Here is a 144,179-nt window from a genome sequence, read left to right on the forward strand (position 1 = left end):
AAAGACTTTCTTTATACAAGATAGGCCATCACTTTGTTCAGCTTACGCGGACAAGCTCTCTCGTATCCCCGGATAATATTTAACACGTCTCCTGTGCACAACCGTTTCCTTGGTCTGACCTCAAGGGAAGGTCAGCCCAATTAAGCTCGGTCTCCAACTAACATCTCTCTGTCAATTCGTGATGATCCGACCTTATCTAAGGAAGATAGGTCCGAAAACTTCTCCGGAGATCACGGGATTCGACCATGACACAATCGTGATCCCAAGATCCTCCTACTCAACAGGGAAATCCGTTCCACACTACCGCCTATCCTCAACTATAAATGGAGAGGCCTCCAATGGTGAAAGGTATACACTCTCTTTGGCCTTAAAACCTCAATATTCAACTAAGACCCAGATCTTGTCCCTGACTTAGGCATCGAAGGGTCCCCCGATCTAGCCAGGGTCTTCCTTGTCCATTCTTTGTGTAGGTGAACAGATCCGAAAAGGGGCTAACCAGATTTCAACATCAATAGTTTGGCGCCGTTTGTGAGAATTTCGACATTGAAATGCGCTCTCATCTCACCATCAATTCAACAATGGCGAAAGGGAAGAAGAAGACCCAAGTCTCCTCCGTTGCGCCTGACCTTGCACCGCCAGATCAGTATGCTAGCCACCGGGACTCGACTTCCTAGCTGCAGGCTGACTTCGTTCCTATAGGGTTGGTGCAATGATCTTGTAATCAGGGAGGACAGTTGGTCTCCCTTGAACAATAAGTCGAAGCATTGAATAATAACATGAATTCTATGAAGCAGTTGTTGGAACAGCTTCAGCCTCGACTCGAGCAAGGGGTCGAGCAGGCAGTGGGACCAACGATCCAAGAGCCCCCCGAGCCTTCTGACGCACCCACTGCCTCCTGTAGAAGCCAGTAACTCAAAACGTCAAGGTCGACACCTTCTCACATCTCTAGCACCGCAACACTGGTCGCCTCTGACCTCCGTCATGAGTTAGATAGGAAGAAGCGTGATAAGGCTCCCGAGGTAGCCATTGAAGCCGTGGCCGAAAGCGGCGACCCCTAGGAGGCCGAGCTGAATGACTTGCGAGGCTAGATCGACGACATACGACAGGGCCTATCGTACAAACGCCCCGACCTCAGTGGAAGCAATTTTAGAAGAATCAGAGCCTCCATTTACAGCCGATATCATGCGCGCGTAGATTCCATTGAGGTTTTATATGCCTCAGATCACCCCGTACATCGAAACCGCGGACCCGACGGAGCATCTGGAATCCTACAGAGTTTAGATGGAATTACAAGGAGCGTCAACTGCTACCTTGTGTCATGCGTTCTCATTAATCCTAGCAAGAGCAACCCAGAAGTGGTTCTGACAACTGAAGCCGCGCTCGATTAACTCTTTTGCGCAGCTCAGCGAAGCCTTCATCACCAACTTCATTGGAGGAAAAGAATGCCTTAAACCGGCGTGCTATTGAAGGATTACATCAAGCATTTCAACCTATAAGCGATGTAGGTACAGAAGCATTCTGAGAACATTGCCCTGATTGCCCTAATGGGAGGACTTAAGGAAGGAAGATTCCACTTTTCGCTCGACAAAAACCCTCCGACGACAATGGTCAACCTCCTCAACAAAGCTCATAAGTACTCCAACGCTGAGGAAGTAGCTGCCTTGCGGAGGACCAATCGGAACAAAGGGAGCTCGGCCAAGGAAAAACGGCCCAAAGAGAAACCCAGTTTGACCAACGAAAACAAGAGGAGGAAAGAAAATGTGCCGCAAAGGAATTAGCGCCCAAGCAGGCGCCCCGACAGAAGATTCAGCTCGTACACTCTGTCACGCCCCAAACTTGAAAAATGAGCTCACAAAATTTCTGATCGCCGAATCCGGCACCGACAGCTTCCGTAGTGCCCCATTCTCGGCTCCCGGCACTCATGTGCCAGATTCCGATCCTGGGATCCTACAAGTAGGATTTTCAGTGTGAAATTTTTTTTGTAATGGAGCATAACCACAAGCATAACCAAGTCACAAAACAACATCACCACATATCCACTAATATAAGCATTTGAGTACAATGCTAAAGGGAAATATATATGTATCAAAATCAAAGCTCCAGAAGTCCGCTGCATGCTCCAAGTTCAACGCTACTGCGACCTAACACCACCTGCAGGCATCTATCATGCATAAGCTTATAGAAAGCTTAGAGGGTAGTGAAAGTGCGTGTAAAGTAAGTGTCAAGTATACAATAAAGCCCATAAATCATACATCATCAGAATAAGCGGAAACACTGACAAAATCATGAATCATACGATATTAGAGTAAGCGGAAATATACTGACAAGTCCATGAGTCATATAATATCAGAGTACGCAATGCAGATCATAATGAACCAAATATCATATACTGCGGATGTAATGCAATATGCAGATCCTGCCAAGCTGTCTAAGCCATAGAAGTGCAGAAACGTAGCAATCCAAAATACCATATGTCGTGGATGAAATGCAATATGCGATGCGAATGAAATGACCAAGCTGGAGAGAAGTCGGGATGATAGCATATAGTATCGCAGGCTATGGGATCCATCACAAGGGGCTTCTATCCAAACCAATCTCATACCTAAATTTAGATAGCCAAACTCAATGTAGAAGACTCTTAATCTCAGGTTAGTCATGCGCCCCAACCAAAATCCTTACCATTACGAAGGTACACAACAAATAATTGCACACCACCAGCCCGAGTGGACAGTAAATGAATGAATGAATGAGTATGCAATTCCTGCTCAATTAGTCTGCATATCAGTACGGTTCCTCTCCGGGATCATCACCGGGGTCTAGTACACTCCACAATAGCTGCCGCCTCCCTAGTTATACAACCAACGAGTGAAAAAGACCTCATTATCCACCTACCCAGCAGTCTGTAAATACCTACCCGACGCGTCGATAACGGACCCATTTACGAGCTAGTCATACTTAGCCTAGCTTACAGCCCCCTCACTCGGGTAGATAAGGCCACACCCCCTCCCAACTGACCACAACACAGTGAGAGATGCGGCCTACTGGTATTCGGCACTTGGGCGCTCATGTATTCACTCGGTCTAGACGTTGGGGCGTCTCCTGGCCTCGGAGGTTTAAGAACTTTCACCCACGGACATCCAAAGTACCCAGATGTTCTAACCAAACATTTCGGTGTCCCATCCGGCCATCCACGACATACCTGTAGAGGTCACAGCCATGATGTCGCTGGGGCATACAGTAATCACAATCATATAATGCAAGATACATGAGTCATATAGTCCAATCATGCATCAATCATGCGCATACCATGCGCTCATGTGGGATAACTCCACTTATCAGGTAGTCTCATAAATCATCGGTACTATAACATATGCAAGGGTCAATCACATCTCACAATAAACATGCAGATGATGAGTATAGGCATGTACCATGATGTTATGCTGTCACATACTCATAATCGGTATCAATAACCGACATCAACAATCGACCTCGACAATGTGGACATTTAATCAACATTGCCCCCAAGGAATGGCCCACATAGAGCCAAACATATAATGGGCCCACGGCCTCACACAAAGGCCTAATATACAACACAATGGGCCTTACTCAAGGGCCACATATACGCAACATGTGGGCCCTACTCATGGGCCTCAAATACATGACATGTGGGCCCTACATATGGGTCTCGAATATATTAAATGGGTCATGCATCATGGGCCTAATACATATCACAATGGGCCTTGCCCATAAGCCACGAATACATCACAATGGGCCTTACCCATGGTCCATGAATACATCACAATGGGCCTTGCCCATGGGCCTCAAATACATTACAATGGGCCTTGCCCATGAGCCTCAAATACATCACAATGGGCCTTGCCCATAGGCCATGAATACATCACAATGGACTCCATCACCTGGCCCTTAAATGCATCACAATGGGCCTCATCACACAAACCTCATAATCATCACATTAGGCCTTAAACATGGGCTACATATACATCACATAGGTCTCGACAATCAGCCTTGGCAATCAAAATCGGCCTCGACAATCGAAATCGGCCTCAACAATCGGAATCGACACTCGGAATCGGCCTCGATACTCGGCGTCGACAATCAAAATTGGCCTATACAATCGGCCTCGACAATCGGAATCGGCCTATATAGTGAATATACCCAACCTGATAACACATATTCTTCCACCTATGGTAAGGGGAATAATGATGATGTATTAATGTCAAGGCTGAGCCTCACACTTGCTCTAAAAAGGTAGATGGACGGTGTGGTTGATACATACATAACACGAAGTCCTAGCAATCGATTTAAAGGTAGGGCACATCACATGGGGTGAGTTAAGCGGGTATACAAGTGAGCTTTCCTTTCATGTGGGGCCCAATATGAATACAAGGTGGGTCTCGGTAGGGTCCATTCATCTAGGACTATGTGTCCTTACAAACGGGTTGAGTAGTTCACCCATCATCTAAGTGGGCCTCGGTTTGGGTCACTAAGCTTGGGCAAACTCATGCATCTAGGTGGATCACATTTACTATGGAAGGCTTGCTACGAATCACAAGGAGGGATCCAAAGCTTTGGGTAGTTTTACAGGGTATGGTAGAAAGCATCACTATCAATGGGGCCCAATGTTTTAGGGTAGCCCAACAATACATATGATGCGTAAGTATTATGAAGTTATACTAGGCATATTCCACGGTGATGATATACTCTCCTCATAAGGATGGGCCTAGATGTCCTCCTTATATCAAGAATGGTCCTAAGAACAAGGAATGGGCTTCCTCACCCGCTCCATCACATAGTAAACTAGACTTCTTAAGGGGCCCAAATAGCACAAGATGGGCTTGATGACTTGGACAATTCTATAAGACAGCCCAAAGCCTAGAAAATGGGCGAATAGTACATACAATATGGCGGGCCGCACAAGGCAGTCCTGCAGTCCGAACATGGATGGATTGTATGCATATAACACATCCATCAAGGTGGTCTTCAAGGTTTGGACAATCCTACAAGGCATGGTGGGAGTACCATTAATACTGGGAGCCCAACAATTTGGGTTAGCCCATTAAAGTGAGATGGGTCATACTAATAACAGTGGGGGCCCAACGATTTGGGCTAGCCCATTAAAGGAGATGAGAATGGACCTAACAGCGGGCCTTAGGAAGGATTACAATGTGGACATTTAACCATCATTACTCTTACAATGTGGACATTTAACCACCATTGCTCCCAAGGTGCAGCCCATTTGAGATTGGAATCTACTCGCAATGGCGCCCACGGCCCTTATACTATCAAGGAAAATGGATGGACACACATGTGTATAACATATACATCAAGGTGGGCCTCACAAGGCAGCCCCCAACATGGTGGGCATTGAGCGTGTAACACATACATTATGGTGGGCCTGCATAAGGTAGCCTATGTCCCTAAGAATGGATGAACAACAGGTATATAACACATTAAGGTGGGCCTCTCAAGTCGGCCCTATGGTGGACGCTCAATCACCCCTATTTATAGTATGGTCCACTTGGGATTTGGGCCTGCCTCTCATTGGGGCCCACGGCCCTGCATTAACCGGAAATGGCTGGGCAGCGTGAATATACAATGCATACACCATCTTGGGCCTCACAATACAGTCCATGGTGGGACACCCCAAGTGAATAATCTAATCTGTTCACCATCTTGGCCACCTCAAATGAGGTCAAATAGACTCTGACTAGGACTGGTTTGGGTGACAAGGGACTCCAAAGAGAGCCCTAATGTGTTTCAACAGATGAGCTTTAATACCCTTAGTACGGCCCACTCGAGACTCATATTTGCCTCAAAATTCAGCACATGGCCTAAAATTATAAGGAGGAGATGGTGGACGGTGTGGATTAAACAAATTCATCATGGTAGGGTCCACGTGTGGTGGCAGCCCAGTAAGGCTTCCACTCTCACCGTCATTGGACAATAACGTCCAGGGACTTCTTTTTTTCTTCTCTTTCTTCGTTTATTTTTATTTTTTTCTACTACATGGGGCCCACTAGTGGATAATCCATTCCGTCTATTATATCGACCAGCTCTCTATGGACCAAAGGAGTCTAATGATAGATAAGTCCACCACTTATACACACAACAGTAGGTATAAGAAAGTTCCAATAGTGGGACTTTGTTTCCCTCGGTGCGGTCCACTAAGAACTAAGATTTGTCTCATTTTTTGACTCATAGCCTAAAACTACATGGGGAAGGTGGTGGATGGCATGGATTAAACAAATACATCAAGGTGGGGTCCATGGTTGGGACGCCCCCACCCCACCTCCACATGGTTGACATGAGGGGTGCTCCCACTACCACCATCGGTTGTGGTGTGGTCCACCTGATGGTTGGATCGAGTAGATTTTTGGGCTCCATGGCTAAAATATGCCAGAAAATGGACATATGGTGTGGATCTAAGAAATACATCAATATGGGTCCCATGAGTGAAAACTCACTCCAAACCTCCCATGCAAAAAGTAAGAAATGATGTGGGAAACCCAACCCCTTAGCATTTGTGGTATGGCCCACTTGGAATTCGGATTAGCTTCATTTTTAGGCTGAACGCCTAAAATGAGCTGGGAAATTGGATGGACGGCATGGATTTAATTTATACATCAAGGTAAGGCCTACATGAGCAGCCCACCCCAAGTTTGGAATCAAGCTGATATCTGTTTTTGCTTACTTGAAAGTACACCTCACCGTCAGTTCACACTTCACTATCTAGCCACGTCCAGCGTCCCTCGATGCTGGATGGTTTGGGTAACACATATATATAAGGTGGGCCCCACCTACAGACATGCTACAGGTGGGCCACCAAATGGATGGATGGTGTAGATAAGACATACATCAAGGTGGGGTCCATCCGGGTGGACCACACGACCATATCATCACACCAAAAATATGAAAGAGAGAGAGAGTGAGAAAGACTGAGTGATGGAGGGACCCCAATACTATATATCACAACATATATCAGTGGGTCCCATTACATGTGGGCTCAGTGATTAAAATCAACGGTGGAGATCCTTTCTCCACCAAAATGCAAGGTCTAGATGACCCTATTCATATGAGGAAAAAAAACATCATGATGGGGTCCATGTAAAATGGCCCCATCATGGAATGATCATGAGGATCAAGGTGGGCCATCGGCCACACCTAAGGTCCAAAGTGATATCCATACCATCAATCGGTAGGCCTTACTTGGCCTATCATCAATGCATTAAATCTATGTCTATGAAGCACCCACCTTTGATCTCATCTTCCTTCTTCCGCCAACGCGCTCTATATCTCCAAAGAGTGTGATCCAACGGTTGAGATGAGGCTTAGAGGGTGGGATTAAGTGGTAGGAAGGTGGGTCACACATGACTTTCTCCTCTCCCTTAGATGTGGGTTGCTCTCATGGAGCTTGGGAGAAAAAAATGAGAGAGAGATGAGAGAAAGAGAGGCGATGCGAGTGATGGAGTGATGGGGAGAGGGATGAGTGAAGTGATGTAAGGGTTGACTTTAGGTAGCTTGTGTAAAAGAAAGGTAAGGGTAGGGTATGGGTTGCTTGTACTTGACTTGAGGTGTAATGTGTACATGATTGATGGGATTGATGGGGGTTTTACAAAGCGCGGCATTTTTCCTCGAACTGAATGTGGGCCCACATCTCCTGGCCCAGGAATCACCTCGGCGCGGCGTCAGAACCGCAGCAATGACGCATTCGTTAGGGTACAAGTCTCGGGTCGAGCCGACTCAGAATCACTGGATGCGACATAGGATTGCACGCAAATACCGATTTCAGGTCGAGGGTTGCCGGTCGAGGAAGCTCGACAATGTTATAGCATGGCAATACAGACCCAGCAGCAAACGATGACAATCACCTCCCTCGATCCCTGAGAAGACTCATCCGAGAGAGGATGTCCTATGAAGGACCTCGTATCCCTCCCACTCAATGACTCAAATCCGACCCAAATAGTGCAGATTGGGACATCTCTGACGCCGCCATTACGAGACGAAATCATGGACCTTCTCCGCTGATATGCCGACGTGTTTGCATGGTCCCACCTGGATATGCTCAGCATCAATATGAAGGTCATGGTCCACAAGTTGAATGTTGACCCCAACCATCGACCAATCCAACAAAAGCAAAGGGCATTCGAACTTGAATGGTATGCCATAATCAGAGAAGAAGTCAAGAAACTTCTCAAAGCTGACTTCATTGAAGAGATTTACTATCCGGACTGGATAGCCAACGTAGTTTTGGTTAAAAAGTCCAATGGGAAGTGGAGGGTCTGTGTTGATTACACCAACCTGAATAAAGCCTATCCTAAAGATAGCTTCCCTTTACCCAAAGATTGACCAGCTTGTTGATAGTACAGTTGGGCATGAGTTGCTAAGCTTCACGGACGCCTATTCAGGCTACAACCAAATTGCAATGCATCACTACAATAAGCAGAAAACAACCTTTGTTACTGACAAATGACTCTACTGCTACAAGGTCATGCATTTCGGGTTGAAGAATGTTAGAGCCACATACCAAAGGCTCATCAACAAAATGTTCGCTCACCAAATTAGGTGCTCCATGGAAGTGTACGTTGACAACATGCTCGTCAAGAGCATTAAAGCTGCAAAGCATGTATCTGACCTTGAAGAGAAGTTCCTGATCCTTCAAGAATACCAAATGAATCTGAATCCGAGCAAGTGCGCCTTCGGCGTCAGCTCTGAAAGTTCCTTGGATTCTTGGTCGGCCAGAGGGGAATCGAGGTGAACCCCAATAAAATTCGAGCCTTGCTCAATACGAGCTCACCCAGGAAGAGTAGCCGCACTAAACCATTTCGTATCTCAAGCTATAGACAATTGTCTTCCCTTTTTCAAGCAATTGAAAGGGAAACAGAAGATAGAATAGACAGAGGAGTATGAGCTCGCCTTTCAGCAACTCAAGCAATACATGGGGTCACCGTCATTGCTCTCGAAGCCAGAACAAGGAGAACCATTACTGCTATACCTAGCGGTTTCGACAGCAACGGTCAACTCGGCTCTGATCAGGGAACAGGAAGGGAAACAACGCCTAGTGTACTATGTCAGCAATGCCCTAGTCTTTGTTAAGACCAAGTATCCAAATATAGAAAAGTTTGTGCTAGTCTTTGTTGTTTCATCCTGGTGTTTACGATCGTACTTCCAAGCCCATATTATAATCGTTCCAACCAATCAACCTCTCCGCCAGGTGCTATAAAAGCCTGAGATATCAGGAATACTAACAAAGTGAGCGATCGAGCTCAGCGAGTTTGACATTAAATATCAGCCTCGAATAGCAATTAAAGGACAAGCGGTGGTTGATTTCATTGTTGAGCTTGCTCCTTCTGAGCTGGTTCCTCCTGAGCTGAATCCTCCCAAGTTGGGTCATGTTGAGCTGGCGTCCAGTCGACATGGGGCCCACCCAGACCGAGCACTGATCGACCAACCTAGAACAAGCGACGTGGACATTCTACGTTGATGGCTCATCCAATTCTAAAGGCAGCGGGGCCGGTATAGTCCTGGAAACCCCAGACCAAATATGTGTACAATATGCCTTAAGATTTGGATTTCAGACATCGAACAATTCAGCAGAGTATGAAGCGCTACTGGCCGGGCTCAAGTTAGCAGCCGCCATGGGAGCCCTACATCTGAAAGTTCACAGCGACGGAGAACTCGTCGTTAACCAAATAGCAAACGAGTACTACGCCAAAAAGGAATAAATGAAGGCCTACTTGCAAAAAGCCCAAGAGCTAATCGGCAAGTTTCCAAAGTGCAACATCAATCTGATCCCTAAAAGTAAAAAAATCTAAAGCAAACATGTTGACAAGATTGGCCACTGCAGATAAGGACGATATTCCGAGATCTATCCCAATCGAGTTCCTTTCTGAATCGGGCGTCAACGAGTTGGCCCAGCTACAACTCTCCCGATAAACTCAGAGTCAACCTATATGGATCCAATAACCGATTACCTGAAGGAGCGAAAGTTGCCCAAGAACCATCCAGAGGCACGCAGGATCTGATCCAAAGCCGCTCGTTACACCATGGTCGGGGACATCTTGTACAAAAAGGGATTCTTCCTCCACTATCTCAAGTGCCTCCGACCAGAGGAAGCTGAGTACATCCTGAAAGAGATCCACGAAGGCATTTGCAGGAATCACTCAAGCAGCCGAGCCTGAGCCCACAAGGTCTTCTGACAGGGGTACTTTTGGCCAACCATTTAAGCTGACGCCCAACAACATGTTTGGAAATGCAACAAATGCCAACAGTTTGCGGTAATAACCCGACAAGCCCCCGAGCAACTGATTCTGGTGACCGGATCATGGCCATTTTCCCAATGGGGAATCGACATCATCGGCCCCCTACAAATTGGTAAAGGGCAGACCAAGTTCGTAGTTGTCACGGTTGACTATTTCACTAAATGGGCCGAGGCCTAGCCCTTGACCAAGATCACCGAGCAGAAGATTACAGATTTCATCTGGAAGAACATCATATGCAGGTACAGGATCCCCCGCATGATCATTTTAGAGAAACAATTTGATAATAAATAGTTCTGAAACATGTGCGAGAACCTAAGAATCCAAAACGTCTACTCGGCACCCGCAGGCCAACAGACAGGTCGAGGCAGTTAACAAGGTTATTAAAAATCACCTCTGGACAAGGCTTGAAAAAGCCTAAGGGTTGTGAACAAAAGAGCTTCCTCACGTCCTCTAGGCATGCCAAACTACTGCTCAGACAGCCACAAGGGAAACTCCTTTTTCCTCAGCTTTTGGCGTAGAAGTTGTTATCCCGGTTGAGATCGGACTCCCAACCGCTCGGACCTGCTCCTACGATGAAGAGTAAAACGCTGAACTAATGTCACTGGATCTCGAACTCATCTAGGAAAGAAGGGAGCAAGCGCGAGTTAAGGTCGCGATTCGACAGTAGCAGGTCGCCCGTTTCTACAATTACAGGGTTAAAACAAGAAGGTTCCGAGCTGGGAACCTAGTCCTCCGGAGAACCTTTTAAAACACCAGGGAACCTGGCTTAGGAACTTTAGGACAGAATTGGGAAGGACCCTACATGGTGATAAGCGTGAGCCACTAGGATTGTATCGACTTGAGGGCTTGGAAGGTCGGCTCTTGCTGCACCCATGGAATGCGGAGCACCTCAAAATCTACTACGCATAGGGACTGACCTACCCGAAGTGTGAAATCTACTATATTTATTCCAACATAGAAAGTTTACTTCCTATTTTGGTATTAATAAAATCTCCAAGTCGGGACAATTTTAATTTCTACTTTGATATCTACTAATGGACCATCTACTGAAAAGTCTACTAAGGGCTTCCCACGATAAATGGGAAGAACAACCCTAATTAGCAGGTCGACCCTTCATGGAGAGGTCGGACCCTGTAGTGTCGACACTACTTGAGTTACGTGATTCACGTATCTGACCTACGGAAAACTACTCAGACGTCACGACATGAAAAGATTAGACCGACCTTCTTACTTAAAAAATTGCACAAGCAAACAGGATGACAAAAAATTATCTTTGCATTAACAAAGCTCTGAGGAGCACATTACATTTAGGATATAAAAAGAAAGAAATTTTTCTATAAGGAGGGAAGAAAAGGCCACTAGCCCGCAAGGGGCTGCTCGGAAGGCAATTCCTTTGGAGGCACCTTGGGATCCGAGTCGACATCCTTGTAAGCCGAGAGGTCGAGTATAGGGTGGTCCCCCTTTATGTCTTTGAGGCACTTCTCATATCCGACGTCGTATAGGAGGTCTCGATCATCCTTGTACTCCTTAGAAGATTTGAACTCCTCTACCGCAGCTGCCTAGGCTGAAACGACAACTGCCTATGCCTCCTTGATCTTCATGTCGAAGGAGCGCTTTAATCCATCCAGGTCGGACTTCCATTGAGCCCCCCTCTCCAAAGCTTCGGTGAGCAACTTCTTCAAGACCTTTAGCTCGACCATTGAGCTTTCCGATCGAGGCTTCAGGTATCGAAGCTGCTCGGCTTCAGTGTGGGATTGGACAGCCTCAGCTTGAAGTTGCTCGGCCTCAACCCCCTTTTGCAGTAATGCACCCTCCGCCTTTTTGACTTATGTATGAAGGCGAGCCAACTCTCGGTGCACGTGGAGTAGGGAGGGAGCATACTACAATCTTTTTTGAGGAATAACGGTTAGACCAAAGAAGGAATAAAAAGACAAGTCATCTCAAGGAAGGTATCCCGACATTAAAAAATATCTTTGCCAACTGGCCGATGACTCCATCAAGCAGTGTGTCCATCACATGGGCGAACTCGGCATCAGGAATATATCATTCTACCCAGGGAAGGAGACTGTAACGTCTCAAAAAAATTCATACAAAGACCTGAGTACCACCTCAGGCAAAAATCGCAAAGGACCAAATCCTTTACAAATTAAGCAAAAATTAACTAGTGTTGAAATTAGCACTAATCACTTTAAATATGATCTGCAAGACCCAAAATATGCAGAATCATTGACTCTACTTTACCCTGAAATCTAGAATCAATCTTTAAACCTGGTTGCTCTCGGGAGCGCATTGAAACTTCATATCAGACCAGGACCACACGTCGAAAGTCCGATGACCGCGAAACTATACCAGTATGACCACCTTACTGGGCTCGACAACCATCTTGGAAATCAAGTCTTAATGATACCCAAAAATGCACAACTTGAGCCCAGAGCAAAGTGTGTGAGAAACGCGAATATCTTTAGGAAATGAATTGGTACTTAAGTGAATTGAGTCGTTTCACTTGCAGGGCAAATATAAGGATTCAGACCGTAAGAATCTGATACGATTACACCCTCGGATCATGAAAAATTTTCAACACATGTTAGTACACTTGTGGCCCTAACTAAGGACCGTTGAACTGAAATTGGTCCGCCATGGTTGATCTGTAAATCCGATCAGACCGAAAACTTAGCTTGACCTAGATCTAATGTCGGGAAGCTTAAGTCTGACCGCACGCAGTAAAGAGGCCTCTAGAAGTGCTCCGTTGAGCCGAAACAGTTGGGTCTTGGCCATAACCTAAGTATACCATGGCCTTGGGGCCATTGAACTCACGTTTGAGCCTATATAAGGGCCTTAAACCCTCTCTCTCTCATTCCATACGAATTTGGAAAACCTTAAGAGAGAGAAGAGAGAAAAGAGAAGGAAAGAGAGAAAGTGAGAGAGAGAGAGTCAACATTTCTTCCTGGGATTCAATCCCATTACTCCACGTGCTTATCCATCATTCCTATATCGCTATTCAGGCAATTCTGATCCGGTTCTTAGGTAAGAAAACCTAACCCTAAGCTATTTTAGGGTTTCATATAGTGTAAGTGATGAAATAACTGACCTAATTCATGCGATAGGTTGTCATTCTGCTGTTGACAAAGACTTAGTGTCTAAACTGAATTCGTTATGCATTTACCGGCGTAAGGTGCAGACTATAAATGTTTAGGTTATGGTTTTCAAGGCTTTCAATGTCAGTTAATGATTTATAACTGACTTGAATGATACCACATGCTTAGATGCGATGTTTCCCGCACTTTACACGTATATATGAACAATGTTGAATATAATGAAATCCATGTGTTTGTTGATATGCTTGAATGAATATGGAATTATGATTCGTGCTTGCCATGATTATTGTTTGTAAATGCATGATCATTGTATACATGACATCTCCTTGTGAAAGGATTTGCTATAACATGTGTTTTAACTAAGTCATTGCATGTATGTAATATGGGTAGTCTAAGTGTTTGATAAAATGCCTCAATGAGGAAATACTTGTTGAAATGCATGTAATGAGAGTATTGAGATAGGATTCTCAATTCCCTTAACTATGACTATAGTTTCCTTTATGTGACCTATATCGCTACTACATGCTTTATGGTTGAAATGCCTATGTATGCTAACATGTACCCTATGTGTTTGTTGAAATGCTCATGTGAGATCTGTATTTGAGTTCAGTTGTCATGTACTGTTTTGGCTTACTATATGTGAATGCTATTGTTTGGAATGTGATTGGGGCTACGAGATAGTCCAAGCAATCAATAACAAGTCCTGGATTGGTGGCTGAGGTTGTTTCACCACACCGGATGTGTTCGATGAATCTGAGTCGTACTTGGGTTGTCGACAGTGGTTAGGCCACATGGAGTGCTTACGCACCCCATGTCGATCGGCTCGACGTACCCTCATACTAGTCGAGCCCATCAAGTAACCCGATTGACCCGATATATGTTTATCATGTATGGACGCTACTGCTTGAACCTAAGGTACCGGACTCACCAGTGGAAACCCCGTTAACCTTGGTACCTCGATCCGCTAAGACTCATGAGCCGGACATGGTGGTATGGGATACCGTGGTTGTGCTGTCGGCCTATGCTGGGGTGACGAGCCTCCCTGTAGTGTCCAGTGAGTAAACCTAAGCTCGTGAGCCGAATATGGTGGTATGGGGCACTGCATTCGAGCTGTTGGCCTACACTAATCAGGTGAAGAGCCCTTTGTAGTGACCTCGAGCATACTCTGAGACTGCATTGAGGCGACGAGCTTTCCGTAGCAACTAGAGTATAAATTAGGCATACACTGATCATGTGACGAGCCCTTTATAGTGACTTAGAACCATAATATCATATGAGATTTACTAGGATTGACGACCCTAGAATGGATCATTGTTTAGGAAATGATATAAGGGAGGTACCTTAGCTTCCCAATCCTGCTGTATGAAAAGGTCTAATAAGAACAAGGTAATTATATTCATGAACCGCATTGCATGTGCCTTTGGCGTTGGAGTTGAACACTGAGGAAGTGATTGCATGTCGCGACCGTGAGATGAAGTTAGCAGAGGGAGTGCAGGCGAGGGCATACATCATTAATACATAATATCCTTACATTAACCAAAGTATTTAGGAATGCTTGTTGCTTTGCTTTATCATTACTGCTTGACTGAATTGATAACATGTTAACCTTTGCTTTATAGCTCCACTGAGTTGATCACTCACTCCCACATTCTGGGATGGTGTTATACACACCAACCAGACTCTGCCTTAGCTGCAGGTGGTGGTGATGCCTATGAGGCGGAGCTAGACTTCGAGGATGATGAGGAGGTGTTCTTCTACATGCAGTTATCGGGCGTGTTCATGTGAGCCGGGTCCTGATCGTCAGGGCTACAAGGACACTGACTAGATGCCCTTGTACTATTATTCTGTATTTTGGAACACATTTGTATATTCATTTTGATCACTTTGGGAGTATACATGTATATGGTTAACTTGGTGACATTTTCACACTCTGGAGATCTACAACAGCTTATACGTTATACATATCAATCATAGTCTTCTGCTTGTATAAATTTATTCATCTCTGGAGTGTGATATGCTGTTTTGGCTTAATCCCATTCATCTTTGATGCACTAACACGGACAACATTAAATCATCATTGTCTATGTTGCATAAGTGATGCATTGGAACTCGAGAGTTGGGCTCCTGCTCGACCATTGATTTTCAGGGTGTTACAGAGACTCTCCAGCATGGCTCGAGCTGACTTGGGAGACCTCTGATCCCCTCTGCCTTGATCGCTGGAGGAGCCCCCCGCTTGATGCACGGGAAGCTTGGGACCGACCCACCGAACTCCTCCGCCACTTCAAGAACAACAGGGCTGGGAGCTAAGCTCGACACATCCTCTTCCACCCTTTGAGCTGCAGACGGTGATGGTCCGACCTTCCCCTTACTCTTAGAGGTTGACTTCTTCTTCTTTTGAGCCAGCTCGACAGGAGGGGGTGCGGTCTTGCGTTTCAACGGTCTTGCCTCTGGCATATCTGCACAACAAAAAATGTTAGCGAAGAATTTGCAAAATATGTTAAGTCTCAAAACATGTAAAAACTATACCTGTCAAGGCGGAGTTAAGACCTGATTTAAGTAGGAGCTTGGGTGCGAGAAACTCCCTCCAAGATCTCAGGTCGGCCTCCATCGACCTCGCTTTAGCTATTCGGGTGAGAGCTTTCAGACCCAACATGGTAGGGTACTTGGGGAGAACTGCCAAGAAGAACACGAGTTAGAAGAAGAATAGCGACCGAGCGAAACAAGAAAGATAAAAAAAATTCCAAGTTTGGATGTACCAACCTGGGTCAGTGAAGGAGGTCGGGACCCACGAACGCAAATCGGCTATGCCTAGAGTCTCCCACTCTCCCGATGCCCAAAACCACTTATTCTTCCAGTTTTTGTTCGAGGTCGGGACATCAGTGATGATGGCCTTGCCGGACCCTCGCCAGGAGGAAAAATAATACCAGCCCTCGTGGAGAGGGTTAGACTTCACCTAGTATAGGTGGAGGAATTCCTCCATGGTCAGCTTGGGCTAGTCAAGCTCGGACCAGATGACGAATGACTCTACCAGCGCTCTCCAGGCATTAGGGATTAGTTGCCCTAGAGCTAACCCAAGATACGCTAAGACTCGCCTCACTATTCGTTGGAGAGGAAGCCTAAGGGTGCACTGGAGGGCGACCTGGTAAATGGCCACCTCTCCTTCACGGGGATTATTGGGAAGCTCGCCCACTGAGGGAGCTCGGAGCACCACATACTCCGGAATATGGTACCCCGATCCGATCCTCACAAGGTCGGCCTCCTTCAAAATAGACTCCATAGGCCCCTTTGACTCCTCCAACAAGGACTCTGAGTCATCCTCCACTGTTGGGAAGTCCTCTTCTGCCTTAACAGGCTGCTTCTCTGGGGATCGTTTGAGCACCCGTGAAGCCTGCAACCTTCGAAAATTGACGTCGCTCATCATCATCAGGGGTGACGGCAGGTTCGACATGGGGCGTAGCTTCTTTGCCCCGCCATCACTGCCTGGGGGTCACCTCCCTTGAGCTTGAAGTTTTCGGCATGTCTGTGGGCCCAAGAAAGCCGGAAGCGGAGGAGGAAAAGAAAGAAAATAAAAGGGAAGGGAGGGAAAGACGGAAACGGAGCTCATCGAGGGGCAGCGCCGACTATGATGTTCGCCAGAGATGGAGTCGTTGGGATTAGCATGACGCCAAGGATGAAGAAACAGTTCGAGAGAGCGAGGAGGCAAATGATCATCCCCCAAACGATTAGGGCATCCTCTTTTATAGGGAAGCCACGTGTACGAGCATTTATTGCTCCCAATCAATGCCTGATTGAAAAGCGGCTCCTTGACTCTCCCGTTTTGACACGCAGCGCGCTCCCACTCGCCGCACGACTCCACGACCGAGGTCAGGCCACGTGTTAATGCCTCATTCGCCCGGCACCGAAAAGGCACCTTGACAACCCATGTGACCTCGAGCCATGACATGCCACCTCGATGGTGCCGTACCATAATTACTGATACGCCTCGATGGAGGGTCCCCTGATTTAGCCAGGGTCTTCCTTGTCCGTTCTTTGTGTAGGTGAACAAATCTGAAAAGGGACTAACCAGATTTATGCACCAACAAAATCTATGCTCCCTGGAGTGGCAATGGGCTAGTCGAGCACAACCGTGCTTTGGCCCAAACTTGGATTTACTAGGTAGGTCCTGGACAGGGCTCGAGTAGAGAGATGCCTGACTGTGTTCTCACGCCATGATCGGGCTAAGGCATTTTTGCTCCGTGAAGCCTCACGTCATAGCTGCTGTACAATCTCTCTCATCTAAAATTCTCTCCCCGCCCAACCACATTGGAGCGGATACGTCCAAAACCCGCCCAAGCATACATGGATGGGCGCCTCTACGGATCAGTGGTTTGGAATACAGAATCACGGGCTCACGGATGCGGATTAGACACTGATGGTGAAGTGGCCTTTACCAGTTCTGCAGGCCCCACTACGATGTATGTTATGTATACACACTGTCCATCCATTTGGTGAGATCATTTTAGGGCACGAGACAAAGAATGAGGCAGATTCAAAGCTCCAACGGACTCCTCCACTGAAAGCAGTGAGGATTGATTACCTACCATTAAAATTTTGTGGGCTACAGAAATTTTTCGATCAAGCTAATATTTGTGCTTTCCTGTTGTCCATGTTTATATGAACTTATGAATAGGTTGGATTTCAAATAAACATCGTAGTAGGCCTTAATAAGGTTTCAATTGTAGGCTTCATTGTCCAACTATTTTTTGTAATGGAGTTCACTTGAGTGATGTGGATGCAACCCATTAGGGCTTATAGAACTTGGTGACATCAATTCAGTAAGAGTCTGCTACTGAAGACGTCTGTGGCTAATCCGCAGCCTGGATTTACGGTAACTTAGGATTTGTTTGGTTGTGGTAAATGGTTTATGTTGTATATGATTTACTAGTAAATCATTTGAAAGGTTGTAAATAATTTACAGTTTATTTATTTAGCTTTAAGTTATAAATCATTTACTCGTAAATTATTTACTCTGTTTGGAGAGCTTAAATGGTAAATGAAATCTATTTTATAGGCTTTTATTAAAGAAATATAACTGTTGTCATCTCCTTGTTTACCAGTGAATGAAAACTCACCTTTTTGAAGTGAAAATGCGGCTTTGCTAGTAAATCATTTACAAATAGAATTAGAGCATCCAAACACTAGTAATAAATCATTTATTACTTGCGCCAGTTACCAACATCAAGTGACCCTTGCTGGTACTGACATGCGTTTGTACTCAGATGTGACGCAACGTATAGGGCTGAAAATCGGGTGGGTTCGGGTGGGTTGGTTTGGTTTGGGTTGGGTTGGGTTGGGTTGGGTTGGGTTGGGTCGGGTTGGTGCTCAACCCTAGCCCAACCCAAGGTTCCTATAACTCAACCCTAACCTAACCTAACCCAACCTCGGGTTGGGAATTCTCAACCCAAGCCCAACCCAAGCGGGTTCGGTTCGGTAGATATATGCTAATATTTTCATTATTACATTAGTCTATTATATTTTCAATACAAGTTTTATTTTTTATACCAATAATTTTATTAATTTTATATGTAATTATTTATTATAAAGAACATTTTTTAAAAACAAACAAGCTAAAATATAGGACTATTCCTTTAAAAGTTGTATTGTGTACTAAGCAATCTATTTGGGAGAGAGAAATCCGGTGTATCTTGTTTGCTTGAGTCATTGGAAATGACGTGGACCAATGAAACTTGATGGCATTGGAATTTTCAGTGCCTTCAACATAGACGATCCATACTCAATTATAATTAATTTATAAGAAACTTATATATATTGATCGAGTTCGAGTTGGGTCGGCCAACCCAAGACATCAACCTGAGCCCAACCCAAGTTTTATCATGTTGGCGTTTGTATGGCCCAAGCTCATGACCAAACTTGATACATCCTGCCGAAGCCCGACCCAATGTCGGATCCGTCGGGTTGAACCCGCCCAACTTTCAGCCCCGGCAACGTATCGTTATATTGTTCCTCTCTCTCCCTATTTCGTTTTTCCCTCGCTGTTCTTTCATTTCGAAAAGAGGAACGGGAAAAAGAGGAGCCGTAAAAGATTAGGGTTGTGGAGAATGTTCGGCGCTTCTTTGAGTAGAATCCTTCTTCGCAAGGTCAATATCTGTCCCCTTAAATTCCTTCTGTAACGCAATTCCCTGACTATGTAGAATCTCCCTCTCTCTCTCTCTCTTTTGAATTCTTCATTTAAGAAAAATGCATGGGATTGGAATTTGATAGTGTCCTTTCATATTCGGTAAAAGTATTTTTGTAATTTTTTCTTGGATGTTGAGATTTTGTGCTTGGATGACACTTCCTGAAAGTATACTGCAGGAGCATGGTTAAAGGAGTCGGTGACGCGTACCAACTCGTTCGGACTCGAGTTAAGTCGGGACTCACTGAGTAAGGGGTGAATCAGCCCGAGCCGTCCGAATCGGGGGTGAATCATCTAGGTGGCTCGTGGTGTCGAACCATGTTGTGTCTAACCGAGTCCGAGTCGACTCGTCCGAGTCTCACGGGACTCGTCCAAGTAATAAAACCATGCACGGGAGCATATATAGAAGACATTAGCTATAGCACATGTGCCAAGCTCTTAGGCTTTGTAATAAGTGGTTCTTAAAATGTGAACGTTCCCTGTCCTCTCCTGGAATCTGGGCTATGCAATCTTGGATTGCATCTGCTGGGGTATTGTTGCAGTAGGGATGTGGAATGGAGTGCATTTTTTGTGAAAGCCTTTGTCCTAGACAGCTGCTTTTCAGCCTTACCCCTTGGACACACACTGCATTCAATTTTTTTTGAGCAACCCTAACCAAATAAAGGTATGGCCCTTGATATAGTGGATGGCGGAACAAGATTCGTGTAGCTGACCCTAATTAATTGGGATAAGGTTCAGATGATGATGATGATGAGTCCTCTCCAAATGGAGACCTTTGCCTTAAGCGAATGCTTCATCCAAATTATATTTAGCTCCCTTGGACATGTTGTAAGTGCAGTGGTCCACATATCCAAAAGATGCATGGAAAGATCACATAAGAAAAAGATGCCTATGACATTGAGATGCTTTGTTTGGATGTTTTCCCCCACTCTAGTTTCCCCGTCTTGAATTCCACTAGAATTCCACTAGATACTGTGCAAGGGAAGAGGAAAAAAACCGAAGATTTCACACAGTACTTTTTATCGAAAAATTAATTTGATTTATTTCGTACCCTTTGCTCGATCTAAACTATTTACAGAACCTTGCCTCCCCGACTTCAAGAGTGTACCAAAGGAGCATAGGTTGCGAAGGTGAGCTATGGCACATGCGAAAATGGGACACGTGCATGATTGGATTCTCAATTGTAAAGATGCTATCTCTTGAAATCTATTCTGGGCTATGTACATTTTTGAGTTGCATTCGTAGGAGTGGGGTTGCAGTAGCGATGCAGAGCATAGATCGTTATTTTGTGGAAGCCCTTGTCCAATTTGTGCATGGAAAGCTATGTTCTTGATGTTCCCTTTGACAACACAATATCCAAATTTGTGGACAACTTTGTCCAAATGAAAGCCCTTGTATATGGACAAAGATGCACCAAGACACAAGACTGCTGGATTGGACATGGATGTCTGTTTTAACTCTTAAGTGGATCTTTTAATGCATTGAAACAACCCCTAAGTCCATGGGAACCTATTGGTGTATCCAAACAACACAAGCTAGTCGATTGAAGATCAAACCCATCCATGGGTCCTTTAAACAACTTGCCAAGCCTTTCAAGCACCACTGTGAATAAGGAGAGAGAATGTCCTTGTCAAAGATCACTAGAACCATTGAAAGCTCATGTAACAAACTGTTTGCACTCAAAATCCATCTTCTTTGTGTTGGTTAAAACCCAAGTGATGAAGCATACACTTCAGAAGGTCCCATTCCATGTGATTGTAGGCTTTCCTTGTGTTAATTTTGCATAGCACACCTAACACACCCTTGATAGAGTGGGAATGATGGAACATAATTCATGTAGTCGACCCCAATTAATTGGGATAAGGCATGATCAACGGCTACAAGTGCATGGAGTGTGGGCCACAATTATGGGTCCCACATGAAGATTGAGTTCAAACTTATCTACCCTTTTTGTTGCCTTATCTCCTAGTTATGATAAAGTTGTCTCTAAGATAGTTCGAGATTAAGATTAGAGATTAAAAAGAGTTTTTAATTAAATTAGAAGTTGTGGATTTTTGTAAGTGTAGATCTATATGTTTTAAAGATAATTTAATCAACAATATGGTTTTCCTCTACATGAGTGCTTTCTGTCTCCTTGCATGTGCGTTGAAGGAAAATTGTCGAGTCCAGTTGAGCCATTTGCAGGTTTTACGTTTTGAAGGCCTTTCAAATTCCTGATGCTTGTGTTGTTCACAAAGTGTTTTAGGGTCACTTTTCGTGCCAATTTCATTGGCCTATCATCTCTGATCTGACTGTCCATTTGTATTGTCATAATGACCCGAGCATACTGTATTGAAGAAACTCGTCTCGAGTTTGATTAATGTTGGCCATTGAAGATGATGGTTATGATAAAAAAAGATGGTTGTTCGGCTTCGATTGAAGTTGATGATCTAATCCTCCTTGTTTGATGGGTTTTCCTTGCAAAGAATCGTGTTGTTGGATCTTTGACATCTTCTCAACATGGGGCACATAATCCGATAGTCGTCCAGTTTGCTTCAACTGATACGATTGTGGTGGCGAACGATCCTTGTTAAATTCCATTAATCCGACTGTTGATCTTTCAATTTCACCCATAGTTCTCACAACTATACGTGCGTTTGTGGTAATGTTGATAGATCCAACCGTTGGTTCATCTATTCATTTGTCAACCCATTTACTGCAGATTCATCTACTATCACCATTTCTTCGGGTACTTTAGTAGGTTCTTCATCGAAGATCAGACCATTGTCAAGATCTTGAATTTCGATACTCTTTTTGGGTTTTTCTTTTTCGTAAATCGGATCTCCATGGATGTTGAAACAATCAATGGATTCATCTTCATCGAAGGTTGGCCCTTTATCAAAGTCCAAATCTACATATTGTTCATCGGGCACGTCCTTGCAAATGAAAAGATGGTCAACATCACTTGGGTGCAACAAAGAATACAAAATCGTCTTTATGAGTAGGCACATCAATCAACTGTTCACCATGGTGTGCCATAAAGGTTGTTACTAGGCAGTAAAGGTAACAATGGCAACTGTTGCACTTACGGGGTTGTAAAGGCTGCAATGTTTTTCATAGTGGTAGTGTGATGCATAACACTCACCCCTCCATAGCGTGTAGCGTAAGCTACACGATACTTATATTTTTTAATTTAAAAATAGGACAAATATAATAAATAGTGGAAAAAAGGGAAAAAAAATATAAAAATGCCTAAAAGATGATTCATTTGATCAATTATAAGCATGTTCAAACAAGTTATTAGTTATCATTTATCAAAAGCCAATCCACATATATAAACCAAATCAAATAACTATCACATCAACAACTTTCTAAGCAAACCACTTTAATTAATAATGTCTGATTGAAACCACAAATCACAATTATGAAAAGAAATAAAAATCTCATAGGTTAAAAGTATCAAGTATAATACAAGTGTCACATTCGTCAACATTAGATACAAAGAAAGCATGAAAAAATAATAAAAAAATACATTGTAGTGTACGCTATGTACACTACGCGCTACGTAGTTATAGCGTACGCTACGACCCCTGTAGCGTACGCTATAGGGGATTTACGCTATTTAGGACGCTACGTAGCGCTAGAGCCACGCTACGCTATGTAGCTTACGCTACCACTATTTGAAACACTGAAAGGCCGTAATGGTCGTTACGGAAAAAATGACCCATAAAGGCCATTATAACCCTCGTAACGGCCCATTATGCCCCTTGTAAAGGCCCCATAACGGTCCATTACGAGGCCGTCACAGGTTTTTCAGATTTTTTTTCAATGGAAAAAGAGACCTTAACGGTTGTTATGGCTACTGTTACCGTTACGGAATACCTTGTTGCTCACATACATGTATTTGACGATTGGATTGGCAATCAACAATATTTATTTGTTGAGCTTGGAGTCATGGAATGGATTTCATCAGGGATTTGACTTACCTCTGTAAAATTGCAAACTCGATGCATCTCTCCAATGATTCTATTTGCTGTTTAAGAAATTCAGTCTCTTTGTTGCGATGGTCAACTACTTGATCACACGCATCATATAGTACTCTCCACACACGATCCATGTCCTCATACATGTGGTACATGGAATGTTTAGGGATGATTGGATGTCAACTAGCTGATGTTCAAATGGGTCATTATGCTCGGCTAATGGTTGGAAATCAAAGTGAAAATGGTCCAAAGATAAAATGGTTTGGTTTGGACAGTTGGGATGGGTTGATGTTGGATAGCTTGATTTTTGTTTCTCTCTTTATTTCGTTTTGAATGAATAATGGATGGGATTGAGGACTTGACCATGGTCTGGATGGACTAGATGGATAGGTGAAGAGGAGTTGACAAGATGATGGGCTAGATTGGTAGTGGATGTTGCCTACAAGTGTGGTTAACTCACACCACTAACATGTTTATAATATGACAAACATACAACTAAAAAAAGCATTCTCTCTCTCTACGTTGAAAATATTATTAAGGGAGTCGAAGCAACCCAAAGAAAAAAGAAAAGAAAACAGCACACCCAACAACAACAAATGGGTTGAGCAGACCCCAAAAGAAAAAAGGAAAGAAAAGAAAAACACTATACAGGACCCAACTAAGACAAAACCAGGACTCAAAACAAAAAGCACCCAAACATATTACAACTTGAAAGTTGAAACTAAACCTGAAAGAACCAACGTTGAAACGCCTCAATTGAATCAAGAATCATCCCTCAGAAGAGCAGAGACAAAGGAGTTGTCGTTGAGGAGAAGGTAGCTTGCCCAATCATTGAGGTCTCTAAGAAGAAAGTATGGACACTCGCAAGGAGGAGGAATTTCAGAAGCAGCGAGCGTTGCACTCTCTTCTAAGGGCCCAAAGAGATGCCATCGTTGCTAGGTGCCACATGGTGGCAAGGTTGCCACAAGCTCTCCTCTCAAACCTGGCATAGAGCAGACAGGAGATTGAGTTGCGCATCATGCGGGCATGCCGAAGCTTGAGGAGGGCTACTGACCAGACTTCAGCAACAAACAAACAATGCATGAAGAGGTGGTTGATGGTCTCAACACTTAGCCTGCAATGAAGGCATGCATTTGGGAGGATGAGATGTCGACGTTGTGGATTGTCCATTGTGAGGGTCCTCCCTCGAACTAACAACCAAACCAAAGTAGAGACAGGCGTTTGTACCTAGAGTTTCCTCAACCAACAAAGGAGAGGGATTCGTGGTTAAGGGAAACAAGGATGACGACCATTATGGCAGAAACGATGATGGTAGTGGTAGGTGGTGTGGCATTGATTGGAAATGTAGAAGATGGAGTGCACACCAAGGAACGACAACAACTCTGGCAATAGTTCCGACAGTAAGTTCAACATCAACAAAGACTTTAATAGAGATCACGGAGACAGGTGCTGGAAAGGTTTCGACAATGGGTTTTTTAATGGGTTCCAGTTGGTTGATGATGGGGTTTTGGTGGAGATGATGGTGGCGGTCAATTGAGGTGGTGTTTGTGGTGTCTGATAAAAGGGAAAAGGTTGTTGAGGATGATGTAAACATGATAATGGTGGATGAAGAGGTGCTGCTCCTATTGATGGTGGTGGATGATGGCAGGAGAAGATGATGGGCGTCGATAGGTTTCTGATGAGCTGTAGGTGATGGGTTTTTCTAGCAAGGTGGAGAGATGAGTGAAGATGGTTGGGCCCTAGATTGATGGAGGATGAGGCAGTGACGGATTTGACATTGATTGGGAGGGGATTGTTGGTCATGTGGTGGTCATAGAGGATGTCGACGGATAGTGATGCAGGAGATGATGACTGTAGTGGGAATTCTTAGTTGCAAGATCTCTCTAACTAGGCGTCACTCCCACTTGAATCCCTACTTTGGATTCTCGCTCTTGCTTATGCTTCAGACTCTTCCTCTTGCACCCGCTTCATACTTATTTTATAGTTTTTTCCATTTTGAAAGAGACGCTTCCCTGCTCTCGTATACAATTTGTTATGGCTTTGCTTCATTCTTCGTTTAACTATAGGCATGATTGGATAGTGGGTGTGATGCAGGACATGAAATTAAATATGACATGCAAGATTTCAAGCTTTAGATCATACCAATTTTAAGCAATCACAAAATTTCACATCCCACATATGACCAAACATTCAACAAGGGGAATTTACGGGGGTCCAAGCCTACACACGTTAGGGCTGGATCAAATAAAAAATTATAAACCAAACAATGCCCAAAGGAGTGTAGATTCATCCACTCTTACAAAGGATTGTTCCCCAATTCAAGAGATTCACCATGTTTCAATTTGGGGAAAGTTTAGAGATTGCAAAAGTGGGAAAGAACTTGGAATTTAGGATTATCTAGGGTTATGGCTAGGGATTTAAGGTGAGAGAGGAGAGAAATAGAGGAGAGAGAAGAACTTGAGACAGTCCACATGTGTGGACAGCAGTTCGGCCCAAACGCACGTGCGTGGGTTCCTGTCCGCACGTGTGTGGGGCCCACAAAACTGGAAATGGTCACCTAGGGTGTGATCGGCCAGGGGTAGCCCACTCACACACCAAATATCACGTCGATCCGCTGTCCGGTTTGTGCGTGGTGCTCCGCTGAAGTTTTAGCCCCCCTGGAGGGTTAGAATCTGAAAATCTACTGTAGAGGAGAACTTGGGTACAAAAAAGGGGTGGATTTGAAGATGGGATGGCTGTGGGAGATGATGGATGTGGGGTGTAAGAGGTGGGGATGATTTGGGGTGGTTGTGGCTTCGCACCACGATAGTTAGCCCTTCGATGAAGGGAGGGTTTCGCACCCAATTAGATTCTTCAACTCATAGAACTAGAGAAGAAAAAACGCAGAATTTTATTCATAAACTTCAATAAAAAAACTGGTTTGCCTATTTATAAGAAAACCCTAAACCTTAAAAGCCGCACTATGTGTGCACACTAATACTTAGAGACGAAGTAACAAAAATAACAACTAATGAATGCAATCAAAACCGTTCATGATGTTTCTAATAATGATAATAATCAAAGCTCAAAATCCTAGATCATCTAGGGTAGTGGGTCACGATCACGAGATCCAATGGTGGGATCCACATGATGATCGGGTCCACTCCAATGATCCATAGCACAACCTCTTAACTAGGAGGTCTTCCATAGATGTCATCGTTGATCCAGATCGATAGTGGGGCCTTTCTCTTCCCTGAGTAAGTGCGTAGGGTGGGGGGTGTGCGTGTGCGCATGATGTCCTCATCAGGGTGATCATAGACATCCATGCTGGTGGAGGAAATGGGATGATGATAACGAAATGATATCAGGATCCTACTGCTCTGATATCACTTAATGCGGTCTGTTTGGGTCGTTGCGGCAACACATACGGATAGTGGGATTAAAGGTGGATATGCTCATGAAAATGGTGCGACAAATGGTCCTTGAACATCATGTGAGTGACTCTAAGCAATGGGAATTCAAAAGGCCCTGAAAACGTGAAGTCCAAGCGTGGCTTAACAACACTTGACGATTTTCCTTCAACACAATGGTACGGAGATTTACTCATATAAACCATAATCAATTCATTAACTGTCTTTAAATTTCTAGAGCTACATTTATTTATAACAATTTGCAACTTCTGATCAATATTCAAATCATCTCCAATATTATCGAAATATCTCCGATATTATCTTTATTTCCTGCTCAGCGATATCAATAACGCTGGTAGTGTCGGAAATTCCAGTTATTAGCAATGTATCTCTAAGTATCGCCAACGTATCAATATCGCTAATATAATCGCCAATATTTTCAACCATGTAAATTTTATGTGTCGCTTGTATTGCCAATGCATCAATATCGCCAATGTATCACCAATATTTTCGACTATGTAAATTCTACGTAATGCTTGTATCATAAATGTATCGATGATATTTCCATAATATCGCCAACGTATTGATATCATCAAAATTTTGTTTATTAGAAAAAAAATTATATCAAATTTTTTTCATGGGCACATGATTGTATGTAGTGTTCAATTTGTCATTGATAATATCTCGATATTATTGATATCGCAACATGCACGATATTGAGACCACAATCTTTTGTTTTCTTTATAATTGTTGATGATTTCTTGGTGAAATATCATGTGTTGTTGATATTTTGCAATATCGATGGATTTTTGGATGGAAGGTTGGATGGTTAAATAGGCTGGATGGGATGGTTAGACTGATTTCTTACAGCAGCACATGCTTTTAAGGCCCCATTGAATGGAAACTTGTTATGTATGCATTCTTTTTGCAATTTTTTTACTTCTAAATATGCAAATATGTACATTTTAACATCTCCTAAAGTTTCGTTGAAAATTCCACTGTTTTTCTCATATTTCCTCGCATTTCCGGTTATCAACGATATCGATATTGTTTCCGTATCCCTGGCCAGCGAAACTTGTAGCGATACCGATACTTCGAACATTGCTTCTAATCGAGCTGAAACTCCTCATCTTTAATCCTAATGTCCAACTAATCTTGGAGTCCAAGTTTATCATAGCAACTAAGGTATAAGGCACTGTAAAAGTCAAATGAGTTTGAATACATTCTTCACGTGGGAACCACAATGGTTGCCCATGTTCAATGCACTTGTTGCCCTTGATCATTGCCTCCACCACAAGCAGCTCCTTAGGTCGTCGTGACTCTCCACCCTTTCTAGAGCACCATAAGGTCCTCTTACGAGAGACAAATGCTAAAGGGGAATAGGTAGCCAATTTGCAACAGGTGATAAGATGGTTCAAACTTATTTTTGGGCAAAAAGTGAACATGAAAAAAGCAAGATGTTAGGTATATGCATACCTGAAGAGGTGGTGAAGACTTTGGCCATTGTATTTGGATGCATGATAACTTTATGTGTGGTAAACTTCCCAAATAGTTATGGGATTCTGTAATCAGAAGAATTAAAAGGAAACTCTTGGTGTGGAAGGGAAAATCTCTCTCCTTGGGTGGTGGCATTACCGTAATTAATGCAATATTATCTAAATATGCTGGTGCAATTTATTGTCAAGTGAGTGTTTTTTGTTGCATTAAGATAATTCAAAGACTTCCTCTGGAGAGGCATGGAAGAAAAGAAAAAGTTTCACTTGATTGGGTGGAACAAATACGTTACTTATATGATCTTGTGGGTTATTGGAATCAAAGATCGTGTAGTGATGACTCATTCATTACTGGGGAAGTGGCTTTGGAAGTTCAACAACATCGAAGATGGCAGGATCCCTTGAATTCATGAAAGGGATAACATTTGTAGTGGGATACGAGGCTAAGATCTGGTTTTGGGAACATGCATGGATCAATGACAGACCAATCTACCTAGATTTCAGTAGGCTTAGAGTATCGCCTTCAATTAGTGATATTTATTATAGACACTTAAATGTCTCTCTACATTTATCTCCCAATGCTTCAGCATGATGAGGAATGTGGTGTCCTGGTCTCCTACATTTTGGTGGAACCTAATAGGTGAGGAGAATGGGACTTTGCTAAGCTTCAAGGTCGGGTGTAGAATTGTGTCATTTCTCCTAAAGACTAAGATAATTGGTGAAGGGGGGAATTAGGCTTATTTTCAGTCATATCCTTTTATTGGATGCTGAAAACTATTGGGGGATCGGTGCAACCAAATCTGCTGGCCTACTTGTGGGGCTTTCCGCTTTCCTATCCCCCTAATAGTGGTAGTGTTTGGACGATTGGTTGCAAAGAACGTCTTGACTATTGAGTCATTGGCCATCTTTGGAATAAGGATACGATTATCAAGAATATATGCGCTTTATGCCTTAAAGATGCAGATTTGTTAAATCACCTCTTTATTTGGTTTGAATTTGCTTGAATGATTTGGAGAAGAATCCTTGCCCCTTTTAAAGTTCAGTGGGTCATGCCTTGTTCTATTGAGGTTGTCACTCAAGGCTTGTTATGGGGAATTCACAGAAATGTAAGAAAGCTGTATGGGGTTTGTCTCTTTTGGTCGTGCTGTGGTCTTTATAGAGAGAGCACAACAATAGGGAAGGGCTGAGGTTGTCTTCAAAAGGGCAAAAGGGAGGGCATTTTTATGGTCATTGGGGAATTCCCATTTTAAGGGATGTTGGTTACTTGTGGGATCGTGTCTCTTCTGTAATTGAGGAACTAGCGGGATGATTTCTCATCATCCTTTTTCTTCATTTTTTGTAGCTTTTGTTTTGTTTGGTGCCAGTAAAATTTCTCATTGCCATTTAAGAAAAAACTCTTTCCTACTAAAAGCAATCTCTCACAGATGTTATCCATTGCAACCTGTGGCTTAACTCTTGCATGTGACAATTCTCCCCTGCTTTCGGAAAAAAGTGGAGAATTTTATTTCTGGTGGCTCTTTGGGTAATCTAGAATGAAAGGAACTTCCGCTGCTTTCGGAACCGGGGCACTTCCTTTGCTAGGTTCTTCAACAAGGTTCTCTTGTATTTTAGAGATTGGGCTTGTTAGTGCACTGATTTGTGCATCTTGTTTGTCAATTGTTAGTGCACTGATTTGTGTATTTTGTTTGTCAATCACGTGAGTCCTTGTGTCATGTAGTCGGTTGAGCCGCTGGAAGCTGAAGACCAAAGACACAATTGGACAAGAGCATCAAGGAGCAAAGAACAGGTAAATGAGGTGCCTTGATGACCGTAATCCTTAACTCTTGATCTTGGCTTAATAGGTAAAACTTGTTGATCATCCCTTTGCCTTAGAAACTCAATTGGAACATGATAAGTAAGGCTAGAAGAGGTACAAAGCTGCTGTGAAATCATATGCCCAAAACAATAGACTTTCAAGTGGTGCTCGATCTCATTGAGCAGACATTGATGGGTTTTCGATGGTATCGAAGATCCCTTTGATGGCATTCAGTAGATAATTTAGATAGGTCCAACAAGAATTGATCATTTTATCTGTTTTCTCGATGGCATTGAAGGTTCACCTCGATGGCATTGAAAACCACTCGATGACATCGAATAGGTAACTCAGATATGTTCAGAAAGAATTAATCATATTATTTGATTTTTTCGATGGCATCGAGGTACCATTCGATGACATCGAAAGTTCACCTCGATGACATCGAAGACCACTCGATCCCATCGACAGAGTCGTTATCTGCTTGTTTTTTGACCGTTGGAACTCAAACTTCTTATAAAGGGCATACGGTTCTTGGGCATGTGCATACATTTTTGGTGCAATAGAAGCTTAAGTGATTCTATGGTCATATCCCTCATCCCAAGCCTCTAAACCAATAGTTCTAAGTCATCTTCCTTAAGATTAACACTCTAATGAGGATTCCAACCTCCACCTTGAAGATGCGCTTGAACTCCTTAATTTTCTAGAGATTAAACTCAACCTTATAGGCATACCATTGTCTAAATCCTCTAGAAGACTCATCTAGGTGAATCTCCTAAGAATTATTACTTCCCATTAGTTGTAGGAGATTCTACCAACCTCCTATCACCTTGGTCACCTCAAAGAAGCATCACATGTAAGGTGGGTTGATCTTGGAGTTGAAGTATTGACAACGCATTGGCATCGCGATTGGGGGAGCAAAGGGGAGCTGATTGAAGCACGGGAGAGCATTGATCAAGCAACATAAGATGACACTACAATAGGGGCTTAATCCGACGAGTAAGTTGTCAAGTGTAAGAGTCCGTATACTCTCTTTCCTTGTGTAGGATTGATGGTAAGAGTTTGTGACCCAAACTCGATTAGGTTCTTGTGTAGGACCTTGGCTCTTGTAGGGCATAAATTTAGGTTCTTGTGTAGGACCCAAATCCAGGTTCTTGTGTAGGACCTTAAATCAAGTCCTTGTGTATAGCTTAAATCAAGTCCTTGTGTAGGCCATCGGACACGGGTGCATACGTGTTAGTCTCTTTGGGAGCCTTCGGCGGTAGTAAACGTAGGTCTTTGGATTAGGATCAAGGTTGTTGGTTAGCCTAAGGAAAACCAACTAAAGTCTCTTGTGGGAGCCTCCGACGGGAGTGTACGTTAGTAGGTTCTTGTGTAGGACCAAGGTTTGTGGCGAGCTTATAGAAAACCACATAAAGTCTATTGCGGGAGCCATTCCTTGTGTAGGATTGTAAATGTTAGAGGTTAACCTGATTTAAAACATTCGATAGTGAAATCCAATACACTCATTGGTTGAGAGTGTCCGCTGGGAGTGGAGTAGGTAAACCAAACCACTATACATGCTTGTTTTTGGGATTGTCATTTGCGCACTTGTTCAATTATGCTTACATGATTGAATGTTTAATTATATGTATGCATGATTAGATGAATGCTAGGTGTTGATAGTTAACACATCCCTCACACACTTGTACACTATTATGTTATAGACTAATTGTTTATTACCACATCCTTTGTAGTCTATGTGATTGGACCCTCTAATGGCTTGGAAGCCTTAAGAGTTAAAATTGCCTTACTTAGTTTAAGTTCGACAGTTGGGTATTAAAAGGTATAATTTTTAATTGGTCCTAATCACCCCCCCTCTAGGACATAATCTTCATTCCTTAGCTCTGCCAAGCTTCCACACGCATAGCCCGTGAGCCTACCACGTGCAATTTCAGGGCTCCTTAGCCCTATTAGGTTTTTCTTTGGGTTCCCCCAGTCTAGGGTCTGGGCTGTTGTATTTTTATTTTTTCTTTTCTTTTTTTGGCTTTTTTTTTTTTTTGGTTTAGTCTTCATTTTTGCTTTATTTATCTTTGTTTGTTGTTTCTTTTGTTTGATAAATGAATTCATCTTTCAAATGAAAAAAATGTGACAATTCTCCCCTCCTAATGAATCCCCATCAACTTTCAACGCTTCTCCTACCATTTTCCTTATTGACACCAGACCAGTCTCGTAGGTCGTTGGATGTGAGGGATAGCTTGTTATTCTTATCTAGGTAGCCTTGCATCCTGAATTGATCACCAGGCTACATGGATCGAGATACTGCAAAGGCCTTTCTAAGCACCTTCTTCCCCAAGGTTACTAGAAATGTCCTCTGCTTGTCATTTGCCACTTCGATAGAATTGTCATTGGCGCTTTTGACAATTCATGGGTCATGGTTCATAACCACTCCAAGACAAGTTTTTAATAGTGTTTTGCTTTCCTCTATAATTTCATTTCCAACCATCATCTCCATGTTGTGATCCACCTCTTTCCACACTCTCATTTCCAAGCACACCACCCCAACCATTTCACCTTCCATCTCCAGTCTGGTAGGCCCATGCCTGTAGGGTAATGTTTGTCAGGTTCTTCTAGATCTTGAACTAGATATTAGGATCCATGTGATCATATGTTGCAAAAGGACGGTTTTGAGCCCCGCTTTCCATACATATACTGATAGTAGTAGCATCATTTTTTATTTTTTATTTTTGTTTATTTTTGTTTTTTTGTTTTGTGGTGTGTATAGCTTTAGCATAATTAACATAATGAACCAGAAAAGGGGTGGTTAGCCTTTTAAAGAAACTGGAAATGTCCTCCATATCTCCATTTCCCACTTCAAAAGAAGGGTCATTGATTCTTCATCTCTCGCACCCTCACGAGATGAGCTTTTAGGAAAGTTCTTTCCTCTATGATTTCATTTCCATCCATCATTCTAACGCTGCAATTCACCTTCTCATGCCACACTTCCATTTCCATTTATTCCACTCCAACCTTCTCCTATCGACACTAGTCTTGTAGGCCCTTGATCTGGGTAGACCTGCAAGTCAAACTGGCTGCTGGTTCTGACACGTCTTCCTATTTATTTTGAGTTCTGACACATCTTACCGCTGTTTTATTGGTTCCTGTTTGTGGCTCAGCTTGTCTTGTACTACATGCTTGAGGATGCCATATGTATTTTTGTTGACATGGAACTACCTATTCATGGTGAAACATACTTTTCTTTTATTTTAACTTTTTTTTTTTTCTTTTTCCTTGTATAGCTTTTTGATGATGGAATTCATCACATAAGATGCACAAGTACACGCTTCCTGTGTAATCAGAATCAACAAGTTTTTCCCCGTTATTCATCTAAAGTACCCCGTTCATGGTTCAACGGAAGCTATGCTAACCGCTTTCCTCCCCTTAATGATCCTCTTCCTGACCTCAAACTCCCTCGCTGCCTCCCGGACTATGTGGATCCATGCCCCACTACGGTCACAACACTTTCGAATGGTCTGAAGATTGCATCTGAAGATTCGCCGGTATGTACATGTCATTTCACATTTTGCCATTCCCGGCTGCTGGTTTCTTTTTCTTTTTCTTTTCTTTTTTTTGTTTGTAGATATTTTATTCATGTATTCTTTGTCCATGGCAGGGGCCAGCTGCTTGCATAGGACTATTTGTTGACTGTGGTTCTATATATGAATCTGAGCAGTTCACAGGTGTTACCCATCTTTTGGAAAGGATGGCTTTTAAAAGCACAAAAAATCGCAGTCATTTGCGCATTGTTCGTGAGGTTGAGGCTACTGGAGGAAATGTGGGTGCTTCTGCCTCAAGGGAACAGATGGGCTACACTTATGACACATTAAAGACCTATGTGCCAGAGGCTCTTGAATTACTTGTCGACTGCATTAGAAACCCGGTGTTTCTTGACAGCGAGGTCCAGGACCAGGTCGGGCTATTGTTATTATGTTAGTCATTAAGGTTATCTTATGAGATAGAGTACATTCCTAAATGCATACATTGAAGTTTTATATTGGCAACTGGATTTGTGCATTTAGCGCGTGTGTAGGAGATCCAAGGCTATAACCAGACTGGCCCCACCGTAGCTGGGCCAAAGCCCAGAAATCACATGGATGGGACAATCCTAACCGTTTGTGTGGACTGTTGAGGATGGTAATTATATTGTTAAGGTAAAGACCAACCTACAGACCTTTCTTTTCTAAAAGATCTTCCAGCTGAAAGGTTAGGACTTTGGATTGTCAGTCAGTTTAGTATAGGTTTCCAAAGTCAATCCATTGACCTCATATACTTGTGCCACAATAATATGAGGTTTCTTGTTGTCTTATAAGGAATGATATTTATATTCTGTGTTTTTTGTCCTACACCCTAATGCAGACGCACTGTAATGATTTGTGTCCACTTCATCAAAAGAGAAAAAAGAGTGTTTTTATAAAAAAAATTTAGGTGTAGATAGTCTCCCTTTCTTCAGATGTTGTTTCTATTTCTCTCATCTTTTCAGGTGCTTGATTTTCTTTTGGTTCTTTGCTGCTATGATGTTGATGATGCAGCTAGCCAAAGTCAAAACAGAAATTGGAGAAACTTCAAACAATCCTCAACAGTTTCTTTTGGAATCACTTCATCCTACTGGTTTTTCTGGTGCATTGGGGAATCCATTGATGGCTCCTGAGTTAGTGTTAGAGAAAATAGATGGATCTGTCATCGAGAAGTTCTATTATGTAAGATGGTTTGACCTTGTTTTAACTTGTTTATATGAATGTAACAGCATTAGATTTTTGAAATTGTGTGCAGTAGTAGAAGTAAAATGTTCAAAATCCTACTCTTGCCATGCATGCTAATCAAGGTATTCCGTGTCGGTAACGGTTGCTGTAACGGTTATCACCATTACCGATACGGTGATAGGCTGTAACGGCCGATACGGGGGTGTAACGATTGTTACGACCCCCGTAATGGTTGGAATTTGTTTTCTATTGGAAAATTTCTAGAAAATTCAGAATAATGTAAATATGCCAAATATGTATTCATGTTTTGTTTTGAACATGACAACATGTTTATGATAGCATAGTGGTCCACTCTTTGGTGAGTGTTGTATATGTTTGTGTGGCGAATTTATTAATATGTTTCTCTAATGTTTACACATCACAAACAAGCATTAGGTTAAGAAATCGGAAAAAGGGCATAAATATCACTTTTATTTTTTATTTTTTAAAATATGGCTCTCGGAGCTTCTATTCACCCAAATCATTTCAATCTACAGTTTTAATCCTAAAAACTATAGTGAGAGTGGTCAAAATCTGCTGTAGAATGATTTATGAAAGTTTTTGGAATGAGAAAAATGGAAAAAATAGATTTAAATAGAAAAAAAACTAGTCATTTTCAACTGTTCTCGGGGTAATGGTCATTAACAGCTGATACGGTCCCAAAAAGCCAATTACCCTATTTCACCCCTGTGTCATGTAACAGCCATGGCTGTTACCGATAGGTATTGGCCTTTATGGCCTTATCATAACGGATACGGAACACTTTGATGCCAATGCTTAAGATCTGATTATTCATCTGCTAGGCCCCACTTGTCATGCATGTGCTGTGGTCTGAAATAGGCCTGTTATTTTTTTATTGATAAAAAGGGCCTGGTTATCAGGTGGTCCACACTTGTATAAAAAATGAATGGTTGAAGACATGATATATTGTACAATACTGAAGCCAATAGACTGTACAGTACTGTTTCTGCTTCCAGTTTATACAAGTAAGGCTCATTGTTTAGTGATCAAAACCGTTGATATTATGGGCCCTGCTGTGTATGGTCCATGCACCAAAAATTCTCCTAGAAGGAAGAATCCTGAACCTTTAAACAGGTGACTTGCAAAGAAATGGTTAAGAAAGAAACTACCACAATGGTTCCCATTCCATGAATAAAAGGCCAAAATCCTATATCTAAGGTCTCCAGATCTAGCAGACTTTTGATGCATTGGGCCTTCCATGGTGAGTCCTATCATATCAGTGTTTTGAATCTCTAAACCATGGGCCCCACTTTTACAAAGTAATTTCTTTTTTTGAACATCCCACTTTTACAAATTGATTTCTTTTTTTTTAATAGCCCACTTTTACAATTGATAGCCTGAACATACTGTAGGATCCCTCTGCCCCAACATTGTATAATAATTAATGGCTCTAAAGAAATTTACCAAGCTCCACATTTATCTTACACTTGGGGCCCATCAGATGGCCTGGTTGGTCTCTTATTTTGGGCCACAACACATACATGGTGGGACCTGCCTTGACGAGTGGTTGGGTTCTTATATAAGTTTGCCATATCGAGACATTATGGGAGAACTGTCTTCTATATCCTACTCTCTCATTGGGCTTGTTGTAGAGTTTTGAGTTTCAAATCCGAGGTTATACATTTTATAACAGAAAAATAACAAATTAACAGGAAAATTATACTGCCGAACGCATGGTTTTGGCAGCATTTGGGGTAGATCATAAAAAGTTGCTGGCAATTGCAAAACCACTGTTGTATGATTTACAAAGTGGTCCTGTGAAGGTGCCGAAGTCCACTTATGTTGGTGGTGATTTTAGGTATCGAGCAGACTCTCAGGTAACCTCAAAATTCTCCGCCACACTCTTGTTTTCGTTCTTCTTATTTTCATTATATTGGTTTATTCATTTATCTTTTTGTTGATAGACCATCACTGATATTTAATTCTCATACTACAGAATACTCATGTGGCATTGGCTTTTGAAGTTCCAGGAGGTTGGCATCAAGAGAAGGATGCAGTAACCTTAACTGTTTTGCAGGTATATGATTTTGTCAAGCTCGAGGGTGACCTTCTTTGTTGCATTTAGAGCATTGGTATTCATGCCTTCTTGTTAAAGAGGAAATATATGATGTCTGAGTCAACATGCTCGGTCCAACAAATTGTACATGTGAGGCTGACCTTTTGGGATTTGAATCATTCTTATGGTGGGCTCATGGTGGATGGGACTGGGAGATGCCCCAAATTTTTTCCCTTTAAATGGTTCCAACCATCTGAGTGGGCAGTTGCAATTGTTGATTTCTGTATACGATGGGTAAGATCATGTGATGGGATGGGATAGGTTGCCCATTCTGTGGGCCTATCAGGTCAGTGGCTTGTATTACCAAAAGGTGTGCTCACTTATACTATTGTTATGTCAAACAAAAGAAGCCGTGCTTTCTGTCATGCATCTTATAATACCTCTGTTTTCTTGTTCTTTAGTGCTTGGGATTGTAGACTTGGTTGTCTTTGTACTTGCTGTTGATGTTTAGATTTTACTTGTACATTTTTGCTCCTTTAAATAACTTGTCCTTTTATTGGTATAATAAAAATATATTTTATATTGACTGAGGAGACACCAATGCAACAGACTCTTATGGGTGGTGGTGGTTCATTCTCTGCCGGAGGCCCAGGAAAGGGGATGCATTCTCGACTCTGTGAGTTACTGATCTAACACACTTTTTAGTTGAGGGGCTTAATTTTACTCGTGATGATTATGTTATTTTTCTGAAAGCCATCTGGGGGTGTTATTTGCATGAAAATTTCACATTCTGGCGGTTTAGTTAATTTCTTGACTAGGTTTTACTATTATTTAGGCAGAGGAAACAGAAACAGCAGTATGTCTATTCTAAAGCATGTTACAAAGTTTGCTTCTTCATGGTTGTCACAGTTAACAAACCATGTGATAGAAATTTTCTTTTATTTCTGGTTTTTAAATGTTGTTGACAGCCCATGTTTTAATCTGATACACCCCCATTTTCTTCTTTGGGTACTATCCTAATACCAAAAGTAAAAGGCGCGTATGCATAAAAAGAGGTTTTGAATATCAGTTCTTTAAAAGAATTTAACTTTTCAAGGAGTAGGAAGGTAATGGTCGGTATTTCTTCGTGTGTCTATCTAATCAATGTTGATTAACTTCATAACCTGGTGATCCATGATTTCTAAGGTCCACCACTTTTCTTCTTTTGTTGCCATTCTAATACCAAAAGTCAAGGTGTATGTGTAAAAAGAAAAGGTTTTGAATATCAGTTCTCGAAAAGAATATAACCTTATTAAGGAGTTGGATAGTAATGGTGAGGATATTTTCTTTTGTTTATCATAATCAACCTGGATTAACGTAATATCCTGGTGCTCCATTAGGTGAAGGTTATTCAAAGGCAAAGAGAGACAACGCAGGAAGGCCTTTCAGAATTTGGGATGATGGGAACCTGCATGAAGCTACAAAATTGTAAAAATGCCAGGATCGAATCAAGTGGACACATTTTCTGTGGGTTCGAGCCTGTAGCTCAGTCGTAGATAGCCTGTGTTTCAACATTGAGGTCTCAGGTTTGAGCCTAGCTTACCTAGACAAAAAAAAAACTGGACACTTATGAAACCCAAGCTGGAATATACCACATCACTGATCTCCTTACAAATGCCAAAAGAAGAAGAAGAAGAAGATCCAGGCCGAAACTAGATTCCGTACTCACGAATTCAATAGATCATGAAACTATATTCAGTCTCCAAAGTTATGTTATCATGGAACTTGCCTAGTCTGGTGGATGAGGAGAGTTAGCCAAGTCAATTTGGCACATTGGCAAGTAACGGAAAACGTAATCATCATCATCATGATTATCATTGAAGCCTCATCCCAACTAATTAGTTTCGGCTACATGGATCCTATAACCTCCATCTGCATCCTTTTGGGCTTATCCTTATTTCTTTAGAGCCTCCAACTTGAACCAACTCATTCCTAATTGGTGCAGTTCTTGGGCTTCGTTACACATGGCCAAACCATCTAATTGTACTTTCCATTGTCTTGTTACCTATTGATGCTACTCGTAAGCAATGTTTTAAATATCGACAATCTCGGCCGCTATATCCCATTATATATTTTGTATCCCACTTGTGCGATACGAAATGCACATGTAGTGCCGATATATCCCACATGTTCGATCTAGTGAGCATTTTCAATTTCTGATCCCTTTTTTATGTTGAAATTATGTTAAATCAATGTCAAATGGTTATAAATCCATTGGTTCTTCATGTTTTGCATGAAAATCATGGAGTTAGAGCTTTAATTTTGATATCCACTAGTTCTTCATGTTCTCCATTTTTTTTTTTTTTTTAGAAATTTTCCTTCAACCAGGTATCAATTGAGACTAATTTCGAAATATTTAGGAGTATTTGATGAAATGATCATCACATACACTCTAATTTTGAAATTTGAGTGTAGGTGGTATGCTTTAGGAAAAATTATAGAAAATTCGAAATTTCTCAATTTCTCCCAAATTGCTTGCGATGTTGCACTCCAAACATGAAATCAGGCATGTATGAGGGCTGGTCTACTGATTTGTTAAGTCCTTGTCAATTTTCAGAAAATAAAAATAATTTTTAATTAAAAATTATTAAAATATTAAATTTTTTTTCAAAATTTTCCTTCTACCAACTGTTAATTGAGATTAATTTTGAAGTATTTAGGAGTATTTGATGAAATGATCATCACATACACTCAAAATGTTTTGCATTCAATTTGAATATAGTTGCATTAGTTCAGTTAGACAGTGCATAGCTTAGGACCCTAGACAAAGGAAACCTATTATGTGCACTTCTTTTTTGAGATGTTATAATTTAAAAGTGTGTATTAATGTCCTTTTTAACAATCCCTGAAGTTTCATTGAAAAATTCAACCATTTCCCTAATGTTTCCCCATGTTTCTCAAAAGGTGCGATAAATTACCCGATACAAACGATATATCTTGTGCGATAACCGATATGTATCTGTACCCCAAGGATGTGATACACAACGCGATACCGATATTTCGAACACCGCTCGTAAGTTCACTCGAATGCATTCATTTCTAATTCTATCCTTCCTTGTCTTGCTACTCATTCAGTTTTTGGGCTCCGGTGCACATGGCCAAACCATCTAAATGTACTTTCCCTCATCTTATTACCTATTGGTGCTACTTGTAAGTTTGTTCGAATGCGTTCATTTCTAATTCTATCCTTTGTCATCTTGCTAGTTGTCTACCTCAACATCCTCTTTGAAGCTATACTCATCCCGTGAGCATGTTGTTCCTTAATATCCCAAATTTCTGTTCCGTAAAGCATGGATGGTAGTAATGGAAAACATAAAAAAGAAAATAAAAGAAAAATTAGAGAATGGAAAATTTGGCAGAATACAGACTTGCTCATTTGACTTTCTTAGGAGAATCACCTCCTCAACTCCTCATCTTCCAATCTCCCTCAGCATATAGCAGATCATTGTCCAATCTTGCTTGATTCCTCTGGCATGTCTTTTGGACCGTCCCATTTATGCTTTGAGAATATGTGGCTTAAATCTCTAGATTATGTGATTTTCCCAATGGAGGCCTGGATTTTGAGGTGGACGCGTGTGGTCCACTTGTGATGTGCATATTTGTGGTTTGATTTGTGATTGGACTTTCTCCGAGGGGCTGTTATGTTTGGGTTGTAATAAGTATGGGGAATGTTATGTTTGGAAGCAAGTTTGGGCACTGCTATGTTTTGTGTGTAATAAGTATGGGGTCTGTTATGTTTGGGGTGTAGCAAGTTTTGGGGGACCATTGCGTTTCGGACATGTTAGACATGTAGGGGCTGATACATTTTGGGGTAGACTGTCTCTTATGGGTTTTGTTTTCCTCTTGGAGTCTTTGAGGTTTGAGACCACCATTGCTCCCTTACTCTTTTATGTGTGCTGGCTGAGATTTGTACTCATCCAAGCCTTTTCTTTGAGGGTTGAGACCACTGGTGTTCGGTTCCCTTTTATGCATGCTTTATCATCAACATCATCATCCAAGCCTTATCCCAATTAATTAGGGTCAGCTCCTTTTATGCATGCTTGTTGAGAACTAATGCTCCAAGCCTCTGTGTTCTTTAACTATTTGGTTAAAGTTATTAACTTTTGGTGCTTCAATCTGGATTTCTTTTTCTGGAATTGTGAGTGTGGCCTGATTGTTGTTTACAATGGTTGGATCACATTAGAGGGCCTTAGCATTCTTATTGAATCAATGGTTGAAGGGCTCTTGGACTGTTTTAGAGCGGGAACCCAAATAATATATCTCACCTAAAGTTTATGGATCACGAGACAATTATTTTCTTCAAGGGTGATGCTCATCAATTCCAAATTGTAACATCTATTCTTTGATGCTGTATCAGGTCAGCGGTGAATTTAAAAAAAAAAAGTGCTAGCAAGGGTTGGCCACTTTGAGATTGATTGTGGGTAGCTTGGCAGGTGTGATGGGATGCAAGGGGGTTCATCATGTGTCCTAGCCTGTCACTTGGTCCAAATCCCAAAGCAGTTCCTACGTGGAGCCCATTAATTAAACAGTTCGAGAAAAGAATTGCAGTATGGAAAACGTCTTATTTATCACTGAGTTGGAGAATTACTGTTATAAACGTAACTTTGCAGCATAATGGTGATAGCACAGGTAACTCAACTTGGGAGATTACCCGTATGTTCAAGTTTGAGGGTAAGAAGATCATGTTGAGGCCCTTGTAGTTGTGACTTCAACAAGTAAAGGGAGAAAGTAGGTTATTTGATTCAATGATAACTGCAGGGACAGGAGAAGTGATCCCAACAATAATGTGGTGTTGTGCGAGATTAGCTGGTATAGAAGGCAAAGATTTGTGCAATCTCATTTGTGAAAAAGGTTTTACCGGTAGTTTTAAATAGGAACAAATTAAGATTTTTTATTTTTATTTTTATTTTTATAGCAACAATCAAGGAGAGAATTAAGATCGAGGAGAATTAAGAGCGAATAGGATATGTGACTATGTGAGTACAAAAGAATATCTATGGGATGTCTGATGGAATTCGGAATAAAAAGGAAATTTTTTCTCTTGCTTTCATAGTGATTCTCTTGCAAATTTGAGTGATTGCTCAGGATCCTTTGCATTTGATGGTCTAAAATTGGACAGCATGATGCTATCAGGGCAGTGCGTTGATACCCAAACAGATGATTGTGTTGTTTTCATTCGAAAGTTATGGCATTTTATGTTATGCATGTCAAAAGTGTGATCCAGGTTGATCATGATAAACCAATTGTTTTACTGCATTGATTTTCCCCCTCTTTTTAACAAATCGATACTTGTTGCCCCTAAAAAAATTGAGTTGACTTAGCTAAGCTCCAAGTTTGAGCTGCTAGTTTCGGAATTTGAATTGGAATTGATAGGAAATGAGGTTTCCAGTTTTTGATGTCTCTTCTTTACTTTGCATTTGAGGACTTACTGTTGAGGTGCAGATCATCATTAGTTATTGACAACTGAGGTGGTCGTTTTTATGGAAGTAGCTTTTTGTTTACTTTGTGTTGTTTCAGAAACTAATGTACAATTCTGGTGATTATTGCAGATCTCCGCGTGTTAAACAAATACCAAGAAGTTCAGTCCTTCTCAGCTTTTAGTAGTGTATATAATGATACTGGTCTTTTCGGGATCAACTTGACTACGGTAAACCTTCAACTGGAATTCATTTTGATAATTGTCACTTTCTTTTCCATAAGCAACAGAAACTTTATTGAAATACAATAGAAGATACAGATATCCATCAAGACAATGGATGAGTACATTTGATAGAAGAGATTAACATTTCATCCACAACGAGTCCTGACAATCTGATCCACTTACCCAGAAGCATGGTGGTTGAGTTTGGTGAGATTAACATTCTCTCCACAAGAGTCTTGACAATCTCATTTGCTTAGCTAGAAACATGGTGCTTGAGCTTGTACTTTCTCTGTTGGACTAGGAATGAATTGTGTGACTAAACATTTCTATATCTTCACATAGAAATGGGAGGGAAACACCAAATCTGAATTTCATAAAGTTGTAACTCATATAAAGCAATACCTTTGGTTTGATAAAGTGAAAGGACCTAACATTTTGATAGGAGGAGGATGGAATACGGGATAGAAATAAACCTCGCCAACTACAAAGTACTGAATCATGTAACACACCTCTCCTAGCCACTTTTACCCATTGAATTCCACCTTTGATTAATTGAATTATAAAAGCGATTAGATGATTTTCTTTTTCTTTTTACAGAAGTAACAGAAATAAATTATTGAAAAGGAGAAGAAAAAAGAAGTGTAGATTTACGTCGCACTAATTTCGTAGAAGCAAAAAGCCAATAAAGATCTAATCTAACCACATCTGTTTAACAACATTTCTTTAGTTAGAAATTTCGAGATTCCTTGATAGAGTAGAATTGCAGAATAGGATTCATGTAGCCAACCCCAAGTAGTTGGGATGGGCTTAATTATGACGACGAGTTAGAAATTTGAGATAAACAACATTATGATCTAAGTGAGTTCTCACTACATCATGCCTATAGATGTTAGGAAATTTGTCAAGAGTGGCATGTAAGGATTTTATTTTCAAATGTCCTAAGTCTATTTTGGTTAGACTTGAAAAGTTGAGGATAGATTTCTTATGGTAAGGGGAGGAGGATAATGTCACCAGCTATAATTCTCGTCCATGTAGCTACTCTTTGCAGCCTTCAGGGATAGATGGCGCCTCCCTCTCGCCTTCGGATGAGATTGCCTGGGATAGCTGTAATGTGATCGCCGTTCGAGAACTAGATGGCCTAATCAGGATGTTAGCCTCTCTCTCTCTCTCTCTCTCTCTCTCTCTCTCTCTCTTCGATTCGTGGGAGGAAAAGAAATCATTGTACTATCAGGCTTCCAGGATTTGGAAGGCCATAAATGCAGTAGCTCTAATGTTAAGGTTGGAATATTATTTTCTTTTGGTATCTGCTTCTAAGAGGATTGTTGATGTGGCGATAGGCCCTTGAAAGCAGAGTTTCCCTCCCTAGCAAATTTGGCTCATAAGAAGAACATGTCAGTGGCCAGTTGCTTCTCCATTATTGGTGGAAGAGGTGTTTGGTGCCCTTCGGCGTAGTGTCTTATCCAATTAGGAGGCAACATATTGTGGCATTTTATTGGAGCGGCTTCACAATATTCATCCTACCCTGGTCCTACAACATGATTCATGCTTCATCGAATCCAAGAAGAAATATGTTCTTTCACGCTCCCCCCTCAAGGTGGCGTCACTTGGTTGGAAAGAAGGAAGAGGATTCTGGCCATAAAGAATCTACATAAAAGGGCTAGGATTCTTCCTAACACGTGCCTTATGTGTAAAAACGATTCAGAATCAATTGATCATCTCTTCATCCATTGTCCCTTTGCATGGCAATTGTGGTGTGTGGTTTTTGCTTCTTTTGAAGTGGATTGGGTAATGTCGAAATCGGTTGAAGATCTTTTTTAGGTGTGGCATGGCACGACTCTTCCTAAGGAAAAATTAGTCATTTGGCGCCTTGATGGGGACATCAGAGGACCTACTCGGGTGTGCCAAAGACGGAGGCGACCACCCACATCAGCGCAACTTTCTTTGTAGATGGGAGACGAGTTCCAGATGGGGCCTACCAGGCCATTTTGAAGACCCAACATGCATTGGACGTGCATTAAGAAGACCCCACCTTGGGACGATGCATGTGGGTTACTTATGAGATCAGTTTAGTAATAGGATTTCTATTTCGTGTCGATTCGACCATTGGATCTTGTCGATCAGGCCATCGGGCCACCAGATCTTTTTAGATCTGGGCCCCTTGGAATCTGATCTTGCTTTCTTTATGTTTTTTGTTATTTTTAGAAGTTATTTGAGGGTTGAGATTGATAATATATGTTCTAGTTTTCTTATTTTGGGTGATGGGCCACTTTACTTGAGTGAGTGGCATAGTCGTAATTATGCAGAATTTTAATTACGAATTTTTTAATTATAAAACCACAAGGGGAGTGAAGTTCCAACCCTAATGGAGATTTGAGTAGAAAAAAGAAGAAGAGAGAAACTCTCGTGTGAAGGAATTTTCCTCATTATTTTCTAGGGTGTTTATATATATATATATATATATATATATATATATATAAACCCTCCATTCTAATTAAATTGTGGAAGGGTAGAAGCTTGTTTGGTGGTGGATTCTAAGGTACATCGTTCCTCTTCCTCTTCTTCGAAAGGTATTTTTCGTCTTACATCCTTCCTCTCTCTTGTTCGGAAGGTATTCTTCTTCTCTGGTCTTCCTCTTTTCCCTTCCATTACAACCTTCTAAACCCTAGATATTCAATTTCTTATTTTTTCCAATTTCTAAAAGCCCTAATTCCAAAATCCTCAATTCTCATGAACCATAATTTTCCAAATTTCAGATTTTCCAATTCATTAATCCTAATCATAAAACCTGCAAATCTGTTCCTTAAGTGTGGAATGTGCATATGCTAAATTGGAAGTTTTATCCTTCCATCGAGCCTAGTTTTAATTGATTTATGTGATTTCCTAGCATGCGGGTATGTGATTTAGGTTAAATCGGATTTTATTTCCTATTGTTTACTCTTAATTACTTGGTGGATTAGCATCTTTTGTTAATTGAATTACTTTATGGACTCTTTCATAATCTCCACGTTACATGTTAGCATTAAATCATGTGTCCTGCATTACACCTTTTGCTGCTAGCTACTTTTTGGAATATTTGGTGGGAGCGCAATAAGTGGTGTTTTATGAACAAAAAGTTTCTTGGGAAGAAGTTCTTTGAAAGTCCAAGAGATGTTTTAGAATGGGCAATTGAGATTAAAAATGTAGATGATTCTGTAGTTGTGCCCATGCTTGGGTTGTAATTTTTTATTGTATTCTTTGCTGCTATGATTAACAACTTTTCAATAAAACAAACTTATTAACCTAAAAAAAACCTCAATATAGCACAACATTATCTTTCTTTTTTTTCTTGTGACGTGGCCAAGGTTCTGTAATGGTAACGGTGGCCATAACGGCCACCACCATTACCTTTACGATACAAGTCGTAACAGTTGTTACGGCCCCCGTAACAGCCATTATGGTCTCTTTGTTTATAGAAAAAAAATCCCTAAAACCTGTATCTGCCCCATAATGTTGATTAAAAAGTATGGAAAACCTGCATATTCTCCATAACAGACAATTGCGGGGTTGTTATGGCCTTTATAGGGGACGTAACATGCTGTTAACGGCAATTACGGGTCATTTTTTTCCATAACGGCTGTTATGGCCGTTACGACCCTGTAACATGTAACGGTTGCTATCGTTACCTTTACGTAACGGCCTTTACGACACACCATGGACGTGGCCCATAAACCAAAGGGCCCATTAACTTTCTTCTCATCATTTGAGCTGGTGGAGACAGTGTAGTGCTTGTGAGTGATCCAGTGTTCAATCCTTATTAGGGTTATCTTTAAAATGAAGGAGATCGAGAAGTCCCCCGCATAACCTCTTCTGCCTTTAGAACATATTTATTCCAAATGACCAAAATGTCTCTCAACACCCATCTAAATGTAAGTGTAGACCACATGTAGTGCCTTATACCCATTGTTCGGAGTATCCCTGATATTATCTCTATCTCCAGCTTGGTGATACCTAGGGCTGAAAGTTGGGCGGGTTCAACCCGACTGACCCGTGAACGACCAGACATTGGGTTGGGCTCGGGCAGGATATATCGGGTCCGATCTTAAGCTTGGGCTATACAAACACCATGATGCGGACACAAGCGCATTCAAAGTGTACCAATGAAGAAAGCGCCATCCACAAGTGCTGTCCTTATGGATAGGCGACTATTGAGGAGCTGAAGACCTTTCACATGTGATTGGACATATAGAAGACCCCACTCAGGGAAGACACATGTGAAGGAAGATTGGAGAAAGAAGACCGAGCGCCCAAAAGTGTCCAAACTTTCCCGTACTTATGTTATTTTCTCGTTTTTGACTTAGTTAGGGGTCTTTTAGTAATTTTATGTCTTTATTTACTTATTCTAGGGGTATTTTAGTAATTTTATGTCTTTATTTGCTTATTTAAGTGGGCTAAAGCCTTAAACTCGAATTTCAATTATTGATTAATGAAAAACAAACCCTTTGGTTGCCTCCTTCCTCTCTTCTCTCTAATGGTGCTTCTTCTCTTCTCTTGATCTTCTTCTTCTAATTTCTTCTTGTGCCGCTCCAACTTCTTCAAGGTAATAATTTTCTTCCTTCTATTTTCCAGTTTTGGCTAATCCTTCTACGATCAAAATCTTGAGAACCGATCTAAACCCTAAACCCCCAAATTCTCAAATCCCTAATCCGAGAAACTTCTTGGTTCTTCGGACTAGTGATCTTCATTGATCGATTGGGTGTGACCATGCAAGATCGGGAGGTCTCATCCCTCGCTGGATCCAACCTAAGTAGTAATTGAATTCCATAATCCATAGTTGTAGTGATGGCCCACTCCATTGCATGTTTCCTTTATGATTTTCTCAGTTATGATGATTATTGTTAGAATTTTAGATCATTTATTCCTTTTATTTCCGCTGTTTAATAATGTCCATGAGCATGCATCATAATTAGGTTTGTCCTGCATCAAATTTGGTATCAGAGCCAGGCTTGCATGGTTTTTGTTTAGATCGAGTTATCAAATTAGGGTTTTGATTTTTAGGTTTAACTTAGGAAAGTTCCAGGTTTAGAAAGTTTTCAATTTTAGAAACTTTCCAATTTTAGAAAGTTCCTAATCTGGAAAATTTCCAGATTTGAGTTGTTTCCTGTTTCAACTTAATTGTGTCAGTTCATAGTAGTTTTGCATTCATCGCATTCATCTTGAAAGTCATAACACCTAGTAGTCTAGTTAGGTAGAGTTTGGTTCAAGTCTTCATTGTATGCCCACGAGAAGAGGTAGAGGTTTCGGACTTCAACCTACCATGAATAACGAGCAGTTATCTGAGCAACTTGCTCAATTGATACAAAAGATAACCGCCCTAGAAGCGGGTCAAAGGTGTGAGTTTGCCCACCTTGAGAACCAAATTACCACTACCATGACTAAGGTGGAGCAACTAGAGGCGTCCCAAAAGGAAAATCCCGCTGTAGGGGAAGATGCGCACTCCCAAGTGGAAGGAATCATGGAAGAACGCGCTGCCACACGTGGTGGTAGTGAGGATAGAGATCGTGGTAACGGTCGTGGTGTGGTGCGAGAGGCATGAGCCACATGTGGTCATCAAGACCGCTATGATCCAGATGAGCGTGTGATGAAGAGTGTGAGAGTTGAGGTCTTGAGTTTTGATGGGCGCTTGGATCCCAAGGCATTCCTTGACTGGGTTGTTGACATGGACCACTACTTTGAGTGGTATGGCATGTCAGAAAACCGTCAAATGCGGTTTGTTAAGATGAAGCTTGTGGGTCAAGCCAAGCTCTTTTGGACCAACACCAAGCGTAGGATAGAGAGAGTTGGTAGAGCCCCTATCACACATTGGTATGAGATGAAAGAGAAGTTGAAGGAGAAATACCTTCCTCTCTTATACCGTCAGAAGCTCCTTGACCAATGGCAATCCTTGCGCCAAGGGTCAATGCCTGCCGCTGACTACATCGCTAAATTTGAAGAGTATGTGATGCGATGTGATATCCGAGAAGACTCTCTAGTAACGCTCTCGCGTTTTAAGATGAGCCTTTGTGCGGATCTTCAGCGCGAGCTTATTACTCGGCTCTTAACGGACTTAGATGAAGCATATCAAGTCGTGCAGGAGTTAGAGCAATATCTGAAAGCTCCTGTCGTTCGTTGTTTTGAGTCCCGAGACTCCAGTGCTAGATCTAGTTCCCAAGGAACTAGACCTAATATTGGTAATCAACCTAGGGCACAGGCAACCATTCCGCCTAGGCCTAGGGAGGACAAGGGCAAAGGGGTTCTTGGTGCCGATCCTAGTAACATGAGCCAAGTGAGGTGCTATGAGTGTGGCAACCTTGGCCACGTGTCTAATTAGTGTCCTACGAAGAGCCGTGGGAGAGCCTTAGTTATAGGCGAGTCCCACGAGGGTGGAGATGACCAGGGTGATTATGAAGTTGAAGAGTATCACCCTGAAGGAGGACTTACTGATGAAGAAGAAGTGGATGGAGAAGCAACGCTTGCAGTAGTCAGGCGTGTGTTAGCTCAGTCTAGAAGTAGTGCTGACTGGCGTCGAAGCACTATCTTCTAGACTATTGCCAAGTGTGGTGAAAAGAATTGTAAGGTGATAGTGGACAGTGGAAGTTGTCAGAATGTGATTTCCACTAGCACCTTAGATTGCTTAAAACTGAAATCCACACCTCATCCAGACCCGTATAAAGTTTCTTAGGTTGACAAGACATCCCTACCTGTCACCCAGCAATGTCTAGTCCCCATCGAGTTTGGGTCATACAAAGAGTCCCTGTGGTGTGATGTTTTACCTATGGATGTGGGACATGTTTTCCTAGGTAGACCATGGCTATTCGATAATGATGTCACGATCTTTGGCCGTTCGAATGCATGTACTTTTATGTATAATGGTAAAAAGATCAAACTTAATCCCATGCCACCTGAGAATACACTAGGGAAGAAGAAGGATGAGAAGGCAAGTGAGCCTAGAGAAATGGGAAAATCCAAACCTAAGTCTTTACATATAATCAGTGCAAGAGAGTTTGAAAAAGAGGCTAAGGAGGATTCTATGGTGTATACCCTTGTGGCTAGAGAAATTACACCTGAGGTTCCATCAGAGTTGCCCCGTGAGGTGACCTCGGTCCTGAAGGAATACAGTGATGTATTTCCTGAAGACTTACCGAATGAGTTGCCACCTATGAGGGACATACAGCATGTCATTGATCTTGTCCCAGGGTCTACTCTACCGAACCTTCCTCACTACAGGATGAACCCTGCAGCGCATGCAGAGTTGAAGAAGCAAGTTGATGAGCTTCTGCAAAAGGGTTTCATCCAAGAGAGTATGAGCCCGTGTGCCGTGCCTGCATTGTTGACGCCAAAGAGAGACGGCACGTGGCGCATGTGTGTGGACAGCCATGCCATAAACAAAATTACTGTCAAGTATAGGTTCCCTATACCTAGACTTGATGATATGCTAGACATGTTGGCCAGGTCCACTATATTCTCTAAGATAGACCTCAAGAGTGGATATCACCAAATCCGTATACGCCCAGGAGATGAGTGGAAGACGGCGTTTAAGACGAAAGATGGGTTGTATGAGTGGTTGGTCATGCCCTTCGGCTTGACTAACGCACCCAGTACTTTCATGCGAGTGATGACACAAGCTTTGAGGCCGTTCATGAAAAAATTCCTAGTGGTGTACTTTGACGATATTCTTATTTATAGTACCACTAAGGAATCACACCTTGAACATTTAAAGAAGGTCTGTAGTGTCCTTAGGAAGGAAAAGTTGTACGCTAATCTTAAGAAATGTGCATTTATGTCTAGCCAAGTTGTGTTCTTAGGATTTATAGTGTCATCTGAAGGGATGCGTGCAGACCCTGAAAAAGTCAGGGCCATAGTTGAGTGGCTAGAACCAAGGAACATTCATGAGGTGCGAAGTTTTCACGGCCTAGCAACTTTTTATCGTCGGTTCATTAGGGGTTTTAGCACGATCATGGCTCCCATTACCGAGTGCATGATAAAGGGAGAGTTCGTGTGGTCTAAAGCCGTCGTCAAGGCTTTTAAAGAAATTTAGGGCAAGATGGTGGAAGCTCCTGTCATGTGTCTACCTGACTTTTCTAAAGTCTTTGTAGTAGCGTGCAATGCGTCTGGTGTCGGTATAGGTGGAGTGTTGAGTCAAGAAGGACGCCCAGTGGCCTATTTTAGTGAGAAATTGAATGAGGCAAAACAAAAATACTCCACTTACGACAAAGAATTTTATGCGGTAGTGCAATCCCTGAGACATTGGCGACACTACCTCCTACCGCAAGAATTCGTTTTGTTTTCTGACCATGAGGCTTTGAGATATTTGCATTCTCAGAAGAAACTCAATCCAAGGCATGCCAAGTGGGTAGCGTTTCTTCAGGAATATTCGTTTGTTTTGAAACACAAGGCTAGGGTTGAAAACAAACCAGCGGATGCCCTTAGTAGAAGAGTGGCGTTGCTCAACTCCTTGAGTGTAGAGGTAGTCGGATTTGAGCAACTGAAAGATGAATACCCCATATGTCCTGATTTTGGGGGTACTTACGCGTCGCTCTCTAGTGACCAGCATATTATGGGTGAATATGTTCTTAAAGATGACTTTCTTTTCAAGGGAGACAGACTTTGTATTCCCCGTATGTCCCTTCGTGAATTCCTCATCTGGGAGCTTCATTTAGGAGGGATAGCTGGCCATTTTGGTCGTGATAAGACCATTGCCCTCGTGGAAGATCGTTTCTATTGGCCAAGCCTCAAGCGAGACGTAGCCAAAGTTTTAGGGCAGTGACGAACATGTCAGCTGGCAAAGCAAAGAAAGCAAAATACCGGGCTGTACACGCCATTGCCAGTGCCACATGCTCCGTGGCAGGACATTAGTATGGACTTCGTGCTCGGGCTTCCCAAGATTATAAAAAAACACGATTCCATTTTTGTTGTTGTGGACCGTTTTTCTAAAATGGCTCATTTCCTCCCGTGTTCGAAGACGTTAGATGCGTCTCATGTTACTCGTCTCTTTTTTGATGGTGTGGTGCGTCTCCATGGGTTACCTAAAACCATAGTGTCTGATTGTGATGTTCGATTTACTAGCTATTTTTGGAAGACACTGTGGCACATTATGGGAACTCGTTTGCAATTTTCTACTGCTTACCACCCACAAACAGATGGTCAAACTGAAGTGGTAAACCGTAGCCTTGGAAATCTTCTACGTTGTCTAGTGGGTGAACATGTTAAGACTTGGGACCTAATTTTACCAACTGCTGAACTTGCTTATAATGGGTCAGTTAATAGATCTATAGGGTTGAGTCCTTTTGAAATTGTAAGTGGTTATAAACCTAGAATACCTATAGATCTCTTACCTATGTCTGTTACCCAAAGGTCTTCTAAGTCAGCCGATGCATTCGCACGCCATATTCATGATTTGCATACACATATTAGACAGTGGTTAAATAAAAGCAATGATGATTATAAAGTTTCAGCTGATTCTCATCATAGAGTGCAAGAATTTCAAGAAGGAGACTATATAATGGTGCGAATAAGGCCAGAGCGATTCTCTCAAGGATCTGCAAAGAAATTACAAGCGCGTAGTGCTGGAACATTGAAGATATTACAAAAGGTTGGGTCCAACGCGTATCGGGTTGACCTTCCACCTGAAATGAGCATTAATCCAACTTTTAATGTGGAAGATCTAGTCCGTGCCCATACTTCCATTGTTGATACATCGTCCCTTTCATGGCCTTTTTTTGAGTTTGCTACCCAACCCCTTTTACCCCTCCTCCACCCATTACCTATAAAGAAGCAATTGAGGAAATCTTGGATGACGAGATAGTATCCACGAGAGATAGGGGTTTCCAAAGGTATCTTGTCAAGTGGAAGAACAAACCATCGTCTGAATCTACGTGGCTGTCGGGCGACGCATTGCAGGGTATTGATCCAGATCTACTCGAGCGCTACAAAAGTTTCAACTCGTCGGAGTCGAGTTTTTCTCACCCGAGGGGAATTGATGCGGACACAAGCGCATTCAAAGTGTACCAACGAAGAAAGCGCCATCCACAAGTGCCGTCCTTATGGATAGGCGACTATTGAGGAGCTGAAGACCTTTCACATGTGATTGGACATATAGAAGACCCCACTCAGGGAAGACATGTGAAGGAAGATTGGAGAAAGAAGACCGAGCGCCCAAAAGCGCCCAAACTTTCCCGTACTTATGTTATTTGTGCGTTTTTGACTTAGTTAGGGGTCTTTTAGTAATTTCATGTCTTTATTTGCTTATTCTAGGGGTATTTTAATAATTTTATGTCTTTATTTGCTTATTTAAGTGGGCTAAAGCCCTAAACTCGAATTTCAACTATTGATTAATGAAAAGCAAACCCTTTGGTTGCCTCCTTCCTCTCTTCTCTCTAATGGTGCTTCTTCTCTTCCCTTGATCTTCTTCTTCTAATTTCTTCTTGTGCCCCTCCAACTTCTTCTAGGTAATAATTTTCTTCCTTCTATTTTCGAGTTTTGGCTAATCCTTCTACGATCAAAATCTTGAGAACCGATCTAAACCCTAAATCCCCAAATTCTCAAATCCCTAATCCGAGAAACTTCTTAGTTCTTCGGACTAGTGATCTTCGTTGATCGATTGGGTGTGACCATGCAAGATCGGGAGGTCTCATCACTTGCCGGATTCAACCTAAGTAGTAATTGAATTCCATAATCCATGGTTGTAATGATGGCCCGCTCCATTGCATGTTTCCTTTATGATTTTCTCAGTTATGATAATTACTGTTAGAATTTTAGATCATTTATTCCTTTTATTTCCGCTGTTTAATTATGTCCATGAACATGCATCATAATTAGGGCTGTCCTGCGTCACACCAACCCGACAAAACTTAGGTTGGGTTCGAGTTGAGGTCTCGGGTTGCCCGACCCAACCTGAACCCGATCAATATATAAGTTACTTATAAATTATAATTGAGTGTGGATCGTTTGTGTCAAAGGCACACTAGTGACGTCGAGTCTCATTTGTCCACGTCATTTCCAAGGACTCAAGCTAACAAGATTTGCCAGATTTCTCTCTCCCAAATAGACTTCGTGCTATGCTACATGACTTTTAAAGGAGTAGTTGTCCTATATTTTAGCTTGTTTTTTTAAAGAAAAAAAAATGAAGTTCTTTATAATGAATAATCACATATAGGATCCTTACTCTTGCTCGGGTGGTAGACTCTTAGGAGTTTCAACACCCAGTCAAGGGTTCGAGTAACCATAGGTGGTGAAATTCCACCAACGTGAGTGTGTGTAAAAAAAAATAAAATCACATATATAATTAACAAAATCATAGATACAAAAAAAAAGCCCTATATTGAAATATAATAAACTAATGTAATAACGAAAATATTAGCATGTATGTACCCGACCAACCCAATCAACCCGACCGAGCCCGCTTGGGTTGGGCTTGGGTTGAGAATTCCCAACCCGAGATTGGGTTGGGTTGGGTTAGGGTTGAGGTATAAGAACCTTGGGTTGGGTTAGGGTTGAGCACCAACTCGACCCAACCCGCCCGACTTTCAGCCCTAGTGATACCCATAACACTGGTAGTATTGGAAATTCTAGGTATTGATGCTATATTGCTAAGTATCGCTAACATCTCGCCAATATTTTTGACTGTATAAATTCAAGGTGTCGCTTGAATCGCCAATGTATTACCAATATTTTTGACTGTATAAATTCTAGGTGTGGCTTGTCTTGCCAGTATGGAGGTGATATTTTGATAATATCACCAATGTATCGATATTGCCAAAAATCTATTTTCTAAAAAACACTCCATTTCAATTTTTAATATAGGCCCATGATTGTATGAATCATGAAATGTATGTTTGTATGTGTATGCTACATAGATGGATCATGGATGGGTGGTACTTGCATTTGTATTATATAGATCACATATGGATGCATGTTTGAGTTCATGTATGTTTGCATGTCCTAGTTATTGTATGTTGCTTGCATTTGTGATTGCGGACAACCGACTAGTGCACCAAAAGCTAAAGCTGATGGGGAAGGACCAATTTATCCATATATGCGGGCTCTCCCAAGCAAACCCAGGCGAGACCTCCCCATGGGCAATCCTTGCGTCACACGGGTCCCCGAATCATACGGTCCCATAGTGGACCCTACCCCGTAGCCATTTTGCATCTCACAAACCCCACCTCGTGGGCCACCCCACCCTAGTGTGGAGATGTGGTGCATCCTTGGAATTCCACCAAGATGCCCCCGCATCAATTTGTATTATATAAACTTATTTTGGTTATTATTGGACTGATTTCTTACGACAACACATGCTTTTAGGTCCCCCATTAAATGGAAACTTATTATGTATTATTTTTGCAATTTTTTTAGTTCCTAAATATGCAAATATGTGTATTTTAGCATCTCTTGAAGTTTCACTAAAAAATTCCACAGTTTTCCCCATGTTTCCCTGCATTTCTAGTTATCGGTGATAACGATATTGCTTCCACATCCCTGGCCATCGAAACTTGTAGCGATACCAATAACTTGAACACTGCTTATACCCCAGATTTTTTCTATCTTAATGTCTCAAAATGTTGAAGCTTAGTCTTGTGAAGGACTATAATACCATTTTTCACATTTCTGGCGATTTATTTCACAACTGTTCTTTGCCAAAACCTGGATTGCTAACTTTCCATGATAAAACCTTCACTGATCACCAACTGAATTTGAGGATGTAACTTTCCCTCTCGTTGCCTCATTACTCTTGTCATAGTTGATCGTGGAAACAAGCCTAATAGCTTTTCTACTTTGTTACTTAAGAGGTAGATTTCTTTGACCCCTATATCTATTGTTCCATCCATACTCTCTAGACATTCAAATTGCTCTCTTTTACTTTCATTGTCTCCCTTGTTCTATTCCCAAACACTGTCGTGCAACTTTTTTGGAATGAGGCCTTTGTCAACCTCTTGTCATGCCTTTTTTTTGAGACCTCTCTCTCTCTCTCTCTCTCTCTCTCTCTCTCTCTCTCTCTCTCCGATTTGTTGCTCACGGCAAAAGTCATTTCCTTCCAAGAGATGGAGCTAAAGGAAGCATGGAAACCACCGATGTTTAAATTATTAGCGACAATATCAAATTGTCGCCGATATTTTCGATATCGCTGGGTTGTCGATATCGAACACCACATTTCGTTTCTCTTTTGGATATTAATGAATTTTCATCGATTCTTTCGGATATTTCGACAATTTCAAATTATCGTTACTGTTTCTATCCAACAACCACCCTAGTATCGTCGACAGAAAGGGAAAAATTTCTGCATTTTCGTCTAGCAACAAATTCGAGCAAGGTCCATATTAAATACTTGAAAAAAATAGGAAATACCTTATTCCTTTTTCCTTTTGGAGGTGCTTGGATTGTGGATCGACAGTCTGTTCTTAGAAGGTATGAAAAAACTCGAAAATTTGTGGATTTCGGCGAGGGTATAGGAGATCTTCCACCGAAATTTCCTCCTATTGCAAAGAATCCGTGATTTTTTGCATTGAACGGGCTTGAAAATGCTTTGATTCAAAAGAGAATCTGATTTAGGGTTTTGAAAAGGTCGGCTTTGACGATTCGACTCTCACTTTCCCTTTCGTTTTTATTTCTTATGGACGCAACAACCGTGATGTGTGTGACTGTGTGGGGTCTACATCAATGTATGCGTCATATATCTGCATCATCCATTAGTTTTTCCACGTAATTTTAGGGCATGGGCCGAAAAACGAAGTAGATCTAGAAATCAGGTGGACCACACCACAAGAAACAATGGTCGTTGAACACCCACCATTAAAAACTTCCTAGGGGCTAGGGTCCACTGTAATGTTTATTTCCCATCCAAGCTGTTCATAAGGTCACACAAGTGAATGAAGGAAAAACATAAATATCAGCTTGACCCAAAACTTTGGTGGCCCACAAAAAGATTTTAATGGTCCGTTACCACTACTTCTTGTGGTGCGGTCAATGGTCTACTTGAGTGTTGAATCTGCTTCATTTTTTGGACCATGCCTTAAAATGATCTGGTAAAACGGACGGACGACGTGGATATACAACCTGTACATTGAGGCAGGCCCCACAGACAGGTTCCGTCCCACCCACCTCGCTAGAAAAGGACGCGGATAGACTTGCAACGTAGCCAATAGTGAATGGCTACTTGTCAGTGTTCTGTGGGCCCCACCATGATATATGTGTTTCATCCACGCCATCCATCCATTTTTCTAGATCATTTTATTTTATAATCTAAAAAATGAGGTAGATCCAAATATCGAGTGGACCACATTGTTGGAAACAATGTTAATTGAATGCCCACCATTAAAAACTACTTAGGAGCCACATAAGTTTTGGATCAAGCGGATATTTGTTTTTTTTTTTTTTGTCTTTTCTGTTCATCCAGGTCGGTGTTTTAAATATCGACGATATCAGCCGATATATCCCATGATATATCTTGTTTCCCACCTGTGTGATACGAAACGCACATGTAGTGCTGATATATCCCACCTATTCGATCCAGTGAGCATTTTCGATTTTCGATCTATGTTTTTGTTGCAAATCACGTTAAACCAGTGTCAAATGGTTACAAATCTATGATTCTTCATATTTTCTATGAAAAATCATGGATTTGGTACTTCGATTTTGAGATTTAGGAGAGATTAGTCAAGTTGTGGAAAATTGAGAAAAATCTAAAATTCTTAATTTCTCACAAATCAGTTGCAATCTTTGTATCCAAACACAAAATTAAACATTTATGTAACATGATTTAGTGATTCTTCTTTCGCTTTTAAATGTATTACTTGTGTTTCCATACATGTCTTCTTATGTTTATAAATTATATGAATAGACTTTGAATATACTTGCATCAGTTTCGTTGGAAAGCGCATATATTAGGACCCCATACAAAGGAAACCCTTATTATGTGCAAAGTTTTTTGTAATGTTTTGAGTTCCAAGTGTGTATTGGTGTTTTTTTAACAATCCCTGAAGTTTCATTGAAAAATTCAACCAATTTCCTAATGTTCCCAAGTTTCCCAACAACAACGATACATTATGCGATACAATCGATATATCTCATGCGATAACTGATATGTATCCGTATCCCAAGGGTGTGATACATTACGCAATAACAATATTTAAAACATGGATCCATGTCTGTATGACCTAATCGATGTCAAATAAACATTAGTGGTCCCTAGGAGGTTTTTCGTGGTGGACATTCAATCACTACTGTTTCCTTTGGTGTGGTCCACTTGAAATTTAGATTTGTCTCATTTTCTGGATGAAGCCCGAAAATGATATCGAAAGATGGATTGACGGCGTGGATAAAATGCATGCATCATGATGGGGCTCACAAAGCACTGGCCAGTAGCCACCTAGCCCAAACTGTGTCCACTGGAAAGCTGGACGCGGCTTCAGTAGGGCACAACTCCAGTGGATCCCTGGATCCCGTGCTCAGAATAGGCTGGGGCTCTAAGGGGCCTATCGTGATGTATATGTTAATCAACACCGTCCACCCATTTTTACTAATCATTTTAGAATACAAGCCCAAAAATGAGGCAGATGCAAGGCTCAAGTGGACCACATAGTGAGGATTAAAATCCCACCATTAAAAACATCTTGGGAGCTGCAAAAGTTTTGGATCAAGCTGATACTTGTGTTTTGCCTTCATCCATGTCTATGTGACCTTATGAACTTGCTGGATGGCAAATAAACATCACAGTGGGCCCATAAGAAGGTTTCAATGGTGGGCATCATTATCACCGCTGCTTCCTATGGTTTGGTCCACTTGAGCCTTGGATCTGCCTCATTTTGGGGCTTATATCCTAAAATGATATGTTAAAATGAAATGGACATTGTTGATAAACTCATACATCACGGTCGGCCCCTCAAATGAAATTTCATTTTGCCACATGTATTGGAGGGGCTGCAAATCATAAAACTCCCATGAAAAGTGCACCCTTGCAGGGTTTGTTTTGCCCATGGAGCCTTGCTAAGCCACACGCATGTGCAAAAAGCTCATGTACGCCGCCATGTACGTGCCTACATGGCATGATATGTCCAAGATCTAATCTATCATAAAAAAGGCGCCACTACATTGATGCCATATTTCAAGAATCAGTTTGATGTACTGGTTGAGTGGGCCACATTTTGCAAAACAAATGTACAGCTCTAACAACTAGGGTGAAGCTTTTTAAATGTCCACCTATTTCCCATGTTGGGGCCCATGTTGGGGCCCGCATGTTGATTGGATCATAATTATTTTTGAAAAACATGTATAAGGTTGGATCAACCTAATGGATGGATTGCATCTTGCACTTATGTGCCTTGCTGACACGTGTGTCGTGTACATCAATTTTATCACGGGCAGATTAGTATTGCCCAGGTAACATCGTAGTGGGTGTTTCCCTAACCATGGGGCCAACCTTGATGTCTGTGTTGTATATCCACGTCGTTCATCAAAAAATTTCAACTCATTTTAGGGCATGATCACAAAAATGAATCAGATCCAAATCTCATGTGGACCACATGGTAGCGATTGGGTGTACACCAGTTTTAATTCAGTGGTTTAAATAAAGCAATGTAGTTGATAAACAGGGTGGATCTTATGAAAATTGCATCATTTATACACCATTTGTACATTGTGGCACTCTTAGGGCCTGTTTGATTTTCATCGTTTCACCGGGAAAAGGTAAATACACTGGAAATGGGTGATTATTACCGTTTCGCCTGTTTGAATATTCACGGGGATTTCACTTCTTGGAAACCGGTTCAAAAGTAGTAGTGGCCATTTTAGGACCCCATCTCGATGTATATGATATATCTGTTCCGTCCATCCATTTTATCACAACATTTTGAGATATGAGGAGAAAAATGAGTTAGATCCAACACTCAACTGGCTCATACCAAAAGAAAAAATGGCCCCAAGAAGTTTTTAATGGTAAGTATTTAATTCACATTTTTCTATGGCGTGGTCCACTTGAGAATTGGATATGCCTCATTTTTTGGCTTATATCATAAATTTATCGAACATAATTGATGAACGGTATGGATATATGATATGCATCATGGTGGGACCCACAAATTTTTTACAATATTTGCCACTTTTACCTCCAAAAAGTAGGCCGTCAAATCTGTTACGGGGAAGTGTGCGGCAACTACTGATGGAAATAATTATTACCATTTACCCGGGTATTTCCCATTTCTTTGAAAAACAAACAGGCCCTTAGTGGCCGCATGACTATACGTGGAGATAAGGGGTGGCTAGAAATGTGTATTTTTTTAGTTCATTTACTTTTACATGTCTTAATTATTATATAGTGGTTGCATTTTTATTATATAAAACCATTTTGATTACTATTGGAATGATATCTTCCGGTAGTGCATGCTTTTAGGCTCCATTAAATGAAAACTTATTGTGTATGCATTCTTTGTGCAATTTTTTTATTCTTAAATATGCAAATATTTGTATTTAGGCATCTCTTGAAGTTTCATTGAAAAATCCACCGTTTTCCTCATGTTTCCCCTGTTTTTCCCTCATTTCTGGTTATCGGCGATATTATTGGCGATAACGATATTATATTTTTGTCTCTGGGCAGCGAAACTTGTAGCGATACCGACAACTCGAACACTGAAACCAACTCACCTGGTGAAGATGAACCCAAAACCTTATTGATGACTACTCCCGTCTTCTTGACTTTCCACGTGGAAATCCTTAATTTCTTTATTTGCTTGGGGATCTCCCTCTATTCATCAACCTAAGGTCTGTGTTCCCCTGCCGAGGAGGTCACTTTCAGAGTTGCTCTTCACCTACTGTCGTCTTTTCCACAATGTTGATTAAAGCCATGCTGCCACTGTGAGTAGAAACCTCCAAAACTCACTTTCCCAGAATGAAAACCTTGAAGAATTGAGTTGAACACCTTTTTTGCGGACACGTTACGGGCAAATAATAGCCTTCGAAGGGGCCGAATTAAGGTCTCTTAAATAATGGAGGACTGCCCTCATCAATGATGTTAACAATCTGAGCATCATAATCAATTCACATACTCGAAAGAAACTGTGCCTACAGATGTATGCATCCTCAAAGCAAAAAGCTCCTACTTATTCAATAAATTGAACTCAGTATTGCCTCCTCCTTGTTGAAAACTATTGCTTATTGTTTCCTCTCACCAAACTGAAAATCTTACTATATGAGAAATGATGGGGAGGTTGCCTCCCCTGTTATGTGATCCTTGCTGATCTCATATCCAAGCTTTGACTTTGTACCCAGAGGGGATGATGAAGACATCATTTTGGTCGATTGATTTGAATTTTGAAAATTGCTTTTATGCCAGGTGTTCTCCATCCTTGCTAACTCCAGCTGTCTGGACTCCAAACGGTTCTCATCACATGCACGTGCCAAAGGTGGAGGGGAAAACTCCTGAGTAGGGAATGAGGAAATGATATGATTAACTTCTTGCAATTCGCTAGTCACCAACTTGCCTTTGATTTTCTGCATGTTTTAGATGGGGCTTATTGGCTGATAAACTTTTAACCACAGCACCTTCCCCCTTTGGAATGATTGGTGATTAAAGTTGCATCCATTCATCCCAAGATTCCATCTAGCTGTCTTAGAACTCTTTAAGAACCACCATAGGGTCACCTCCAACAATTTCCCAACACTACTAGCAGAAACCAGAAATACAACCATTCAGATCCCATGCTTCATCTTCCCAACCCTTTCATGGTACCAACCACTTCATCGTTGAAAATCGTTTTAATCAAATGAAATTGAATCGAATCAAGCATCCAGATTTTTGTGAGTGATAGCTTCTTCTTTACAGAGTTTTGTGAAAAAATTTCACAATTTCCTATTGATTTTACTAGATTATCTAGAAGAACCACCCTTTTCATGGTAGTGTTTTGATGGAATATTTGTCCTATCTTTTGCAAATTATGGAAAATATTAGTATTCATCCTCTTCTTTTAGTTAGGTAGCCCAAGGTTTTTGTTTCCAAATGATTTCTCCATTCCTAAGACATCATGAAAATCTTTCTTGATCTTATCCCTCTTCGATTTGGAGAAAGAGGAATCATTTCCTTGTTCTTTTCAACCTGCAAAATTTCACATAGGAGAACTTTTCTAACTTTGACTTTCCCTTGCTGATTCTTTCTGCAATGCTTCAATTTACCTTTTAACAACTGAAGTTTCTTAAAAAGGCCCACACCTCTCAGCCGATTATGTTTCTGTTACAAGGTCTTGGAACTAGTCCCCTGGGTTCTTCATTCAGTTTATTAAATCTAATTTGGTCAGTATTTTATAGGTTTAAAGTTCATTTTTCCAAGCATATCATTCCAAATAGCTGATGTTATAGCGAAAAATGGAAATTTGAGGCTAATCCCCTATAGTTATACTGAAAAGCTGACATTATAGCTAATGTTATAGTTCATTTTGACACCATTTTTATTTTGCAGTTACCCTAAACTTTTCTTCGTAAAAAAAGAAATTCGTAAGCTTACTTCTTTCATTGACAAAACTATTACAGGGCTCAGATTTTGTGGAACAAGCTGTTGAGGTAGCGGCGGACGAGTTACTAGCTATCGCAACTCCTGGGCAGGGTAGTTATTGACTTGTAGTTTTATTTATAACTTATGATTCTTGCTATTCTAAGTACTATACATCCTTTTTTGGTCTCACATGTTGCTTAACATCATCATCAACAGCTTAGCCTTCTCCTATCTATATGGGATTGGCGTTATGAATCGCTGATCATTCCCATCCTAATCCCCTATTCGAGACATTTCTGAATAAGAATTTTCTTGTCAGTTACTGAGCTGGAACTACATCGAGCCAAAAATGCTACCAAATTAGCTGTTTTTATGAATCTGGAGTCCAGAGTAAGAGAAATGTTGTTGTTTTCACATTCCTGAATGGGTTGGCTTACGAGTGATTATAAGATTTTTTTTTTTTTTTTCCTTTTCCACTATTCCAGATGATTGTTACAGAGGATATTGGTAGACAAATATTGACATATGGGTGCCGGTAAGCTTCTTATTTCTAGGCTGCTTGTTCCACCACCTTATCCAACAATTAATAATTTCAGTCTGTCATATTACCATTCAACAGTTGATTTGCAGGTGAATTGGTGACATTTCAATGGCATGCATGCTTCTTTAGAGTTGGTTTATATTATGGACACCTCTTTACAATAGATGCATCTCAGAAAATAATATTTATCATCTAGCTGACAAAGCTTTCAGTGTATATTTTGCTGCTATTTCATTGAAGTTCCCGCTTAGTTCCAGGCCTGGTTTGAATGGTTCTTATGAGATATTTTTATTGAGAAAAAAAGATAGTGGGATTATCGCAAGAATAGTTCAACATTACATGCTAGATTTTGAAGTATTCATGCTGTTCTTCTTCACTTTGAAACATGTAGTATGGATGGATTTTCCACTGTTTTTAATGTTTCACAAATTTGTTGTCATTGCAAAAGAATAAAATATTCAGGGAGAGGATCAGGTGCTAACTGCTTGTATTGAAGTAATAATTGTGGGAAATGAACACGAAGAACTTGAAATCTAGAGCACAACAATGGTCAAAGCTAGTCTTGCTGAATTTTTCTTTAGAACATGCAGAAAATGAAGGAGCCACCCATTAGCTTTGGAGTTTGCATGCTTCATATTCCAGCTGATCAGTTTCTTCAGGTTTAGACCTGCCTCCATCTTCCTCTAGTGGCTGAAGATGAGTGTTTGAGCATGGTGAAGGCTAACCTAAAAGTTACTATGGTTTTTATATGCTAGATCAACCATATGCCTTACAACAAGACACACTAATTCTCATTTATGTTGCAAACCCTATGTTTTACTAGCTTCCTCATGAAAGAGCTATCAATCCCCCTTGAGACACATGTCAACTATGTTACACGTGTCAAGGAAATAAAGAAAAGAAGAGACACATGTCCAAAAGATGAGACACATGTTCAAGTTTCATAAAAGATGGGCCACATTTCTATCACAGCAGATCATGCGAACACATGCACTTTAAAGTTTAGAAAGTTTCAGATATGCCATTATCGGATTGTAAGAGTTCCCATTGATTTTTTACTTGTAATTAAAAAAATTGCCATTTTGCAAGAGTGCTCTTTGTCGTCCAATCACAATTAACAAAACCGCAATCTTGCCCATAATAAAGTTAAGTGATAGTGATGCAGGGACATGTGATGGCCTAACCATAAATGCATGTGTAATCAGGTTGAAGAGATTCAAATAATAAAATCAATCAACTAACTGTTATTAATCACGTCGATTAAGCAAATCTCAACGTAGAGATGAAATCATTCCATCAGGATCATGTCCCTTAGCATAAAATCACGTAAACAGTAAAAATGGAGGACCTATGGATATGGGGATATCCTTGATCTAGCATAAACTAGTACACAGTCAAGTTTGGATCTGATTCTCCTGATTAGCAATCTCTCTTTTCCGTTCAAATCAAAAAGGAATATCCAAAGAGGAATGAAAGAGATGGAGAAGAGATGGGTTCGAGATGAAAGAAAGTACGGATTCTAGGGCATCAAAGAAAAGAAGACGGATGATTCTTACATTTTCCTGCACTTCGAAGATCTAGAAAGAAGAAAAATTTGAAACCAGGATGGAATCCTTAACACCTAAGGGCCGATCTTGAAACCCTAATTTCTTTGGTAAAAGAGGAAGAAAACATACAAATTCTCATTCATTCAATAAATGGAATTGGGTTTCTCGCAGTGTATATATAAGCTATGGAAAAAGTAAAAGTGCACTAAAGCCCTTGAAAACAAGGAAAATCATAAAAAGACAAAAAAAAAAAAAAGTGCACTAAAGCCCTTGAAAATAAGGAAAAGAACAAAAAAACGCTTAAAACTAAAACACCCGTGCGACAGGGTGTGAAATCCACCCCATGGGCCTGCAGTCATGGTGCGGTCATGCCGCTCCTGCACTTGTAGGGTGTAAGAAAATGGGTCCGATGGACCCGACATCCATCCACATCAATTCATCCGCTCCGGTACTCTGTCGGTGACGCCTCCTCCTCTGGTACACTCTAAAGGGTGCATCACTGATGTCCGCATCAATTCTCTTCGGGTATGAAGAATTCTCCACTGGCGAAAGTGAACTTTTGTATCTCTCAAGCAAATCGGGGTCGAGCGCTGCAGCTCTATCTCAATGATCCAAGAGTTATCTGTAATGGGCATATTCCTCCATTTGACTAGAAATTTTTAGAAACCCCCAGAACGAGTGGAAACCGGCTCAAAGTCCAAAATTTCCTCTATCTTGTCTATTCTTAGTGCAGGTGGAAGAGAATGTAAGATGGGTACAAGATGGTCAAGCTGTGTGGCCAAGGTCCATATATAGGAGGGTCTGGTAAGAAACATGAGAACCAATAGATAGAGGTGATGACCCATGATAGGGAATTAGATCTTCCACATTAAATGTGGAACTGATGCCCATGGTAGCAGGGATATCAATAACATAAGCATTAGATTCTAACCTTTTCACAATTTTATGTGGGCCCATGCTACGAGCATGAAACTTCTTCACGGATCCTGGTGAAACCAATCAGACCTAATACAAACCATGACGTCATACCTAGGTTGAAATCCCCTAAATCTCCTGTGAATGTCAGCAGAGAGTTTATAATGTTCATTACTTGAATTAATCTTCCTCCTGATCTCACTTTGCAATGCATGTATATGTTGGGCAAAGGACTCTCCTAACTCTGAAGGACGCTGTGGGGTAGTCATGGGGATCAACTCTATGGGGGCTCGGGGTCTAAGACCTAAAACAATTTTGAACGAGCTCATTCCTATGGACTTGTTCACTGAAGAATTATATGCGAACTCTGCTATGGGAAGAACAATGTCCTAGGTCTTGTGGTGGTCTCCAACTAGACATCTTAACAAATTCTCAAGGCTACAGTTCACTACCTCTGTTTGACCATCCAACTAGATATGATATGTTGAAGAAAATTGAAGTCTCGTACCCAAAAGATGCCAGATAGTCTTCCAAAAATAACTAGTCAACATAGTATCTCTGTCAGACACGATGGATCTAGGTACTCCATGAAGTCGCATAACCTCCTGAAAGAATAACTTGGCAACGTGGGAGGCAATTGAGGTCTTATAATAGGGTATGAAATAGGTCATTTTAGAAAATCGATCAACAACCACGAGTATGGAATCGTGCTTACGAATAGTCTTGGGAAGTCCAAGCATGAAGTCTATACTGACATCTTGCCACGAGGCATGTGGAATTGACAAATGAGTATATAAACCTGTATTTTGTTTTCTTTGCTTTGCCAGTTGACATGTCCGACACTGCCCTACAATCTTAGCCACATCTTGCTGGAGATTGAGATTAGGCTAATAGAAACGATCATACACAAGGGCAACTGTTTTATCTTGACCAAAGTGACCTGTCATCCCTCCAGCATGCAACTCCCAAACTAGAAAATCACAGAGGGATATGCGTGGGATATACAGAGCTTGTCTTTTCTAAAAAGATATCCATCTGTAAGGATGAACTCTGCACTCTTCGAGGGCGGGTCACTAGACAATGACACATAAATGATCCCAAAATTAGGATAGTTTGAGTACTCCCCCTTGAGTTGCTTAAAGCCTATAACTTTAATGCTCATAGACCGCAGCGTCATGACACGACAACTAAGTGCGTCAGCTACCTTATTCTCTTTTCCGGCCTTGTGCTTAAGCACAAACGTGTAATCTTGAAGAAACTGTGCTCACTTGGCATGCCTAGGGCCCAACTTCTTTTGAGAGCTCAAACATTTCAAGGCCTCATGATCAGAGAACATGATGAATTCTTGCGGTAATAAATAATGCCCCCAATGATGCATTGATTGCACAACCGTAAAGAACTCATTGTCATAAGTGGAGTAGCGTTGTTTAGCCTCGTTCAACTTTTCACTAGAAAAAGCCACAGGATGTCCCTCTTGGCTTAACACAGCCTATGATAATTCCTGACACGTCACATGCTACCTTAAAGACTTTGGCAAAGTCAAGTAGATGCATGACTGATGCTTCCGTCATCTTCTTTTTAATTTCTAAGAAAGCCCACGCCACAGCTTTAGTCCTTTGAAACTCTCCTTTTCGTATGCAATATGTGATGGGAGCCATAATTGAGTTAAATCCATGGATGAACCGTTGATAGAACGTACCTAGGCCGTGAAAGCTTCTCACGTCGTGTATGGTACACAGCTTAGGCCAATTGACAATGACCTTTACTTAGATCTGCTGAGACTGAGATGCCGAATGACTTAGATCCGGATCTGGATATTTATATCCCTCGTATCGATGTGCTTTATATGGATCATATTCAGTACTAATCCAACACGAAAGTGCTTAAGTAGGCTCCAGATACTATCCATGGTCATATTCAATATCTATATTTGTGAGCCATTTGATGTCCTGGTGCTCTATTTTCTCCAGTGCCACTGGTGCGGACTCCCCAAGATGCTCCTCCCTTTGCTGGTGGTTTCATGAATTCGTACACATTAGTTCGATCTATGCTTTGTTGATGCTCATTGGCCTCGTACTTTGTTGATGACCATACCCGCATGTGCCAAGCAACACTAGAAGCAGAACCGGCTAGTGCATCATCATCATCATTATCGCCATTATCATCTGTCTTAGTTTCATTGTTGCCACTCTTTCCTTCGGTCAAATATTCTATAACCCTCTTCAGCTCCAAGATAGTTGCACGACTCTCTTGTACTCCGCACGTATTAGTGAGTCATGCACCTCGACTTCCTCACTATGTTCTACCTGTTGCTCTCTTTGTTCTATGGTAGAAGTGGGTCCTCTTTACCATAAATGTTGTCCAAGTTTATTGGATAAAAGTCATCTTCTTCAATTAGGTTTGTAGCTAGAGGAAGCTAGAGGAAGTTGTTTGGTTCAAAACTTTCACTATTATTATTTTGAGAGCCTTTTTACTTTTTGCAAAATGAAGCCACCAATCAATTGTATGGAAAAAAATATCTTACATTACACGTAATAGTAAATTGTCAAATGCACCACTTTATATTACTAATAATACAATTTTTACGATTATGTAATAGTAATAAAATATTAGTCTCTTATTAGAGGTGTTTGAAAGATTGCCTTTTATGCAAGTGCATTGTAGAAGTTGCCCATGTGAAGTCCATATATTTCCAATTGAGGATAGTACACCAAAACATGTACATTGTTTTAAACATCGAAATGACAAAATTAAAGATTTGTAGTCGCTTGGTTCAACTCCCTTATCTACAAATATAAGTAAGCTTCTAATCTCTTTATCATATTTTTCAGTCTAACACAAACTTCTTCATCCTTGCCAAATGTAGTATATCGGTATCTCGGATTTAAATAGTATCCTGCATTTCAATAATGAAAACAAAGACTTTAATGGTTGGGTTCGAGTCCTTACCTCAGTGGTAGACTCTGAGGAGTTTCAACACGAGGTCTTGGGTTTGATACCCATAGGTGGTGAAATCCCACTACGGTGTGCGTGGGTGTGTGTCGGGTGCATGTGTAAAAAAAAAAAAAGACTTTAATGATTATATATAAAAATAATTTAGTAATAAATAATAACAATAAATGCATAATGAATGTGCATGAGACGTTACTAGAATGAGACATTACCTACTACATGAAGGTCGTGGTGAAGCTGATTCTTCTAACATTTGTCGACCATCTTCCAATAATCTTTATAATTATCACAATCACGATGAATAGAAAGCTTTGCTTTATCTATGGTATCATAAAGGAAGCCCATGATAGGTATTTTGTTGGATTCTATAAGACGAATGACTTTCATTGTTGGTTTCATCTTCTTGAGGATTTTTTGGACATTCCAGCATCTGTTGTCTTTTATGGTTTGCACAACCTTAATCGACGTCTTGGTTGTCTTTTGCCCATGCTTTGTGTTGAGCTACTCCCGAAAAGCAAACATCTCGCTTAGCTATCCCTAGTGCTTTTACAAACTCTTACGGACGACAAACTTTTGCAAATCAAGTCATCGTAGGCCTAAGTAACCCTCTCCCTTTTGTGAACTTCCTCATTATTATGACTACTTGGTTATGATTGTAGATGAATGTCGTGACTTGCCTTACCCTTTCAACTAATTTTGCAACAATAGATTCTTCTTTCTAATATCTTTTAATATAAGATTGACATAGTTGGCTGCACATGGTGACCGAAATAAAAAATTTCACTTCTCCAACATTCTTCTCGCTGATATATGTGTTACTTCATTGTCGGTTACGATTTGTACCACATTTTGCTCTCCAATTTTATCTATCATCCTATTCATAAGGGTGAAAATACAATTTGCATTTTTCGTTGCCTCGGATGTATCAATTGATTTATGGAACACCGTTCCTAAGTGGTAGTACACTAAAATTTAGTATGCTATGTCTAGTTGGGCTAGTTCAACCATTGCACATAATAGTACATCCTCTACTTTGCCATATCGGTCCAAAGGTGGCTACATACACCCTCACATTTCAGTATTTCGCCGTTATCCATGTCGCTATGATATCACAAGTTGTTGCCTTGACTTCTTCACCTACCTCTGTTATTGCATGCCACTACTTGCTAATAGGTGGAATTGGCAACATTTGGAGTTATGTTACCACATATGAATAGCTTGGCTGCTCTCCTACCAAGCTTCTCAACTGCAATTTTACCTCACATTTGTTTTAACCTCCTTTGTTTTATTGTCTTTCTTAAACAGAATCATATTACATGAGGGTCTCCCTGGCTTCACCACATCTATATCATCAACCGTGGAGGGAGCAAGTGAAGTCTCTTGCCAGCTAAAGGCATGCCAGAAACCACCAAACATACCCCGACTCCCACTCCCACACCTCCCCCCACTCTCACCCCCAACCCACTCCTACTCCCACTCCTAGCCCCAACTCCAACTCGCACTCTCAGCCTTACTCCCACTCCCATTCCCAGTGCCCCCCACGTTATGAATGGACCCCTCATGAAACATGCGCCGACATTTTTCATCGTCACGAGCTGTGCATATGCTCTCTCCTCACCATTGCCACCTCGTTATCTAAATTATCACTGAACTCAACATTCTCATCATCACCAAAGCCCATATAAAAAGGTCCAAATACCTTTGCTCAGCCTGCATTGGGAGGATCCTACTTTTTCTTCTATATGCCATCTTTTTTTCCATTCATCTTCTTCTGACTTCTGCCACACCATCTGCATCACCTCTCTTGGCATGCTTGGGCACCTTGTGACTTGCCTCTCTTGATATGCCAAATATTGTTTAACTCGTGTGATTTGTCCAGTTATTAACCTACCACAATAGTTGTATTACATGGAGTGCCAACTCCCCCCCAGTCTCTTACAATGCTGCTATCCAATATCTGATTTCCTAGTTGGGCCACCATTTTTCCTGCTCACAACACAAGTCACCACAACTCCAAAGGAACCAAGTATATAAATATATAAGAACAACATGATCTTAAACAAATACAAACCAGAAATTTAAAATGAAATTCGGATGAATAGCACCACCGATTTGGGTGACCGCTTGAATACCTCCAAATCTGCCCCAACTTCATGCAATCTATAGGATTCATCTCACTAATGCATATCTTGAAGCATTTGACATAATCTACCTTGAGTAATTATAAGAAAATTGAAAATTAAAATTGGTACTATTCATTCTAAAATTAGCCGAGAAAACTCTGATTTATTGCATGCATGTGTCAATCTAAAGAATGTGAATGTATTCTAAATCCATACTAAAAGAACAAATTGAGTTTTGCTGAAAATTATGTAAAAATAGCCAAAATACAAAATTCAAAAAAAAAATAAAAAAAAATAAAATTGAAAAATTAGAAGATCAAAGCCAAATTGACTACAAAAGCTAGCAAGATCTGGTTGATTGGTGATGTAAGGTTGAATCTAAACATTTCTAGCAAGAAAGAATTAAAAAAATGGATTTTACCTTTTTTTTTTTTTTTGAATTTCTCCATACTCAAACCCCGGAGTTTCGGTTTTTTTTTTTTTTTTTTTCCAAACAATTAGATTTCGTGTTTTAATCAACTTAAATTGCACAAGAATGGTCAAAATCTCCTTAGATTCACTTCAAAAATGAATATATATATATATATATATAGAGAGAGAGAGAGAGAGAGAGAGAGAGAGAGAGAGAGGTGTAAAAAACACCAAACAACACCCCCTTTTTTACTAAAAAAAGGAGCTGTTTTTTTACCCTCACGTGCTAACCGTTACGATGTTGTAATGGATGTTACACCCCCATAATGTCCTGTTACGCTAAAAAAATCGAAACAGGGTGTTACAGCCTCGTATCACATAGCAGGTTGTACTGTTGCCATTACTTAATGGCTATTATGGCCGTTATGTATTACGGCCAGGGTATCCCAAATCGGTTACGTATCGGCCGTAACGGTAACGGTGGGACCCATTACGCGATACGGGGTCGAAACGGCCGTTATGGAATTCTGTGACCGTAATGACGGGCCATAACGGCCGTTACAGACCCGTAACGGCTGTTACGGGCCCTGAAAAAAAAAAAAAAAACAAAAAACAAAAAAAAAAAAACCTTACCTTTTTTTCCTTTCTTTTCTTCTTCTTCTTCTCTTTCTTCTTCTTCTTCTTCTTCTTCTTCTCCTGTTCTTCTTCTTCTTCCTCTCTCTCTCTCTCTCTCTCTCTCAATCTCTTCTTTCCCCCTTTCCCTCTTTTTTTCTTTTCTTTCTTTCCCTCTTTTTTTCTTTTCGTTTCCCTCTCTCTCCATTTTTTTTTTATTTGCAGCGGCTGACTGCTGTAGGTACGTGTCACGCAAAGACGAGCGCTGACACTCCTCGAGCTTCGAGTTGTACGAACGGTTCAAAGGAGATCAAAGTTATATGGGCTCCACAGTGATGTATTTATTACATCTACACCGTTCACCTATTTTCAGAGATCAGTTTAGAGCACCAGCCAAAAAATGAATTATATCCAGAGATCATCTGGACCACACCAAAAATAGCAGTAGGGATAATGATTTTCACGGTTAAATAATTTTTAGGGCGCACGGTAACGTTTATTTTCCATCCAATCAGATCAGACCCGAGTGGGCCTCACCATAATGTATATATTTTATGCATATCGTCCATCCATTTTGCCACGTCATTTTAAGTCAGGATTCAAAAAATTAGTAATATCCAAATCTCAGGTGGACCACACCATAGGAAATAGTGGTTATAGAATGCTCACCATTAAAAATTTCCTAAAGTCCACTGTAATGTTTATTTTCAATCTAACTTGTTAATTGGGTCACATTGACGTGGATGAAGGGAAAACACACATGTTAGCTTGATCTAAAACTTTTTTAGCCCCCAATAAATTTTTAACGGTGAACGTTTAATTATTATTGTTTCTTACGATGCAATCTACCCGAGCTTTGGATGTGCCTCATTTTTGGGCTCATGCCCTAAAATTATTTGGCAAAATGGATGGATGGTGTAGATAGAACACATTCATCACGGGTGAGGCCCAAAAAACTTTGACACGTGTGCTGCACTTTACATCCGAGTCCCTCCTAATTCAAGCCTTAAAAAATTGTACACGAGACATATATTAACTTAAAATTTGACAATTAAATTATGCACTGCAATTGCTAACTCACAGTGCCAAAATCAAATTATTTGAATAGTTTTAATTGTTAATTTGTGAACTTTTATTTTTTAAAATAGGGCCTTTTGATTTTTTATTTTTTATTTATGATTCACTATCCAATAAATGTCCACCAATTTATAAGTGGGATAATGACAATAATGGCATGAATTTGAGGCAGATTTGGAGAATAAATTGGTCCTCCAAGTCAGCCCCAAATTGGCAACGCCATCTACCTGAATTTAATTTCATTTTTTTAAAGAACTATTGGGAGAAATGATATCAAGATGTTAAGTATATAAATTACATATTTAAAAAATTAAATATATGAATTTTGTAGTCAAATTCAAGTTACCTGGTTAAAAAATTAATCAGACAATCTGATACAACTTCTCACCAAAGAGTGGACCGTTACACTATCATAAACATGTTCCAATTTATAAATGAATGCATATTTGGAATGCTTAGAATATTCTGGATTTAATCCATATTTTTTCATATTTTTTTGGCAAAAAAAAAAATTTGCGCCGTTACGGGCCGTTACGCCCCGTATCGCCGTTACGCCCCCGTATCCGTATCGGTTTCGGAGGGCACCGTTACGCCAACCGATACCGATACGGGACACCTTGATTACGGCCATTATGTAACCAATTTTGAATACCTTGGTGGTCACCCAAATGTAAATGTAAACTCTCAAATAGAAGTAGTATGTACTGTTAATGAGGATGTGAACTACCTAATGCTGATGGATCGGGCTGATTTACTTGCATAGGAGTTTTGGCATGGATTAGAGTGTGGAAAGGGGCCCAAATATCTTCCATAATGGGCCAAACTCACAGGCTCATCGATGGACCATGCATTATGGCACCCGTGGTATACTTTCGGTTTAGGCATTTTCTTTAAGTTACAATTTTTTGTTTATTTTTGGCCGAATTTTTGTTTTTTTTCCTTTGCTTGTCTCACTTAAGTGGATCGGGGTATTTCAGTCTTTTCCCTTTAAAATAAGATTGTAGGGCTGAGATTATAACATGCAGCCCATAGTCATGTTTGATGTAAGGCCCAGATTAATTCTAGGGCTTTTCTTTTGTTCCTTTTCATATAAGACTCAGAAAAATTGTTCAACAGCTTTTGGGACATTTTCTTATCTTTTCTACAAGCCTTGGGCTAGGGTTTGTGCAATTGCATGTTTGCACACACGTATGATCCAAGCCATCAAAACTGGTGAGAGCTTCGATTATTCGCTGGTTGTTGCACTTTTTCTTCCTTTTGTTTCTAGTAGAAGAATCTCTTTTATTGGATTGGGTGTGTTTGGGCATGATTTGGTCCTGTAGTTTGATACAACTGCATGTGGTTGATGATTCTCATACGTTAGCTACACCCACTGTGATTCAAATCAAAGCATTCATATTGATTAAGGTTCTTATACAAACACCCGATAGATCAGGACCCATGCTGAAAGTAAAGGGCCTGGGCCAATAGGTCTGTATCTATTTGCATTATCGATGTAGAGAAGTGTTGATCATTCAGTTTCTTCTGTATTTATTTAAGGATGACTAGATCCCATTTATCTGTTCTCATTCATATTTGAATAGCAGTGGGATATCTTGTAACTCAAAAGTGCTGCTTGTGTTATAGGAAACCAGTGCAGCATTTCTTGAGGGCTATAGATGAACTGACTCTTGATGATCTTGCCACATTGGCACAAAAGATTTTGTCTTCGCCTTTGACGATGGGCTCCTGGGGAGATGGTAGGCTTCGATTCTCTTTCCATCGAATTACCTGAAAAATTCAGTAGATGCCCAAAATATGCTCTCTTATTACCTTTACATTTTGCAGTTGATCAAGTCCCGAGCTATGCTTCTGTTAGTCAGCATTTCCGTGCAGTGAACTGAGTTGCAATTATCTGTACTCTATTTTCTCCTGTTCTGTTGTGGATTCCTCTCTTACACATGCCCAACTTGCAGAAGCCATTCCAGGGTCATTTATGCTTCTCATTCTCCAGCAGTTTTTCTTGGTATGCACCCATGTGATGAATGGGCCTACAAAATTGAGTTGACCACCATTTCCAAATGGTACGGTAACAAATCGTCCAGTTCATGTTGGATGGAGCAAAGCACAAAATTCAAACTGACGGGACAATCTTCTGATTTCATCCATTGACTAGGACTGCTGATCATATTGTTTTTACATCATCTTAACTGTTCCCTGTGATTGCTACACTTGAATGGGTTGATCACTTTTGACTTCCAGGTTAATGTTCCATCCTTAATAGGCACCATGATTTTGAACAGTTAAGACCCAATGCACATATGACGATGACCCGCCACCATGAAAATAATGGACAGTGAGCCATAACCATAATCATGTCCAAGGCAAACAAGAGAATGTATCAAACCTTGGCACGGAGTTATAACTGTGTGCTTTGGTTTCCAATTTGAAAAGGTGGGTCCCATGGTTCAGTGGTCCATCATTGATATCATTAGTCTGACTTTGGATGGCCCATGCAGATTGGAAGATCCAAAGCGTTGGATATCTTGTCAGATTTCCCTTTTTTCTTTTCTTTTTTCTTTATCCTATTGAATGTGAACCATTGCTCTGTTACTTAACTATGCATTTGTTGTCCACCAATTAAAGGGTCGGGAATCTCCCATGTACAATTGCATGGGCCCCAGATTGGGGCCAATCATGTCTTTGGCTTGGAACACTATACCATTGCCCCATCTACTCAAACTGAAATTCCAGCGGAATGTAGAGACTATAGTCTTGTATAACACTACCCAAAAAAAAAACAAAAGAACCACCACCTCTGCCAAGTATAAGATAAAACTAATACGGTTACATGCATTGCAACAATATAAAAAGCTGTCCAATGAGAAAAGGAAGAATATCAAAATAATTTGGGAAAATGACCTCCTCTCATCTCTTACAAAGTTGAACTCTACCTATACAAATTTTGAACTCTGCTCATCTGGAATTACTTTGAATTATGTTGTTAGATAGATGTGCTGTTCTGATATTGGTATTTAATGGTGAAGGATATTATTTATCAGATGATCACCAATCTGCCATCTCAACTTTTGTTATTCTTATTATTGTTGTAATGTTGTTGTTGTTGTTGGATTATGATCCATCCAATGTGAGGCCCACGATGATAGTTTAATTTGCATCATCATCATCATCATCATCATCGTCATGTCCTCATCTTTGTTGTCATTGTCATCATCATCTAGCTTCGTCATCATCAAGAACAACAACATTTTGGACACTAATTGAATGGTGGACACTAATTGAATGGAGACCAGTGCGCTCACTAGCCAAACAGTGACTCAATGTTGATTGCTGGTGATTGATGGGTGATGGTGACATGATGAAGAGGAAGATAAAGAGAGAATATTTTTTTTAACTAGTTAGAAACAAAATCTACACTTTTAGTAAATGTTCATCTAAATTCACTGGATTAATAACATATAATTAGTTCCTAGATTGAACTTTGCATTTTTTTTTTTTTTTTCAATGAAAGGTGGTGAAGGTGTAATTGACATGTAGGCATCTGGTGGTGAAGGAGACTCAAAAGGTCTCCAGTGGTTGAATGTGATGGGACTACAGTGAGAAAACATTGTTCAATAGATAGCTGTAGAGGCCCATGCTCTACTTTCATGCGGGTTTTGATCTGCACTGCATGGATAGTTGAAGATTTTGCTTCACTGTTTGAAAAATATGGAAAAGTAATGAATTGGTTATACCAAGAAACAAGGAAATCAGCAAGCTTGGTATATTTGCTTTTGTAAGGTTCTTGTACAAACACCCGGTAGATGAGGACTAGAAATTGCTGAATCAACTGCTCCTCCATAATGGCTGGTAATACCACTTAAGGACAGATAGATAGTCCGCCCAGTGCTGCTATCCACTTCTACTAAGGCTGGGCTAAATAGGAGCAAAAGACTTAGTGGCAATAACCAGAATGAAATATTATTTGATCGTGGAAATGCCATGTCAGGTGCACCTATCAGAATCAGAACAAACCAATTACCAGATTCACCTATCATCGCAGGCATAACCATAAAAAAGATTATTAAAGGAGCGTGAACTGTTATTAAAACATTATAAAGGGCATTTTGTGAGAAAGTTTGAAGGTTGTATTGATTACAAAGATTGACTTCAACAGGCGAAGTTGGAGGATTTGCGGTAGTGGACTAAAAAACAAATGGAAACTAGTGATTTTAGTGGGGATGAAGAAATGCTCACAACTTAGGGGTAGGCTATGAGGATCCTCAATGAAAACTGGTTCACTAGGAACACATTAGAATCTCTCAATCGGTGGACTGAAGGTTCTGATTTTTCTGGGACCTGCTTGGTTCAGAAATTGCATAGTGCCCTCCACTTCTGTGATGTGGAGACATTCATGGCCCTTAACCAATTGTCAAATTGCATATGCAATCGTATGCAACCAACATATGCCATTTGCATGCGTGATCACATATTCGCAATTGCCATCACGTATTGTTTTGGCCTTTTTTTAATGAAAAAACAGAAAAAAAATGAAAAAAATCTAAAAAAATTAGGAAATACTATGCCTAATTACTACAAGTAATTGGATTGAGTCATTTTACCTATTTCAATGTGGTGTTTGAAACTATTAGACCATATATAAATTAAGTTATATATATTTAATTATTTATATTATATTTACATAAAATTTAATAAAACAATAAAATAAGTTATATTAAGAGAGAATTAATTACTAAAAACATCGAACATGGAAATTTTATTGGTAAATGATAACTTAATAACTTGACCAACTTACAAGTTATAACTTAATTTACAAATACAATTTACAATTTATATATAAAAAAGCACAACTTAAAAAATTATAAGTTTCAACTCATTGGCTTATAAGTTTAAAATAAAAAAGTAAAAGTAATAATATAGGCTATTATGTACATTGATCTAGTTGCCATTGTGATATCTGATTGTTATCATCGTCATCTTCTTCGTTATCTTTATCATTGTCTCCTTCGATGTATACTTCATCTTCATTTGTTTCTTCATCATCGGCTCGTACTTGTACTTCATCCATATTTAATGGTTGATCTTGATCATCTTTTTTCACATATCTCATCAATCTCATCTACTACTTGGCCTTGATGGCTACTTCTCACCTATCTTCTTTGCCTTTGAGTGGAAGAAAGACTTTCTCTAAATGCTGAAATAAATGTGACATATTCGACTTAGGCCCATGTTAAGTCCTCGATTGTAAAGACCAAGTCATCTATCTCTACAAGCTACTTACTATTTACCTTCAAATCATGTAGGCAGATATGGTCATAAAAACTAGGCTTTTCTCGCTAGGCCTAGAATCGTTCTCTCAGCTTTTGGTTGTATTAGACAGAAAAAGTAATTGAGTTTTTTTATATTATTCAAGATGATTCTTTTTTTTTTTTTTTAAATGTGAACTTGTATTAAGATATTGTATTAGCAATGGTTGTTTACTTTTAACTCCTTAATAGTTAAGACTAAAATCAACATTGAGTGAATTGCCAAACTTACTGATTCGAGCGTACTCCAGTTATGCTTGCAACCGGTAGTAGAACATATAAGGTCAATAATCTTCATATCCAGCTTCCTGTTTGGGTCCACTTAATAGACAGCCTACAAGTTAAATGCAAATAACGGTTTAAGTAGGTTAGACTTTGTACATTGTAAAAAACTATTCTAAGTTACTTAGACCGACTTGCTAAAATGTTTGACAATTTTATAGTCCTATGCTTGATGATTGTTTCTCTTGAGAAAATTCCCACACACTTTGTGTACAAGTCCAGTAGAGCAGAAATCTTATCATGTTCTTCTTTATGTGGAACTATTCTCTCTAAGACGTTAAGAAATCCAACCATATGTAATGCCCGAAAAATCAAGGGTCGAGCAAATATCAATTCCCAAGGTTCAGAACATCACTTATGCAACATAGATAATGATGTTTAAATGTTGTCCATATTAATGCATTTAAACATGAGTAAGATTATACTAAAACAGCATGTCATACTTCAGAGTTAATGTAATTTGGCAAGCGGAAGACTGAGATAGATATATAAAGTATATAAGTATTTCATAATCTCCAGAGTATGAGTATGTTACTGGGCTGAATATATACATGTATTGGTTCAAAATAGAGAAATTATCAAATGTAAGGTATTTGACTAAATCATAAGTCACTGTAAACCCGTCGAATCAGCACGGGGTCTACATAGATCCGCTTAAGAGCTGAATGTAGGAGAACTCTTCCTCCTCCCCTATGAAGTCCATTTCAGCTGCGTAGATTCCACCATTACTTACATCTAAACTAGAGTCTGGGTGGTGTTTTAAAACACCATCCCAGGTGAGAATGAGTAGCTAATTCAGTGGAACTATAAAGCAAAGGCTAACATGTTATCAATTCAGTCAAGCAGTAATGATAAAGCAATACATCAAATAATCCTAGCTATTCTTATTAATGCAGGGATGATATATATTAATGATGCATGCCCTCACCTGCACTCCCTCTGCGACATCATCTTACGATCGCGACATGCACCTCTTCCTCTGTGCTCAACTCCAACGCCAAAGGCACATACAAATGCGGTACATGTACGTAATTAGCCAAGTTCTTAATTAGATTTATTCATACATCAGGTTATGGAAGCTAAGGCACCTCCCTTTATATCATTTACCCAAACAATGATTCATCTAGGGTCGTCAGTCCTAGTTAATCACATACGATAGGCAAGTTCGCGAGTTTATACCATAGGTTGCTATGGGAGGCTCGTCACCTCAGCGTAGGCTTAATTCACACTCGAGATCACTACCACCAACGCCCTACCAACTGGCAATCTATTTTCGAAGAATCGTCACCAACCCGACTGGCGACCACAGCCAGGCTACGCCGGGATAGGCCTATTTTGTACTCGAGGTTACTTCGCTAATGCTCTACCAACTGGCAGTCTATTTTCGAAGCCTTATCACCAACCCGACTGGGGACCACAGCCAGGCTGCGCCAATGGAGGCCGACAGCTCGAATACAGCATCCCATACCATCGTATTCGGCTCACGAGTTTGGGTTGCTCATTGGTCACTACGGGGAGGCTCGTCGCCCCAGCGTAGGCCGACAGCTCAACCACGGTGTCCCATACCACCATGCTCGGCCCATGAGTCTTAGCGGATCGTGGTATCATACTTGAAACAGGTTTTACATTGGTAAATGATACCTTAGATTCAAGCAGTAGTGTCCATACATGGTAAACACATAATAGGCAAATTGATTTATTAGACAAATTCAACTGGTACGAGCGTACGCTGAATTAGTCGACATGGTACCACTGTCGACAATCATCGTACGACTCGGATTCATCTAACTTATCCAAGGTGGCGAGACTAGTTCGGCCACTCATTCGGGAATCATTACCGATTGCCTGGACTACGCAGTAGTCCCAATCATACTAAAAAACTTTAGGCATTCATATGTGATAGTCAAAATAGCATGTGACAAACAATTCAAATATAAATCTCATTTGAGCATTTTGACAAACACATAGCATACATGTTATTATACGTAGCATTTCATCCATAAAGCACGTAGTAGTAAGATAGGTTACATGAAGGAAACTGTAACTAAAGATAAGGTAATTGAAAATCCTATCTCAATACCCTCATTAAATACATTTCGACAAGCATTTACTCATTCAAGCATTTTATCAAACACTTAGACTACACATATCGACATACATGTAATATAGTAGTTATAATAGGTATTATAGCAAATCCTTTCACAAGGGAGTTGCCATACGTACAACAATCATGTATCCTCAAACATCAATTATAACAAGCACAAATCATAATTCCATATTCAATCAAACATTTCAACAAACACATAGAATGCATTAAAATCAACATAATACACATATATATGTAATATATGGAAATCATAGTAATTAAGCACATGTGATAGTAATCAAGTCAGTCATAAATCATTAACTGACATTGAAAGCCTTGAAAATCAAAACCTAAACGTTTATAGTCCGCGCCTTTCGTTGGTAGACTCGTATCGAACTCAGTTCGAACACTACGCCTTTGTCTACGGCACAACTGCTACTTGAATCACGAAATAGGTTAGCTATTTCGTCGATTCACCTACTTGGATACCTAAAATATATTAAGGTTAGGATTTCTTACCCAATAACGGAATCAGAATCGCTTGTGTAGATAGGTTTAGGGATGATTCGATGTGTGGAATAGTAGGGAAGAATTGCTGCAGCAAACTCCAAGGATCTCTCACACTTTTCCTCACTTTCTCCTTCTCCTTCCTCTGTTCTCTCTCCTAGGGTTTGAAATTCGTATGGAATGAGAGAGGGGTCGGTTTAGGTCCTTATATAGGCGCAAAATTGGTTTCAATGGCCCCAAGGACATGGTATACTTAGGTTATAGCCAAAGAGCGGCTGTTTCGGTCCAACGGAGCTCATCTGGAGGCCCATTTTCTGCATACGGTCCAGAAAAAATTTCCTAACATTGGATCTAGGTCAGGTTAAGTTTTCGGTCCGATCGAATTTGTCGATCGACCGTGGAGGACCTATTTTAGTTCAACGGTCACCGTTACTCGATCAGGGCCACAAGTACACTAACATGTGTTAAAAAATTTTCATGATCCGAGGGTGTAGTTGGGTCAGAATCTGACGGTTTAAAACCTTAAATTTGGCCCGCAAGCGAACGACCCAAATCACTTAAGTTTGAGTTCTTTTTCTAAAGGTATTTGCGTTTTTCACATACTTTGCTCCAAGCTCAAGTTGTGCGTTTTTTGATACTATTCGGGCTCGATTCCCACGATGGTCGTCAAGCCTATTAAGGTGGTTATAAACATATAGTTTCGCGGTCATTGGACTTTCGACGCGCGGTCTAGGTCCGATATGGAGTTTCAACATGCTCCCAAGAGCAACTGAGTTTTGAGATTGATCCTATGTTTTTAGGTAATGTAGAGTTAGCGATTCTACTGGTTTCGGGTCCTGCAGTTCGTATAGAAAGCGATTTAAGCTAATTTACCGATTAATTCAGTTTAATACTTTATTAATTTTCATCTAATTTCTACATAATTTGACCCTTAGTGATTTCTGCCCGAAGTGGTACTTGGGTCTTTGTACGGATTTTTTCGGGACGTTACACCATACGCGTAGCTTTTTCATCAGTCCAATCGTCGGAAGCGAAGAATATAGCCGAATCAAGGACGTAGGCAACTAAATATAATGGAGACCACATTTGGCTGTTTTATCTCTTATTTATAATATCTAAGATGGGCTTGTAATCTTGCTCTTTATAATTGAAGTAGTCTATAATTTTGTTTCTAGCTCCCTTCATCACATCATAAATGTAGCCTATTAATGGCTTTTCATCTTTGTCCATTAATCACAACACGCTCAGTAAGGATTTTGTTGATTTTAGTGCTTTTAGCACTTGTGTCAAAAAGATTACAAGAGGATGGTTTGTTGGACTAGTTTCCCTTCGATATTCCTGACCAAGGACTATTATTCAAATCAGGCGATAATACAAAGCTTCTTCTAAGTTTGAATACAACCTTTATATTATCAAAAAGACCGTTGAGAAGTGGGTGGCAATTAGACAAAATAAATCATACCCAATGTGTTTTCTCATGTGATGGAGAAGAATGACATATTTGTACATAAAGACCATGATTCGTCTAACCCTAGCAAAAACTTTAATGTATAACTTACCTATATCTTTTAACATTATACTATACAATTTGTCGTGCATGGAGTTTAAAATAAATGACACCTCATCATAATAAGAATGTGAGCAACGGCTATATAAGAGGATGCGTTGTCTGTCATAACTTGGACAACATATTTTTCTCGTACTTTCTCAACTACACTATTTAATAATTTGAACAAATAATCAACCATGCAGGAATAGATTGATACATATATGTACTTCATTAACATTATCCCAGGTGGATAATTCACTAGAAAGTTTATTCACTAGAAAGTTTATCAGTGTCCGACTATATCTATTAGTTGATCTGTTAACCATAAGAGTACAACAATATATTTTCCATACATTTTTATATTCAACAATAAAGCTTCTAGTAAAATTAACCTCGGCTTTAAGGTGTCTCGTTATATTCAGCAATGAAGCTTCTAGTAAAATTAACTTCGACTTTGATATATGTTTCCCTTTGTGATTCAAAGGAGGCTTAAACCCAAGTTTAAATTGATTCATTTGCTTCGAACATAACTTTTAGACATTTCAATTTAATAGTGTTGAAGCAATACTAGTTTGATATAACCACTTAGAAATGTACTAAATTGTGGTTTTCCTATCCTTATTCTTATACCGATTTTCAAATATTGTTGGAGCGGTCCTTTTTCTTTACCTCTTTTGTTGTTCAACATATTTGGAATGTGGTCTACACCATCTAACTATTGGGCCATGCCCGCGAGCTCTTTTGACGGACAGTCGTTTAAAGCGCCTGATCGACATAAAGGATAGGTTGATCCACTTCAACAACATTAATATCTATATTTTCTCTCTTAGATTTATATTCTTCATATCTCTATGAGATCTGTGTTCCGTTGAAACCTTACATACGTTGGTCGACATAGGGAGTAGGTTGATCCACTTCAACAACATTAATATCTATAGTTTCTCTCTTAGACTTGTATTCTTAATATCTCGATGAGCTCCATGTCCGTTGGAACCTTCCGTACATTTATTTTTGACATCAAGATTGACTAGATTGTTGGTTGTCAATCACGTCCGTGCTTTTGTGCCCGTTTGACTCGAGACTTCTACTGTATTGACCACACTGGTGCTGTGATTGTAATGTCATGTGGCACACTCCTTTGCAATATTTAGATTGGAAGTTATGATCCCACACATGAATTGAGGTGTGGCACACATCCCAATGTGTGAACGTGTTTCTCAAGACGCGCGTATATAGAGAGATCATATTTTTGCACAAGAATCCTACCCCATATGAAATTTCACTCTATTGCCTATAGTTTTGGCTAATTACAACAACTACCCTGTAACCTTTATCTTTATCCAAAAGTCATCATTCAAGTGCTGAGCCAAAAGACCACTGTACCCCCACTTTTTAGCCCCTACCCCATATACATGACCATAATACCCATACTTTTCCCTCTCCCTCGTACAAGCACAACCCGAAAGTCAAAAAAACCCATTTCCCATGCAAATTCTCTCACTAAACTACCCTCCATTTCTCTTCCTCTCATGCAACCCACCACCCAATGCAAGTGGAAAATGACCCCTTCCACCCTCACTTTCTCTACACTGTCCCCCTCTCATTTCATTCCATTAGCAATAAAGAGTCCTATATGTATGAGCTTCCGTGAGAGAGAAAAGAAAGAAAAGAAAGAGAGAGAAAAGAAAATGATAGAAGGAAAAAAGAAAGAGTGGAGTGTGGGAGCTTCTTCATGCTCCATTGGTAGTACTTTTGTGATGGTGAGTACATTTATAATTATCACTAATGTATACATTTCTCTATTCTTCTTCTTCTTCTTCTTCTTCTTCTTTTTTTGTTATTTGTGAGGAAAGGAGGTGGATCCCACCTCTCTTAATTAGGGTAGGGAGCCACCATCCCACCCTTCTTTTTACTCATCCAAGTCCACCCCACTTATGATGCATGTGTTTCATATCTACCCCATCCATCCACCATGACAGCTCCTTTCAGAGTGTGATCCCAAGAATGAAGCAGATCTAAATCTTAGCTGGGCCACACCGACAGGAAACAGTTTTAATTGAACACCTACCATTGAACCTTCTATAGGCCTGTTGTGGTGGCCCACCTTAATTATGTATTATATAAATCATGCCGTCCATATGTCTTGGCATCTCATTCTAGTGTATGGTCCCGAGAAAGGGGCGAATTTGAGGTGAGGGTCAAGTGGACCGCACTACCCGAATCTATGGGCTGTTTTGACGCCCCGCCTTTGATGCCTTCCTTAGGCCCACCGTCGATGTTTGAGGGCCCCACTGTTATAGGCCACGCTATGGAAACAACGTGCACAAGCACACCATCCACACGGTGTGCGCCCCCTGCTGTGGGGTCCATTGTGATGTATGTATTTTATACCCATGCTGCTCATTTTTTTTTCTCGGATCATTTAAGGGCTTAGGCTCACGTATGGGGCATATTTGAAGCTCTAGTGGACCACTTCACATGGGCAGCGGGCATGATGATGCCTACCACTAAAACCTATTTAGGGCCGACCGTAATGTTTACTTGTTGTCATGCCTCAAATTCGGTTCCTGACGCCTATTTGTTGTAACTTGAATCTAAAGTCGACAACCTTCATAGAACTCCGATTTCGACACTCAACATGTATACACCAAGTTCATAAGGCAGCATTCCACATGGAGGATTTAAGAAAAACTTTAATAATTGATCATAATCAAAAGAACCCCACAAGCAACATACATCTCCACTAAATAATAATTGAAGGTACAATGTTGATAAGTAAATACAAGGTATAATAAAAATTCAAAAGATCAGACCCATACTCCAGCCTCAGTGTTAATACGCCCTATCATAACATGCAATATAAACAAACACGCATAAGCTACCTACGAAGCTCAATAGAGTGTATGTGTGCATGCACAATGCATTTGACATATATATCACATCAATATCAATATTAATATCAGAGTAAACAATAAAGATGAAGGGTCAATCATACCAATGTCCATGCGTTCAACCAACCATGCCAAGGCTATATACATATGCTATGTGAAGGCCAACTAGGCCGAATGTCATATGCGATCATGCAATGCGATCATGCCAATCATGATCTCTAATCCACATCTCAGTATAATTCTCAATTGGAATCACCAGGGTCTAGCATATAGCCACCGAACTACAATGTGTGAACATGCAAGCATAAGAGACCTTACTATTCATCTCATCAATGGTATTCTGATGCCCATCTGACTCCCAATAGCGGACCTATTTCCAAGGTGATTAGACTTAGTCTCAATTGCCACCACACACTTTGAGTAAGTGAGATTGTACCCCATTCCAACCAATCACAACACAATGGGAGACACGACCTATTGTTATTCGACACAAGGGTGCTCATGGACCCATTCGGTTTAGGAATTGGAGCATCTTGCGGCCTATGAGAGTTTATGAATTTTCGCCCAAGGACTTCCATGACGTCTAATAAATGTAACTAAATTTATGATTTCTATACTCATATACATTGGCTACGACAAAGTTGTGGATGCTAAACCCTAATGTCGCTAGGGTGTAAAGTACAACCCTGTGTTGCTAGGGTGTGAATCAATTATGACATACATAATGCATGAATGCATGAGTCTATCATTTGAGTCATGCAACCATGTCATGCAAACCAAGCAAGGTCTCCCTAAGATGCCCTAAGTCGTAGTGTTATCAATCAAACCTTGCCGCACATAGAAAAGCAAAAACCATGACATGAGTACCAACCACGGTCCACAGGCCAGCAAGGGTGCCACCAGTTGGACAACGTCCCAAATTCAATTGTACTCAATCATGGATTAGTCAACATCTAAGTAATGCACATATGATGCGGATGTGATATAATAATGTGCAATCATATAACCACCATCTGTGATGTATGTATCAAGCATTACAACGATGCCAAATTAATATAAGAGCAATGTTATATCGAACGTATCGATCCCTAATGGGAGTGGCTAACGAGGAGTGTGTGCACTGACATAGGTGTGTACTAACAAGCTAACTAAAAAAAAAATGTAAGAGTGATGCTATATCAAGCTTAAGGGAAATGTCAGATTAAACTTAAGAAAAGTATGTTGGGGATTAGGGCTGCGGAATCACACGGATCTAGATCTAGGATAGCAATCTAATAACATCAAGTAATCACAAGAGAACACAAAGATTTAACATGGAAAACGCGGGAAAAAACCACGGCATAAAGCGACAGAAATCTACTATGAAATAGAAATTACAAGAGAGAGGACTTACCCGATTCGAACAACCTCGAATCTCACCCTTGCTACACCCTTTGATAACTCTAGAACCCTTTAGCAACCCTTGAAATTTTTTTAGAAAGCTTTAGAATACCTTAGAATAGCCCTACTGACCCCTATTTATAGTTTAGGAAACTCCACTTATGCACCTAGTTCGAAAAAGTCCAAAAACCACCTCAAATTTACACAGTCCGCGTAAGATCTGCATAACCTCGACTAGTCGAAGGAGAGCCTCAACTAGTCGAGAATCTCGGACACCCAAAACATGTGCTCGCTGGACTTTGAGTCAAGCAGTGCTCGACTAGTCGAGCGGCTCACTCGACTGGTCGAGCCAGACACTCGACTAGTCGAGAGACCTAAAAAAGACAGATTTAAGGCATCTTCAACAATCACCACCATGCCTTCAATCTTCAACCGTGTAGCTTGCTGCCCTCTTCTTTTATCTCTGTAGCATATCATAGCTTCAATCAATGCTTCTCGTGCATGATCCGTCCTTCTTTTATGTTATCGCCAAGCCCAGAGAAGTTGCAAAGAACTTGAACTTCTTTACAAGAACGACCTTGGTGAGCATGTCTACTGGATTATGCTAATATGAATCTTTTCTAGTGTTATGCCTTCTTCTTCAAGCACTTGTCGGATAAAATGATGATGAACATTAATGTGTTTAATCTGTGAGTGATAAACAGAATTTTTAGCCAAATTTATAGTGCTCTCATTGTCACAGTTAACCGGTACGGCCTCCTGCTGAAGTCCCAATTAATTTATCATGCCTTTAAGCCAAACACTTTTTTTAAATGCTTTCGTCACTTTCATATATTCTACTTCAGTTGTGGAAAAAGCCACCATAGACTGAATCTTCGACATCCAACTGATTGTTCCACCCGATAATATAAACGAGTATCCTGAAGTAGACTTCCTAGAATCTATACTGCCTGCGTAGTCAGAATCCACACACCCTATCAACTTTGTCCCTGTTTTCTCAAAAGTTAAGACGTGGCCTTTCGTACCGCAAATGTATCGAAGTAGCCATTTCACCGCTTCCCAATGTTGCTTGCCGGGGTTTGACATGTATCCGCTCACAACACCGACTGCTTGTGAAATATTTGGTCTTGTACAGACCATGACATAAATTAAATTGCCAACCACATTTGAATAAGGCACATGAGACATAACTTGCTTTTTCTCATTTGATTTATGACATTATTCTAAGGAAAGCTTGAAGTGAGTTATGTGGGGAATACTCACCGGCTTTGCTTGGTCCATCCCATACTTGATCAACACCTTTTCAAGGTACTCTACCTGTGATAACCAAAGCCTTCTCTTCTTCCTATTTCTATGAATATTTATGTTGAGAACCCTCTTTGCAGCCCCCAGATCTTTCATCTCGAATATCCTTGATAACTGAGTTTTCAGTACGTTGATTTCAGACGTATCTTGACAGTCGATCAACATATCATCAACATACAGTACTAGGATGATGAATTTTCTATCATTCAGTGTCTTGTAATAGACACAGTGATCGTATTCACTCCAAGTAAATTTCTAACTCACCATGAAAGAATCAAATTTTTTATACCACTGCTTAGGCGACTGTTTCAGGCCGTACAACAACCTCATTAACCTGCAAACTATTTTCTCTTCCCCTTTAACTTCGTAGCCCTCTGGTTACTTCATGTAGATCTGCTCTTCCAATTCCCTGTGCAAGAATGCAGTCTTCACATCCATCTGTTCCAGCTCGAGATCGTATTAGGCAACCAACACCAACATGAATCTGATAGATACTTGCTTAACCATTACGTGAATATCTCTGTGAAGTCAATTCCTTCTCTCCGAGTATAACCCTTTGATATCAACCTTGCCTTTTATCTATTATGTTTCATTTTGAATAACCACTTGCATCCGATCGCTTTCAGCCCACAAGAAGCTTCACTAGCTCCCATATGTGATTTTTGTGCAACGAGTCCATCTCATCGTCCATAGCCGCATTCCACTTTTCTGCATCAGGCTCATCAAGAGCCTCCTGAATAGTAGACGGGTCTCCCTCATCTGTAATGAGGGCATATGCAATATTAGAGTCGTCTCTGTATCTTACCGGTAACCTACGATCATGCGGTGGTTTCCTTCTCACTGGTGGCTGCTCCACCTGATCTTGTACCTCTGTCTTCAAATTTGTCTCTGCCCGAGTATCATCTGTGTCAATCTGGATGTCTACGACTACCCTTTCTGCTTCTTCTTGCTCCTCTTGATCATTCTTGCGAAATAGGGAGCTTTCATCGAATCTGACAACATGGCTAGTGATGACCTTGTATGTGACCTTGTCGAATAACCTGTAACCTTTCACACCAATCCCATAGCCAACAAAGATGTACCTTTTGACTTTATGGTATAGCTTATCTCTCTCAATTGACGGTACATGAGAGTAAGTTTCACAACCAAATATGCGTAGATCTGAGTAGTCGATTTTCTGACCACTCCATACTTCCTCTGGGTTTTATATTCAATTGCCGTTGAAGAGGATTGGTTCACCAAATAACAAGCCGTGTTAACGGCCTCTGTTCAAAGGTCCTTCCCCAACGCAGCAGTACTTAACATGCATTTGGCCCTCTCTAGGAGAGTCCGATTCATTCGCTCGGGCATGTGGCGCACTGTATTGTGCCTGATGATCCCTTCATCCTTGCAATAATCATTAAACTCAGTGGAAGTAAATTCTCCACCATTGTCAGTCCTTAAAACCTTTATTTTTCGCCTTGACTATTTTTCTACCATTGCCTTCCATTGTTTGAATATGGTGAAAACTTCAGATTTACGTTTCATAAAATAAACCCAAACTTTCCTGGAGTAGTCGTCAATGAATGAAACAAACCATAACGACCCCAAACGGAAACTTCTGGCGATGGCCCCCATACGTCAGAGTGCACATAATCAAGCACTCCTTTATTACCTTCATGCCCCGCTTGCTCATGTGGCTTAGATGAGCATGCCACATACGTAGAGATATGGAGTCTGTAATAGCTGTTGCCGCTGCACCTGTTGAAGTGCTTCCAATCAACCTGTAAAGGTTTTCGTGCCTCTACGCTCTCATAACCACGAGTGCCCCTTTTGAAACTTTAAGGACACCATCAATACCGGTGAAGTTGCACCCTATAGCCTCGAGTGCACCAAGAGAAATTAGACTTTTCTTCATATCAGGAACTTGCCTGACGTCAATCAAGGTATGCTCCATCCCATCAAACATCTTGATGCTCACCGTGCCTATAGCCACAACATTACAGGCATTGTCATTGTTCATAAAAACGTGTCCACCATTACACTCATTGTAACTGGTAAACCAACTCCGATGAGGAGTCATGTGAAAAGATGTTCCTATGTCAAGTATCCACTCGTCTTTATAATTGTTGTGTAAGTGACCAATCATGGAAACAGACAGAACATCACCACTACTTGATTCTTTATCAGATGTGACCATATTGGCCTCTTTGGAAGAAGCAGCTGTATTTTCTTTCTTCATTTTATGATTTCTACAATCCTTCCTCATATGTCCAGACAGGCCACAATTCTAACACTTTAATTTTCATTTACCCTTGCCCTTAGATTTGGATCAAGGTCTTGAAGACCCTGTACCTCGTTCAGAATCTTTGCTCCTCGTAATCAGTGCATCAGAAGATGCCCCTATGTTGTCGTTTAACTTTCTCATAGCCTTCCCTTGAAGGGTTGAGATAACAGTGTCAACACTTAGGGTTTTATTTGCGGTGCACATTGTGTCCCTGAAAGACTCATATGTTGCAGGAAGAGAATTCAACAATATACATGCCTATTCCTCATCTTTGACCACTTCCTCCATATCTAGCAATTTGCACATCAATTTATTAAAGTTGCTGATATGAGTTTTTAGATCTCTACCCTTTGTCATCTTGAATGTATAATACTGTAGCTTCAAGTGTAGGCGATTTTCGGAGGACTTCTTTATATAGATGTTCTCTAACTTCGCCCTCAGACTAGCCGCAATTTTTTCCCTCAAAACATTATAGAGAACCTCATCCGTGAGACATAAACGGATAGAGGCTAAAGCATTTCTATCAAGGTTTTCCCATTCATCATTATTCATGGTAGATTTTCGCTCCTCAAGAGCCTTAATCTCACCTTGCTTGGTTAACAGACTAATCATCTTAACCTTCCATAACTTAAAATTATTTTTGCCTAAGTACTTCTCAATATCAAACTTGTCGTTTCCCATTATTACTAATATTGTAGATTGAGATTTGTGCCCCAACGATTGCTCTGATACCACTTGTTGGGGATTAGGGTTGCAGAATCACACAGATCTAGATCTAGGATAGCAATCTAATAATGTCAAGCAATCACAAGAGAACACAAAGATTTAACGTGGAAAATTAACCCTTGCGGGAAAAAACCACGGCACAAAGCGACAGAAATCCACTATGAAATAAAAATTACAAGAGAGGATTTACTCGATTCGAATAACCTCGAATCTCACCTTTGCTACACCCTTTGATAACCCTAGAATCCTTTAGGAATCCTTGGAAAATTTTTAGAAAGCTTTAGAATACCTTAGAATAGTCCTAGGGACCCCTATTTATAGTTTAGGAAACTCCACTTGCACACCTAGTTCGGAAAAGTTCAGAAACCGCCTTAAATTTACGCAATCCGCACAGGACCTGTGTAACCTCGACTAGTCGAAGGAGGGCCTCGACTGGTTGAGCCATCCCGAACACCCAAAACATGTGCTCGCTGGACTTTGAGTCGAGCAGTGCTCAACTAGTTGAGCGGCTATCGAGTCAAACGCTCAACCGGTAGAGAGACCCAAAAAAGACATATTTAAGGCATCTGTCAACAAAGTGCTCTATCAACACAATGTAAACATCGCACTAACATGATAAGATAAACGCATCATTCATAAGAGGTGGGTTCCACTTGGAATATAAGTCTAATGGGGCCTCATAGAGCTACACTTGAGTAAGCTTTCACAGCAATGGGCCTACTCAACAAGCGTAAACAAGACCAATCTAATAATACTACTAATGACAACCAAATTGGTGCAGCTACGTAAGGTCCTTAAGTGACCGCGATCTGTCCTAGATGGACATCAATGTAGGCCCTACCAGTGCTCCAAGGGTCCAGCTAAATGCGGCTCAGATCTGAGCTTAAACAAGGAATCGTATTGGGCCCTAAGGGAAAACCCTAACTAGCGATGTGAACCGTCCATGTGGCATAGCTCACGTGAGACTTCAATCTGCCTTGCTTTAGGTCAGCCCACCAAGGCCCGTTGGCCTTTTCGGTGACCAGATAGCGTGGGCCATGTGGGAATTAAATGTACATCATGGTGGGACTCATCAGTGGGTCCCACGACCCCTAGAAGGGCAGAAAACACAAATCAAAGTGGGCCCAAGAAGTTTTCAAAGGTGGACGTCATTCCCTACTAGTTCCTTTGGTGCGGTCCGTTTGAAATTTGAATTTGTTTCATTTTTGGGCCCATGGCTTAAAATGATCTGGAAAAGTGGATGGATGGTGTGGATGGAACGCATACATCATGGTGGGGGCCAACTGTGGGTCCAATCCGTAGCCCCTTTAGCAAGCAGCGCCTGTTGCTGGCGCTGGCGTAGCAGCATCCCTAGACACCGTTTACAGTCAACGTTAGCAGCTCTATAAATTTATTTTTTTTGTGTTAAAACGTGCAAGTGAGTCCACCAAGGATAATCCATGCCGTTCATCTGCCTGACTAGGCCACGGCAGGCCCTAGGAATGTTAGTACCAAGATGATCTTTACATGTTTCCTCCATCCAGGTCTGACTGACCTTATCAACAGGTTATAGGGTAAATAAACATCAGTGGGCCACCATAGTTTGTCCATGCTATCCGGACGCATGGGCCACCCTGGGTGGACCCCACTTGATCATGGAAAAGAGAAGGAAAAAGAGGAAACGAGAGGGGAGGACGCGACAAGGTGGGCCCTCACCACCATGGGGCTCCGTCCGTATACAACACACATCAAGGTAGACAGCACGCTGTCCACGCTGGACAGCATGGACAGGTGGGTCCCACCCTCAACAAAATGGAGGGACGGTATGGATATACAACATACATCAATTTGGGTCCCACCCTAATGGGGCCTTTATCCAACAAGAAATAAAGGCAATGGGTTGGTCGACCCATGCACTTATGTTCTGGCCAAGATGAGGGTTAACGGTCAGAATATCGTCTTCTTCTCCATAATATTTCTCTAACTCTCTAATCTATCTCTCTCTTAAATCTCTTTCTCTTCGTCGATTTCACTTCTACACTTGTCAACTTACAAAGTAGTAAATTGAACACGCATTAAGATCTGACCCTTCCGCCATCTTCAGATTATAAAATTGTTTCTTCAGATACAGATGATTACTGAGAGATTTCGTCATGTACAGACTTTCTAACTTCGTTCAAAGTCCTACGATAGTCTTCTGATCAAGGACATTATAAAGGACGTCATCCGCCAAAATATAATTGGATTGAGGTAATCACCCTATGATCAAGTTCTTCTTACTCTTCATTGTTCATAGTCACAAGACGCTTCACTATATGAAGAAGTGTCTTTTGCAATTCTTGCTGAACTAGAAGACCTCTCATCTTCACATCCCATTGTTTAAAGTTATTTTCCTGGTGAACTTCCCTATCTCATACTTCACGTTCGATCCTTTCTCCGTTATGTTTCAGATTCAAGCTTGAATCCCAACGTATAGCTCTGATACCACTTGTTGGGAGCCGTGGAAACAAACTCTGAATTTGAATCATACAAATGAAAGATAAACACAAACAAAGCAACACAGAGAATACATGATTGTATGTGAAAAACCTTTGTGGAAAAAAAAAAAAAACATGGCATAAAGCGATAAGCAATCCACTATGAAAATGAAAGTACAAGAGATAAACCAACTTACAGATACAAAAACCCAAGTTTCCTCCTTTTAAAACCCTAGAAATGATTTAGCTCTCCTTGTTCTTTTACGTTCAACCCTAATTCGGTATTACACTCATATATATAGTGTTACACTTGAAATAGGAAACAAATCGCGTAATTATGTAAAACCGCGCTCCCCATCAAACTAAACATTGATCAATCGACATCGATCGAGCAACCCTTGATCAATTGAGTTTTTATGTTTGATCAATCGAACATACTCAAAAGTATACAGATAGTTAACATGAATTTTCAGAATTATATCGATCGCTCGAACCTCCAAGGTCGATGGATCGAACTTGTCTAAAACTGTTTAAAGACCAGTCTGTTTAATCCGGTGTTTTCTTGATTGATTGAGCAACTTGTTCGATCGATCAAAATTTCTTATTTCAACATAGATTGAAGACATCCAAACAACATATTCTCAGGTGTCTAACTGACTGCAGATTATAAATTTCATCTGTTAGTAGTGACTCCAAGTTAAACATATCATATACTTGAGTCATATTACACCCCTAAATCTGCATCCATACACACTCATACACCACATGCACTAAAAAGAAAAAAGAAAAAAGTGGAGCATCCTCCTCCACGCATGGGAGCGAACCAACCTACATCCATAGGTCCCATATAAGGTTTTTTATTCTAATTTTTTAAGATTTATCCAAGCCATCCACAACAAGTCCCATCATATGAATGGTTGGATTCAAACATATAGCCCCAAATCCAAAAGTTCCTTTAAATAAAACATGTGCATTGATCAAGAACCTCGATCCATTTGGCAGTATTTAAACCCTCCATACAAATTTTGTATGATGGTGGTTTACTTGATGATTGGACCAGGCCATTCATCATGAGCCCAAGCCTAGCCCGCCCTAGATAGTGGGCCCTTGGCCAAGTTGAGAGACCCCGGGTCCGGCACAGTGCCACCCCATTTCGAGCCATTCATTATCGACCACCATGCTACTTTCGTAGGACCTCATGCCATGCAAATGGTGAACCCCACCATAAACATCACTCTTCTCGAAATCATATAAATCCACTCATTAGATGAGCCATGCATGCAGATTCGAATCATCAGTTCCATTGATTCCAAAAGTGGGGCTCACCTCATGATCAGACCGACTTGATTTTTCTCCAAGTATCTTCATTGTGAGGCAGTCCTGCACAAGTGGCATGGTAGTGGGAAACAACGTACTCGGAATCAAGAGGGGCCACTCCTGTACCGAGATCTTGAAATTCGTTGGTGTTGTGGGCCCACCGTGATGTTTGTGATAAATCTACCCCATTCATCTGTTTTTTGAGCTTATTTTAGGAATTGAGACCAAAAGTGAGAAGGATATAAGACTCAAGTAGGCTGAACCAAAGGAAAAGGTGGGTAGGGAAATTCCTTTTGTTGAAACCTCCTTGGGGTTGGCGGTGATGTTTGCATGCCATACATGTTGTCAGATGCCTTTAATCTGACATATTTATGCGCTGCTCGACCGGTCAAGAGCCTAGCTCGACTGGTCGAGTGGGCCGCTCGACTCAAAGTCCAAGTGCTATTATTTTTGGTGTCCAGGCCGCTTGACTAGTCGAGGGGATGGCTCGACCGGTTGAGGGGGTCCCTTGACCATTCGAGGTATCGCCTCGACTAGTCAAGGGTTATGCAATCTATGCGCGGACTGCGTAAATTTGAGGCGATTTCTGGACTTTTCCAAAGGAGGTGTGTAAGTGGAGTTTCTTAAACTATAAATAGTGGTCCCTAGGGCTATTTTAAGGTATTCTAAGGCTTCCTAAAGGTATTTTAAAGGGTTCTAGGGTTATCAAAGGGTGTAGCAATGGTGAGGTTCGAGATTGTTTGAATCGGGTAAGTCCTCTTTCTTTATAATTTATGTTTTCATAGTGAATTTTTGTCACTTTGTGCCGTGGTTTTTTCCCGCAAGGGTTTTCCACGCTAAATCTTTGTGTTCTCTTGTGTTTGCTTGGTGTCATTGGATTGCTATCCTAGATCTAGATCTGTGTGATTCCGCAGACCAAATCCCAACAAGTGGTATCAAAGCAATCGTTGGGGCACAAATTTGAATCTGAGGGGTTAGTAATAATGGCAAGTACTAGGTATGAAATTGAGAAGTACTCAGGGAAAAATAATTTTGAGTTATGGAAGATCAAGATGATTAGTTCCTTAATCAAGCAAGGTGGGGATGGTGCTCTTGAGGAGCGGAAGTCTACTATGACTGATGATAATTAGAATACTCAAGATAAAAAAGCCTTATCATCGATCCGTTTATGTCTCATGGATGAGGTTCGCTACAATGTCATGAGGGAGAAAACTGCGACTAAGTCATGGGAGAAGTTAGAGGATGTCTATGCGAAAAAATTCTCTGAAAATCGCCTACACTTGAAGCGGCAGTTGTATAACTTCAAGATGGCAGAGGGTGGAGATGTGGAGGCACACGTTAGCAACTTTAATAAATTACTTTACAAATTGCTTAATATGGAGGAAGTGATGAAAGATGAAGAACAAGCATGTATGTTATTGAATTCTCTTCTAACGTCGTATGAGTCATTCAATGACACAATGTGCAGCACGAATAAAACCCTGAGTGTCGACACCATTATCTCAGCCTTTCAAGGGAAGGCCATGAGAAATCTTAACGTCGACATGAGGATATCTTCTGAGGCACTGATTACAAGAGGTAGAAATTCTGAACAAGGTACAGGTTCTTCATGTTTTAGATCCAAGGGCAAGGGTAAAGGAAAGGTAAAGTGCTGGAATTGTGGGATGGAAGACATGTGAAGAAGGATTGTGAAAATCTTAAATATAAGAGAGAAGAATCTGAGGCTTTGTACAGGGAGGCTAATGTTGCCATGTAAGATGGATCAAGTGGATGTGATGGTAATGATTTATCTGTGTTTACGATCAGAAGATCATACGATGATCATAAGGATGAGTGGATTCTAGACACATGGGCATCTTTTCACATAACTCCTTATTGGCATTGTTTCGCCAGTTACTGGGAGTGTGATGGTGGACAAGTGTTTATGGGCAATGATAGTGCCTGTAAAGTTGTGGTTGTTGGTATGGTGCCTGTCAAGATGTTTGATGGGACAGATCATACCTTGACGGGGTGAGGCACGTTCCTGACATGAAAAAGAGCCTGATTTCTTTCAGTGCACTCGAGGCTATAGGGTGCGGGTTCACAAGTATTGATGGTATCCTTAAAGTATCTAAGGGGGTTACAGGTAATCATGAAAGTGCAACGACTTGATAATGTTTACAGGTTGATCGAGAGCACTTCAAAAGGTGGAGCTGCAGTGGATGTAGCGGATTCTACCTTTGCACGTGTGTGGCATGCTGGGCATGGCCACATGAGTTGGTAAGGCATGAAGGATGAGATGCGCGGACAGGGATATAGAGCAGGTGGAGTAGCCCCCTGTGAGAAGAATCACACGGCATGATCGTAGGATATCGGCGAGGTACATGGACGACTCCAATATCGCAGGAGGATCCGTCTTCTATTATGATGGATCTAGGTGAGCCTGGTGCTGAGAAGTGGAAGGTGACTATGGGCGATATGATGGACTCATTGTACCAGATCGACACATGGGAACTGGTAGAGCTTCCAGTGGGTCGAAAAGCGGTTGGATGCAGGTGGATCTTCAGGAGGATACAACATAGATACAGGGTGAGGTTGGTAGCGAAGGGTTATGTTTAGAGAGAAGGGATAAGCATCTCAAAGATATTCGTGTTGACGGTATAGCAGGTGTTTATTAGATCCGTGATTGGCGCTAGCTGGCTAATGTGATCCTGAACTGGAAGGATAGATGTAAAGTCTGCACTTCTGTACGAAAAATTAGAAGAACATATCTACATGAAGCAACCAGAGTGGTTCGAACTTAAAGAGGCTGAGAAGAAGAGTTTGCAGGAGGATGTGGCACGGCCTGTCGCCTAGGCAGTGGTTTGATTCCTTCATGGTGAGTTAGGAATTGTATGTTGATGATATGTAGATTGTCAATTATGACATGTCTGAAATCAATGTACTGAAGACTCAGTTAAGTGATACATTTAGGATGAATGATCGGGGGGCTGCGAAGATGGTTCTCGGCATTGAGACTGAAGGAGCAGGCTTTAGTTATCTCAGGCAGAATATCTTGGATAGCTATTGATCAAGGAGGTGATGGACCATGTAAAGCCAAAAAGCGTTTTCTACGCGTCTCTCCTCAAGTTTTCCTCAGGACATGTCCCAAAATAGATGAAGAAAAGTAGGATATATCTCATGAGCCTTATTCGAATGCGGTCAATAGTGTATGTCATAGTTTGGATTAGACTGATTATTTCACAGGCTATCGGTGTTGTGAGCAAATACCCCGGCAAACAATATTGGGTAACGGTGAGATGGTAAGAAGACTACGTCTTTCCTTTTGAGAAGATAGAAGCAAAGGTAGTTCGGCACATGGATTCTAATTCGGCAGACATGCTCACCTAGAACATTCCTGCAAAGAAGTTCAAGTTCTGTGCAACTTCTCTAGGCTTGGCGATGGCAGAAAAGAAGGATGAAGTGTGCACGAGAAGCGTTGATTGAAGTTATGATATGATGTAGAGATAAGAGAAGAGGGCAACAAGATATACGGCTGTAGATTGAAGGCATGGTGGAGATTGTTGTCAGATGCCTTTAATTTGGCATATTTATGCACTGCTTAATCGGTCGAGAGCCTGGTTCGACCGGTCGAGTGGGCCGCTCGACTAGTCGCGCACTGCTCGACTCAAAGTCCAGCATGCTAGCTCGACCAGTCGAGGAGATGGCTCGACCGGTCAAGGGGGTCCCTTGACCAGTCAAGTCCTCGACTCGACCAGTCAAGGGTTACATAGTATATGAGCAGACAACGTAAATTTGAGGCGGTTTCCGGACTTTTCCAAAGGAGGTGCATAAGTGGAGTTTCCTAAACTGTAAATAGGGGTCCCTAAGGCTATTCTAAGGTATTCTAAGGCTTCTTAAAGGTATTCTAAAGGGTTCTAGGGTTATCAAAGGGTGTAGCAATGGTGAGATTCGATATTGTTTGAATTGGGTAAGTCCTCTCTCTTTGTAATTTATGCTTTCATAGTGAATTTCTGTCGCTTTGTGCCTTGGTTTTTTCCCGCAAGGGTTTTCCACGTTAAATCTTTGTGTTCTCTTATGTGTGCTTGGTGCCATTGGATTACTATCCTAGATCTAGATTTATGTGATTCCGCAGATCAAATCCCAACAATCCATACCTTTCATAACGTCATTCCTACCGGGATGAACTGAAAACAAAAATATTAGATTGATTCAAAACTTATGTGGCTCCATGAATATTTCAACTGTAGACATTCAATCCTCACATTTTTGACCCACTTAACTCTTGGATCCTGATCATTTTGGCCCTATACCTTAAAATGAGTGCAAAAAAATAAATGGACGGGGTGGATTTATCACAAACATCACAGCAAGCCCCACTTAAGTTTTCGGTGCAGAAACTTCCTGCTAAAGGCTTTGACAGGAAATCCGCATCCTCAAAAAATGAAGCAGATCTAAATCTCCAGTGGAGCAAACCATAGAAAAATAGGGGTGATTGAATGCCCACCATTAAAAACTTCCTAAGCCCATTGCAATATTTATTTGCCATCCTAAATGTCGTTTATGTGACAAACCTAATTTAAGGGAAAACAAAAAGATTAACTTGATTCAAAACTTTTGTGCCCTCCAAAATTTTTTTGATGATGGGGTTCAATCACTACTGTTACATATATGGGAAGTGTGGTGCTGAGTAAATTTTATGAGGTCCACTGTGATATATGCGTTGGAATGTCCAAACCAAACTGTCTAGATCCATCCTTCCTAGCATTTTCAGATTCATCCAGTAGATGCATTGTCCCTGGAATTTTCAGATTCATCCAGCAGATGCATTGTCCCTGAAACTTTCAGATTCATCCAGCAGATGCATTGTCCCTAGAATTTTCAGATTCATCCAGTAGATGTATTCTCCTTAGAATTTCAGATTCATCCAGAAAAATGTTTGGCTACCTAATGCTATTTATTATTTTTAGAAATTTGTGGTGTATTTACTCCTGGTGAATGAATCATATAAGGGCAGTAGTGTCTTTTGTAATCTCTTATTAAACTTATAAATAGGAGTGCCATGAACATGTAGTTGTATTAGGAAAAAAGCAGCAAGTGCTTGTCTTTACAGTAGTAACAGTCTTTGGTGAAAAATAATATAGCATATTTTCTTTCTCCCTTGTATTAGGAGCTGCACTTGTCACCATTTGGGCTTTGTAAAACCAACAAATTACAGCTTACACACCACAACAGAATGGAATTGCAGAACGGAAGAACCGCACCATCCTTAACATAGCAAGGACCATGTTGAAGGAGAAAGGCCTAACGAAGAGCTTCTGGGGAGAGGCAGTTGCATGTATTACATATCTACTCAATCGGTATCCCACTAAGAGCGTTAGGTTCATGACACCACAGGAGGCATGGAGCGGCTACAAGCTGAGCGTGGCGCACCTTAAAATCTTTGGGTGTGTTTCCTACGCTCAAGTTCTAAAGGCAAGAAGAAAGAAGCCCGATGATCTTGGTGAGAAATGTATCTTCATAGGATATAGTGAAGAATCCAAGGCCTACAAGCTCTACAATCCACTAACCAACAAAGTAGTGGTAAGTAGAGATGTGGTGTTCTATGCAGAAGAAGCCTGGAAGTGGAACCAAGAAGATTTGGTCAAAGAAAATCAGGTTGAGGCCAAAGAATATGAAGAAGAGAGGCATGCGAATCAGGAGAAGACACCCACATCACCCCCTTCGGATTGCAAAAGTCCGCGAGTATGTTCCATCTCCCCTGAAAGTATCATCAAATCAGAATTCAGTCAGCACATCTTCATCCAATTCTCCTTCACCCTTGGCTCCCATCAAAATGAGAAGCCTCAATGAGATTTACGCGGAAACTGAGGAAGCAAATTTGCTCTGCTTGTATGCAGACCATGAGCCTCTCACATTCGAGGACATCATGAAGGAAGAATGTTGGAGAAAGGCTATGGAAGAAGAGATCCATGCTATTGAGAAGAATCACACATGGGAGCCGATCTCACTCCCTAAAGGCCAGAGGACCATTGGTCTCAAATGGGTATATAAAATTAAGCAGAATGCCGATGGTAAGATCGAGCGATATAAGGCAAGGCTCGTAGCAAAGGGCTACAAACAGAAATATGGAGTAGACTATGAAGAAGTTTTCGCCCCAGTTGCTCGCCTTGACAATGTGAGGATGATTATCTCCCTTGCAGCTCATCATAGTTGGATGATCTACTTACTGAATGTGAAATCCGCATTCTTAAATGGAGTACTCGAAGAAGAAGTCTACGTTGACCAACCTGAAGGCTTTGTCATGCAAGGAGAGGAACATAAGGTGTATCAGCTGAAGAAAGCCCTATATGGGTTGAAGCAAGCCCCTCGTGCTTTGAATGCATGAATCAATGGCTATCTTCAAGAGAATGGTTTCGTCAAATGTTCGTATGAGCATGTCGTCTACATAAAGAAGAATGTCCATGGCAATATGCTTATATCTTGTTTATATGTGGATGATCTACTGTTCACAGGAAACAACCAAGCGATGTTTGTAGAATTTAAGCAGGCTATATTCAATGAGTTCGAGATGACTGACGGTGGATTGACGACATTCTTCTTGGGCATCGAAGTAAAACAACAAGTCGGCAACATTTATTATCACAGAAGAAGTACGCAAAAAGACTTCTTGAGAAGTTTCGGATGACCGTCTGTAAAGTCGTGAATATACCTGTTGTAATAGGCCTGAAGCTCAAAAAAGATGGTGAAGGAAGAAGTGTGGACTTGACTCTATTCAAGACTCTGATTGGAAGTCTCAGATACCTTACAATCACTAGGCTAAATATCGTCTATAGTGTTGGGCTTCTAAACAGGTAAATGGAAGCACCAAAAGAATCATACTGGCTCACTGCAAAAAGAATCCTTAAGTATGTCAAATGAACCGTGGAATTCGATCTCTTCTATCTATACAATGATGAAGCAATATTATATGATTACTCATACAGTGATTGGGAAGGTGATCAAGATGAAACAAAAAGCCCCACATGATATGTATTCTATCTTGGGTCGATTGCCTTCACATGGAACTTAAAGAAGAAAAGTGTGGTCATTTTGTCCACATGTGAAGCAGAGTATGTGGTAGCATCGTCCACGGTCTGTGAAGCAATATGGTTGAAGAACCTGCTAAAGGAGCTGGAACATCCACAAGAGGAATCCACAGTTATATATGTGGACAACAAGTCAGCAATCGAACTTGCCAAAAATCTGGTGCAGCATGGAAGGAGCAAGCACATTGAGACTAGGTATCACTTTCTAAGAGATCAAGTCAAGCAAAAAACGATGAAATTAGAGTACTGCCATACTACTGAATAGGTGGCAAATATTTTCACCAAGGCACTATCGACAAATGCATTCAGACGACTAAGGTCAATGCTCGGAATGAAGTCGGTTTTGGTTTGAAGGAGAGTGTTGGAATGTCCAAACTAAACTGTCTGGATCCAGCAGATCCATCATTCCTGGCATTTTCAAATTCATCCAGTAGATGCATTGTCCCTGGAATTTTCAGATTCATCAAGCATATGCATTCTCCCTAGAATTTTAGATTCATCCAGCAAATGCATTTTCTCTAGAATTTCAGATTCATCCAGAAAAATGTTTGGCTGCCTAATGCTATTTATTATTTTTAGAAATTTGTGGTGTATTTACTCTTGGTGAATGTATCATACAGGGGCAGTAGTGTCTTTTGTAATCTATTGTTAAACTTATCTTAGTGTGAAACGCTCAGGAAAGGAGTGGAGAAGGGGTTGTGCGCCCTCCGCCTTCGGTTCGGAACGTCGAAGTGAGCTGTGACATATAAAGAGTAAGATGAGGTGTAACGGTAGATGGATTTTTTTTCATATTGTATAGATTTAAGATTGGAGTCTTAGCTAACTTCAGCTCACATCAAGGTGACATGATTCGAACCTATGGCCCTCTGTACCTAAGTAGGAGTGCTATGAACATGTAGCTGTATCCGAAAAAAGCAACAAGTGCTTCTCTTTACAGCAGTAGCAATCTTTGGTGAAAAATAAAATAGGATATTTTCTTTTTCCCTTGTATTAAAAGCTGCACTTGTCACCATTTGGGCTTTATAAAGCCAACAATATGTGTCTTATCTATACTGTCCATCCATTTTTTTCTTTTAAATCATTTTAGGACATGAGCCCAAAATTGAAGCATATCCAAAGCTCAAGTGGACCACACCACATGAAGAGTGGGAATTGAATGCCCACCGTTAAAAAGTTGTGGGGGCACCAAAGTTTTGAATCAAGTTGATATTTGTGTTTTATCCCTTCATCAATGTCAGTTGGATGGCAAATAAACATCACTGTGTGGGGCCAGGAAGGTTTCAATGATAGATGTCATTATCCTCACTGTTTCCTGTCATGTCTGTCTTTTTTAGCTCTTCTATGTACTTCAATTTTGGGCTCAAAACAGACAGACCGCATGGATAAGACATATACATCACCGTGGCCTCCGCAGAATTCACTCAGTACACTACACTATAACTCAGTAGCTCCACCCACGTCATGGTGAAGCTTTTCTAGCACAACCACCGACAAATAACAACCTGAGTAGTGGAGATCGCTGACTTGGCTGCCACCTCCAAACCAACAATAAGGGGGGAGAATGACTGTAGATCCCACCTTAATGCATGCATTGTAGATATCCCTGCCATCTGTTTTTCCAATTTACCTCAGGTCATAGTTCAAAAATGAAGCAGATATAAATTTTACGTGGAACACACCATTGGAAAATGGTTATTAATCATTAAAAACCTTTTAGATCAAGCTAATAGTTTTTTTTTATTATCTTTCCTTTCATTCAGGCTTATTTAACCTTATCAACATGTTGGATGGTCAACAAACATTGCCACATGTGGGCATTGAGCAACCACTATTTCCTTGTTGTGGTTCACCTGAAATTTGTATTTGCTTCATTTTGGGGACCATATACTCTAAAATAAACTGGCAAAACAGTTGGATATAGAGTGGATATATAATGCATGCATCCACTAGTGGGATCTCATTCGCTAGCGGAGTGTCTGAGTTCGGATCCGGAAACAACAGAATGCATGACTGTTGGCATTCGTTTGTTTGCTCGGTGATCTTTTACATTATCACCTTTACAAGAGCCGATCTGTGCTGAGGGCACATGAGAATTATGGGCCATGGCTTCTCACTGGTTCACGCCATCGCTGATGAAATTACTGACAAAACACAACAACACAACTTTTAATGCGAGGAACTTCTCTAGACCCACCGTGATTTATGTGTTATATCCACACTATTCATTAATTTTTCTCTAGACCCACCATGATTTATGTGTTAGATCCACACTATTCATTAATTTTTTTCAGATTATTCTAGAGCATGATCCCAAAATTGAGACACATCCAAAGCTTAAGTAGGCCACATCATGGAAAGTAAAAGGGACTGAACGGCTACCGTTGAAACCTTCCTAGGTCCACCATGAAGTTTATTTTTCATCTAATGCAGGGGAGGATGTGAGGTTGAGCACCGTCTTCCTCGGGGGGAAACCTGTTCCAAATTCATGGAACTTCTCTGGACTCCTCGAATCCACGAGGAAAAGAACAAGAAAATAATAAAATTCGAAATTGATTGATGAATCAAATAAATGAGTTCACAACCCTTTAAATAGAGATACCAAGCAATGAGAGAGAAATCAGAAGAAAACTATAACTAAACCTCCTAGAATTCACAACTTACTATAAATAGTAAACTTACTATTTATAGACGGTCGTGATGTCTACTAGTGCGCAAGGTTTTTGGCCAAAAATAGTAAATGTCCTATTTTGCTTCGCCAAGCTATTCTCCTAATTATTCTAGGCACTTCTTATGTTGGGCGCAAGTCTTAAAGCCCAACGGATGAAGAGTTATAATTAAACTAAAACTTACTATTTATAGTAAAAACAGAATTAAAATAGGGAAATGACCGTCAATTTGGTGGTATTTTGCAAATCTGGCTTGTGTAACCTGGCATACTAGGGTTGGGTGGCTAAAGTAGCTCGTTCTACCCCAAAATCATATATTTAACGCTTAATAACTCATTTCGGATTACGAGATACGCCTGATTTAAGGTTCAACGGTTCGGATCATTTTGTCATCAACTGGGCCTTTTCTGATCCATCTTGGCCATGAAACTGTCCGTGACCTGCTCTACATCAATCCCCTTAACTTTAAAAGAACTCGTCCTCAGGTTCTCATTTTGCGCTGGTTCATGATACTCGATCAGGTCCGCGACATTGAAAGTCCGTGAGTTCGTCATGTCATATGAAAGATCAACAACATAAGCGTTGTCAATGATCTTTCGGATAATTAGTATCAGCCCAATCTTCTTATTCTTCAACTTGTTGTACGTCCCGGTCGGAAATCTTTCTTTGCGCAAATGAACCATGACGTGATCGCCCACTCGAGCACTTTTTGTCACCGATGCTTATTTACTTGTTCCTTGTACTTCTCATTCGAGACTTGTACCTTGGTCTGCACCTCCGCATGAATGCCCATGATCTTGTCTGTCATATTTTTTACCGCAATGCTCATGGATGGGAGCTTGGGCAGAGGGACCAAGTCAAGTGTGTGACGAAGCACTCGTCCATAAATAATCTAGAATGGAGATCTCCTTGTCAAGCCGTTCACCATGTTGTTTAATGCAAACTTCGCTTGAGACAAGGCCAAATCTCACTACTTTGGTTTTTTTAAAAAATACATCAAAGGAGATTTCCCAACGTATGATTCACAACCTCAGTCTGTGGGTGATAGACGCTACTGAATTGAAGTCGTGTATCGAACTGAATCCATAAAATCCGCCAAAAGTGGCTAATAAACTTCATGTCATAGTTAGAAGTAATAATCTTGGGAACCTCGTGTAACTACACAACCTCTCTGAAAAATAGATTCTTCACATGTGTTGCATCGAGAGTCTTCTTGCATGGGATAAAATGTGCCATTTTGGAGAAACGATTTACCACCACGAACACCGAATTCATGTTGCGTTGTGTTTATGGGAGATCAAGCATGAAGTCCATAAATAAATTCTCTCAAGGGCCGTCAATCACATGTAACGAAGTGCAGAGGCCCGTATTCTGAGATTGCCCCTTCGAGGTCGGACAAACATAATAACGTTGAACTGCCTTTCCCACATCACGTACCAATTGGGGTCAGTAATACCGCTCTTTTACAAGAGCTTGCATCTTGTCTCACCCAAGGTGTCCTCTAAGGCCACCTTCATGTAGCTCTTGGATGATCTATTCTCTTAACAAACTCTTGGGGATGCACAATTGATTCCCCTTGAAAGGGAACCCGTCTTGCATATGTAGGTCACCGGGGTGACCTTCTTGGCATCTAACTCATGCGTCCTTAAAGTCGTCGTTGTCGGCATATATGTCCTTGAGGCACTTGAACCCAACAACCTTATTGCTCATGGTGACTAACAAAGTTGCACGATAACTCCGTGCATCGGCTACTTTGTTCTGTTGCCCCGACTTATGTTTCTGCACGAACGTAAATTTCTGCAAAAACGAAACCCACCTAGCATGCACACAGTTAACGTTAGCTTGGATATTAATAAATTTGAGAGCTTGATGGTCTGTGTAAAGTATAAATTCCCTTTAAGTCAAATAATGTCGCCAGTGTCGCAATGCCTGGACCACTGCATACAATTCGATTTCATATGTAGACCACTTCTTGCGTGCATCGCTAAGTTTTTCATTGTAGAAGGCTACCGGCCTACCTTCTTGAGACAAAACTCCCCCAATTCCAACATATGAGGCATCACATTCGATTTTAAACAATTTGTCGAAGTTGAGAAGTACATGAACTGGGGTTGTGGACAACTTGCGCTTAATTTCAACAAAGCTCTTGTCGGATTCGTCAATCCACTAAACTGCCCCTTATGCATGTAATATGTGATTGGTGATACAATGGTACTAAAATTCTTCACGAACCAATGATAGAATTTTGATAGTCCATGAAAGCTTCGTACTTTGTGGATATTTATGGGAATCGACCATTCATTGATTGCCTTCACCTTTTCCTCATTCACCTGAATGCCCATGGATGTCACGACAAAGCCCAAAAACAACAAGCTATCGGTCATGAAGCTGCTTTTTTTTAAATTGAGATATAGTTTATTTTCAGTGAGTACTTGAAGGACTTTCTTGAGGTGTTCCACATTGGTGGTTTTGTCTTAACTGTATATCAAAATATCATCGAAATAAACCACAACGAATCGCCCAATGAAAGGTTTTAAAACTTGGTTCATCAACCTCATGAATGTGTTAGGCGTGTTCGAAAGACCGAAGGGCATGACCATCCATTCCTACAATCCTTCCTTGGTCTTAAAGGCCGTTTTCCAGTCATCACCTGGCCGTATTCGAATCTGATGATAACTGCTCCTTAGATCCAATTTAGAGAATAATTTCACACCCTTAAGCATGTCCAACATATCGTCCAGCAGTGGTATGGGAAACCTATATTTTATGGTGATTTTATTGATGGCCTGGTTGTCGACACACATGTGCCAACTCCCATCTTTCTTAGGAGTTAATAGAGCAGGTACGGTGCATGAGCTCATGTTTTCTCGAATGAGACTATTACGAATCAGTTCCTCCACTTGCCTTTGTAGAATTTTATACTCCCTTGGATTCATCCGATAGTGAGGACGATTTGGTAAGCTGGACTCATGGAAAAGATTGATATGGTGTTGGATATCTCGCATGGGAGGTAATCCATCAGGCCAAATTTCTTTAAACTCATGCAGTACGGGTTTTAGTTCATCAGGGATGTTGGTGGGATCGAGTTCTTTCCCTTTCAAAATTAGTGCATAGGCCTGTCCTGTTTCTTTGGATTCCTCCATGAAGTCCCGTATGGTTAAGAGAAAATGACCCTTCACTTTAGAAGTCTTAGGTGGTTCCTCTAGATCTATAGGGGCTAATATAGTTTTCCAACAGTCCTTAACAAAGATTACACATTATCTCGCCCTTTACGAGTGGCGTCACGGTTGGATTGCCAAGGTCAACAGAGTATTATGTGACATGCTTCTATGTCAACCACAATATCGCATACTACTTCATCTTTATAATGTTTACCAATTAAAAAAGATATGGTGCACTGTTTAGTTACATTTGTTTCACTAACATTCTTAATCCAACCGATTGTATATGGGAAAGGATGGCGCTTCGTTTTCAATTATAAATTTTCTACTATTACCTTGGAGATGATGTTCTCATTGCTCCCATTGTCGATGATCACATTACAAACTTTTCAATTCACTATACACCTAGTTCGGAAGATGTTATGTCGCATATAATAGTCACCTCACAACGAGCGATTCGCCATGATCCTGTTGAACCCAACCTGACTCATCTTTTTCTTCTTTTGTGGCGTGCTCTAATTCCTCAAAATCTTGATCCTCGTTGGCGTATTTAACACTACCATCATTAATGGTAAGGTTCGCCACATGTCATTGGGGACAAGTATTTGATAGGTGACTCGATTGGCCGTAACGAAAGCAATGGTCCCCCCTGGGCCGAGAATAGGGGTTTGGGATCCTACTTGGGCCAGGAACAGTCGATACGCCCCTTTGGGGCTTAGTTTGTCTGCTTCCTTAATCACAGTTCACGGATGTAGGATGTTAAGTGCACGCTCCTACGGGATCCTTCCCCTTGGGCTATGGAGCTCCCTAGGGTGAGGCCTGTCACAGCAACCCTAGCAGTAGGATATGTCCGAGTATTGGGACGTTCAAGTTGTACTTCTGCTCGGGTAGCCAACTTGATTGCATTGTTCATCGTCCAAATGGACTGCATGTAGACTCGATCCTGGATCGCCATACACAATCCACCGTTGAATCAGATGACTTATTGCGAAGTTTCGGCTAAATTGTTAGGCGCTGCTAAGCGGTAGAAATCTTCTGCGTAATCTCTCACCGTCCTACCCTGCCGATAATTTTGGTATTGTTGGAATAGTACCTGATCGTAGTCGCTAGGGAGGAATTGCGCACGTAGCAGTTGCTTTATCCGCTGCCATGTGTGGATTGATGCTTTTGTCTGTCTCGCCTGTGTGAGTTGTAATTGCTCTGACCATGTTAAACCTTCACCCTTCAACTTGTAGGCCATAAGCTTGACCCTTTTTTGCTTCAGGGATGTCTATATAGTCGAAGAATCTCTCAATCTCAGAAAGCCAATCGAGGAAATTCTCGATGTGTAGTTGCCCATTGAAGTTAGGAATATTGAACCTCATCTTGAACTCTCGATCTGCCCGATCATCACCTTGTCTGGGATATTGGAGGATTATGTCACCAACCTCCTCGTATTGGATCCTCCTTCTTCAAGAGTGATTCTTTGGTTTGTTGTCGGTACTATTCCGCGATCAGGGTGATCACGAGTTCCAACAATAATTGGTGTGGATTACCACCATGAACACGGAGCTACCCTAGGGCCTCCACTATACGATCTGCCAAGTAATCTGTTATGAGATCGATGGAAGCCTACAACTCTTGCATGGCTTGCCGATTCTCTCGTTGCGCTGCCTTGAAAGCTGTCGTCATTAAAGGTAAATTCCTTGGAGTACTGTCCATGAGATTGTTGCCCGACCCGTCGTTAGAAGCTATAGATCCGAGGAAAAGCCTTACTCTAATACTAAACTGGTGTAGGGGAGGATGTGAGGTCGAGCACCATCTTCCTTAGGGGGGATAACTGTTCTGAATCCACGGAACTTCTCTGGACTCCTCACACAGACTCCTCGAATCCACGAGGAAAAGAATAAGAAAATAGAAATAAATTTTATAAAATTCGAAATTGATTAATGAATCAAATAAACGAGTTCACAACCCTTTAAATAGGGATACCAAGCAATGAGAGAGAAATTAGAAGCAAACTATTACCAAAACTCCTAGAATTCGCAACTTACTATAAATAGTAAACTTACTATTTATAGACGATCGTGATGTCTACTAATGCGCAATGTTTTCGGCCAAAAATAGTAAGTGTTCTATTTGCCTTCACCAAGCTATTCTCCTAATTATTCTAAGCACTTCTCACGTTGGGCGTAACTCCTAAAGCCCAACGGATGAAGAGTTATAATCAAACTAAAACTTATTATTTATAGTAAAAATGGAATTAAAATAGGGAAACGACCGTCGATCTAGTGGTATTTCATAAATTCGGCTTGCAAAACCAAACTTAGCGAGGTTAGGTAGCTAAAGTAGCTCGTTCTACCCAAAAATCATATATTTTATGCCCGATAACTCATTTCAGATTGCGAGATTCACCAGATTTAAGGTCCGATGGTCCAGATCACTTCTGTCGTCGACCGGGCCTTTTTTTAATCCATTTTAGCCATGAAACTGTTCGCGACCCGCTCTACATCATCATCTAACCTCTTCATAATGTCACACAGATCTGGATGAAGAAAAAGACAAATATCAACTTGATCGGAGCCTTCTGTGGCTCCAAAAAAAATTCTGCACTAAACATCCAAGTCCTACTATTTCTTGTAGTGTGACCCACTTAAGCCTTAGATCTATCTCATTTTTTGTCTTATGCCCTAAAAGGATATGAAAAATTGGATGGGTGGTGTGGATATAACACATACATCATGCTAGGGCCATGGAAGCCACATGTCAAAACTATGGTTTTTCTTCTCCTCGCAATGTGCTACACCACAGGCAGGCAACCGAATTTCTTGTTGTGTAAAATTTACATGGGCCCCAAAATGATATATTGTTTAGATCCACATTGCCCATCCATTTTTTAAGATTATTCTAATAAATGTGCCCAAAACAAGGCAGATTCAAAGCTAAGTAAACCACACCAAGGAAACAATAAGAATTGATGCCTACCATTGAAAACTTCTTAGAAGCCACGAAAAGCTTTGATCAAGTCGATATTTATTTTTTCCCTTTATTTCGGTATGTGTGACCTTATGAACATGTTAGATGACAAATAAATCTCATGATGGCCCCAAGAGGGTTTCTAAGTAATTCATTCAATCCCCACTGCTTTCTATGGTATGATCCACCTGAAGTTCGAACTTGCCTCATATTTTGGGCTCATGCTATAGAGTAATCTGAAAAAAAAATAATCCATGGTGTTTATCTAACACATAAATCATGGTGGGGCTAAAGAAATTCCCCACCTTTAATGTTATGTTGTGTAATGCGCAGTTTATTCAAGAGAGAAAATCGGCATTTTTTTTTGAGATAGACGCTGATGTGTACTAATGAGAAGGGACGGCATAGAATTCCACACCACCTGCACAGGCAACCGTTCTACATCTTGTGGTAACACACCTTTTCTGCCAACATATCCCTTTTTAAAAAAATCAGTATCATTTAAGCCACTATGATGATCACCCTTGTCCAAAATCGGGTTGATCAGCTCATAAGGTAGGCCAGTGGGTTGTCCATCGATCCAAACCTCATGAGCGGACCCACCTATTTATTTTCCAGATGATCTTCATCGTCGTGAGGCCTACCGGATTCATGGTACTGATTCATGGCTGGGTTTGGTACCACTGGTGGTTGCACGTTGCCTGGTGGGTGATATGTAGAGAGCTGGGCATCAAGTTGAGTCGGACTGAGTTAGGGCTGACCCAACTCAATCCAGTTTTGAAATAAACCTGACCTGAACTTGACTCGATTTAGTACCGAGTCCAGCATGCCTAAACCAATCCAAATCCACATTACGCCCTGATCCATAGCTCAAGTGGTATATCGAGTGAAAGATACCTCATTTCAACACTGAGGTCTTGATATAGATTCCCTAGTGGGGGTGGCTAACAGTGAAGTGTGAACTGACAGTGGGGTGTACTAACAAGCTAATCAAAAATAATAATACTAATACTAATAATCTGAATCCAGGTTTGGCCTAGACTAATCCAGACCGAGTCCGACCCTATAAAAAGTATAGAGTCAGTCTGAGTTGAAATTTTTATTATATATATCTGAATCCAGGTTGAGTCGGTTTTGTATCGAGTCGAGTCTAATCGATCAAGTTTCAGGTCCAGTCGGGCCAAGTTAATTGGGTAATTCAAACTTGACTTAATTTGAATTCGAATTGGGAGAAACCTACTCGAATTGGACTCGACTTAATTTAAGTTTGAATAGGGAGAAACCTACGCGAATTGGACCGACTCACCCATTTGGTTCGGCTGGAGGCGGGTCCCAGCGAGTTGGACCAGTCGGGTGGTGCCCTGCCAGCTCTAGTGGTCAGTTCTAGGGTCAAAATGCTTATAAAAATGAAAAGCTTGCGTTAGTACGCGTCCTTACATGGAGCCTGGCTATCCGCTGACGTTAATGGATGACTTCATGTGGATGAGGTCACCGCGTCCATTAGTGCGTGCGTGTGCCCCGCCGGAGAATGACGCGGAAGCGGATTGGCTAGTGTACCTCACACAAGCTATATCCAAACCATCTATCTAATCAATATGACATTTGTTTTTCTTCTTCATTCAGGTATTTTTGACCTTATGAATAGATTGGATGTAAAATAAATGTTATGGTGGGCTCTAAAAATTGTTTAACGGTGAAAATCATTATCTCTACTTTATTTATGGTGTGGTACAGGTGATCTTTGGATATGATTATTTTTTTGGATAATACTCTAAAATGAACTCTAAAAACATATGTTTAGAGTACTCTAAAAGTATACTAACGGTGTAGATATAATAAATACATCCCTGTAGGGCCATGTAACTTTGATCTCCTTTGTCCCGTCGGTAAAACTCGGAGCTCGAGGAGCGTCAGTCCCCGTCTTTGCACGACACGTACGTACAGCAACCATTGCTGGTGTTACGTACACAGCCAATCCGTTTCCGAAGGACGCGGATTGCGTCCTAACCCCGCCCGTCCCTAGCCTCGAAAAGGCAGTTCTGTGGGTGGCCCACCGTGATGTATCTGTTTATCCAAGCCGTCCATCCAAGTTCTCAGGTTATTTTAAGATATCAACTCAAAAATGAGTCAGATCCAACGCTTGAATGGACCACACCAAATAATACGCTTAGCTCCATTACATGGCATTAATGCAAGACGAATCTGAATCCGTAAGCAACGGGCCTAAGTCGTCTTTTTTTTTAAAAAATTTATTACCTGTACGGTCAACGATACCACACCTCCTTTCCCGGCCAGCATGCCCATTTTTTTTTAAAAAATCCGTATCATAAAAATGATAGGACCCACCATGAAAATGACTCTTGTCTAAAATGAGCCTGATCAGCTGACTAGATGGACCACAGATGTTGGGTCTTTACTCTTGCGCCGGTGGTAGACTCCTAAGAGTTTCAACACCTGGTCAGGGGTTCGAGTACCCATAGGCGGTGAAATCCCACTGCGGCGTGCGTGCGTGGGGATGTGTGTGCGTGTGTAAAAAAAAAAAAGTGGACCACAGATGTTTCTAGAGGTAAACCGTTGGTTGTCCATCTATCTCAAGTACTAAGGCTCACCTAACGAGCGGACCCACCTATTTATTGTCCAGGTGATCTTCTCTATCGTGGGGCCTACTGACTTTATGTTACTAATACGTGGCATGCGTACGGTACCAGAGGTTGTAGCATGTTGCCGGTAAATGATCGCTTCTGCGTGTAAAATGCCTGTAAAAATGAAAAGCTTGACTACGCCACGCGACCTCACATGGGGCGTGATTTCACACATGGAGTGACTATCTACTGACGTGAATTGATGACTTCACGTGGATGAGGTCACCCCGTCCACCGGGAAGCGGTTGGGACCGACATCGGAGGTGTGTTGACGTCAACCACCGTTGTTAGCCGCACCACTGTTATATGTTTAGATCTAAAGCGGATTGGGTGAGACCCCGGATCCATCCAAGACGGGTACGGGCCTTTACCGTAGGGCATGTATTCCTCGTTCACGTGGACCATCCGTTTTTACCGATCCTTTTAAGGCATTATCCCAATGAAGCATATCCAAATATGAGCTAAACCATATCATTGAAAAAAGTGGTGATTGAACTTTTACCATTAAAAACTTATCAGGCGCATCTTAATGTTCTCTTGATAAAGTCACAAATGTTTGGATTAAAGATATTTTAAAAAAAAAAAATCAGCTTAATCTAACACTTTTGTGGCCCATTAATGACCAATAACCACTGTTTCCTATGGTATGGTCCACCCAATGATTAGATCTGCTTCATTTTTTAAAGATAATAATCTAAAATCATCTGAAAAAAATGGATGGATAGCATGGATACAGAATTACACAGAGGTGGGCTCCATGGCAAAGGTCGCAGGGTGAGTCCCGGGTCTCACCTAATCGGATCCCTGTTATATCCACAGTGGCCCCTAGAAGTTTTCAATGGTTTATGGTCAATCCCCACTTTTTTTGTGGTGTGGTCCACTTAAACTTGTAATCAGCCTCATTTTTGAGCCCGTGCACTAAAATGATCTTGCAAGATGGATGGATAGTGTAAATATGACACATACATCATGGTGGGCCCATAGAACTTGGTGATGTCAACACGCCACTGGCCACGCAATCTGCTTCCATCCATCAGTGCCCCATCCTATCTTTGTCCGTGGCCCAAACATCGGGTCGATTCAACACTCATGTGGCTACATCACTATGACAGTTGAGATTGAAAAGTCTTAAAAGTTGAAATAAAATTATGTGTGGAGTCCAATGTGGGTGTACATGCCATCCAAGCCACTCACCTGATGAGCCACATCAGATGATTGGCTCAAATTGGATCTGTGCATGCATGTCAGGTTTAACAGAGGTGGATGCTGCTCGAATGGGACTGAATGCCAATAATCTCGAGTGCCAAAATAGTCCGAGATATTTGAGTTCCGTACAATCCACCGTTTATCCAACTACCGATTACAATATTAGAAGATTTGTAAAAGGGTGGATTAACCATTCTAATATATATATTTTACCTCAGTTGAAAAAACTTTCAATTAAGTGTGTGATAACAACTACGGTTCAAAAAACAATATAGGAAAAATACAATCAAATAAAAGCTGAAAGTATTTTACCGTGACTTTACCGCAGATACACTTATAATAGGCTAAGGGATAACTACGAAGTATTTTACTGTGATTTTACCGTGGATATACTTATAATCAGCTTAGGGATAACTACGTTGATCCATTTGCCTCCTAGAGGCTGAGCTTCATGGCAGGATGGTCGTAAGTGAAGGAAGGGTGACCGTCCATTTGAAACCTGACGAAGGCTGAGCCTATCGAAAGATGATCGATCACAAGTGAATCTTCAACTTTTTGTTCAAAAAGAGAGCCAGCCACGAAACAAGATGGTTGGTGGGCTGACGGCTTGTGCGAGGTCTTGATGGGAGTCAATATTTATGGTGAGCCAGTCAGTGAATCAACTGCCTATTCGAAAACTCAACGGGTGTCAAACACGTGGCTAGACGGTGAAATCACTTAGCATGCAGGAGAAAAGCCCTGCAGCTTTTTGTTTGAAGTTGAGCAATGTTCCTAGTTTGAAGTTGGGCAATTTTCCTAGTGATCCAATGGGGATGCTATGGAAGTGGGGTAGAAGTTAAAGATCACTACCTATGATATGATACAATGTAGAGCTTGTGAACGATGGGGATTTACAATAAACTAAATAGATAGGCATCCATTGGATATGGAGAATAGGTGGCATTGTGTTGGGTTTGGATGGGTTGGCATAAGCTTCAAGCTCTTCACTCTTGGCTTTATTTATAGGCATTTTCTACTATTGCTAGAGAGTTATTTTCGTAACTACTCCCCCACGTTTTTTGAGCAACCGTTCAAGCCACTATGGATAGTGACCAATCACATTTTTCCAGGTCGGGGTACAAATGGTTATTGTTGGCTAGTTGCTCGGACATACTCACTTCCTTACGCTATTACGCAGTGGTGGCCTTTCGTCTTTCACCATGTGTATGTTTTGGTCTCAAATTCGGCCATGTGGAACACGTGTGGATTGCGAGCGTGCCAAAATTGATTGGGTCTTATTCAAATTGTGATCACCGACCCTTGGTGTCAAGATAGAGCGAGGTTTGGTCGTTGCTTGACCATTCATCTATTCAACCAATAGTCATTCACTCATTACTTAGGTGATTGGCGGATGTTGTGACTCTTCCTCCAATGAGCACTTTTTTTGTCTTGAAAATTCAAAGACTTTTGAGTGTGCAACAATCGTACAGTTGAATTGGAAAGGATGAGAGAGATGGATCGTGGAAAAGAAGTGTGACTTACCACTACAACGGGATCATCGACTTGACTGAGAGTAGCAAGGTGCTTTAGGAAGTAGCGTAATGATCAACGAGGCAAAGGCAATGCTGAAGATAACAATTATGGTGAGCCCAACATATGAGGGTAGGAGGATAGATTCCTATGCTAAGATTTTCCTTCAGATCCGGCACATAAGCGCAGATAGAAGGGAATTATAACTACTGGCTATATGTAAGAGTTGGTTCGATGTATGCATAAGGATGGAATGAAACTAAATCTACCGTAACAGTTTGCTGCTAATAAGCAGTGAACTAAACCATATATAAAATGTTGGCTGGATTGTAGTTTATTTTTTGGATTCGAAGAGGGGTTCCTCGCTTTGGATCTACTTCTACTATTTATGGCTTTCCATAAGGGATGTAAGAACAATCACTTGTCTACGTGACGCTTTCACATGTAACCAGCTGGCAAAGAGCAGTTACATTTACCAACCATGATCATATCTTCATTAGATGCTTACAACGTGCTCTAGGTCTAATGTGGTTGAAACAATTGCCCGCCCTAATTCGAAGATAACCTAAATACTGAAAACACCCCAGAAAAGATGACATGTTCTTCAAAGCTCTGGTGTATGATTCTCAAATATCTTATATACCACATGGCTTGATCTGCATCGTCTATCTAGTCTGAATGGATTTTGGTATAAACATTGCCCCCTCACATTTCTGACTATTCAACAAAGAAGAGTTAGAAATGTGGTGACGCATTAACGAGATGAACATGTGGCTAACTTTGCTTCTTCGATAACAAACGATGTGTGTCATATAAAGAACATGTTTTTGTATCTCTAACGTAGCTTTTGTCTCGGAATTCGTTTAGATTATCATGTGACAATTAATAATGCGCAAGTGGTGGCTTCATATATGTTATATCGTCTTCTTGTTCATTTTTGCTTCGTTTCTTCCTTCAAAACCCTATCCCTCATTTGCTTCTTATCACCATGGTTTCGAAGAAAATGAAGCTTTTCAACCTTTCAGCGTCTTCGACCTCTTTTTTTACTACTTTGTTGGAGCTATTTTTCCCTCCAAGTTTCTGCATATCTAATTTTCTCATCCAACTCCTAAGATTTTAACCCTAGTTTGTATCCTAGGCCCACCATTCATCCAACTTCTTTTCCCGATCATTCTGACATCACTCCATTCTTTTCAGCTAACAAGGAAGAAAACTTCTTGATCAACCATAAATCTTTCAATTGGAAATATTAGGAGCCAGGGAAAACTCCTCAATTGTGGCTGAAACCTTCCAAGGAATGGATCAACTGCCCCCGACAAGTCAAAAGTCAATTCTCTATTCATTGGACCGAGGTTGGGATTGTCAAATGCATTTATCTATCAGCTTGCATGATAGATCCTAACCCAACTCTTATTATCGTGGTGGCTTGCTTTTAGAGTCATTTGACCAACTCATTCCACTTCCGATGCTGCCCTATGAGTTCGATTGTTATGGACATCTATGCTCTAACGTCCCTCCTTCCATCAAGATATCATTCTATCCAGGGTGGGATGCCAACGAATCTTCATTCAGTATTTCTGGTGTTTGTATGTCGTACAACACATTCATGTTATAAGAATGCAAGATCGAGGGGGTAGTTACCCTTTAGGAGCATTATGATTTCCTCCTGATGTAGATTTGTCAGTTTTTGCTTTACGTCAAAGCTAAAAAAAAAAAATAATAACTAAAGAATATGTCAGTCTGATCGATCTTCTCATGTCCGGCAAACAAGTAACTCTTATTCCTTTCCTTCTTTCTCATTTGTGGCGACACTTTTCTTTTAATGAATCATATTGGTTTTATCCATTTTGCACTTGAATGCCTACGAATTTTCTTTTAGATAAATTCAACCAAATATTATGACTGAAATTGCTCGAGGTATCATTGATTCATGAATCAAATCTTCATGCCTGTTATATTAACTGTGAACCCCTTTAATTCCCAAGCATACTCGGCAACTGAACGACCTCCTACCGAAAACCAAATGTTGCCATGTAGAGGCTATCTGCTGCTATGCTACATTAGATATATCCCTTGGAATGGCTTTTATACATTCTGTTATCGCTCGAATTTGGTCGATCCCATAACATCTCCTATGAGCTAATGGGTACCAGCACTTTAATGGAAAATGGGGTAACAATAGGGGGCATTGGTTATGGCCAGGGACCCTCCGATACCTAAGTCAGGTAAATGAACTCAAAGTATGTATAGCTAGAGTCGGAATCTTTGTGCGTACATTTTTCTTTAGGTGGGGTGATGTATTTATAGGTTTGTTTCGCAGCTTGTGTATCTGAGTAGATTTGCGAGATACGCTGGAGGGGCCCATATTAGAGTTAGAATTTATTATCGACTATGTATTCGATTATGCCTCGATTGGTGTGATCTTTAGCTAGGATCTCGTTGGGTAGTCATGCTCGTATATGACATGAGATTCTCTTCAGATATTTCCATCCCGAGCTCGAGGTCAGTATTCAAGATCGAGGTCGATGTTCGTGGTCATGGTGATCAAGGTCGACATCCATGGCTGAGGTAGGCATCCGTAGTCGAGATTGACATCGGTTGTCGAGATCTATCTATTGGGTTTTGGACTGCGGAATCACATAGAGTGGATCTAAGATAGCAATCCAAGAGCACCAAGCAAACACAAGAGAACACAAAGATTTAACGTGAAAAACCCTTTCGGGAAAAAACCACGGCACAAAGCGACGGATCTTCACTATGAAAGCAGGAATTACAAAGAGAAAAGACTTACCCAATTCAAACAAGCTTGAATCTTACCCTTGCTACACCCTTTGCAAACCCTAGAACCCTTTTAAAAAGCCTTATAATCCCTTAGAATAATACCTCTCAATCTCGTTTACACCCATATATATAGTTTTAGGAAGAATCCCAAATAAAATTGAAAAGAATCATAAACAAAATCGGAAACAAATCCCGCACTTTCACAGTTGCGTGAAAAATCTGCATAGAATCTGATTGATTTAAGACATCAAATACAATACTATCTATGTACCTATCTTAGAGCCAGGTTGACTAACTCATCTCAATCATTAAGTTTCCTTGCTCAGCTCATCTTCCCTAATAGTAAGTACTTCGATAGTTCAGGGAGCTTGCTCTAATGGTTCTCTGCCACGTGTCTCATACGTCAGGGCAGTTCGATTTTTCCCATAATAGTTGTCCCCTCCTTACTTCCGAGTTTTATGTTCATAAGTTGATGCTTTATTTATTTAATTTCTTTTTCTTGGCCAAAGGTTTCTCCACCGTTAATAAAGAAGTAAGCCAACTAATTATTAATTCATGAGACCCGTTGATCAGAGTCCCATAGTAATTCTTCCATTAGGAGTGGAATGATTCTAACTGCTGGGGATGATTAGTGAAGAGAGTGAGTGTGAAAGAAGAGCTAATGGAATTAAACCCAAGAACTAATGGAATTAAACCCTCTATGGAGAGTCTGAAAGATGGTGACCGAGTCTACAATTGGTCGATGAGTCAGAGGTTGGGTGCAAGTTCAGTGAATGAAAGGAAAATGGATACCTTGAGCCAAACCGAACTGGCAAGCAAGAAGATAGGGGCAATATTGTTCAATGCCGACATTGGCATTAACACCTGTGTCTATAGTACCACTATATAGTAAGTCTTTGCAGATTAAATAGCTTTTTAAAGTAGCATCCCTGAGGCTTGCCATTTCGGTGTCAGCAGGAACGTCGTGTGTTCCTGTTCATCAAATTCATCCCAAGATTTGCATTGAACAACCATGAAGGTCGAATATGCCTTACTAATCTTGTTTGGAAGAATGAAAGGATGTCAATTTTTCATAGCGAAGCCCAGGTGGACAGGTTCCCCAAAGGAGAGGAGGTAAGTGAATGCACATACATCCATGATCGGTGGACCCGTGAGCCCACATTTAAAATGAAATATATTGGTCGACCGACTTCAGAAAGTTGATGCTACTACAAGGAGGAAGGAATTTGCCAGATATTCATGTAGGGAAAATTTAATGCATTTATAATTCCTACTTGTCTCCATGTTATGCTTTAACGTGAGAGAACTATTTAGCCCAGCCATTCGTTGGTTTCGGCCATGCTCGTTGAGACTTGAATGCATTGGAGGGGTCCGAAAGATTGTTGAATTGGACAAGCAGATCAACTTCATTAGGGCACTTCCGGAAGCTGGGCTCGATTTCATGAACTTGTTCATAAGTGACTATAGGATAAAAAGTAGGACCAATCATCAACAATGTAGTGTCTGGTTTGATTGGAGTGTTGAATGGGAGATCATTAATCACTCTGGACGACAGAATATCGAGGTCTGTGATGAAGGATTCCAAGTGCAAAGTTGGAACAAAAGAAGAGGAAGATGCAAACATAATGAATTGAGGAAAGAAAATTAGGAAGACTTTGATGCAAGAGAGAAGAAGTAAAGAGTGAAAGATGAGAAGCACCGACTTAAGAGTTGCTTATATATTGGCCGTGATATGTGAGCATTAATGGAAAGGTAATCATGACTCTTCATATGATATAATTTTATGCAATGTATCACATGGACAAGTTAAAAGAGTGAGACAAAGGATATCTCTTGATACGACATCAATCGAGTAGAATTAATGGGGAAAGAGCACGTGGATTAATGGTCAATTACATTTATCATATCGGGGAATGGAACAACGTTACTATCACCTTGTTACCAAAGGTAAAACGACATGGGGGTTAATGTTGTACCCTATTTCTGGCCATTCTGAGAAAGCTAATAGGAGGGTGACATGTGACATTGTATGAGGAATAAGAAGTAGATAAAAAGATCTTCAAGATTTGGAGTACTTTTTGCGGGATTATAACTAGCGTAAATCTAGTTTTACACGTCAGTGGATGGTTGACAGAGTGTGGTGGTCGATTTATAAGAAATATAGTTGATCTATTTAAGATATATAAGGCAACCTAGGGCAACAAAGCTTTGGCTGAAAGAAGTGGAACTATCATGAAGAGAAACGTAATAAAAGAAAGATCTAGAAAAGAAAAGAATCTAGAAAGGCTTTTGAACTGTTGTAGCCATTGCAATAATAGAAGAAGGTTTTGAAAGAATAAGCTACAACACAAATCTATAAATAGCAGAGGAATGTGACAAAGGAATATCTAATATCCAACAACAAACCCAACCAACTAAACTACAAAACCTTATCAATTTATCTTTTATGTTAGCTTATCATAGGAGTAGCGATAATTCTTAGCCATAATCTTTAGTGGTAATCCAAGTCTACACTCAAATACTGTATTTGTTCTTTATCCAATATTAAGCAGTTCTTTCAAGAGAATCATTCTTACAGTTGCTCCTAGTGACGGATTGTGAGTTTTTACTTTTGTTTGATTTGCACCAGTATTATGGTAGTCTTTTCTTATAGAAGGCACAAAGTAACCCATCTTCGGTGGAAGAACCCCACCATCTGATTATTGCATGATCATTATAAACTTTTGTAAGTGGCTACGTAAGTGACTGATCTTCTCAAAATCTGGTCATATATGTTCATATTGGACGTATCTACTTATTTTATCTCTTGATGTCAAAATCGATCAATTTAAATCGAGCTGTTGTATCAATTCTAGGCGCCAAGCAACCAACACATGGCATATCATTCAAAATAAACAGTCAAAACTGTTCACACTAGTTTAGATGTATCTTGAACAAAAACTTAATTTAGGAATGAAAGACATCTGATGGTATTCTTTCAATGATAAGGTATTCAGGAATCGAGGATAAGATTGTTAAAAAAATATGATTTTTTCTCCTAGAGAAAGTGGTTCTCCACATTTTAGAAGGTTTACTTTTAGCTAATATGAGCAACTAATACAAGTTCTAAGTGCCTGCGTATCAAGGGTCATCGACAGCCATAGTATAAAAAGAAGTATATACTGTAAAGACGAGGGTGGCATGTGATATAATACCCCTCTTTCATTACAACATCTTTGATTCGATTGAGAATATGATATAATACTACTCTTTCCTCAGATGCGGATTGCCAGAGACAGCCTATCGTAGGAAATCTGAAACTAAGTGGGTGCGGATTGTCTACTAAGTAAGTCCAAAGTTGGAAGTACAAGTCAAAAGCGAGGTGCAATGTAGGGACAGAAATCCACCCCTGAAAAAGGCGAGCTAACAGTCCTAGAGGGGGGTGTGAATAGGACTATGCCAAATAAAAACTTAAAGTACTGAAATAATAAATAAATCAAAATAAATATGAATTCTCAATAGCATTAGTATTGAAAAATTGATTCAAACTTAGTTTGTAGGACAACCTTACACCAAAAACAAAGTTTTAGGTAGGACAACCTGATTTCACGAACGTTTATAAGGATCAAGATCTCAAACCAAGAAAGAGACAAGAGAGCTATCTATTACAAGCATTCACCACATTTGCATAAATAAATTACAATCATTCACCACATATGCAAAAACTAAACATCCACCACAAACACCATAAGTTATATTGGTTTGGTGTGTACACCAATTGTTCTCAAACAGCCACACCTACTCCACTCCCAATAATCACAACCCATGTGATATTGGCGTTCACTAAAAACAAGGTTTTCACAGGTTCATCTTAAAACCTTACACAGTTGTGATTTTAAAAGGGCCATCACAAACAGAAACCCTACGTTGAGATTTTCTGGCTATCTCAGTCAAAACCAATACATGAGATTTTCTTGCTATCTCAAAGAAACCAAAAATATAGAATATAGAAATGTACTTATCTTCTTCTTGAAGACGAATCTCTTGAAGTAGCCTGTAGAACCGCTTTGCTTGAAGTAGAATGTTCAATGTCCAGTAACACAAACAAAGGTTATAGGTTCTAGATTGATTTTAAATTAATTCAAACCAATGGCTACTTGTTTGAATTCCTTAAGATCTCAAAAAAGAGTGATTGCTCTCTTTTAAAAAGTAAGATTCATGAAAAGAGATCAAGGAATCAAAACAAAAGCTATATAAATTAAATATTAAAATACCGTGTAATAGCTTGAAGATAGTGGGGACTTCTTTCTTTTTAAGTGAAGGCTTTTTTTTAACTTGGATGAGTAATTTCTGATTGAGAGCAGCCTTTATTTATATGCTGAAAAGTTGTTACTTCGACTCGTCTAAGGTCTCCTTCGACTCGTCTAAGATCTAAACAAATTTCAAATTTTGGGTGTGATCGGATAAAACTGTTATTCGACTGGTCAAGCATGAGCTTCAACTGGTCGAGGGTGCCAAATTTAAGTTACTGGACTTCGAGTCGAGCAACCCTCGACTGGTCAAGAAACCACCAGAAATATCTATTTTTGGATTTCAAACTTAGGCTGGTCGAAGACTATCTTAGACTGGTTGAGCCACAGCTTAGATTAGTCAAACTAACACTTAGACTAGTTGAACTAAAGCTTAACCTAAGTATAAAAACCCATATAAGTTTACCATTTGAAAACACCTAAGTCTAAGGTCTTTCTAGCATCAATTATACCCGAGAAAACTGGACATTGAAGATTAACGCTTGCTCTTCTTCTTAAATCTTCAATATAGCATATTAGATCTTCAACTCGAAGTATATTGAAGATGGAGCTTCATTTTCTACTTGAAGTGTAGTAGAACTTGAACTCATTCTATCTTGAACTTTAGCTTGAACTTTCCAACTTCATAACTTGTACTTTCTAACTTCATAACTTGTACTTTAAGCTTGGTCTCCATAGTAGATGATGAGCTTGAATGACTTGAGACTTAAACTTTTCATCGTGATCTCCATTAAACGGACTATAACTCAAGTTGTTTTGTCTAAACGAAATTTGACAAACAACAGTGTGCTTTATACAATATAGCACTTACAATCCCGTCTGTCAATTTTATTAGATCACGTTTGGACTCGAGGATTGCGGGGTGTGCACACCACCAAAACCTCCGTGGTGGGTTTACGTCACTAAGGTCTATGAGACATATCCAACGCTCAGGTGGACTACACTACAAAAAGATGTGAGTATTGAATCTCATTATTGAAAACTTCTCGAACTACAAAAGTTTTGGATCAAGCTGATATTTGTATTTTCATCTAGGTCTATGTGACCTTATGAACAAGTTGGATGACAAAGAAATCTCATAGTGGTCCGTTTGAAGGTTTAAATGGTTGGTGTTGTTGTCCCTACTATTTAATGTGGCGTGGTCTACATTAGCTTTAGATCATGCACTAAAATAATCTTGCAAAATGGATGAACAGTGTGGATATTGTTGAAATTTGTGGTTTTTTCTGAAAAACAATTCAAATTTTCAAAATTTTAGAATTTTTCCGCCAAAATGATTTTCGTGATTTTTCAAATGAAAAGTGCAGTGTGTGCTTTTGTCCCACATTGGAAATGATAGGAGAAGTTTTGGGGTTTATATGTGAATGTATGTGTAGTATTCTTACTTGGAGCTTTGGAGATCAAGACGCTCGGGTTGCATGTTCCAATGCATAACATACGCGCATACGGGCACGGGTGAGGGCAGCGTGGCTGTAGTGGCACTAGTTGGCGCACTTCGCATGCATACATCATGTCGCAGAGTGGTCGCTCCCTCGAGACCTTATACAAACTGTTATGAGACGGTGTGATCGCAGTGTGAGGGATCTAGTAGGAGCCTAGGTGCGATGGATCTAAAATGAGCTAAGGCTTTATAGGCGACTGAAAATGGTCGGATCTTTAATTCAAAATGGTCAGCCATTTTTGAAAATGGTTAGCTGCTTTAAAGCCACAACAGTCCGAAAACGAACAGGCCTTGATGATCCAACGGTCAGATCTTCCGATCCGACGATCAGAAATGGCTGAAATTAATGATCAACAGTCAGAAACGTTTTTCAAACGTTCTGAACCATTGATGGCCACCTAGAAACGGCCCACTCCCTGATGCCTATATGAATTGGACCATTCTAGTCCAAAATCCATCATCTCGAACACAAATCTCTCCCTTCCATCAGATTCTCCATAGCATCTCATTTTAAAATACTGTTAAATTACATTCACTGTTTGATTCTACCAGACGATCTGCTACATTGAATTGTTCCTAAGTGGACCCATTGTGATTACTGAATGCCGAATCCAAACAGACTTGTCTTATCCTAAAAGCAATTTGCCTGTAGCCCATCAGCAATTGATAAAGGGGCAAATCACGCTTTAAGGATAACATATCATTTTACGTTATTCAGAGACAACATATCATTTTACGTTATTCAGACTAGTGAAACGAAATAATCATTTTTTTTTTCCGGTATATCTAACACATCTTTTTCCAGCGGATATAACACATACATGATGGTAGAGCCTAAAGATCTTAGTGAAGTCAACAACATCACAGAAGAAGGCGGTCACACCACACGATCCACCACAGAAGTTTTGGATAAGACTAACACTTTTGTGTTGTGAGTTCATCTCAATAGGAATGTCCTTGTGAACGGCTTAGATGTAATATAACAGTACGGTCGTCAGGGAGGTTTTAACGGTAGGCATTTTCTTACTCACTTCCTCCTTATTGTGCGGCCCACTTGCAAGTTTGAATTGCCTCATTCTTGGGCTATGTCCGAACATAAGCCGGCAAAACGGAGGGAAGGAGTGGATTTCTCACAAAGTCGTCCCCACTTAGCTTCTCAGCGCAGCAACGTCCTGGGAGCAGTGGTCGCCGCCTTTCTCTCCATCGAATCTAGATGCTGTAATAAAAGAGGAGTAAATGAATCTCTTGACTCGATCGATGCGGATTGGAGGCGGAAGGAGATAAGCGTTCTCAAGGTAAACGAATCTTCTTACCCGAGCTTCTTCTTTCCATTCCGATCTGGTCCCATCTCTTTCTCGCGTTTTTCTATGTATTTCGATGTCAATTTCTATGTTTTCTCGGTTTTATTGCGAAGCATGGGCCTGGAAAAGCGTCTGTAGGATGTAGGTTGTATCTAGATCGATGCTTTCTTGCATTTCTTGTCCCTATTGCACGATCAGACGGTTCGATCTGGTGGGATGTGCTCAGATCTCTCCATCTGGGCCATCTATTATCTGATGCTGTTACTGATGTCTGTTTAGGTTGTTTTCTTGTAGCATGGAATGGATCTTAGACGTATTCATTCCAATTTCTTCGCTTCTGAAAGTGTTGTTTTGATATATCTAGCCTCCTTTTGTACACGTGGCAGGGTTGATGGTAGATTAGGACCATCCAACTAGATATATCATAGTTGGAAAACCATGCATATTGATTGGACAATCCCAGCTGTTAAGTACTAGCAAGAAATGAGTCCCACCTGCTGAGTGGCTTGGATTTCACACATTGTTCTATGTTGCCACATGTAAGAAGTGAGTGCCAAAAAAGATTCGGATCTTGGCACATGTGCCAAATTCCCATCCAATCATCATGCGGTCATACTCATATGAGAAAGATGGATGGTAAGAAAGAAATTCATCAATAGCCTATATATTCATTGTACTAAAGCACCACCTGATTGATGGTTGGGCCGGGCGTGTTTTATTACCACGTGAGACACGTCTGAGATCTCGCATATATGTGCAACGTGGGTATGTGTGCAGTGATTCACCTCTTCAGTAGACGTGGATTGCATCTAGCAGGGACTCTGTGGGGGCCACCGTGAGAAATCCATTCCTTCCCTCCGTTTGGATCAGATCCAGTTGGATCCACCTCCAAGTCCGAAAATCTGTAATTAGATTCGAATCTGACTTGGATTCAAAAAGTGATATTTATATCCAGTTCATTTATAAATAGCCAGATCCATTTTGAATCCAAAAATTCATATAGCCATCAAGGTCGGATTTGGTTCAAATCTACCACATTACAAATCGAAAAGCCATGCGGAAATCACTACCATGAGAGTCAAAATGGTTGATGGCTTGAAGCATGCAATAGTGGGGATCGGATCGGATCGGATCTCACCGCTAGATCCAGATCTGACCCGAATATAATTCAAATTTACTTTTACGAACCCAAATCTGATTCATTTAATTAATCGAACCTATTTTAAGATCCATCTCTACATTATATGAATTCGGATCGAATCGGATCTTGGATTTGATCTGCTCCATTGAGAGACCTACAGGCAGGGGTAGAATGTTATCCGCGTGGCACCGGGACTAGCTATATACAGACGGTCATTTTAGCGGCTCTGTGGGGCCACCATTATATATATATAGCCCAAAAAAGGAAGCAGATGGAATGCTAAGTGGATCATAACACATGAAGAAGTGAGGATTTAAAGTCTACATTGAAATCTTCCTGGGTTACATACGTTTTGAATCAAGATTATAGTTATGTTTTCTCTTCGTACATGTGTATGTGACCTTATGAACAGGTTGGACGTCAAATAAACATGTGGTGGGGGCATTAGGAAATTTCCAACTGTAAGAGTCCAATCCCCGCTGCTTCATGTGTTGTGTTCCACTCGAGCCTTAGATCTACCTCCTTTTGGGGTTCATGATCCAAAATGATCTTTCAAAATAGATGGACGGCATGGATAAATCACATAGATCACAGTGGCTCCACAGAGCTCCTGACATGGCCGTCCATCTCTAGCTTGGTCTGGTGGCTTAGTACTCAATCCGCGGTCGTATTTGCATGATTCCCAATGAGATACGTCTACTTTGTGAGTTTACCACCATTTTCAAAATTGTGGTGACTCTATCATACACATGATCTGACCTGGTAATGCATGGAGCATAAATCAAAAATGATAAGAAGCTGATATTAACCATCTGATTTTAACGTTACATTTTCGACCACTCACTGTTTTACTTTTGACTATCCATTTATAACATTAATTGGATAGGTTTTGCTTGATCATTGTGATTTTCAAGACATGGTCCATATAAAATATGCCCCCCAATTTGAATGGTCTGGATTAGCGTACATGGGTGGCCCACATGAGTGGCAGGAGCCACCAACACTTTTGGAATGGCAAGCATTTATATTCGAAAGGATCTTGTGATTCATCCGCATGTATAAAAGGTGCACACAGCACGGATGCATTTAGTGTTATGTCGGCATCTCTACTTTAATTTAATAAGAGCTGTTCTAGTAATATCTTTTTGTTCTAGTTCTTGTTTTAAATAAGCTCATTTAGTAAGATTAATCTTTTAAGTTTAAAAATAGCTCTCATTCTAAATAAGCATGTTCAATAACACTTCAAAGAATAACTTTTTTTAAGGGTAGTTTACGTTATTTTTAAAGATTACAACAACTCTATTATAAAAGCAATCCAAATAATTATTTTGGTGGATCTCACCATAGATGAAATATGCCCCAAATAATGAAACAATGGATGACTACAATCTTTATATTTTAAGACAATTGGACCATCCATTGTGTCATATATTGACGTGGATCAACCATCATATGGAGCCCACCTTTGATGTGGACCGTCCATTGTGTGAGCCAAACCTTCAAAGTGTGTCGTTCATCATACAAGGCCCATCTTGGATGTGGACTACTCATCATTAGGGGCCCACTTTGATGTAGGTCATCCATCATGTGGTGCACACTAGCAATGCTAATTGTCCATTATGTGGGCCCCTCAATGTCCACTACCCATCACCCATCACTTGGAGTCCACATTTGATGTGTCCATAGTGTAGGTTGAACCATCGAAGTAGATTATCCATCATGTGGAGCCCACTTTTGATATCCACCATTCATCATGTGGGGCGCACCTTTTATGTGGATCATCCATCACGTGGCCCACTTCGGATTCGGATCATCCATCATGTGAGACCTTGGATGTGAACTGTCCATTAGGTGAGGCCCACTTGATGTGGTTTGTCCATTATGAGGGGTCACACTTTGATGTAGGTCATCCATCATGTGAAGCCCACTCTGTCCATTATGTGCGCCTACCTTGATGTGGACCATTCATTGTGTGGGGGCCCACCTTCAACATGAGTCGTTCATCATATGGGCCTACCTTGATGTGGACCATTCATCATATGGACCCACCTATGATGTCAACCGACCATCATGTGGGGCCCACCTTCAATGACCATTATCCATTATGTGGGTCCCACCTTTGATGTGGACTGGCCATCAAATGGGACCCACTTGATGTGCATGTTCCATCATGCTAGGCCTCACTTTGATGTGGGCCATCTATCATGTGGGGCCTACCTTTGATGTGAATCGTTCATTATGTGGCCCACCTTGATGTGGGGCCCCACATTCAATATGAGTCTCTCATCATGAGGGGCCGCCTTTGATGCCCACCATCAATCATGTGAGTCCCCCTTTGGTTGTGGACCATTTATTATGTGGGGCCCACTTGATGTGGATAGTCTATCATGTGGGACCCACCTTTGATGTCCACCATCTATCATATAGGTTCCACCTTTGTTGTGGATCATCCATCATGTGGGGCCCAACCTTCAATATGGGCCATTCATCATGTAGGCACACCTTTAATGTCAACCTTTTATCATGTGGTCTCACATTTAATGTCCACCATCCATCATGTGGGTCCCACCTTTGATGTAGACCATCCATCAAGTAGGGCCTACTTAATTTGGATCGTCCATCATGCATGGGGCCACACTTTGATGTAGGCCATCCATCATGTGGGGCTCACCTTTAATGTGACCGTGCATTATGTGGGCACACCTTTGATGTGCACCATTCATCATGTGGGGCCCACCTTCAATATGGGTCATTCATCATGTGGGCCTACATCGAAGAAATTGTAAAGAGAAGAGAAGAGGGTAAGATGGAAATTAATTGGAAAGTTCAAAGACAAACTTGTACAAAAATTAGTTCAAAATGTCTACCCACTGAAGCCACATAAGCTCCATTTCAAAAAATAACTCCTCCCCAACTTATAAATTAGAGCTTATTAACTAGTTTTTAAATAAATAAGCACTTTGATTAGACTTTTATCAAACAGTCTAAAAATTTTTTTTTAAGCCAATAAACTTTTATTTGCAGAGATGTCAAACGTCCTTTTAATCTATACAAAGTATACGTCTAACTAAAGATGGGCTATAAAACAAAATTCACAATAATAAATATAGCTTAATGCTTATTTCTAAATAAGTCTATTTCAAAAATAGATTGTTGATAATGTTGGGTAAAAAAAATAGTTAAGTTGTTAGGTCAACTAATGGAATGGACCAACTCTACTAAACCAGCACGAACCCATTGAGATTCAAACCTTAAGGGACGTTTACTTCTAAGAATATGCCGACGTTGAAGGAGGTCGATGCAACTGTAAGGACACTCTAAGAGGATGCAACTATAAGTCCACTCAAATGGCCAATTGCCGACCTAACCTATAGGTCGGCCATAGTTCGGCTATAGGTCGACCAATAGCTCGATCGTAGCTCGGTTAGAGCTCGGCTATAGCTCGAGATAACCTCTAAACAAGGCAAATGCCGATTCAACGGAAAGCTCAGTATCGCTTATACGATCTTCCCCTGGATCAACAGTCCGAGAATCTTTCCAATGTGTAAGCTATGCATACTCATACACATTCTAATACGCGATTGGTGACTCTTTTCCTTAAGAGATCCTACCCTACAAAAGACCCAAGGTCCTAACTTAGGCATCGGAGGGTACCCTGTACAAGCTAGGGTCTCCTTTGTCTGTTGTTTTCGTCTATGCAGGTCATGAAGGGTTAACTAGGGAGGGTCTACTGGAAAACTGCATCAACAGTTCGGCGCTTTCTATGGGATCGACGTCTTAAGTCATTCCTGCTTTATCAGATAAACTCCAGATAAGCTACAATGGCGAAAGGGAAAAAGAGAACTTGAGCCTCCCTAGTTGCAGCTCCAGTTGCACCTGGGCACACACTGCCACCCCTGGAGCAACCCGAGCAACCAGAAAATCATCAAGGCTCATCCTCCCAACATCAAGTGAATTCCAGTTTTAGGAGGCAGGGTCAACGGTCTCGTGTGAAAGGAGGTTAGCTGAACTCCCTCGAAAAAGAGGTTAGCATGATTAGAGATAATATGAGCTGCATAAGACAAATGCTAGAGCAACTATAGCCCCAACATGTGTAGAGAGTCGACAAGGAAGATGAACAAACAAGCAACAACCCTCTTCAACATTCCTGTGTGCGAGCCGCCTTTCAGAAAAGCCGACCACCCTCTCAAAAGAGCTAGCAACATAGCTCGGCCAGACCAGTCTTGTCTCACGTTTCAAAAACCATGAATTTGCCTAATTTCGACCTACGCCATGAGTTAGATCGGAAGAAGTGCGATAAGGTCCCGGTCGAAACTACTGTTGAAAGCAACAAACCCTGGGAGGTCGAGCTAAAGAATTTGCGAGATCAGATTGGAGACATGCAACAAGTTTAGTGAACTAATGCGCCGACGCAAGCCACGACAGAGGAATTCGACCTCCCGTTTACTGCCGACATCATGCAGGCGCAACTGTCAGACAGATTTCAATTGCCCCAAATCGCTCCCTTCTCAAGTAATATTGACCCATCGAAGCATATGGAGTCCTTTAGAGTCTACATGGAACTCCACGACGCCTCTGATACGGTCATGTGCTGAGCTTTTTTCCCTAACTATGGCTGGAGCTGCCCGACTTTGGTTTAAGCAATTGAAGCCGAATTCCATCAGTTCATTCTCTCAACTCAGTCAAGCCTTTGTCACGAACTTCATCGGAGGAAAGAAAAGGCTCAAAGCACCTGCCCACCTCTTTCATGTCATTCAGAAAGAAGGTGAGCTTCTGAAAGACTACATCAAATGCTTCAATCTAGAAGCCTTGCAAGTCCGTAAGCACTCGGAAGAGCTTGCCCTTAGCGTTATCATAACTGGATTGAGAGACAAGCAGTTCCTCTTCTCATTGGATAAGAATCCTCCTACAACGATGGCCGAACTACTGAACAGGTCGTAGAAGTACGCTAATGCTGAGGAATTCCGAATCTTGCGAGAGGCCGTCCTGAACAAAATTCCTCCGACCAAGGAACAGTAGGCAAGGGCAGAACCAAGCTCGGCCAATACGAATAGGAAAAGGAAATATGACCAATCGCGGGACAATCAACACCCGAACAAGCGGCCCAACAGTAAGTTTACAACTTACACTCATCTCAACAAAACTCCTGAGCAAGTCCTGATGGAAATCCAGGACAAGCATATCCTCTGTTGGCCGAACAAGTTGAAGTTCAATCCCAAAAACAGAAGTAAAAAACAAGTATTGCCACTTTCATCGGGATCACGGACACAACACGAGTGATCGTTTTGATATTAAACAATCAATACAGGTTTTGAGAGGTATACCTGTCACGTTTGAAAGGAGCCACTTCCTCGCTAGTAGTTGAAGCCCTTTTGCACTCATGTGGCCTAAACGCCTGTGCTACATGTTAATAGCTGAATCTTCCGCTATATTCAACCCACCCTTACACATACTGATACTTTCCTTGTAAAGGATGCAATACTTCTTTCCTCTGGCCATGATCAATGAACCCTTGATGAGCTTCCATGCCCACCAACAAATCGGCTTTCATATCCATCATCATCCAACCTTCCTGTCGACATCAAGTTGAGGCGAAGGTCTGGAATGTTCCTCACATCCCTGAGAATCAATGTACAGCCCACATCGGTCTTCACACAAATATTACCGACCTCTACGATCTTTGATACGCCAAAATTTCTTATCTTCACGGTCCCATAGTCACCTGACTTGTAACTTGTAAAGAAGTCTCTGCGTGGAGTCGCATGAAACGAGGCTCCCGAGTCTATCACCCAGTCGGTGTCCTAACTCGTAGCCATGAGACATACATTGTGATCTGTTGAAAGAATAACTACAACGTCGTCGTCCGAAGTGACTGTAGTGGAATCAGATTCATCTTCCTTCTCCTTTTCTTTTCCTTTCTTATCGTTCTTCTTATGACATTCATGCTTAAAGTGGCCCTTCTTGGCACAATTCCAGCATTCGACATCCTTCCTGGTACTCGACTTGCCTCTTGATTTATGTCGGGCCTTCCCGCCCATTCTGTTCTTTCCTGTCCCTCGATCTTGTATTACAAGGGCCTCTTATTGAGTAGACTCCTAAGACTTCCTCATTGTCTCCTTATTGAAGAGTAGCTAGTTACCTGTTCCATGGACACCTTTCCGTCTTGTGCAGAGTTACTCAGAGACACCACCAATGTCGCACAACTATCAGGCAATGAGCTAAGCAATAACAAAGCCTATAATTCATCGTCCAGGACCATTTTCATGGCGGAGAGCTGGTTCAATATATTGCTGACCTTATTCATGTGCTCAGCCACAGAACCACCATCTTTGAATTTAAGATTCATAAGTAATCTTATCAGAAAATTTTTATTGCCGGCTGTCCTCCTCTCATTCAACTCTTGAAATTTCAGTCATATGCTAGCGGCTGAAGTCTCTGTAGACACATGGTGGAATACGGAATCGTCCAGCCATTGTCTAATAAACCTCACCGCCTTCCGGTCCAACTTCTTCCAATCATCATCTGACATATCCTTTGACTTTGCTGATATGCCTTGAATTGGAGAATACAAGTCCTTACAATAAAGCAAGTCCTCCATCTTAGCCTTCCATATGGTCCAGTTAGAACCATTGAGACTGATCATCCTTGATGAGCCACCTTCCATAATTCAAACCAATCTCACTCTGTTCAATGATCTTAGCTTTGATACCAATTTGTTGGGGGCCGTTGTACAAAACCTTAGGATCTAGCCTCCCAAAAACACCAGAATTATGGGATAATATATAAAGCAATGAAATAAATCAAAGCATAAACCACACAATACGAGATTTTTTACATGAAAAACCCTTAAAGAGGTAAAAACCACTTGACCTAGTACATATTAACAATCTACTATAAAGTAGAACGTTACAACTGAACACAAGCATACACCGCTTAGATCAAACCTTCTTCATTCACACAGGAGTGGATAAACAGTGAGAGAAGAAAAAGAAAACGGAGAGATCTCACCAATCACGAGGACGTAGAAGCGCTGAGAGTTGACTCTCTTCCACAAGCTTCCTCTCTCTCTTTTCTCTTACTCTCTCACACCTTTGATAGCCCTAAACTCTTTAACAAAACCTTGCAAAGCTTTAAGAAACCCTCTTGCATTATCTAGATCAGCCTTAAGTACCCATATTTATAGATTTGGAAACCCCTTTCCACACCTATGTGAAAATCGCCTCAAATTTACGTAGTCCGCACAAAATTCGAAACGAATCTGTGTAAGCTCGACTAGTCAAGTACCACGGAAAAAAACCAACCAAGCTTGCTGGAGTTTAAGTCGAGCCAGTCCTCAACTGGTCGACCAGCACCCTCGACTAGTCGAGTGAGGCTCTCGACCGGTCGAGCTTGGGGAGAAAACCCCATCAGTAACTTGCCAAAAATTAGCATGACTCAGCGCTATATGTACATCTGCAAATGAAAAAAAAAAAGAGTCACTATAGGAAGGACACGTGACCACGAGTGGCACATGTGACTAAGCAGCATACTTGGCAAGCTATAAAAAGTCTTGATATAGAAGAAATCTTGTAATCTAAGATACACACGACAAGGTTGTCTCGCATAATCATGCTGAAAATGAAAGTTTCCAGAGATAAATGATGCTTTCATGGATACTACCAAGGGCTAAGAAATAGGTTCTTTCATAATTAAAAAGGAGATCAGGACGTGATGGTATAAAAAATTTGAATCCAGCTCAGATACGATTAAGTAACCTTCGAGGATTGGCAATGAATTCCTGACATTCCATCAAGGAAACCTCGACTTAGCCACCACCCTTTCAAGTCTATATGAGCAGTATTTTATGAAGAGGTTTAGACCTTCACTACAGGCAACCAATCAATAACTACAGCGCAACGCTACCTATCCTAGTATTAGCTTAGATATCCCACTTCAATCCAATGACGTTGTTTCAAGTTCGGTATCTTTAGTTTGGCTTATATCCACTATTGTCCAGCATCATCATTGTAGTACACTTATGAATAGACTAAATATCCACGAGTTCTGTTGTCGGATTCCAATGATACTTAGGTCCATACTTGGTTGATCACACCAGTCACATCTTGCAGATTGCACACATCAATTTCTTTGTCTACACGGAAAATCGTAGGTAATTTTCTTTATTTTCTCTACTTATTTTAATTTACTCTCGCTGATTGTAGTGATCTCACTTATAAATCAATAAAATCAGTGATCCAGTCTTATTTTTTAATCTTATTCATCCATCATTACATTACTAAGAAACCTGTGACCTATGATCACCGTTAAAAGAAAAGTCCTTATCGTAAGGTAAAAAATCCCATTGAAGGACTAACCTTCCCATTTCAAACCACTTGATTGCTCTGTAACATTGGTGGTTGAAAAGTCAGATCAACCCTCTGAGGTCTGATCACATAATTCGGCTAGTTTGGCGCTTGGGATTGCAAGCATTCAGAAAATTGGTCTGATCATAATCCGGCTAATTTGGCACGTGGGATGCAAGCGTTCAAAAAATTTAAATTGAGTAAGACTCTAACACGTCTAACACAATTCCTAATTGTACGTGTTTGACCGAATACTAGCCACTCATTAACATGTGTGGCCTCATGTTTAATTGAACAATAATAGGATCAGGATCTTGTCAAATTGAAATTATGCCTTAACCTGATCTTGCTAAGTCTCATAGGCCCCATTTGTGATTAAGGTGGACCAAGTGATTGGAAACAGTGTACACCACAATGTTTTCCCACCAAACTGTTTATCTTGTTGTGGCCCATGTGAATCATAGATGGGTTTGAGTTTTAGACCCTAGGCCTAAATTATGCCATGGCATCTACTAGTTAGAGTGGATTTTATATAATAATCACAGTGGCTCCTGTGAAATTAAGAGTTTTTAAACTATTTATTTTGGTTCGGGCCGCCTGAATCACAAGTTAGCCTACTATTTTGTACCTGGGTCTAAAGTTGGATTACAAATCTAATGGTTGAAGTGGATTTCATATACATATCACAGTGAGCCCTGCTATAAAAAAAAGAAAAAAAAAGAAAAGCCAAATGACCATGTGGGTACTAGAGACTAGATTAATGTATTTAAAAATGGTCCCAAGTCCATCGGGTTGGAACACAGGTCTTAGTCCTCCGATGGATAATTTCTTACTTGTTAAGTGCATGGGAAATCCAGCATGTACAATTGATTAGATCCACCATGAGGGACGCTTTGTTAAGACATCAATCCTATCTACTCATTAAGTGGACCACATTTGTATTTTGTTGCTTTGTTAAGACATCAGTCCTATCTACTCATTAAGTGGACCACACTTGTATTTTGTTACTTATCAATGGCTACACATTATTTTCAATGGTGTGGCTCACTTGATGAGTGGATAGTGCTGATTTTTGCATCAGTGGATAGTACTATTTTTTGCATCAGGTGATCCTCATGGTGTGGACAACTTATTAGGAGGATTGGATATCAAAAGCACTTACAAAGTTGGAAGTTATCCACTATGTGGACCTTAAAGTATGGTTCGGGCAAAAAACAATTTTCAACTGTTACAGCAGATACTCGTGTCAGTAACCGATATGGAATACCTTGAGTAGCATATGCTACACGCGACTTAAACTATTTTCATAAGCTATGCAACGTTGAGGCTAAGTTCTACATAGCATAAGCTACATGCTACATAGCGTCGCTATTTAAAACACTGATTTTTTCGTCCAATGATTTTCAATGTGTGGTCAACATCCTTCAAATAAAAAAAAAAGAAGAAGAAGAAAAGAAAAGAAAAGGAAAAAGAAAAAAACGTGTGGCCAACCCTTTTGGCACCTTGGATGTAGCATAGCGTGCAACATTTTGGCAATATTTTCTCAGTGGTTGGTTAGTAGAATCCATTGAGATGGATATGAAAATTCCTCATTGATCTCGTATCCTATCAATGAGTCATGTACCTTGATTATGTCAATCAGTTCAAGTGAGATCAAGGCCAGCACAGCAGAACTTATGTATAGTATCCCCTCTGCCAAGGTGCGTACTAACCAGCTGACCTAGCAAGCTGTATGCAATGATTCACATATCCTATAATGAAAAAAAAAATTGCGTGGGGTTATGTGTCAGAACAAGGTACCAACACATAAATCTGTTTTTTTGTGTAACTCTACTTGCCACAATATGCCAGCCTCTCCAAGTGCTGATAAAGGAAGAAAGAATGATGTTAGGCTGTCGGTTGGCAATGGTACATTTTCCAAGCAATTACAAGAGTTCCCCTTTTGAATCTTGATTAGTGAAAATCATATTCATAAAGTCAACCCCAAATAGTATGGACAAGGCTATGATGATGATGATATAGGGTCTGCCAAGGTAGGGAGGATCCTGCAAAATTGGCTTACGCCTTAATCTGGTTTTGCTGGGTCTAATACTCTCCACACCTAATTCTGTCATATGAATGTGGACCTTCCCTAGTATATGTATATGCGTGCATGTGCGTGCGCGTGCATGTATGTGTCTATCATAAAATGTGAGTGAATGCGAAAAAGAGTAAGCATGGCAATCTCATGAAGAGGGCATGGAGCTGCCCAAATTAGATTAAGGCTCAGTCCTGTTTTTGCAGGATCCCCAACCCAGATGGGCCCATAAATTTGCTGCAAATTGAAGAAGACACTTATAGGACTACCACTAACTAATCAGAGCAGAACTGTTTCTCATACATAAATCTTTCCTTTGCACTGCAGGTTTATAAAAGATGGACGAAGAGGATATTCAACCTCTCGTCTGTGACAATGGTACCGGAATGGTCAAGGTTGGTCCAAACCCTAACCTGTGCACTAGTTTCTTTCTCAGTTTCAGTGCAACTTTTTTCAACTTTTGTGAGTATTACACAATTTTTTGCTTGATATTCTTTTATGTTTTCTACAGGCTGGATTCGCTGGTGATGACGCTCCGAGGGCGGTATTTCCTAGCATTGTTGGCAGGCCTCGCCACACTTGTGTCATGGTCGGGATGGGCCAAAAGGACGCTTATGTAGGTGATGAAGCACAATCTAAAAGGGGTATCCTTACATTAAAATACCCTATTGAGCATGGCATTGTCAGCAATTGGGATGACATGGAGAAGATATGGCATCACACATTCTACAATGAGCTCCGTGTTGCTCCTGAAGAGCACCCGGTGCTTCTCACAGAAGCGCCACTCAACCCCAAAGCAAACAGAGAGAAAATGACACAGATCATGTTTGAGACCTTCAATGTGCCAGCCATGTATGTTGCCATTCAGGCTGTCCTTTCTCTGTATGCTAGCGGCCGTACAACTGGTTAGTATCAACTGCGACCTTTATGCATGCATGTGGACTTCCTTTCTTCCATAGGCTGCCTTTGGATGCACAAAGTGAAATTAATTGTACAAATTCAAGAATAAGTGAAATGATAATGATGCTTCCTAGTCTTCATAATGTGGACGTAGTTCTCAAGTTGCAGTTACATTCATAGTCTAACTGGAAAAAAAAAAATCTAATTGCAGTTTGTCTAGTCCATTGATGTGAATGCTAAGGAAATAAATGTATTGTACACAAGTGAAATGAATTGTACATATTCAAGAGGAAGTGAAAAGATAATGATGGTTCCTAGGCTTCATAATGTGGAATTAGCTGCTGAATTGCAGTTACATTCATTTCAAGTCAACTGGAAGGAATGTAAATGCAAATTTGGGTGTCTAGTCCCTTTAATATGAATGTTATGGAGATATATCACAATTTGGTTATTTCCACTTTAGACAAATAATTGCAAATCAATTCTACATGGGATGCATTTATATGATTTGCTCCACTGAATTTCATCTTTTTACTCTTAACAGGCATTGTGCTAGATTCTGGTGATGGTGTTAGCCACACAGTGCCAATTTATGAAGGATATGCCCTCCCACATGCAATCCTTCGGTTGGATCTTGCGGGGCGTGATCTCACTGATGCCCTTATGAAGATCCTCACTGAAAGAGGTTACTCGTTCACCACCACCGCCGAACGGGAAATTGTTAGGGACATGAAGGAGAAGCTCGCATATGTTGCCCTTGATTTCAAGCAGGAGCTAGAGACAGCCAAGAGCAGCTCCGCTGTTGAAAAGAGCTATGAGCTGCCCGATGGGCAGGTGATCACGATCGGAGATGAAAGGTTCCGTTGTCCTGAGGTCCTCTTCCAGCCATCCCTTATCGGCATGGTAGCTGCTGGAATCCATGAGACCACGTACAACTCCATAATGAAATGTGATGTTGACATCAGGAAGGATCTGTACGGTAACATTGTTCTCAGTGGTGGCTCGACTATGTTCCCTGGTATTGCTGATCGAATGAGCAAGGAAATTTCAGCCCTTGCCCCTAACAGGATGAAGATCAAGGTGGTGGCTCCACCCGAGAGAAAGTACAGTGTCTGGATAGGAGGCTCCATCTTGGCATCGCTTAGCACCCACCAGCAGGTGAATCTTGTGCCTGCGACTTCTAGTATTAGTTGAAAATTTCTACTTCATGGACACACCAAGGTGTTCCGTAACGGTAGTGGCACCACCGTTACCTTTACGGTACGGGTCGTAACAGCTGTTATGACCCCTGTAACGGCCATTACGGTCTCTTTTTTATTGAAAAAAATCTTGAAAAACCTGTATTTGCCTCATATTGTTGCTTAAAAAATACAGAAAACTTGTATCTGCCCTGTAACAAACAATTACGGAGCTGTTATGGCCTTTATAGGGGACGTAACGCGTCTTTAACAGTAATTACGGTCATTTTTTTTGCCATAACGGCTGTTACGGCCATTATGACCCCATAACGCGTAACGGTTGCCACCATTACCTTTACGGCCCATAATGGCCTTTACGGCACACCATGGGACACACCCTTTGAAAGGGCTTTTGAGGCTATAATGCCATTTTGATCATGCTATCAAGACTTGTAGTAATACCTTTGTCTCATCTACTGCTAGAAAAAATAGGAGCTAAAATACCCAGTCGAAAAGAGAGGAGAGGGGAGGGGGTGTTAAGAAATTTGGGCCATTTTATACTTGACACTTTTTGCAATGTCTCAGTAACATTGGCAACCACCATTTTGATTTTTATTTTTATTTTTTTTGTCTTTTCTTGTGTGTTGACTCTGAGTCTTTTTTCTTTTCCTTTTTAATTGAGGCAGATGTGGATAACGAAGGCTGAGTACGATGATGACGGTCCATCTATTGTGCACCGAAAATGCTTTTGAATTCCCACAACTCGTGAGACATTTTCCCCTTTCCATTCTGCTTTAACTCTGTGTTTTGTTTGTCACGTGAACTTGAGTTGATTAAAGTTTTCCCCAGGAAGTCAGCTTTTCCATGTATGTGATGTCATGCTCCGAAAACAATTCCCAAACCCTAAGGGCCTGTTTGAGTGCGTGGATTTCGAACCCCTGGATTCGGAACCACCGGGATTAGAAACCCCTTGAATTTGCAATCCTCCCAGTGTGTTTGGCACTCAACTTTAATCCAAAAGTTCCTATTCATGGTATATTTATGGGGGTTGGGGGTTTGAATTTAACTATTAAACAAACTTTAATATATCTAATTAGTGAGATATGTAATTTTTGACACAGTGGTTGTGATAAGCCCACTAAAATATATGCTTTGCCCAAAAATGATGAAATTCCAAGTCTCGGATGGGCCACAAGCACAAGATCATGTCTGAGTGACTAACCAATGATTTTTAATTGTTGATTTACATAGACAATGTTTGCATGGTGCTGGACAATGTTTGGACGGTGCTGATTTACATGAACAATGTTTAGACGATGTTGATCATCGTTAGTGGGCCATGTGCCCAATAGAATGATAGTGTATAGTGATACATGTTACACCTGCAACTATTGAAATGATTTTAGGTGTAATCCAAGCTCTCACCGGGGGTTACAAACCCCCTCTTGGAAACCCCCTGATTTGAAACCCCCATTTACTTTATTACTTTATGCTGCCAAACAACTGAGGGATTTGAAACCCCCTCAAATCCATGGTGCCCAATGACCCCTAACCATGCTCTTGAGGTGCAACAAGGAGGATATTTTTTTTTTGTAGTTGAATGATAGTGTTCCCCCTATCATTTCAAGTACATGGTAAAGTCTTACAAGATATCATGGCAAGACCCAAGATATGACAATATGCATAGAACATCCAAATTTGATTTTGTTCTCAAAATACATTATGTATTTGCATATTTTCATTTCTAAAGGAAGAATCTTAAACCATGTGGCGAGGAGCTCTTGTCACCTGCTTGCTTATATAACTTGCTAAGGTTTTCTACAATGCATAAATAACTAGCATAGGCTCAAAAGAACCTAGTAGGTACACCTCTCTATGCCACAACAATTCTAAGGATAATATTATAAATATTAAGTAAATGCAGGTATCATGTAAAACAGTAAAAATAATATGAGCATGAATGCGATGCAAAAGTGAATGCAAAGAACTACTCCCTATATACTCAACATACTGCACATATATATACCATCAACAAAACAACCCCAAGCAGCACCACCAGTCTCAGCGGTAGGGTCGATGGTTGCAATCATTGATCCAGGTTCCTCCTACTCGGACTGTCCGGTGGGCCCCTCAGATCGACCTCCACTCTGATGGGGTTTTCCTCCCTAATTCAGAGGAGATGTAGTGCAGATCGGATGTCACAAATCTTAGCATTACCGCGCTCCTTGACCAGTCGAGGGCACTGCTCGACCGGTCGAGTGGGGCGCTCGACTAGTCCAGCAGTGCTCGACTCAAAGTCCAGCGAGCTATTTGTTTTAGAACTCCGTGATACTCGACCAATCGAGTGCACCCGGCTCGACTAGTCAAGAGTTACGCAGATTCTGTCCGGATTTAGTGCAAACTGCGTAAATTTGAGGCGGTTTCGCAAGAGGTGCCGAAGGAAGTTACCTAAACTATAAATAAGCATCTTGGGGTTATTCTAGGACAATGCAAGAGAGTTTTCTAAAGCTTCGTAAGGGTTTGCTAAAGGGTTTAGGGCTATCAAAGGTGAGAGAGGGTGAGAGAAAAGAGAGAGAGGAAGCTTGTGGAAGGGAGATTCTACTCGTAGAGGTGATCTACTTCCCAATCGACATTTCAACCCTTCTACATCCTTGTGATCGGTGAGATCTCTCCTTTTTTCATTATTCTTTTATTATTTATCCCCTCCTGCGTGAGTGAAGAAGGTTTGATCCAAGCGGTGTGTGCTTGTGATCAGTTGTAACGTTCTACTTCATAGTAAATTGTTGCTCTGGACGAAGTCCCGTGGTTTTTACCTCTTTGGGGGTTTTCCATGTAAAAATCTCTTATGTCGTGTGGTTTATGCTTTGATTTATTCCATTGTTTTATTATCCCATAATTCTGGTGTTTTGGAGAGGCTAGATCTTAAGGTTTTATGCAATGGCCCCCAGTAAAGTGGTATTAAAACGTTAAGGTTTGTTGAATGGAGTGGGATTGGTTCTGAATTATGGAAGGTGGCTCATCAAGGATGATCAGTCTCACTGGTTTTAACTAGACCATATGGAAGGCTAAGATGGAGGACTAGCGTTATTGCAAGGACTTGTATTCTCCAATTCAACCATGTCACCAAAGTTAAAGGATATGTCAGATGATGATTGGAAGAAGTTTGACCGGAAGGTGGTGGGGTTTATTAGACAATGGCTGGACGATTCCGTATTCCACTATGTGTCTACGGAGACCTCAGCCGCTAGCCTATGGCTGAAACTGCAAGGACTATATAAGAGGAAGACAGCCGGCAATAAAAATTTCTGATAAGACGACTTGTGAATCTCAAGTTCAAAAATTGTGGTTCTGTGGCTGAGCACATGAATGAAGTTAACAATATATTGAACCAGCTCTCCACTATGAAGATGGTCCTGAACGATGAATTAAAGGCTTTGTTATTGCTTAGCTCATTGCCTAATAGTTGGGAGACATTGGTGGTGTCTTTGAGTAACTCCGCGCCAGACTGAAAGATGTCCATGGAACAGGTAACCAGTTGTCGTCTCTTCAATGAGAAGACAAAGAGGAAGTCTCAGGGGTCTACTCAACAAGAGGCCCTTGTAATACAAGATCGAGGGAGAGGAAAGAAAAGAAATGGCGGGAAGATCTGAGATAAATCAAGAGGCATGTCGAGTACCAGGAAGGATGTTGAATGCTAGAATTGTGACAAGAAGAGCCACTACAAGCATGAATGTCATAAGAAGAAGAATGACAAGAAAGGAAAAGGAAACGAGAAGGAAGATGAATCAGATTCTACTGTGGTCACTTCAGATGGTGACGTTGTAGTCATTCTTTCAGCAGATCACGATGTATGTCTCACGGCTACGAGTCAGGACACTGGCTGGTGATAGACTCGGGAGCCTCGTTTCATGCGATTCCACGCAGGGATTTCTTCATAAGCTACAAGTCAGGTGACTTTGGGACCGTGAAGATGAGAAATTCTAGCATATCAAAGATCGTAGAGGTCGGTGATATTTGTGTGAAGACCGATGTGGGCTGTACATTAGTTCTCAGGGATGTGAGGCACATTACAGACCTTCGCCTCAACTTGATGTCGACGGGAAGGTTGGATGATGATGTCTATGAAAGCCGATTTGTTGGTGGGCGTTGGATGTTCATCAAGGGTTCATTGATCGCAGCAAGAGGAAAGAAGTGTTACACCCTTTACAAGCAAAGTGTAAGTGTGTGCAAGGGTGGGTTGAACGCAGCGGAAGATTCAGCTATTAACATGTGGCGCAAGCGTCTAAGTCATATGAGTGAAAATGGGCTTCAATTACTAGCAAAGAAGCGGCTCCTTCTAGACGTGACAGGTATACCTCTCAAAACTTGTATTGACTGTTTATCAAGGAAACAGCATAAAGTTTCATTCGTTAAATCTGCTTCTTATGCTAATAAAGTGCATGCATTAGATTTGGTTTATTCTGATATTTGTGGTCCTATGAGGACAAAAACCTTGGGTGGGGTATTGTATTTTGTCACTTTTATAGATGATGCATCTAGGAGGGTTTGAGTTTATGCTTTGAAATCTAAGGACGAGGTCTTTGGTGTGCTTAAAATGTTTCATGCTATAGTCGAGAGAGAGATATGTAGATCATTAAAGTGTAGCTATACTGACAATGGTGGTGAATACACTGGTGACTTTCATGAGTATTGTAAGTCCCTGGGTGTACGACATAAACAAGCGGTTCCCAAGACCCCCCAGCATAATAGTGTGGCGAAGCGAATGAATCGCACCATTGTAGAGAGAATCAGATGCATGTTATCCTATGCAAAGTTGCCTAAGACGTTCTGGGGAGAAGCAATGTATATGGCAGTGTATTTGATAAATAGGTCTCCATCAGCCCCGTTGAATGGAAAAGTACCTGAGAAGGTGTGGAGTGGACAAGATACATCATACAGTTATCTCAGGGTGTTTGGATGCAAGGCATCCATTCACGTACCAAAGGACCAGAGGTCCAAGCTCGATATGAATATCAGGTAATGTGTGTTCTTGGGGTACGGTGATGAAAAAATTAGCTACAGATTATAGATCCAACTAAGAAGAAACTCGCTAGGAGAAGAGATGTGGTTTTCTTTGAAGATCAG

At 40.9% G+C, this 144,179-nt stretch overlaps 2 protein-coding genes across 7 annotated transcripts; both read left to right on the forward strand.

The window, feature by feature from the left end:
* Positions 1-19,355: 19,355 nt before the first annotated feature.
* Positions 19,356-74,609, forward strand: LOC131237399 (mitochondrial-processing peptidase subunit alpha-like). Of its 6 annotated transcripts, none has more exons than XM_058235133.1 (13): positions 19,356-19,512; positions 33,465-33,725; positions 33,839-34,135; positions 34,755-34,922; positions 36,638-36,802; positions 36,922-37,002; positions 37,576-37,657; positions 42,570-42,667; positions 62,189-62,261; positions 62,470-62,540; positions 62,636-62,685; positions 73,955-74,067; positions 74,156-74,609. In XM_058235133.1, the coding sequence occupies exons 1-13, from the start codon at positions 19,474-19,476 to the stop codon at positions 74,209-74,211; spliced, it is 1,554 nt and encodes a 517-aa protein (XP_058091116.1). In that variant the 5' UTR covers positions 19,356-19,473; the 3' UTR covers positions 74,212-74,609. The 6 variants fall into 6 exon arrangements, with proteins under 6 accessions (XP_058091116.1, XP_058091117.1, XP_058091118.1 ...); XM_058235134.1 differs by having other exon boundaries at positions 37,591-37,657; XM_058235135.1 differs by having other exon boundaries at positions 36,749-36,802.
* Positions 74,610-137,304: 62,695 nt separating this feature from the next.
* On the forward strand, positions 137,305-139,071 carry LOC131226927 (actin-66-like). The gene is made up of 3 exons (XM_058222630.1): positions 137,305-137,372; positions 137,489-137,882; positions 138,422-139,071. Exons 1-3 carry the CDS (start codon positions 137,316-137,318, stop codon positions 139,069-139,071), a joined length of 1,101 nt encoding a protein of 366 aa, XP_058078613.1. The 5' UTR covers positions 137,305-137,315.
* Positions 139,072-144,179: the final 5,108 nt, after the last annotated feature.

The sequence above is a fragment of the Magnolia sinica genome, chromosome 2 (assembly GCF_029962835.1).
Source record: "Magnolia sinica isolate HGM2019 chromosome 2, MsV1, whole genome shotgun sequence".
Taxonomy (NCBI): Eukaryota; Viridiplantae; Streptophyta; class Magnoliopsida; order Magnoliales; family Magnoliaceae; genus Magnolia; species Magnolia sinica.

Coding starts and splice junctions, on each gene's coding strand:
- LOC131237399 (XM_058235137.1), top strand. CDS start 19,734: ATGGTTAAAGGAGTCGGTGACGCGTACCAACTCGTTCGGACTCGA. Junction 36,803..36,921: donor GGTATCGAGCAGACTCTCAG/GTAACCTCAAAA, acceptor CTCATACTACAG/AATACTCATGTGGCATTGGC. Junction 42,668..62,188: donor TCGGGATCAACTTGACTACG/GTAAACCTTCAA, acceptor AAACTATTACAG/GGCTCAGATTTTGTGGAACA.
- LOC131226927 (XM_058222630.1), top strand. CDS start 137,316: ATGGACGAAGAGGATATTCAACCTCTCGTCTGTGACAATGGTACCGGA. Junction 137,373..137,488: donor ATGGTACCGGAATGGTCAAG/GTTGGTCCAAAC, acceptor TGTTTTCTACAG/GCTGGATTCGCTGGTGATGA. Junction 137,883..138,421: donor TGCTAGCGGCCGTACAACTG/GTTAGTATCAAC, acceptor TACTCTTAACAG/GCATTGTGCTAGATTCTGGT.